This window comes from Scleropages formosus, chromosome 5, assembly GCF_900964775.1.
Source record: "Scleropages formosus chromosome 5, fSclFor1.1, whole genome shotgun sequence".
Lineage (NCBI taxonomy): Eukaryota > Metazoa > Chordata > Actinopteri > Osteoglossiformes > Osteoglossidae > Scleropages > Scleropages formosus.
The window spans coordinates 32,952,447-33,094,649 of record NC_041810.1 but is presented as its reverse complement, the minus strand read 5'-3'; the positions used below and the strand labels follow the sequence as shown (position 1 = coordinate 33,094,649).

Below are 142,203 nucleotides of genomic sequence, written 5' to 3'. Positions count from 1 at the left end.
TTTATTTCGTTACTCAAGAAGTACACTCGGTCCTATTGTCAGAAAACTTGAACGCGACCCAGTGAGGTAGGAAACTGAGAAAATGAAGAAAGTTAAAGAAAACTAAGAAATATAAAGCAATACTATTAAATGTGTGTGTGTGAGGAGGATGTCAGACAACAACAAAACTGTAACAAACAACACGCCCCCACTTAGAGAATCTGTCAGCCACCAGCTATACGGATACCAGATGGGTTCATAACAACTCTTAATAAAATGTTTCAGCAATTTATGAACAAAACACATTCTACAGCATCAAGATGTATTTTGAAAATGTATAAAATGCATATATACTCTGCTCAAAACAGTTCCAGTGCATTTTGTCCTCCTAATACTTAATGAAAGACAATATCAAGTTCAAGGTTTATTGTCATAAGTACAAGTACCATGTACAAAATACTCTTAAATGCTTGTTTGAGTGCTTCTCCACAGACTATTTAATTTGGCCTGTATGCGTGACACAAGGTGTTTTAAAAAAAGTGTGGTCTGACTGGGTCAGCTGTAATACAAATCATAATTCACTTATTTCATAAATGACGATGTCTCAGTGAAGGTTTGAAGATATTGGACCTTACACTCAACCATCAGTGGAATCTAATGTCAGTCAACAAAGTTGTTGCTAGCTTTAACGGGCAGCATATTTAGCTGGATGAATATAGTTTTGTTCCTGAATACACATAAATATGGAGGAAAATTTGATGATCACAGTCTGCTGGCTAAATAGTCCACGGCTGTGAATCTGGTCACTATATGAATGTGGTGAGGCCATGTGACAGTCAGCATGGCACAGGCTTATGAAATAATTGACCTTTGTGTGGAAATGACATGTGTGCCACGGAGGAATATCAGTGGGATGAGGTCTGGAGATCCTTAGAAATGGAGATCTTCAGACATTGATAACCGGGTCCCACAACTATACTGTGGTACAGCATCTTCATTTCCCCTGAATGCCACTAAAGTCAGTCAAGCAGAACAAATGGAGATCTTTTACTTTCTCATTATGACAGAAACAGTGCTATGAGCAGTAGGATTATAGTAATTCTTGTCCAGACAGACATTGGAGCAAACAGAGAACAAACCCAGGGGCACAGTAGTGGTACCTTATTCTCTCTCACACAAACAGGGCAGATGAGAACAAGAAGAGAAGCCCGTTGTGAAATGGACCTCATAATTTTTTTTGGTCCGGTATTCAGCTTCCTCAGTAAATGAATGAATGAATGAATGAAAACTATTAATATCACAGAGAAACTGTAGCGGAACACAACACACAAGATAGATGTGGCAACAAGACGTGATGAAATAAATAAATAGGTAAATGTACACTCTTCCTGGATCGGGGCCTTCTCATGGCAGAAGGTGCTTGCATGATCTAGGGATCTGCAGAGCTATATCATCGAGAGCAGCATGCTTCTGGTAGGGTCTCCCAAGGCGAACAGGTCTGGAGTGAAGGTCCAGACTAACACAATCCAAAAATCCCCATGAAAGAGATTAAGAGTACAATATGTACCCTGCCCAGAATAGGGTCACTGGGACCTACCCCTGGAACCAGGCCTGGGGATAGTGTTCCTGGGTGAGCATCTGGTGACCGGACAGCCCACGTAACGCAGCCCGGGCTTAGCCCTAAAAGTCAACGTGGGGGCCATGTGGGCCCATCACCCGCAAGGTCCAACATGGAGGTTGGGTGCAATGACTTTCAGGCAGCAGGAGGGGGCAGGGTGGTACATGGATTCACAGACCCTCGCAGCAGAAACTGGCTCTTGGCACATGGAATGTCACCTTACTGGGGGAAAGGAGCTGGAACTGGTTCAGGGGGTTGAGGGATATCAACTAAATTTAGTTGTGCTCACCTCCACTCACAGTGTCGGCTTTGGAAGCAAACTCCTTGACAGGGGTTGGTCTCTCTCCTACTCAGGAGTTGCACAGGGCGAGAGGCGCCGGGCGGGTGTAGGGATACTCACAAGCCCTCGGCTGGCTGCCATACAGTTGGAGTTTGTCCCGGTGGATGACAGGGTCGCCTCAATGCGACCTAAGGCCACAAAGAGGAAAACTCTGACTGTTGTGTGTGCTTATGCACCAAACAGCAGTTCAGAGTATTCAACCTTCATGGAGAGAGTAGGTTGAGTTCTGAACAGGGCCCCACCTACAGACTCCATAGTCCTGCTGGGGGATTTCAACGCTCATGCTGGCAATGACTGGGAAATCTGGAGTGAGGTGATTGGGATGAACGGCTTGCCCGATCTAAACCCAAATAGTGAAATGTTATTGGACTTCTCCGCTAGTCATGGTTTATCCATAGCAAACACCATGTTCAAACACAAGGATGCTCATAAGTGTACTTGGTACCAGAGCTCCTTGGGCCAAAGGTCAATGATTGACTTTGTAGTCATTTCATCTGACTTGAGGCCACATATTCTGGACACTCAGGTGAAGAGAGGTGCTGCGCTGTCAACTGATCACCATCTAGTGGTGAGCTGGATCGGAAGGCAGAGAAAACTGATGGACAGACTTGGTACACCCAAGTGTATAGTGAGGGTGTGCCGGGAACAACTGTCAGAGAACCCTGTCCAGAATGATTTGGACTCCCACCTCCAAGAGAACTTCTCTCTTGTCCCGGAGGAGGTAGGGGATATATAATACATGGAGTCTGAATAGACCCTGTTCAAAACCTCCACTGTGGAAGTAGCCAGGTGCAGCTGTGGCCAAAAGCTTGTGGGTGCCAGTCACGGTAGTAACCCAAGAACCCGCTGGTGGACACCGGTGGTGAGGGAAGCTGTCAAGCTGAAGAAGGAGGCTTCTAGGGCCTGGTTGGCTCTAAGGACTCCTGACTCAGCAGATAGGTAACGGCAGGCAAAAAAGGCATAAGCGGCTGCAGTTGCAGAAGCAAAATGTGGAATGTGGGAGGAGTTTGGAGAGGCTATGGAACATGACTTTCGGTTGGCCTCAAAGAAGGTCTGGAGAACCATCCGGTGGCTCAGGAGGTGTCGGAGGAGCTTTGCTCAAGATGTTCTCAGCAAAGGTGAAGAGACTCTGACCTCAAATGAAGACATTGTCGAGAGGTGGAAGGAGAACTTTGAGGAACTCCTAAACCCGAGAGATATGCCTCCCTTACAGGAGGCAGGCCGAGAGGCTTCCAGGGTATCAAAGTCCATTTCCCTGGTGGAGATCATTGAGGTAATTGGAAAGCTCCACAGTGGCAAAGCACTGGGGGTGGATGAGATTAACCCGGAACTGCTTAAGGCCCTGGATGTTGAGGGGCTGTTATGGCTGACATACCTCTGCAATGTTGTATGGATCTCGGGGACAATGCCTTTGGATTGACAAACCCGGGTGGTGGTCATTATCTTCAAGAAAGGGGACCGGAGAGTGTATGAAAACTGCCAGGGTATCCCCCTTCTCAGTCTCCCTGGGGAAATCCATGCAGCTATCTATTCAGCTGATGGTTGATTGAAGAGGAATAATATGGATTCCATCCTGGCCGTGAAATGGTGGACCAGCTTTTCACACTGTCACAGATAACTAAGGGGAGTTTGCTAATCTAGTTTACATGTGTTTTGTGGACATGTGTTTCCCTGAGAAATTCTGTGGGAGTTGCTTCGGGAGTATGGGGTGCCGGGGCCACTACTGCAGACCATTTGGTCTCTGTACACATGGAGTGAGAGCTGTGTCCGCATGCTTGCCAAAGTCAAGCCCGTTCAGTATGGCTGTTGGACTCCGGCAAGGTTGTGCATTGTCTCCATTTGTCTCCATTCCTCTTTGTGGTTTTCATGGACAGGATATCAAGGCGCAGCCGAGGTCAGGAGGGCATTCTATGTGAGGGCCGGAAGGTGATGTCTCTGCTTTTTACGGATGTTACTGTCCTTTTGCCACCATCACATGGATGCCTCCAGAATGCACTGGAACGGTTTACAGCCAAAGTGTGAAGCGGCTGGTATAAGGATCACTACCTCCAAGTCTGATTCCATGGTTCTCTCATGGAAAAGGATGGCATGCCCTCTTCAGGTAAGGAGTTTAAGTATCTTGAGGTCTTGTTCATGAGTGAGGGGAGGAGGGAGTATGAGATTGGTTGCAGGCTGGGAGCAGTGACAGCAGCAATGAGGTCGCTGGACCAGACTGTAATGGTGAAGAGGGAGCTGAGCCATAAAGCAAAGCTCTCTATTTACCGGTCTTTCTACATCCCTATCCTCACCTATGGTCATCATGAACTCTGGGTAATGACCAAAAGAATAAGATCACGGATACAAGCAACTGAAATGAGTTTTCTCCACAGGGTGGTGAGACTCACTCTCCGTGACAGTCTGATGGTTATTAATTAGTTCAGCTCAGTCAGTGACAAAAAGCAGAGGGACCCAATAAAATTGCATGTCCCACCCCAGCTAGTGAAGATCACCAATCAGAGAACAGTTGAAGTTCTGAGAACAGTTGAAGTTAGAAGTGAAGTTACGGTGGAAGAACAGAAGAGTGAGTGATTGAAAATGTCGGGGAAAAAGAAACATAAATCTGGGTACCAGAAACGTAATAAATAGAAGGAAATGGAGGCCAGGAGAACTGCTGGAACCCAGTCTATCAAGACCTTCTTTCACAAGACAAGTAGTGCACTGTAGGGATGTCAATGTGATGGGATGCCGTGAACAGATCATTTCGCCACCCAATTTACTTGCGCGGGAACAAGACACCCAATAACAGCTGCCGCCCGCCCGCCCACATGTGCCCTACTGCCGGTACTGTCACATCATTTTCTCATTACTGTACTGGTACACACTGACCAAACAATTACATGGTCAAAGTCCCCGTCTTTCTTCGCTATTATGTAAACGGAGTTGGTTTGTATAACATGCGGAAAAAGTGGATATGCGCCATGTCACAAGGATTACAGACCTGCCGGCTGCTGATGTGATATGTTTTAAGATAACAATACTGTCAAGAAAACACGAATACACCTCACTTCTTCTGGATGGATGCATTTTATTAGCTTTATGCATAATATATCATATGATGTTCATAGTCATTATGTTCAATATGTTCATTACTAATGAAAACTAGTTTTAGTTAAGAATTTTTTGCTATCTATTTCTTTTCATATTTAATTTACATTTGTGTGTTTTTCTCTTGCTGATGTTCAGCAAAAACCTTTACTTGCACTTATTTATGTTGTCTGTTCTGTTATTCTCTAAGAAATCCCTATGGCACCATAGATGTGGGCCTCCATGCCCATATCTTATACCATATATGATATTGGTGGAGGGTGGTAGGGGCCCACATCAATATTTTTCAAGGGGCCCGGAACTCTCTAGCTAAGCCTAAGGCCCTGGTGACGGGTATGCTAGTAGCGTAGATTCAGCAAGATGCCGGCAAAAAAAATATCAATGAAATACTGAATCTTGTTGCTGCTGCTGCCTACTCACATGCATCTCACTTTGTACTGTTCTGTTGTTCATTTCGGTTCATTATTTCACTTAATATTTTCAGTTTGTACTGTTTGGGTGCTAGGAGTGAGAAACCTACTCGTATCCATGTTCTGTAATTAACTATTAACATTTGTTGTTGTCCTATCAAGGAAATATGACAAATACATGCAGCTGGCTGTTAAAAGTAAACATTTATTGCAGTTTTCAAAAAAATATCTCTTTACTTATCATTTAGCAGCTTAACATTTTCATTGTGCTGGTAAACTTGTATCGTGAAACCAGGAGGAGTGAACCACTGATGTATTTCTAGGTGGGAGTCCTTGGGCACAACCAACTTGACAGGGGTGTTTTTCTATGTAATGGGATGAATGTTTTCATATATTGTAAAACTGGGATATTTATAACAGACAAAGAAAAATTATTTGTATGTTTTTTTTTCATTTATTTTGTTGGGTGTTATTATTTTGGGAATATGTATTTTGGAATTAGTTGTTGAGGCTGTTATGGTGTAACCAGAAGGGCGGAGTTACTGCTATAAAAAGTTGTATTAGGTTACTAGTTGGAGAGACACAGAGAGGAAAAGAGAGAAAATAAAAAGGAATGGAGCTGTGTATTTGGTGCAGGGGTCTAAGCCCCTGGCTCATATGCCTCATTTTCTTTTGTAACTCAATGTTTATTTTTGCATTTGGGTTGGGTTAAAGTGTTTTGTTATTACTGAAGATCAACTTTTTTACATAAAGAAGAGTAAATATTTTTGGTACTAGTTCTGTTCTCCACTTCTGCCCCCATCCGTCACTCATACCCTCACACAAATGTCCAGTCAGTTCTACTGTATGCCACAGAAACCTGGAGGACCAACAAGAAGTTAGAGAGCTTGCTTTGAGGGGAGGTGTCTTCGATGCATCGTTAGAATATGTTGGGAACTGCATGTCAACAACAGAGAAGTGAGCAGACTCACATGTGTCAACATCATTGTGGATGAAGTAAAAAAAGGACGATCGAGTGATCCAGGTGGTTGGGACACGTGCTATGGATGAGCTAGACCAGGCATCTAGATCATACAGGACATTTAATTTAACTGTAAACTAGAACAATTAAACAGACACTGAAGACTAGAGACACTTGACAGCTAGCTATTTAATAATAAGTTAAATAACTGTTCCTGTGCTGTGTTAGTGCTGAAAAATGATGCAGGAGGGTCCTCTCCAGGGTACAAGGCTGGGCAAGTGAACTGAAAAACCAGCTGATGCCCAGCAACAGGTTTCCTCTCTCCATACCACTGATGTAGTCATATGGAAAGGCAAAGCCAGTACAGCTTGGCATCAGTGTTGTTGCAGGAGTTTCCAGAGTGAGGCCGATTACATAAGACTGCTTTAGGGGCTCCATCTCGGTATTTATTCCTCAGGGTTTACTTCCGAAACCTCTTCCATGACTGGATGCGGCCACAAGGCAGCGGAGGTTTTAAATCACAATTTCCCTTCATCTAGGCAGGCTGTCTTCCCAGGCTGATGAGCTCAAGCAAGTGGTTATGATCTGCCAATGACTCACCTTTGCCCCGTTTCCTGTCAGTAAGAATGGTTTTGCTGGTCTTAGTAGCTAAGCCACACACGAAGGCCAAGAGCTGGGCTTTGGTTGTCAGAGGTTATTAGAGGTGAGTGCCATGGGAGCATTTTATAGATAGTGAGAGCTTATCCCCACTACCACCCACTGGGTATGACAACCTTTGAAACAACTGTATACAAATATTAGGATATAACTGCCCTTCGTCTCATCCAAAGTTTAAAGTCCAGATGAATCTAATCTTTCGTGACAAACATAACGCACAATAGACTTGGTCATTGTTTATGTCAACACATAGAAGCCACACATGAAAAAGTAAATGTACCCCATGATATAGCAGCTACTTGGACCTCCTTTAGCAGTGGAAACCTGATGTCATCATTTCTGTATGACTTTTATCAGCTGCACAAGAGGGATTCTGAAATTTGGGAATTTCAGGTGAAATTCCAGAGCTCGACTCTGAGATGTTGTGGTGGCTCCTTAAGAGAGAAAAAACCATCAAATGCCAATGAGCTCGTTTGTGAGTAGCAGTGGGTCAGGATTCGTTCAGTGTGCCCTATGAGATTGAAAAAATCATATAGGAAATGATTACTCCAAATTATCGCTGCACACAGGGGTTCTACTTGTTACCGAATGGTGTAGATGATTTCCCACAAGGTTTTGGCATAATATTGACTGATTTCTGGATGACGATATAACAAATTAAGTATGAGTTGTAACTAACTGTAGACTTATGTACTGTAGGACTTGGTGAGGGAAAATGGGTGAACTGCAGTGAACATTTTCTACACTGTACTTTAAGGGTTGGTGGTACACACACACACACACACACACACACATTTTCTGAACCGCTTGTCCCATACGGGGTTGCGGGGAACCAGAGCCTACCCAGCAACTCAGGGCGTAAGGCCAGAGGGGGAGGGGACGCACCCAGGACGGGATGTCAGTCCGCCGCAAGGCACCCCCAGCGGGACTCAAACCCCAGACCCACTGGAGAGCAGGACCTGGTCCAACCCACTGCGCCACCGTGCCCCCCAGTGGGTTGGTGGTAGCTGAGATTTATTCAATTTTATTTATTTATTTTGTTTCTATGTATATTTGGCCAAGAAAAAGAGCAGTGCCACTTTTAGTTTTCATACTAGTCATCCTACTACACTGTTAAATGTGCGATTAACCTGAAGGCAAATTTAGGTTATCAATCATTGCTGTTAAGACTGCGATTTTGAATTCACGGGTTTGGAGTTCACAACTCACAAACGGTTAGCAGTGAGCTTCCCGTCCACACTGTCTAATTTACGCCGGCAACTCGCAGAGCGACTAGACGTGCACAACGCAGTTTACGGCAGAGCGTCCGCATCGCGATTACGACAATGCGTGCGCAATTTACTTTACGGCAACGCTTACGACTGTGGTTCCACATGGCGAAGGACGTAGTCTGATTTTCAAGTTTCGGACAGAAGCCGACTGTCATTTCATGAGAAGCTAGGTGCCGCACAAGGACCTGTCTTTATTGGCCAGTCGTTTCTTTTGATTTTTTATTGTTATTCCCGTAATCTGTACGGTATGGGCAAAAGTAAAAACAAGAAATTTAAGCGTCCCCAGTTTTCTGCCGATGGACTGCCAGTTAGTTTGGTGAAAGAAGAAGACGTGGAGGAGAGCGAACCGGCGGTGGAGTCTCCGGCCGCCGAGCTGCTAGACAAAGTAAGAAGAAGGCTGCGCTCGTTAATGGAAAATGGGAATATAATAGTGCACGTGGTCATGCGGTAGTTGTTAACGCGTGACATGACATGATGTGCACGTGCAGGTCGAGGTATGATTAGGCAAACGTGGTACAATCTGTTGTCATTCATTGTGTTACATCTTGGATCTATATCATATCCCAAGTCCAGGGATGTCGAGTGGTCAGACATCACATCCCACTTGACTTGTAATTTGATCATGCTGCCTAGCCTCCCCCAATATTGAATATTCACACCATGATCAGCTTGAAATGAAACTCAATATGTTCACCGTCACTGTGAAAAAAATTGTTAAATAGTGTATCTTTCCATATTAATATTTTTTAATTTTGTAGTTTGTTTAGGTTACTTTATTATAAAGTAAAGGTACTTGGTGTTATTTCCATACAGTAAAAAAAGCAGAATACTGTAGAAAGGTATAAATACCTAAGTACCTTGTCTTGTTGAACTCAAGGGTACAGTAGCAGGGATGGGATTAGAACCAAGAACCTTCGTATTGTAGGATGACATCTGTAAGCACTTCACCACATGGTGCTCCTGCTGATCAGAAATAAACTTGGCATAGCAATGTGAAAGTGTGGCCTATCCCGCAGTGTAAGCCATTTAAAATAAAGAAGAAACTGGTGACTTCCATCATTGCCCATGTGCTGGGTTTTTTTTTTACCAGAAAGCTGGACCTGCTGTCAGGCTTGTCTGATTTAAATCATGCTGATTTGAATCAAATGATTTAAAAACAAAAAAATGAAGTCAAGTTTACAGATTTTTTTTCAATATATTCATTTTTAATGAAATCTCGGGAGGTTTATTTGTTAATGTCTGGAAGCACTTTAAATTACACAAAACTATTAGCAAAAAGTAAGCGAAATGGATGAAATTCCACTGTTAATTCAACAATGAGGACTGGATAATTAAACCGCAGTGTTTAATGCACAAGTCATCTTTAAACAACTTACAGCACATTAAGAACATCGAAAACTAAATTACACCACAGCTTTTGTATAATTACGAAATTATCGTCCTTCATTCATAGACACCCACAGTTTTACTAGAACCTTGGGTTACTTGTGACTCGCATAGCTCAGTGTACTTGTTTAGAGCCTTGAAGAGAAACCCAAGTTTTGCCTCATTTTCTGCACCAAGCCTGTTCCTAAGTTTAGAGTAGACAAGTGTAGATGTGTTAAAGACACACTCTACACCTGCAGTGGATGCAGTGGCAGAAAGAAGCTGGTTGACAACAGTTGAAGATTCTGTATCAACGACATCACTTTTAACAATTAAAACAATAATTTTAAGAAAATTTGGAAGAAAAATATTTTGCTAACTACTGTTAAAATGAACATTTAGGGTAATGAGAATGCTCAAGATTTATTATTATTATTATTATTATTATTATTATTATTTTTTAAATCTGATTTAAATAAAGAAATCGCCAACCCTGCCTGCTCTGTCCATGCAGCTCATCATATTGGAAACATTTATTCATTTGGTCATGGTTTTCTCCAAAGGGACTTACAATGTTAAATTTGTATACTAAGGTGCTAGCAATGATTTACCCATTTATACCACAAGGCTATTTTTAGTGTATTGATTCAGGGTAAGTACCTTGATCAAGGGTACTTGAGCAGGAGTGGGATTTGAACCTAGATTCTTCAAACTGAAGGCAATGTTTCTGAGCACTATACTACCTGCTACTTGTGTTGCACTGGGACACTTACATTCAGAAAACTGTTATCCTGCTCCTGCTGTAGTACCCTTGAGCAGGGTGCAGTAAACATACCCTGCAGTATGAATGCATAAATAGATGTTTAAAAGGTTAGACGTTACCTTGGATGAAGGTGTCAGCTATTTAAAGCTTAATAATAATGATTGTCTTCTCAGTAAATTGGTGATATAATTGAACTCAAATAGGTTGTTCTCTTTCAAAGTGGAGCCCAGTTATTTTTTCCAGAGTCAAAAGCCAAGAGAAGTCAGATTAGTCAGTTATGACAGTGAAACACCTAGGAGAAGCTGGATGTCCGTTTACTGTCTGGAGGTAGACGCATAGGTAGATGGATGGATGGATATTTGGATAGATACTTTATTGATCCCTGAGGGAAGTTACTAAGTGAAGATGTGGAGAGAACCCAACAGTAGTGCCTTTGGAGTCAGCTGTAGTGCACTTTGTGTTTGGTACAGGGCTCGCTGACACTGTAGTGGTTAGAGATGTTGCCTTTCTACCCAAGAAGCGCAGGTTCAAACCTCACCTCCAGCAGTAGTACCCTTGAGGAAGGTACGTACCTTAAATTGCTCCAGTAAAAAATTTCCCAGCAGTTTAAAGGTGTAAATACTTGAAAACAGCTTAACGTTGTAAGTCGTTTCGGAGAAAAGCGTCAGATAAATAAATGTAAAGCTTCAGAAATCCAACAAAGGTCACGCGTTATTGTCTGTGCCCTGTGTGACAGCTGCAGAGCCCCAACGCAGATGTCAGGGAATACGCTTGTGCCAGCATTTCGCGCATGGTGCAGCAAAGCCAGGTGATCCCATCCTTCCTGCAGCGTGATGCTGTTCGATGCCTAGGACCCCTCCTGTTGGACCGCAGCCTGGCTGTGCGGGAGACCGCTGCTGGAGCGCTCAGGTGAGGTCCTCCTGCATGGATGCACACTCTTAATGTTGAACAGGTTTTTTTTCATGCTCAGCTGTTGCCTTGTTTCTCTCTCCAGGAACCTCAGTGCCTGCGGGGGGTTTGAGGTGTGTGAGGACATGGTGAAGCAGGACGTTCTTACGCCACTAACTGCTTTGCTTCAGGAGGTAAAGGACTCCTCAGGCCTGGTCACTCTGTTTTCACCCTCACTTCCTCTGAAAGTCCTCTTCTCAGTTCCTGTTGGTGTCTGGTCTGATTTTCATTGCACTGCAACTTAAAGACTGAATTTTTACTATGAGAGAAGACCATCTGATATTTCAGCATTTAGTTTAAAACAAGCTTTTTAAATATTGTTTCCGAAGAGCGGTTTTCTTTGGGTGTGATTTCAACATGACCTGTGTGGGGTACTGGTGTTACACTGAAAATGTGCAGGCCTGAGGTCCAGAAGAAGCTCTTTCTTGTACAGTTTGAGTAAGGGACTTGAGCAGCTTATGATCTTAAATTGTTTCGGATGATAGTTACTCATGAGAAAATCTCTAAACAGCCGGTAGTTTTGGACCAGCAAAATCACATAATGATGATGATGATGATGATGATTAAAGATAACATAATGACAAAAGATCCCAGCAGAAGTGTTTTTCCCCCCAAAGACATTATGTGCTGAGTGGAAAGGGTGATACGCTGGTATTCCTTCGCAGTGCAGCACGGCCTTCGACTCGACTCCGTTGCTGAAGTCAGAGCAGACAGAGCAGTGGCACACGGTGGAGGGTGTAGCCAACGAAGCTGTCAACTTGCTGTGGAATCTCTGGTAGGGCGTTGCACTACTGAACCCATCACACCGAGCCTGAGATGGTAGAATAGTCATGTACTTCTAGTGTCACTTTCACTATGATTTGAGTCTTATTACTAATAAAAGAGGAAATGGTAGCTCAACGGCAGCCTGTTTTTTAACCATTAACAACAGAACAGCACTTGGCCGCAGCATAGAGTCAGGAACAGTACACTGAGAGATTGCAGATACAATCACAAACATGGTACAGTACAAGAGCAAGAAGGTATAATATTTCACTGGGGTGATCATGCAGCACTGAGACAGGGGTTTCAGAAATGCATTTCTAGCCCATGGAGGATTTTTAATCGAGCCCACGTGACAATTGGGTGGGGATTCAGGTGTGACTGAATACTGTGTTAACTAGCATTAATAACACAGCAGTGACTAAAATCAATAAATTGATTAAGTCTGTCTGTGTAAATTGTGTTGTTTGTAGTTGTGGGTTTATGAACGTCTGTTAGTGTAGTAACCCCTTGGAGGAGTTGTTGTCAACCCTCATAGAGTTCTTTGTGTTCTGGGACTTTGTCCTTAACGTTGAGGCATAATACAGCATGCAATCCCAGAGTCCTGTCTCCCAAGCCCTTTGGTAGGAATAGCTGCTGCCAACAGCGTGGTTCAGGTGCCAAGTTAAAATACTGTTCTTAACTCAGTAAGGCTCATCTGAATGCTGTTCTGATGCTTGCCACACCTCAGTCACTGCTGTCCATGCTGAGCCATGTCAGGCCTCAGGAGACAAGTAGCAACAAGAATAAACTGCAAAAGTGTCATGGTATGTCAGTGACAGCTTTTTATTCAGTTTATATGTTATTGTTTTAGTAAGTATTACAGCCCTCATCGAATCCTGTTTATTGTGCTGTATGAAATGAGTTTGACACCGCTGGTCTAGGAGCTTCCAAAAGGCTGACAATACATTCCAAAATTCATTAGAATTATTACACAAGTCAAATGTTTACTTTTCTAGCATTTACATACATTTATTCATTTAGCACATGCTTTCCTCCAAAGCGGCACGCATCTCAGAGAACAATACAGAGAATGCATTTCATCACGAGGAGGAGAGGTTTGGATGCAGACGCGCAATTCTAAAGTACGGTTACTTTGTAACAATCCACCATATGAACCAGTATACATCACACAAGATGCACATAGGCCTTTTCAGTTATTAATAATTATTAAACAGGTAATAAACACGTACATGTTTATGGAGCATGTAGGAGATGGATGTAAGAGAAGTGAGTCTGAACAAAGTGAGTTTTGAGATCCTTCATAAATGTAGAGAGACATTCAACGGTTTTGAAAGAGAGGGGGAGGTCATTCTATCACATCGGACCCAAAAACCTTTGTGCTTTTTATTTTAGGACCACCAAGTAGACAGAGGTGGAAGAGGATAGCAGTCTGGTCAGGGTGTAGTGAGTGATCAGGTCTGGTAGATATCAGAGAGCAGATCCATTGACACACTTGCAGATGAAAGTTAGTGTCTTGGGTCAGCGCAGGAATGTAGAGAGGGACAGAAGAAACTTTTTGCTAAAGAACTTTTGGAATGGTTGAACTGGTCCAGTGAGCTTCTGTCTAAGAACAGAACAGTATGCATATTTATATTGCTGTCATTTTATTTCAACATTTAACCAGAAACACAAGAGAATGAGGAATAACAAACCTTTGGTTTGTTGCAGTCTTAAGATTTCCATTAGCTAAAAAAAAAAAAAAAAAAACACTGGCTTCTGTCAAAAACACTCTAAAATTTTGTTTTATTAAATGATACAGTAAGGAGTTTTGGGCCTACTCTGTATGCACACTTATGTTTTTGAAGATGTCAAATTCTCATTCATTTCAGGCTCCATTAATCAAACGTTTATTGTGGTATATTAGTATTGTGGAAAGATGCATGAATCGTGTTACATGTGGGTGATGAGCGCGTGTGTCTAGTGGTGGCCATACGTGGGTGGGTCTGTGTTTGTGTTCTGTGTTTAATGTTGCCTGTGTGTGTCCTGCCAGCGAAAGCTGCAGCCAGGCGGTGACCATCTTTAATAAAGCTGGGCTTCTGGATGTGCTGCTGCGGTGTCTGGAGCAACGGTCTCACAACGTCGAGCTGGCTGTATCTGCTGGTCAGTGTCTGTCTCACACACGCACTTTTTTCCTGGTGCGGAGCTGATGATGTTGGACAGTTTGTCTTCCCTCGTTTACTCACACGCAGACTAAGGTGGCGTGTCTCTCTGTGCAGCTCACTGCCTGCACGCGGTCACTGAGGAGAACTCGGAGCTTCTGGGGGGCTTGCAGCCATCAGTCCTGCGGCTTCTCGAGTCGGTGCTGATGGACAACCAGTCGGGAATGGCGAACCTGCAGCTGCGCACCCTCATTGCAGGTATGGCTCCCCAGGTGATGGGGTAAAATGTGCTGTAAAGTGACGTGGTAGATAGGGGAATGGTGCAGGTCAGTGGAAGCAGGGAGCAATGCTCCACATGGAAGGCACTCAACCAACATAGTGACACTGGAAGAAAGCTGGGAAATGCCCTCGGTTAAATGTTAAACATGTTTCTCTGTGCTCTCTGTCTTAGATTAAAATTTATATAAGTCAAGCATGTAGGGCGTAGCTGACCCCTCGTGGGTCACTTCCTGTCCGCAGGAGCCGTGTGGAACCTGAAGGGAAGTTTGCCAGCAGACCGTCAAGCTCAGACTCTCAGTGCTGTGGTGGCCACCCTAGCCCAAGCTGTAGAGCTGGACTCTGGCTTGGTGATACTTGAGCTCCACGCGGCCGAGACGGCGCGGCTCCGAGCCACGGCCGATGGAGTGCATGAGGAAGCAACCGAAGTGATGGAGCAGGAAGAGCCAGAGGAGGGAGATGGGGAGATGACGAACGGGAGAGCGGCCAAGAGGGATAATGACGTCTCGGACCTCCTGCCTGTGAGTGCCACGGGTACCGACAGCAGGGGAGATACATGTTTGCTTCATTTAACAGACGCTTTTCTCCAAAGCAACTTCCAATACACACTATGATGTAATATCAGCCCACACACTTTATTCACAAAAGTGACTTACACTGCTAGATACACTACTTACAATGGATCACTTATCCATACATCAGTGGAACGCACTCTGTCGCTCACACACTATGGGTGAACCTGAACAGCATGTCTTTGGACTGTGGGAGGAAACCGGAGCACCCGGAGGAAACCCACGCAGACATGGGGAGAACATGCAAACTCCACACAGACTGAGCAGGGATGAAACGCACTGTCCTCTCACACCACCCAGGTTGTGAGACAGCAGCTCTACTCGCTGTGCCACCGTGCCACAGGTGTAGGCTGCTGTTTCATCAGTGTCCACACCAGTGCTTAATTGCATCTTTATTTTCTGTGTACAATGATGTGTCTAGAATATATTTTGAATATATAGTGTCTAGAATTAATTTTGTGTACAATGATGTGTCTAGAATATAAAGTCTATAATTAGGGAATTGTACCATGTATTCAATAACTACTACATGCTTTTTTATTTTTTGTTGTAATGAGTTTGTAATAATTGGATTAGTTAAGGCAAGAGTGTGTTGAAACAAAGCCGAGGGTGTTTGACTTGTCAAAAATGGTGTTTAACAATCCAGCCTTTAAAGAATACACTAAAATTAAGAAAGTGTTAAATATATTTAAATACACTGCATTTTATTTATTAGAAAGAAATAGGAGTGAACACGAGACAGGAAACACCTGACTGTACATTGCTGCACTTCCACTTCAATTATGACTTTCAGATTTTTTGATATTTCCCTATTGGTTGCTGATCTTCTTCTGTGGTCTCCTTGCCCTGCACTTTTTTTTGGTTAGGCTCATATTGTTGTGTACTAATCAGTCACATTCACTCTTTTGGGTATTAAAAATTAAAGTATACGTGCAGAGGCGGAAGAACCATGTGCTTTGTCTCACAAAGATTGGAGACCATGACAATTTTTGCATGTAGAGCACATCATTTTACTTTCAGGACATCAACGGCAGGCAGCTTGTGGACAGCTTATGATATTAGGAACAAGAGACAGACATATGCCTCTAAGGGGGAGCAGGGAATTCTGGGAATTCTCTCTGAGAGGGCAGCCGCCATGTGCATTTTGGGCGAGGTTGCTGAATTCACAGAGATTAGCAGGTGTACAGGTTGGCCCCACTCTCTGCCTGACCACAGCGCTGTGTGTGTAATGAGGTTTGTGTGTAATTCAAACACACAGCAGCACGGTCAACACACACAGTGCAGACCACGGAGTGCTCCGAGACGTTCCGCGTGCATCAACGTTGTGTGTTTACTGCAGGCGACAGACGCGGAGCTGCGCGAGGCCACTGCCCTGCTGGCGGCACAGCAGACTTCTTTGGAAATCATCGTCAACATGTGCTGCTCAGACGGTGAGGCTCGGGGGGTGGTGGTGGTGGAGGTGGACAGATGAATGTCCCTCCGATGGAATCTGTGCTATCAGGCTGAACTCGAGCAATCCCTGCCCGTCTTCCGCTCTGGTTATGTCATCATTTATGCCCTTGTAAGGTTTGCACTGTCGTGTCTGTATCCTGCATTACAGTCTGCCCTTGTCTCTCCCCCATTGCCGCCTCATACCCAGGGTCTGTGCGATTATAATGCTTATGTGCGTGTCATTACTAGATCGAAGTTAAAATGTCCAGATACTTACCTACACCTTTATCTGTCCACTTTTTATGCTTGTCTTATTTGTATACCGTAGTTATATTTATGTATCTATACACCTATATACTTAGTATATAGCTAAGTGTTGTGTTTTTTTTTTTTACACCAAATGTTAATTGGCTGCCACTCCCTTGTTACTCTTTGCCGTTTTGTGAAGTTATGCTGTAAGTCAGATATACTGATGCACCATGGCCCAGGAGGAACTGTGTTTTCATTCCCTCTTATACATTGCACACAACCCAGTTGTGTAGGTGTTGGAATGATGGCGTAAAGTAAACCTTGTATCAGGGATGCCGAGCAGCCAGCGTGAGCCTTTGGAGCACACGCCCTGTTGCTGGCTGTATCGACAGAGACGTTACCTCCTTCTGTTTGTTGTCCCCGTGGCAATCTGGAGACCCCTCGGATGACGAATGGGAGGAGATGTCGAGCAGCGACGAGAGTGAGATGTGTCCTGACAGCATGTCGGAGGGCGGCTCCTGCCTGCTCTCACCCCTCTGTCTGTCTGCTGAAGTCCACAGTGCACTTCTGAACCACAGCATCCCAGAGAAGGTGGTACCCCTCACTGTGTAGAGCCTTGGCTGTAATTTCAGAACCTCACTTTAGTTTTGGCTAAAAAGAATGCTCTCGTTTGTCTTGCTGAAGGTTCTCCGGAAGACCGAGTTCCCCAGTAGTGCTGCCGTGGAGGTCTGTAACAAGAGCCTGGCCTGGAAGTGCCTCATCAAAAAGTAATCCTTACTGCCTTATTCCTTTGGTTTTGTGCGTGTGTGCGCTATTGTGCTCTCGCAGTGTGACGTCATCACGCTGCTATGTTGTTTCATGTGGTTTTTCTGTAGGTGGTTCTCGACTTACAATGGGGTTCTGACCTGACCAGCTTGTTGTAAGATGACTTTGTCATTAGTCAAAAACCCCCTTATACTGTATTATCAGAACGATAAAAGGATATATAGTGTGCGGCATGGTGGCACAGCGAGTAGTGCTGCTGTCTCACATAGCCTGGGTGGTGCGAGAGGTGCGGCATGGGTTCTATCTCCACTCAGTCTGTGTGGAGTTTGCATGTACTTACCGTATCTGTGTGGGTTTCCTCTGGGTGCTCCAGTTTCCTCCCACAGTCTAAAGACACGCTCTTCAGGTTTCCCCATAGTGTGTGACTGACACAGAGAGAGTATGTACCACTGATGTATGGATGAGTGACCCATTGTAAGTATTGTATCCAGCAGTGTAAGTCATCTTGGTGAATAAGGTGTGTGGGCTGATAACACCACATAGAGTTCATTGGAAGTCGCTTTGGAGAAAAGCATCTGCTAAATAAATAAATGTAAATGTAAACAATTAACATGTATGAATGTTATAATGTATATTAAGGTTCTTTAAAAATATTTCCCCTAATTTCACACATTATTCATGTTAAAATAGTACGAAAATAGCGACAGTATAAATACAGTGCATTATAATATTTCCATGCCCCATTAATGTTTTCAATTTTGTTTCTAAATTTTTCTTTTGCTTTTTCTTTTCCTCACCATCAGTTAGACATTTTTGCTTGCTTTTATCTTACATACAGCGTAACTTGAATGGAATCGCAAACGAAACGTTATGTAACTATAACAAGGTTTCTGCAAATCAAACATAGTTGCTGCTGGACCCCCAAACAGTGATGGATCCAAACAGTAAGAAATAGCCAGTCCATGTTATTGTACAGCAAATGAAGTGGTTGTCCTTAAATGTCTGTGAAGATTCTCAATTATCCAGGTTATAGTATGTCTAAAAACAAAGTCAACTGGACTTGACTTGAGTTTTCTTGAAAAACATTTCTACTTGGATGAGTGGTGAAACGTTTTTCAAGAAAACTCAAATAAATTCCAGTTGCCTTCGTTTTTAGTCATCCTTAAATGTTATGCCAAACATGGGGACTCAGAAATGATACAGTAAGGTTGATGGGATGGCCGTCGTAAGTCGAGGACCACCTATGGTGAACTGATTTGTTTTTCCATTTGTTGCCATTATTGTCAGCGAGACATTGGTCGCTCAGACTTCACACTGACCCACATCTGACAACATGTTTCTCTGTTCCAGAATGCAACGAGTGCAGTGTCGGGCACTCACCTGTCTCCACAACATCCTGTCTTCGATGGAGGTGGAGGCCCTGGGTGGAGCCACGGCCCTTCAGACGCTGGCGGAGCACCTGTCTAAGCTGGTGTTCGGCATGCCAGGTGAGCCCCTGCCGGTCCAACCACTTGCTCCCAGGGAGGAGACTGCTGTTCAGCATGAGCCCTGAGCTCTTTTCTCTTTGCTTTCTCAGAAGTCTCTAAGCAGGAGGAGTTCTTAGATGCGGCCACCAGCGCCCTGAGGTCACTGCTGCAGATAATGGCCTCCAGAAGCATACCCCAGGTAAGGGAATAGCCTGCACTCACACTCGCATACACACTTTTTATTCACATCACAGTGCTTTGGAAGGTGTATTTGTTTTAGTTTTTTTTTTTCATTTTATTTTGCTTAAAAAAATTACTTGTTCTGTGTGACAATTCAGAGGAATTCAAGAATGTCTGGTCAGCCTTCTGGAATTTATTAGATGGTGCTAAATGGTCACACCTGTGAAATATTGATATAACCTTTTGACCTTCTGCCCTTGTTTTATCCAGGGAATGTGGATATATTGCCAGTGTCTCAGTGTACTGTCTCTGTCCCTACATTGCTGTGATGCGGTGCAATTCAATGAACTAGTAAAAAAAAAAAAATCTGAATGAGCCTTTAATGGTGGGCGAACATCTAATTCATTAATTCCAGTGGCTTAATGGTCAACAGCTGCAGTGACAATAATTTGTGACGCTGTACACTGGCAGAGAGTAACCCTGTGTGTGTGTGTGTGTGTGTGTGTGTGTGTGTGTGTGTGGGGCTCAGTGCATCAGTCCCCAGCAGCTGATGGGTCTGAGCGAGGCAGCAACGCGCTGTGACATGGTCAGTGTGCGAGTCAATGCACTCGCCATCCTGGGCATCACAGGCAGCACACTGGCCAGGGAGCGCAACTCTGTGGACAGCCTACAGGTACCGCATTAGCACCCTTCTGGGTCCATGTCCTCACACAACATGTTCTGTTTGTAAAGTGGGATTACAAGTGGCAAAACAACAGTGTGTTCAGAAACTTTTGCTTTCTGTGGGTAACACCAGTGGGTAACCGTTGTTATTTCCTGCAGCTTATTGGCAATGCCCTCTTAGAGGTGGCGACAAGAGACCCCAACATGGTGGTGTGCGGGGAAGCTCTGGATGCCCTCTTTGATGTCTTCGCTGATGGGAAGGAGGCTGAGCAAGCCGCACAAAACATCCGTCTGCTGCCTGCGCTTAAGGCCCTGCAGCCCGTATTCAAGGCCAAGGTGCAGGACAGACACGCACAAACACACACACACACTCCTTCCGTACTTAAGGTTACGTCAGAAACATCCACATGGATGCACTTTGAATGTTGTGTATTTTCATCAGTGGGACTCAAATAATACATTTTTCAAGCAAACCCTATAATTGTAATTGGAAGAAGTATTTATTTCACCGGGGGGCGCAGTCGCGCAGCGGGTTTAACTAGGGCCTGCTCTCTGGCGGGTCTGGGGTTTGAATCCTGCTTGGGGTGTCTTACGATGGACTGGTGTCCTGTCCTGGGTGTGTGACCCCCCCCCCCCAGCCTTGTCCCTGTGTTGCAAGGTTAGGCTCCGGTTCGCCATGACCCCGCTTGGGATGAGCGGTTTCAGACTGTCTGTATGTAAGATTTATTTCACTTGTTTATGAAATGCGGTGCACTGTGAAGTCTTAGGATGAATTTTAAAAAGGTTATATGTTTAGATTAAAAATGAAAATGTGTTTCCTGCTTTGGTTCCTCTCTGGGTTGCAGCTACGCAAGGAAGGCAAAGGGAAGTACAGTCAGGACCAGCTGTGTGTCCTGGACAACATTAGGATCAACCTGCGGCGCTTCATCGGATACCTGGAGTCCTTGGACAGGAGCGCTAGTGCCTAACAAAGTGATGCTGCAAGTCTGCTTCGCCTACTGGGTGATGGACACCCTCGTCTGCAGAGAGACAGCGTTATGGCGTCCCTTTGCATTTCTCTTAAAGGGTATAAAAAGGGACTTTTTGTGTTTCATCTTCTCACTTTTAATCTCTAAGTATTATTTCAATAATGTGAACATGATTCATAAAATATCTACTTATTGTAATGAAGATAAATATGGTGGCATGGTTGTTGTATAACCTTTGTCTTTCTTCTTGCAATAAAGTTTGTAATGTTTTGATTTAGTTCTTTTCACATTTTTGTTGTTTTACTTATACATGTATTTTGCAACTTGTACAGTAAAATGCAGGTCTGCAATACTTTATCTGCAATTCTGAAGTCCAAAAAGCTACGAAGACTGAATCTTAAGTTTGACACCAAACCTGTAAAAGCCAAACTTGACAAGGATGACAATGGTAACACTGATGTTCCCTCTTCTCTGAGATTCTGAAGCAACCAGATGTGCTGAACATTTATTGTGTGTATATGTATAGGTATTTAGGGGTGGTTTGAACCTGTATATGTTTAGTTTTACTGAACATTTTTCTTAGAAATAAATATTGGAGTATTTGTATATTTTTATCCCACAGTTTTATTAACAAGTTTATTACTGTATAAATAAACTGTTACTATTTATAATCTCTATTAATCCCACTTTGTGTCAAAATTCATACTATTTGCTGCAGAAATATTACTGTTTAATTACTGAATGCTGCCCTAGACTCCCATGGGAGTGTTATGTAATACACTGATCAGCCAAAATATTAAAACCACTGACTGGTGAAGTGAATAACATTGATTATCTTGTTACAATGGCACATATCAAAGGGTGGGATATATTAGGCAGCAAGTGAGCAATGAGTTCTTGAAGTTGATGTTTTGGAAGCAGGAAAAATGGGCAAGCATAAGGATCTGAGCGACTTCGATCATGACCAAATTGTGATGGCTAGACGACTGGGTCGGCATCTCCAAAACAGCAGGTTTTGTTGGGTGTTCCCGGTATGTAGTCATTAGTACCTACCAAAAGTGGTCCAAGGAAGGAAAACTGGTGAACCGGCTACAGGGTCATGGGCACCCAAGGCTCATTGATGTATGTGGGTAGTAAAGACTAGCCCATCTCTGATCCCACGGAAGAGCTACTGGAGCACAAATTGCTGAAAACCTTAATGCTGGCTATGACAGAAAAGTGTCCGAACACAGTGCATTGCAGCTTGCTGCGTATGGGGCTGCGTAGCTGCAGACTGGTCACAGTGCCCATGCTGACCCCTGTACACCGCCAAAAGCGCTTACAAAGTGCATTTAAGTGTCAAAACTGGATCATGGAGCAATGGAAGGTGAGCTGGTCTGATGAATCACATTTCCTTTTAGATCATGTGGATGGCCAGATGCATGTGTGTCATTTAACTGGGGAAAAGATGGCAGCAGGATGCACTATGGGAAGAAGGCAAGCTGCTGGAGGCAGTGTGATGCCCTGGGCAATGTTCTACTGGGAAACCTTAGGTCCTGGCATTCTATGGATGTTACTTTGACATGTATACCCCTTCATGGCAATGGTATTCCCTGATGGCAGCGGCCTCTTTCAGCAGGATAATGCGCCCTGCCACACTGCAAAAATTGTTAAAAAGTTTAAGGTGTTGATTTAGCCTCCCAATTCCCCAGATCTCAATCTGACTGAGCATCTGTGGGATCCATCCATCCATCCATCCATTTTCTTGACCACTTAGTCCTTCTAGGGTCATGGTGGCAACTTCCTCCAGCTCTACCCAGGGGATTTCCAGCTGCTCCCAGGGCAGCTGGGAGATATAATCTCTCTAGCGGGTCCTAGGCCAACTTCAGGGTCTCGTCCCAGTTAGCTGTGCCTGGTATACCTCCAAAAGGAGGTTCCCAGGGGGCATCCTTACCAGATGCCCGAACCACCACAATTGGCTCCTCTCAGTTCTCTGAGTTCTTCTGGGTCCTCTGAGTTCCTCCCAGATGGCCTAACTCCTCACCCTGTCAAGGAGAATGATTCCCACCATCCTGCAGAGAAAACCCATTTCAGCTGCTTGTATCCGCATTCTTATTCTTTTGGTCATTACCCAGAGTTCATGACCATAGGTGAGGGTAGGGATGTAGACCGACCGGTAAATAGAGAGCTCAGCCCAAAAAGGCAACATGAGTTGGCCATGTGGGCCCACCACCCACAAGGTCCAACATGGGGGTTGGGTGCAATGCCTTTTAGGCAGCAGGAGGGGGCAGGGTGGCACATGGCAGAAACTGGCTCTTGGCATCTGTAGGATGTGCTGGAAAAACAAGTTCAATCCATGGAGGCCCCACCTTGCAACTTACAGGACTCTAAGGATCTGCTGCTACGTTTTGGTGCCAGATACCACAGAACACCTTCAGAGGTCTTGTGGAGTCCATGCCTTGACAGGTCAGAGCTGTTTTGGTGGCACAAAGGGAACCTACACAATATTATGCAGGTGGTTTTAATGTTTTGGCTGATCAGTGTATAAGGTATGTGCACCATACTACCTTTCTAAAATAAAAAAAAAAATCTGAATTTTGAACACACTGGCCCCAAGAGTTTCACGTACGGGACTGTAGACCTGTGTATATAGCAGATAGTATCAGTCAGAAGATTAAGTAGTTTTACAGGAAAGTGGTTTTTTCACAAGGCTTTTAGTTAGAAGAAACCAGCTGCCACTAGTTCCCAGAGGTGTGGGACACTTGTGGGTCACTTTCCTTTCACTCTTCTGCCCAGTTCTTCCCATACAGTTATTGCCCAGGCACTCTTTGACAGGTACTGTGTGATGTGATGTTGCTTCAGAACAAATAGCCCTTTGGGGATAGTAACAGCTCTGCATCTTTCATATTAACTTCTCAGTGTTCTAAAAATTTGGAATCATCCACTTGTACTTTCAACTTTAATTAGTTTTGGAACGTGTGTATTCCAGGCAAGTGGTCTCCATTTCCTGGTTTATGAATGTATCCACGTCTTTGCTGTATGGGCAAGGAAGACCTTCTCAACTGTGTGAGCACAAACTAAGCTTTAATATTCAGATGGAGAAAGTAGATTGATAATTCTAGAAGCACCCCTATCGACAGCTCTCTTAACAGGGAATCAGTAATTTCAATGACTGGAAAATGAGTGATTGGTGCAAAAGGCAGTGTTTTTGACAATGCTGTTTGCAGTAAATTACTGTGGGATCATTTACCAGAGCAGTTACTTCTCTCCCAGTCTGCTGACCCTTTCATACTGCCCTTCAAAGCCATTCCAGTTGGTCAAGCAACTCTGCACATGGAACATGGTGAAGGGCAAATGTTTGCCATGCATCGCCTGATGTACGTATGTGTTATTGTTTTAAATAAAGTATTTATTTAGTTTGCTTTAGCCTTTGTACAGGGTGACTTACAACTTTTGTGTAAAGTAGTAGAGACAACAATAGCACTGTATCCCACCCACTCTATACAGGGAGTAGGGCTATGCTTTTTGTGTCCAGAGTAAATGTGTGTTATACCAGATAAAGAATCATTTTTAATTACTGATATAGAAGCAATAATTATTTAAACGGATGGCCCCTTTTCTCAATTTTGAAAATGACACTAGTACAGCCCTCCGGACTATGAACTTCTGTATTATTACACATTATCTATGACTCCCATTTTATTAAAATACAAATCCCTTTCAGATCTTCAAACAGAACTATTCCAAAATCTAGGAGTTTGTGGTGTTATTAAATGACACCCAGTCCCTATTTTTGCATCCGAACAGTGATTTCAAACCATTTGTGGTCTGGGAGGCTTTAATAAAAGTGGGGTGCAGTATAGACAGTTCACTCATCTCTAATATTACAGTTTCCTGAACAACAAAAAACGAATAAAATGGCTTCTGAACATTCGTTTAACATACACAGGGTAAGACATTACATTCCTTATGGCATTAAATCATGCTAAGGGCTGCACCCTAGGGCCAGTTCCATCAACTTCACCACCTTGTGTCTGGATCCCCAGAGAAAACATCAGGCAGTACCAGTATAAATCTCCATGACTCAGGACCAAGCGGCTTAATTTCTGCCCCAACTTCCACATCAAGTCTCTGAGTAACAACATTTGTATTTCATTGAGGTTATCAAGTGTGCACCTCCCTTCATCGGTGTTTCCTTGACATAGCACCATGACACCTTGAGACACTCAACAGTGAGGGCTGACATCCCAGACCCACCTCCCTCCACACGCAGCTGACCCACAAGTTCTGCTAATCGTTGCCAGCTTGCAAACAAACCAGACCAGCACCAATACTACACAGTACTCCATATCACTACTAAACTATGCAATCATACCACTGCACACTTCCTCCAGCCTACTGCCTACATTAATGAACCAATACTAACCACACTACGACCTGCAACCCCAACTAACCTAGTCCCTTCTCACTCCCAACCACTGACTAGCCTTCTAAGCATCCTCAAACATCTCCTTTAATACAAACCTTAGCATGCGGCATGGAATACCAAATTCCACTGGGAGTGATGTGGATAATTTAGGCACAAACCTCCTGATGCTTGCAACTACTGGTCTCAGATGCCTCCTCAATAACATCACCACTAACTTCATAAAATACACTGTCCACTTGCTCTCTGAATACATCACCATATCTGGCCGCAATATAGTAAACCCAGATGTCTGTGCAATCTGGAGTTGTTTGCCATGAAAATACATGAAAAAACCCTTTCCTCTTACAATGGGCTTATCAGTACAACTGTTTCTTTGCCTGTTTACATGGAAAAAAGAATTAACATAACAAATCCCTGTCACCTTTGCTGTTGTGTTATTTCAGCCAGTGGCAGGTTTTTGAAGGATCCATCCAGTCCCAGTGCAATGCAGTTGTGTGGCTTTTAGGCTAAATTGGTTCAAAACAGTTCAATTGCATTTATTCAGGTGATGCTTTTTTCTAAAGCGACTTAGACAATTTACCCATATTTTACTCCAGGGTAATTTTTATTGTTTCAATTCAGGGTAAGTACCTTGATCAAGGGTACTACAGCAAAAGATCTGAACCTTGATCCTTGGACTGGATGGTGACAGCTATAACCTCTACCTCACCTGCTGCTGTTAATCAAGGAAGCAATCATAAAAAGTGTGGAAATAAAAATGATTTATAAAATGAAAACCAGTTGTCCATATTATGCCATTACAAACACTAGTATTTGGAGAAAACAAGTCCTTGGGTGGTACAGTGGCACAGCAGGTAGTACTGCTGCCTTACAGTGCCTGAAATGTTGGAGCGAGGGTATGGAGACAGCTGTCATGCAGTGTGCAGAGGATTAGGAGAGCAGACATAGGTGTGCAGATACTAACTCTCTTTATTTGTATCACACAAGTTGCACTCAGAGAACAGAGCAGAACAATCAGCCTTGGAAGAGATAGGTGAGGAGAACGTCTCTCAGTTGGAGGTTCCGCGGCCAGGTGCGTCGGAGCGGGTGCTTTTATACTGCGTCTCTGGGGTCGTCGCCAGGGCGGTCAAGGTGGTCGTCAAGTGTGCAGTTCTTAGCCGTGCAGTCGTCAGGTATGCCAGAAGTGACAGTACTGCCCTCCCCACGGGCGGCGCCTGCAGCCCCACAACGCAAGGGCGGATGGCCTCTGCAGGGGGGCCCGGGCCGGTCTGGATGGGACCTGTGGAAATCAGCAACAAGAAGAGGGTCCAGAACATCACGCGCAGGCACCCAACATTGTTCCTCCGGGCCATAACCATCCCAGTCAACCAGGTACTGCAGGCCCCCTCGCCATCGACGGGGATCAAGGAGAGCCCGAACAGCATTGACTGGGTTCTCATCGACCGCTGCCGACTCGGCTGGCGGCCGCGGCATGCTATCACCAGGTTCCTGGAGAACAGAGAACCTGTAGGGTTTGAGCAAGGAAACGTGGAAGGTGGGATGGACTCGTAAGTCTGGGGGCAACTGGAGCCTAAAAGAGATGGGCGTGACCTGGCGAAGGACCTCAAAGGGGCCGACGAAATGGGGCTAAGCTTCCTGGAGGGAAGGCATAACCTCAAGTCTTGGGTGGACAGTCACACTTTCTGCCCTGACTGGAAGGTGAGGGGATGCCGATGGTGGTCCGCCTGCCTCTTGTAGCGGAAGACGCTATGCTGGAGATGAGCCTTGATAGCCTTCCATGTCTCCCCGCTGGCCTGATACCAGGCGTTGACTGCGGGTACGTTACTTGGGCTGGGGCACCAGAGGAACAGAGCAGGTTGGTACCCAAAAACACATTGGAACATGACATAGCTGTAGAGGAGTGGGTCAAGGGAGCATACTCGGCCCAGGGCAGGTACCTGGCCCACTGGTGTTGTTGATGGGTGCAGTAACTGCGGAGGAAGCGACTGACATCCTGTTGCAGGTGTTCCACCTGCATATTGCACTGGGGGTGGTTGCCAGAGGTGAGGCTCACTGAGACCCCCAGTTTCGCCCAGAACATACTCGCAGGTGAATTGGGGCCCATGGTCAGACACAATGTCCTCAGGCAGACCGTATAAGCGGAAAACCTGTTGGAATAGTGCCTCCGCCGTCTGCAGGGCCGTGGGCAACCACGGTAAACGGATCAGGTGGCAGGCTTTGGAAAATTGGTCACTCAAGGTTTGTATCACAGTCTTACCATCCGAAGGTGGGAGGTCCACCAGCAAGTCCACTGCTACATGAGACCAAGGCCCTGAGGGTACTGGCAGTGGTTTCAGCAAGCCAGCAGGTCTCTCTGTTGGGTTCTAGCTTGGGAGCAGATTGTGCAGGCTTCTACATACACCTGGGCGTCCTTTGGCATGGAGGGCCACCAGAACCTTCCTTGTAAGAGGGACAGTGTTCGGCGCATGCCGGGGTGACCAGCCGTAGGAGAGTCGTGGGCCCACTGCAGGAGTGTTGGTTGGATTTCACAGGCACATACTCCTTACCTTCCGGTGCCACGGGTAGATTGGGTTCGGTTGCTTGTGCGTCTTGGAGCTCCTGAAAGAAGTGCCAGCGTATTGGGGCCACAACACAGTGCTCCGGTAGGATCGGCTCTGGGAGTTCGGTCGAAGCATCAATAGCAAACAGCTGCGAGAGGGTGTCAGCCTTCGTCTTCTTAGAGCCCGGCCAAAACGACACAGTGAAATCGAATCTGGTGAAGAACAAGGCCCATCGGGCCGGGTGTGGGTTCAGACAGCGTGCTGTCTGAAGATACTCTAGGTTATGCTGATCAGTTAGTACCAGGAAGGGGTGCAAGGCCCCTTCTAACTAGTGCCTCCATTCCTCCAGGGCTAATTTAATGGCTAAGAGCTCTCGATTTCCAGTGCCATAGTTCCACTTAGCTGGTGACAGCTTTCATGAGAAGTATACACAGGGATACAATTTTGGTGGGTCGCCTTGTCTTTGGGACAGCACAGCCTCAACTCCGACCTCTGAGGCATCCACCTCCACCACGAACAGCAATGTGGGATCTGGGTATAGTAATATTGGTGCTGTTGTGAAATGAATCTTCAACTCTAGGAACGCCCACTGTGCTTGCTTGCCCCAAGGCAGGCAGGTCTCCTTACCTGCTGCAAGGGCCGTGAGGGGGGCAGCAATGGAGCTGAATCCCCTGATGAATTTCCTGTAGAAATGATCAAAACCCAGGAACCGTTGCAGGGCTTTCACAGTTTGCGGTCGTGACCAGTCAATCGCCGCCTGGAACTTCCCATGTTGCTCAGAATGTAGCCCAGAAACGACACTCTGGACTGGTGGATGAGACATTTTTCCCCCTTCACATGAAGGCGGTTTTGGAGGAGCCGTTCCAACACTATTCTTACCTGGCGGACATGCTCTTCCCGGGTCCTGGAGAAGATCAAGATGTCGTGCAGGTACACCAGAACGCAGTCATCCACGAGATCTCCTAATACGTGACTGACAAACACCTGGAACACTGAGGGTGCGTTAGGCAAACCAAAAGGCATAACCAAATACTCATAATGACCCAACGTGGTGCTAAAAGCGGTCTTCCACTCAACCCCCTCCCTGATGCTGATGAGGTTGTATGCACTCCGAAGATCCAATTTTGTAAAAAGCTTTGTACCATGTGCTTGTTCTAAGGCTGCAGTGATCAAAGGCAGAGGATGGGGGTATCGCACTGTGATAGCAATCAACCCCCGATAGTCAATGCAGGAGCGTAGGCCATTGTCCTTTTTTCCCACAAAAAAGAACCCTGCGGAGGCTGGTGACGTGGAAGGTTGGATATAGCCTGCCTTAAGAGCTTTGGTAATATACTCTTGTGTGGCTTTTTTGTTCTGGGAGAGACGGGGGTACACCCACCCATGGGGTGCATGGTTAGGGGCAGGAGATCAACGGTGCAATCCCACGGTCTGTGCGGAGGGAGGGCCACCCCCTGTAACTTACTGAACACCTCACTCAGATACTGATATTCAGGAGAAACCACCGCTGGTGGCACGCCTGTGGCAGTCTCAACAGAGGTTATCCGGCAGGGAAGTGACAAACAAGAACGTTCACATTGCGGTCCCCAGGAAACCATGTCCCTGCTGCTCCAATGGGACACTGTATCGTGCAGGGCTAACCAAGTGAAACCCAAAATGATCGGGGTGTCCGGCAACCTGACTAGGTCAAACACGAGCTCTTCACAGTGGCACACTCCCACTAACATGTGTAACAGTTCTCTACGCGAGTCCACTAGTCCGGTCCCTATCAGCTGGGCATGGAGGCTAACAACCCATAAAGCCGATGTCCATAAAACAGCTTGCAGCACCAGAATTCAGCAGCGTGCATCTCTACCCGATTCCCCGTCCACTCCAGAGTCATGGACACGGTTTATTGTGTTTATTGTGCTTTACTAACCTTGGGGTCTGGGTTAGCTTTAGATGGTGGCAAGCAAACTGGACAGGTCATGTGGAAATGGCCGGGGATTCCGCAGTAGAGGCACAGGCAGTTGCGGAGGCGGTGCTGTCTCTCGTCTGGGTACAGTCAGCCTCGGCTGATCCGCATCGAGTCAGGATCCTGCTTGGTGGGACAGTGACCCAGCGGAGTCAGCCACGGGCGGGGAGTTCGGTGAGATTGTCGATGGTTATCTCCGTCTCCATGAAGTGGTCAAAAGACCATTCCTCTCCGCGTTAGACGAGCTCTGCATGGATCTGGGGTTGGAGCCCGTTCCAGAAGCTGGCTAAGAGGGGGGCGGAGTTCCACCCACTCTGCTTGGCCAGGGTACGGAATTCTAAGGAGTATTCGACCACCGAGTGGTCACCCTGCCGGATCTTCATCAGGTGGTCACTGGCAGCGTGAGCGGGGAGCGGGTGATCGAACACCACCTCGAAGCGTTTGTTGAAAGCTTTGTAGATGGAGGGGATGTGAAACTTCCACCTGGCTATGGCCTAGCGCTGTGCAGGTCCCGTGAAGTGGGAGATCAGGTGGGCAATCTTGGGTTCTTCAGCTTGACAGGATCGTGGAGAGTGAGCGAACACGAGTTCGCATTGCATTAGGATGCCCTGGCAGTTGTCCAGCGCTCCGTCATACTTATCTGGGCTTGCGAGTTGGGGGGGTCCTGGCGGATTGAGTGATCCCACTGGACTGGAACGCTTGCACCATCTCTTGGAGGGTCCCCTCGATCTGGCGCAGGGACTGGTCATGTGAGCCCAGCAGGGAGCCATGCGAGGAGACGGCATGGATGGTGCAGCTGATCAAGCATCGCCAAGTCCGCATAAGTGGCGGAACCTTCTGCCAAGCAGTGTGCAGAGGATTAGGAGAGCAGAGTCAAGTGCTGATGCTAATTTGCTTTATTTGTATCACATGAGTTGCATCCAGGGAACAGTGCAGAACAATCAGCCTCGGAAGAGACAGGTGAGACGAAAGTCTCTCAGTTGGAGGTTCCGTGGCCAGGTGCGTCAGAGCGGGTGCTTTTATACTGCGTCTCCGGGGTCATCACCAGGGGAGTCAAGGTGGTTGTCAAGCATGCGGTTGTTAGACATGCAGTCGTGGGGCATGTCATGAGTGACAACAGCTAAATCTGTGTGGAGTTTGCGTGTGTCTGTGAGTGTTTCCTCTGGTTTTCTCCCACAGTCCAGAAATGTATCCAAGTTAATTGGAAACTCAGTGTGCCCAGTGTGTAAGAATGTGCGTGCAGGTACTCAGCAACAGTCTGGCGTCTGATTTAGGGTATACAGGTGGTCTCCGATTTAAGATGCGGTTACGTTCCCCAAAACCCTTCATAAGTCGAAAATGCATTTAATACACTTAATACACACCTCTGCGTGACAGACTGGGAGATGCCAATCACTGCTGCTGCCCAGCATCGTGAGAGAGTATCGCTCCGCGTAACGCTTGCCCGGGGAAAAATTCAGAATTCAAAGTATGGTTTTTACTGAATGTACCATTGTAAATCGGGGACCACCTGTATACCCCTCCTAGAATAGCACCCAGTGATTGTGGCATAGGCCCTGGACTACTGCAGTCCCTGACAAAAACCAGCAGCTAATGAAAGTGAGTGAGTGAGGTCAGTTCCTGAGCTATATTTCTTTCAGTGTTCCCTCTGGTGTGTGTTTTTTGCAGTACTGTACTATTGTTTAGTTCTAACACACCACACTCACAAGGTGTTGTTCAAAATGAGTAAACGAGAGAACTTGAAAAAAGAAAATTCCCACCATGTTTCACAAAAGGAGCTTTTAGCAGCAATGTGTACTTTTTTACTTCCATACAAGGAAAACTGAACACTCACTGAAGAAGCACTTTTTCCAAACAAGAACCACAAAGTTTAAAACAAAATTTGTCTAGGAACAAGCCAAACAAGAGTTTTCTTAAAAACACAATAAGATATAAATAAGACAGAAAGACAAAATAAAACACTACTTGCTTCCATTATTAATTAATTACTTCCATTATTAATTTAGGGTTTCCCCAATCGACCAAAACTCCACAGACGTTGGCATTCGAACTGTGTTTAAAATATGAAAATTCGGACCGACGCACCCTGCACTGAACAACTGGATTTTTCATAATTAATTAACAAAAGACAAGCTATAAATAGTTTTGCTATAAATATTATAAAATATGATGTTGCCACCATTTGAATGCATAAAATTTTGATATTTTAATTAATTTTAAGTTATGTATTTATTGTCCAAGACAAATTATGTATATTTCTCTGCATAAGAAATAATAGCAATTCAACCCCTTCAGCATCTAACTGATTAATTTCATCTAATGAACTGTTCATGTTATTTGAGGAATGGGGTGTTGGTAGTTTTAAAACAGCCTACTCAACGGGTGGACTCAGCTGTTACAAAAAGTTACATGCTTGTTGGCAAACACAATATATCAGAACTCGTAATCTTGTATTAAAATAACTTTTAAGCATTTAGCATGTAATTACTTATTTAGCGTTTGTCCAGTTTACTTTGTTGAGTTTGTATGCTAAGCTCCTCACAATGATTTACCATTTATGTAACAGTGTTTTCTCTAGGGCAGGTAGCGCTAGTGCCTCGTATCTTGCGGGCTGTGAGTTTGCATTTTGGCCTTGGTTTCCTTCCATTGGTGATTAAGTTGTCTTCTCTGTGCTGCCATGGCCTGGTATCCCATCCAGGCTGTGTTTTGCTTCCTGACCTCTGCTTCAGGGATAGGCTCCCGACCAGAACGACCTCACTTGAACAAACAGCACTTAACAGCAGTGTGTGTGCATTACACACTGTAACAGAATTTTTTGTTGTTGAATTTTTCCATTGTTTAGTTAGATTAAGCATAGTTTTGGTGTTAGTTCGTACTATATGTCAGTTTTGAGAAAAATACTCCACATTCTTGAAATTAGCAAAATTTGGCACCACGACCATGTTCCAAGCACCAAATATTCCATTACCTTTGGATCTGTTGCTTTCTATAAAGTTATTTACCTAGGTATTTTCTAGAATATTCGGGTGTCCTCTAGTCTTCCAGTTATATTTCAGTGCTTTTCTACAATGTTCCAGTGCAGACTACGCTTTTTTTTTTAAAATAAATGGCGTTTTAAATCTCTCAATATAATCTTTCTTATATGTGTGAGTGACAGTTTTGATAAATTCTTCAAAACTTTCTACACTCTAGAAAAACTATTGGTATTTTGTAATCGGTAAGCCACAGTGAGTATAGTCAACGCAGAAATAGCGCGACGTAAGTAAGAACTTTGAAAACAATGTTGTTGCGTTATTAACATATACATGTTACTGAAAGGGAATAGTTAAAAAGGCAACTATGGACACGTTTCACTGTCTTCTCCACCATGGGCCATGGCGGCAAACTTGACTTAAGCAATGAGCTTTTTTTGCCGCTAGTCTAGGCAAGTTTTTGAGCGTTTATCGGCCATGATTTAGCAATCAGCGGCCCATCTCGCTTCTACTGAGAGCCTGCACAGCAGTTAATATCATAAGCAGTCGTGTACTATGACAAAGTCAGTTTTTAATGTTTACTATCGAAAACAATGAACAGGGGCTCCCTCCATAAAGTAAGCGATCGACAGAGACTTCCCTCTCCGTTCTGTGATTTACCAGTCGCCCGCTGTTACGTAAGTAAGAGCTCGTGCCGTTACGTAACACGCAGAGTTTTCTCGAGCGCGAGCCGCCCCATCTCCAAGACCGCCCCCCCCCCGGCCCCGCCCCCAGCTCCACCCAGGTTCGCTCTCCGTGAGTGTGCGCAGTGTGGCCGAGCACTCCGCCATTGGGGGATCCAGGAGCGGCCATAGTGCTGGGGCACGAGTTCCAGCGCCTCGATTCGTGTCTCCTCGCTTTTCTGCGCACTCCTCGGCTGCACACACCGCCGGCACTGCGCTCTCCAACCCTCCGTTTCCTGCGCGGCGCTGGTGCGTGTGAGTCGAGCGGCGCCGCGCTAAGCCGCTCGTGCGCACGGGAGCAGTGAGCTCTTCTCTGCCCTCTGCCCGTTTGATGGATCCGAGGATCGCCTGGTTTCAGCCAGAACAGCTCGGACCCGCTAATAACCTGTGGATGCAGATCTGGGAGACGACGCAGGGTCTGGGCAGCCTCTGCTTCAACGAGAACCACAACGCCGCCTCCAGCCGGACCGCTGCTGCACTGAACGGCGCCGCGGGGACGTGCAGCGCGAGCCGGAGCGCCGAGGGCGGAGAGCCCAGGGAGCGGGGCATGTCCGTGTGCAGGCCCGAGAGCCTCATCGCCGAGCAGCCGGACTTCGTGCCTCTGGACGCGGACAACAACTACAGGAACCGGGCAGCGAGTAAGGGCGGCCGGGCCGCGGGGCTCGGCCCCGGTTCCGTGTGGAGGATCGCGGATGGCGCCGCGCAGCGCAGCAAACGGAGACGCGAGAACAAAGCGAGCACGTTTGGCTTCAACAGCAGCGCCGTGCGGACGGCATCGTGCGCGGCCGAGCCCGGCGGGTTCCCGGGCACCCCGTGGAAGAGGAGGAACTACTCGGAGGGCATTTTCGGGTGAGCGAGCGCTGGCTGGCGCGGAGCGGCGCGGTTCCCGTCGGGAGGGTCACGGTGCTTAAGTTACGGCGTAGGCCAGGCGCACGTTGTTTCTTCGGCCCCAAGCGACTCCCCCCTTTCTGCTACTGATGTACCCATGAGTACAGCAGGGTAATTTTTACTGGGCAAGTCAGGGTAAGCACCTCGATCAAGGGTAGCTGGAGGAGGTGCGGATCGACCCTGGCCTGGGTTCTTCCAGTCTAAAGGCAGTCAGTGGCTTCCACCACTGTGCCCCCTGCTGCCCTAGTAGGAAACATGCAGTAGTGGCTCCTTCGATCTGTGAGGAGAGCCGCAGTTCTGCCAGATGGACTGTGGTGCTGTCACCTGTGGATCCACACTAGAGTGGAGAGGAGAGTTGGGATGATGATGGTGCAGAGGAAGGCGTGAAGGTCCTGGCCGGGTGTCCCTCGGCCCCTGTGCCTTACCTTGTGCTGCTGTCATTAAACCCTTATTTTTATTCCATCTTATTCCACTTCCCCACTTTTCACAATTAAGCCTAAAATAAAGTTTATTCACACTCCCATTTCTGAACCATTTTTAAGCCTCGGCGGTGTGGAAGGACAGGTTTCCCACAATTGCTGGAATTTCTTCGGCCCAAGGCCAAACAGTTTTTTTTTTTTTTTTTTTTTTTTTTTTTTTTTGTCAAAACAAACCGCAACTGTTAATCAGCTTTTACACCGATTTCTCCGCTTATCAAGCCGGGAATTTTCGACTGTATGGATCCAGGCAAGCACTTCGAACAGCGGTACTACAGCAGGTACGGGATTCGAACCTGGAGACCTCCAGGTCACATGGCTGTATGCTCGACGCTAGCTGGTGGTGTTCTCCTTGTGGGTGGAGATTCGTGAGAATTAGTGCTCAGAAATGTGCCTGCTGTTCTAGGTGACTTCGTACCCCTTACGTGTTGATGCGTGAGGAGGACAATGCGAACACACACACGCGGAGCTTAGGGACAGGAGATGGTGCAGTGGTTAAAGCTACAACCTTTCTTGCACTCACAAAATGCAGCCTTGAATCCCACCTCTTGCTGTACTACCCTTTGTGGGGGAAAAAACGTTGGCTAAATGAGTAGATGTGTGTTGTGTACCTCCGTGTGTCGGACTTGTGAAGTCACCCGCTCCCTGAGGCCCTGGTGCCGATTCCACAGCTGGCATCAGAAGGGTAAAACTAGTTCCTTGTTGACTGGCACAGACAACCACTCTTTTTTTTTTTTATGTTTATAAATTGTGTGGTATTTTACCCTGGGAAAGTAAGGGGCTTGGGGCAAGCAGCCACCTCTTGCATTTTAAAAGCCTCTTCTGTGTTTTTTTTTTGGGCTGAAAAGTGCTGTCCTGAAGGTCACGTGACCTCCCTGTTTGGATCTTGGGGCTCTAAGGGGGAAATTATTTTGCTCTCAGAATCCAAATGTAACATTTAATTTTTTTTAGTAATTGAGTGAACAACTTTATGTGAGGATCCACCATCAACGGTGGATCAGCAGGTAGTGTTGGTGTTGTGCGATTGGTCACGATATGAATTTGCGTTTCCTCAATGTGTTCTGGTTTCTACCTGCAGTCCAATGGTACATGTTTCAGAAGTGGTGACTCTACCTTCATAGTGTCTGTGGGAGGAGGGGGGATTGGGTAAACACTTGTGAGTAGCTTATCCAGTGTTGTAAATTGCCTTGGATGAAGTCATCACTTACATGTGAATTAATAATCAAACTCAGCTGGACACACCAAACACACACACAGTGATACAGGGGCAGTGCGCACAGCTTGTAACAACACAGCCGAGGGTTCGAACCCTGGGAGATGAAAAAATTGGGGGGGGGAAGGTGGTGTAGTAGTTAGAGCCATCATCTTTGCATTTGGACCTAGGTTTGAATCCCACCTCTTGGTACAGTACCGTTGTTCAAGATTCTTACCCTGAAATGACACAGTAAAAATTACCTGGCTGTGTTAATGAATTAGTGTAGATTAATAATTCACCACTAAGTTCCTTTGGATGGAGTGTCAGATATGATTTCATATAAATGTAAATAAACTTTACAAAGTTGTGCCCATTGACACAGCCCAGTACTGAGGTAAGTACCTTGGTCAAGGGTATTACAGAAGGAGCTGGGATTTGAACCAATTATTGCGAGACAGCAGGTCTAATCACTGTCATCTGCGTGTCCCCCCCCCAAATTTTGCACAAAGTGGATGCATTTATTCAAGCTCTGTGGCATCTAGCTTGTTGTATCCAAACAGGCAGGTAAGGTTACTGTCCCAGGGTTCGAACCCTCAGCCATGTGTTTACCAGTCAAGTTGTAGGTAATGCTGATCCTGCTTTGCCCGTGTTTGTTTGCTGTGTACGTTTTGAGTTTGGTGGCAGTTCTCAATGAAAGGTGGTGTGTCGGGTCCTGTAAGGTTTTAGCTCCACTCCTCCGCTTGATGCGCAGAGGCCTGCACAGCCTGCAGTGCTCTCCACCCCCTTTTCGCATACTCATTTATAGTAATATTGCAGCGCTGTGTTTGTTCAATGCATTCCTTTGTGATTACCCTGATGCTCTCACCTTTACCATGCAGCCCGGGTTGCTGTCAAAACACGCCGGACCACGTCCTTTTAAGACAGCGCCATGCTCCCTGCGTTGCTGCCTTTTTTTTTTCCTCTCTTTTTTTTTAAACCTAGTCGGGCTTCACTGAAACGGCACTCAGTTCCACAAGTGACTTGGTTGCGATGAGCGCAGCATCATCGGTGAACCCTTGTCATCTTCTTACACTATTGTACTGGACACATTAACTGCTTCATGGCTGCCTTGTGGGGTCTGTGACCCTTCCCTCCCTCATGGGTCACGTATAACATGTAGATTTGTGTATAATAACTTTGTAATATCAATGGCAGGGGTTGCTTACTGTCTCAATTCTGGGTAAATACCTTGATCAAGGGTACTGCAGTGGGATTTGAACCAGTAACCTTTAGTTTACAGATGAGCAGCCCTAAACACGCTATCTGCTGCCCTTTCTTGTACTGACATCGAGAAGGATCTATGTTTTTAAAAAATATTGTGATCTGTTTATCAGAGTACATCTGTTTGACTAATGATGAGTTTTTCCACTTAAGTGTCAAAATGTCCTTTTCTTCAGTGACTTTCTCCCCCCCCCCTTTCCATTGCACACTTTCTCCAGTGAGTGTGGCATGGAACCAAAATAGTAAAATTATGGGAAGAGCAGATGCTTAGTTACAGCTGCCGTCTGTGAACTTTGAGGTTGGGGGTTTGAATCCCACCTCCCAATACCCTCTGAACAAGGTACTTCCCTTGAACTGATGCAGTAAGAAATGCTCAGCTGTATAAACAAGTTTACATTTATTCATTTAACTGATGCTTTTCTCAAAGGCAACTTACAGTGTTAATCTACCTACGGTTACCCATTTGTACAGCTGGGTATATACATTTTTACCTAATTAGCCTTACAGTGTAAATTACTTTGAAGTGTCTGGTCAATATGCAGATGTACTTGTTTTACTCCTGTTCTGATATTTGGGGGGGGGGGGTTGCTTTGGTTTTCTCTTGCTGCTGCTCTTTTGTGCAGTTCCACACACGATGTGTGAACAGTTGCTTGCATATCACATCCGTTTGGGCCAGACTGTAGCTTCAACGCCCCCATCCTGGTGGTTGTGGGGGGGGGGGCGTGGCTCGTTCCTTCCCTCTGACGTGCTGCAAATGAAGAGCACGTCCTGCCTGTGCTTTCCAAAACAAACTGGCCACCACTCCCATACGCCCAGCCCCTGCAGCTGGGGTGCCCCAGCGGGGGCTGGACTACTCTTGCACAGCTGGAAACCCCTTGTATGAGGCCTTCTGCTGCTGCAGCTGGGTTGGTTACATTACTGCTCCACATTGTTACCAGCACAGTTCGCTGGGATTTGAACCACCTCCTACTGCAAAGATGGAAACGGTGATGGGAAAGACTTTGCTCAGTGACAGCTGATTTGCCAGCTTAAGTCAGACCTTTAACGTAAAGCTCTGAAATTCTGCAATCTCCTTCAGGTCCTTAAGCACAATCCCCAAAAGTTCAAAATTTTACTCATATAGGGTGTTCTCTCTAGTCTCCTTCCAAAAGAAAAGCAAAACCTGATTTCAGTCCAGTCTCACTAATTCAAGCGCTCATTATTCAGAATTGGCCACAACTGGTTCTCGTTTCCTCCTCCGAGCCCTTCCCAGGTTAGTCTCGGCAGGGGGTGGGTCTGTTCAGGGTCCCGCCTGCTGCGAGTTGCCTCGCTGATGCTTTTCACTCCGCATTTTACAGCAATGAAGGTTTCAGTCTTACACGGTGGCGCTATTAATATCTCAACCTTTTGGGATTTGTGTGCCTTTGCTTGCATAAGAGAGGAACGCTTGTCATTTGCCAAGGTGTCGCAGATGCTGCATTTGTCTTTTGTCCGTCCGTCCGTGTGTGTATGCGTGTGTGCGCAGGTTGTCTTTTTAACCTTTGAACCCATCCCAGTTGGAGACTCTGAGCTGGACTGCCTTCTCATCTGTGTGAATGGTATTGCTCTGCTGGCCGAGGCAGGATGCCCAATTCTGGGTGCGGAGATGTTGCGGGTGGCAACGGGGAGTGAGCAGAAGCGACCGTGCAGGTTCACGCAGATGGCCAGAAATGAAGAAATGTCAATTATTCTGACAAACTCCTCAGTGTTTAACCTTATAACATTGTCTGGTAGTTAGAAATGTTTAATCATCTATTGTTTAATGGCTTGGGTTTTGCATTAGGGGGCTCTTGAACTCTTTATTGAAATGATAGTTCACTGCGGTTAAATTGGTTTTGTAACGGGAGGCATGCTGTTGCTGCGGAACAAAGCATCGAGCATGTACGAGAAAATAAAACACTAAAACTGGCTTCCGAAAGTGGAACGGAGTGGAAACCACGAACGGTCCGGATGGAAACACCGCCCTAACAAAAGAGCGGTATTGTTATCTCAGGTATCAGTCTAAATGAAATACAATAGTTGCTGTGTTAAACCCTGTATACCTTTTGGCCGAACCTTTTTGGGAACAGCCTGATGGGAAACCTGTCCATTTATGGGCTCGCAGGGTCGAGCAGAGAGCTCACTGAGGAGGAGGACATGAGGGGCAACTCCCATGCGTCAGCTCTCACTGCAAGTAATAAGCGTCTGAGCTCAGCCAATGAGCTGTCAGGGGCGGAGCCACATGTTGGAAGCCCCACCCCTCCACGTCTGTGCTGTTCCCTTCTCTGTTTAAATCCCTCTCTCATGGCTGAGGTGAGGAATGTGAGACGAAGAGCACATGGGTTTTCCACCTGTCACATTATCATCATCGTTTCCAGTTTGGCTCCACATGATTGGACCTTTGGGTACATAATTTTTTGGAATGACCAGATTGTCCAGTGTATCTCAGTGTATTACTTAAATTACTGTCAAGAAATAGTGTAATGCTGTGACATAATTAAAAATGTACTTCATAGTACCATATGACAATAACAAAATAATGAAAACATATGTAAATTTGTCATAAAATAACTATATAGTTATAATGCCCCAAACTTATAATGAATTTAGATTTGCAAAGAAAGTGTGAAACACAACACGGCATGATCATCAGTATTTTTTCTTGAGCGGCTGGCTAATTGGAGAATGGAACCCAGAGTTTAAAAATTTTGAAACTAAATATTTAGAATTTTTTTTAATGCATATAACACATTCAATAAAGCTAAGGTTACGATCATGAAAATATTTTAAAAAACTACGTGCAATATATTGGAATGAAAGGTGAGTGGCATGACTGGACCCCAACCCACCCCAGCATGAGCTGTTTTGAAGCTTGATACTTTACCGTTGTATTTTTGGTCATTTTACCTGGACAGGGTGGCAGATTGTTGTGCAGTACGTGAGCTTAGTTGTTCTAACCCTGTTGTGTGATGTTGCTCCCCATTTCAAAGATGCTCCTCCGTTTTCCCTCCAGAGAGGAGCAGGCAGTGCTGTTATCCCAGTATGTCGGAAGTGGATCGGAGGGGCGTCGAGTTGGTCTTTTCAGCATGTGTGGCTTCTCCGGCTGGGAACACTGGAATGTTCTGGATGTTCGCCTCCTTGGAAGCCTGCGAGTGTGTCTTTGGAGTGAGCTCACTCCTTGCTGCTCTGTTGGCTGCTGTTAGTAATACTTACCCAAACCTGACCCTTGTTTTCTATCAGAATTTCTGTAGGCAGGCTGGGTGACATCACACCACCTCTTAATGGTCATAATACCTTGACAAAAGTGGAAAATGTGCAATGTAATTGTAAATGGCAGGGGTGCTGTTCCCAGGTTCGAGGGTTAATACTGTTGTGGGGGCAGGGTGAGGTCACACCCTGGAAATAATCATTGCTATTATGCAAGAAACAACACGTGTTCCACGTGTTCTAATTTAACGGCACAAATCAAACGGCACAAAACGGGTTTGTGTTGGAGGGGCATTGGGGCACCTTGGCTGCGGGGGCGAAAGCCTTATGCCTTCTGGGGTGAAGCCACCTCTTCCCAATGTCTTTGTGTAAAAAGTAGGTTGCAGGTTCTGATTTATTGGTTGGACAAGCTGTCATTTTTACCGTGTCCCTGTGCACGCAGCATTTTTTGGCAGACCTGACATGGTGCCCAGCCTCTCACCCCCCAGCATCATTTTGCTGACGCGGGTCAAGCTCCGCAAGCGCAGGGTTGGGGAGTGTGGCTGTGGCCTGCAGATGGGTTCACTGCTCACTTTGGTCATTCTGCCCCAGCTTTCTGGTCCTAACACCACCGTTCCAGAGCAGACTGATCGTGTATGGTACCCTTTTCCCAGGGTAGGGATGCTGCCTATTTTAGCGCACATATTTATAGGCCTGCGGTGATTCGAGGCCCAACCTATTCTTAACTGATTATTCACAGCCCATCGGTAGCCCTCCAGTAAGACCTGGGTCTCCCCTGCCACACTTGTACCAAGATCCGACTCTAGCATATGGACCAACTGGCCACTCTTCTGGGTGTTGAAATGAACTGGTTTGGACCCCCATGCCCGCTGCCTGATGACTTCCAGGGCTCCTGAACAACTATTCTATTTCTTCTGTGATGAAAACATGGCTTCTGGAAAGATCTTTCATCATGTGACTCGTACCTGAAACCAAGAGCTTTACCATGAAACAATGACGAGTTTGGGCTGAAGTAGGCTATGTGTTCGGATGTGTTGCTGCTTCATGTTTCCTCGTGCAGTTTGAGCACTGAGGGGCGGGGCCTTTGTCATCAGCGATTCCTGTGGTGGTGAGTTGTCTGTGCTCCACAATTTTATGGATTTCAATGTCGCTTAAAGGAATGCCTGGTGGTCGTCCAGCATGGATTCTCAATGGCTTGTCCCGTGGGGGTCTGTGGTGCATGGACTGCCCTTGTCAGTGATGACCTTTCACCCCTAGACATTTCCCTGAGCAACAGCAGCCCTCATCCCGTCCCCTCGCTGTCCTGGTTGGAACTTCTCTGCTGTGCTCATGGACCCTGTTGCAGTGATGACCCCGTGGCCCGTCTGCTTGCCTGCAGACATCGCTCAGTCGCAGTGACGTGTGCGGTGTCACCGGGCCATGCGCTGTCATCCTGCCGTCCTCTGGTCTTTATCATGAAGTCAGGGCACCTCAGCTTTGGGAATTGTGGGATTCAAATGATTTCCTGCTGGTTGGGCCAGCAGGTGGTGTAGCAGTTAGAGCTGCAACTTTTTCATTCAAAAGACAAGGGTTTTGAATCCCTGCTTCTTCTGTAGTACCCTTGATCAAAGTAAATACCTTAAATTGGTACAGTAAAAATTACCCAGCTGAATAAATGGGTAAATCAATGTAGCACTGTATGTCACTGTGGGGAATAACCTCAGCAATTTTGGAAGCAGACCAAAAGCGCCTAACGGTTGCCAGGCTGTCCTCGGTTCACCCCGACATGCCTGTTTCTTCAGGTAGCTACAGTTGATTTTCAGTAAAATACTCAACATTTCAGCAACACAAAGTGGATTTAAAAGATGTACGGCACTTTTATACCACGGATTTTCCAGCAGAATATTAATGGCTTTGCCAACTTCACCAGCGAAACGCTCTTCTGAATTGTACTGCATAATTATGTCACGGAACGTCAAAGGCATTTCTCGCAGGGGATTTCATACATAGTAATCGGTTTAAAGAGAAGCTATATTTTTGAAAAAAGAAACTGTTTTTCTCTAGAAACATGCTGTAATATTATGATTACGTTCCTTTGTGATGTATTGTCTGCGCTGGCGGAACAAGTTAATGTGATGGAGCTGCATTTGAAATTTCAGTTCAGCTTTAGGCTAAATACATGGGCAATGTAAGTTTGTAACTGTAAAAATATTTCATTCAGCCTGCGTTCAGCTGGCATCTTTGTTCGAGGTGACTTAGCAATGTCTGGAAATCATTTACCCATTTATACAGCAGGCTGTTCGTCCTGTATCAGTTCAGGGTAGGAACCTTGGTCAACAGTACCACAGTGGCTTCGGGAGTTTGAACCTAAGGTCCTGAGATTGTAAGGCAGTGGTTCTTTGCTCTTTTTTCTTACTTTTACATTTTTTCATTTAATTTCCCCACAGAAACTTGCACTGTAAAGCTACTTACAGCCATTTACCCATTTATATAGCTGAGTAACTCTTTCTCTTACTGGAGCAATTTAGGGTAAGTACCTAGCTGAAGGGTAGTACAGCTGAAGATGGGATTCGAACATGTGAGTTTTGGTCCACAGACAGCAGCTGTAATCACTATGCCTCTGTTACTTACTGCACCCTCAAGTCGTATATCCTGTTCTGTGTTGTCCCTAGTTGCAGGTTCAAATCTTTCCTACAGTTGTGGTGCTGTTGAGCCTGGTTTTTACCATGAATTGCAGCAGCAAAATTTTTATACAGACACCCCTCTACTTTTGTAAATTTGACTTATGTAAATCTGGATCTACGTAAAAAATTCCTGGCATGCACAGTATTTACGGATAGCGGTTTTATTTTACTTGAAACATCCGAAATAAGTTTCGGGCAAGTCGGCGTAACCAGACAAGGCAGGAAGCTGCATCTTCCCAGTTCTCGTGTCTTTTGAGCTGTGAACACATCTACTCTCCTTAGCGTAGTACTTTTTTCTCATTTTTCTACCCTTTGCATAATTTACAATGCCTGATGGTAAACGTGCATTTGAAAGAAAACTGTCTCGCGAGTGTACAGCAATTGATTTGGAGATGAAATTCTTCATAAGAAGGAAATATGAAGCTGGACAAAGACTCTTTAGCACAGGAACAAGGTTTAGCCATATCGACTGAATACGATAGTGACAGATGCTGCACGTATAAAGGAGCATGAGAAAGGAATGGCTAGCATGAAAATATGACAGACATCTATGTCTGACATTTACTAGAGAATTATATTGTGTCATTTTTATACTTATGTTTGCAACTAATGCCTAGGGTAGGTTAGCCTACATTGAATGGTGGGGGGAGGAAGGGGAATCGGACATACGTAACTTTTTACTTGCGTAAGGGGTTGAAGAACTGTCTATTTGCATAAGTCGAGGGGTGTCTGTAGTGAAGAAACCAAAAATGCGTTTAACTTAGTTTAAAAATCAAATTAAGTGCTTGTGTGCTCAGAGCCCCTGGTATTTAAAACTAAATGAAAGATGAGCGCCCATAAGCTTACCAAAATAGTTTTAATTTTCATCATGGGACGGATGCGTTTTGGCAGGATGTCGTCTTCAGTCTAGCCATATATTGTGTGAGCCATGGAACGTATAGAGTTCTGAGATCATATAACAGGAAATAATGTCATCCTTAATGGACCACCTGCACCAAACGGTAATGAAGGATGAAGTCGACCATGAGCTGACAAAAACCGCTCTTTTTTCTTTCTCCTCTTTTTAAGTGGGCAGCTACAAAGAAACAAACCAACGTAACGCGGTTTTGTGATCTTGGACGCATCAGCTGACGACAACCAATCACCTTTTCTACAGCAGGAAATTATAAACAAATGTAAAGCACAGGGTGACTGTTAATTATCATTTGTGACAGTATAAAAGAAAGGACATCTGTCCAAGAAAATTGTTACATCTCTGCTGTTAGTACTTGTCTAAAATATTATGATGATAGCATATTGAAGACAAGGCAGAATTATAGACAATCTGGTGGCACCACAGGGCATTGCCAGTGTCACCTTGTTGACAGGCAGTGTTTTAAGGTGATGGCCGTCACTACTGTGCCACCTGCTGTCATTAAATATTAATGTTAAACACCTAGAAATGGAGGGGACGTACGTTAGATTGGCATCTGCTAAATTAATAAATGTCATTCTCCAAAGCAACATACCACTCAGTGCGTTTCACAGACATAAATACAGGCACAGAATAGTTTTAGTCCAATATACACGTTACACAACTGTATATAGAATTGATCGGGAGATGTCAGATAATGTAGGACGTTTATGGAGCAAATGGAAAAAAATCAGGAGAGAAGTGGGTTTGAAAGATGTTTTGATACTCTTCTTGGATGTTCAGAGGGATTCAGCAGTACTGAGGGACAGAGGGAGCTCATTCCACCACATTAGAGCCAGAACAGAGAACCTCTGGGCTTTTGATTTTTAGACCTCTTGTGTGTCCGGCCACCAAATGAGCAGAGGCACCTTGGTCAAGGGGACCGGAGCAGTGTGCATTGCAATGAAGGTCTGCTATTTTATGAAAAACTGTTTGAAGTTCTACCTGCGCTGGGTGTTTCCCCTGTTTGACCTTTCCTGTTATGGCACTGGCTGCAATTTATGTATGGTCATATATTTTATGCACGTGTTACAGTTTGGACCCTTTATCCGGGGTATATTCAATACACATGGTGCTCTGACAATCACGTTCCTGTTGCTTTAGGAGCGCATGTTTGTTCGAGCACCTTTGTGCACAGCTGTGCTTGGGGTGCCTTCACTGTTCAGCCACACAGTGACCACATGCCTACCTGTCACTGTAACACAAAAGTGGTGTTATTGCTGCTTTCACCGCTGTCGGTGTGTAAATTATTGTACAGATGTGGAATTGCGACCTGGCTTTACTGTGCCACCCAGGTGAGCTCAGGTGATCCTTTTGCTCGGGAACTGATGACTGTTCAGCCCCGTCCAAGTGATGACTGACTAGTTATGTGTGAGATTTTAATTCTTGCATATCAGGGACTCTTTCTTGCCAGTTGCCTTTGAAAGAGTCAAAGTACCAGTTGTTGGTGTCACGCCGACCGGGTGAGGAGTTGGCACTGGGCCGGGGTCACTGACGCGCTCTGCTGTTCTTGCAGGCTGCACGAGGAAATCATTGACTTTTATGAGTATATGTCCCCGCGGCCGGAGGAGGAGCGCATGAGGATGGAGGTGGTGGACCGCATCGAGAGGGTCGTCAAGGACTTGTGGCCCTACGCAAACGTAAGGACTGTGTATCCAAATGCAGATGTGTGGGCTTTCAACATATTTACATTTACTGTATTTCATTTAGCAGATGCTTTTCTCCAAAGCGATGTACATCTCAGCAAAAATACAGTTTGTGCATTACATTAAGAGAAAAAGACATGGCTACAGACGTGATTCTAAAGTAAGCCTAGTTTAACACATTCAGTTACTTGTTTGCTGAGGCCAGATGATCTGACAGTCCTCAGCTTAGGAACACAAGTATGACTAGAGGTTGATTTATTCATAACTCCAAATTCAATTTCACTACTAAGATACAGCAAAGAGAAGCTGAATGAAGCTGCTCCACTTTTCAGTGGCTTAAATTCTTGAAAAACCTCAAAACTATAACAAATGAAAAAACTAACACTTCCATACACCCATTATTAAACTAACCACTGATTTACTGTATCTTGAAAACATAGGGCATAAGGCAAGGTATGCGTGTCGGGCGTGACAATGCTAGATTGAAGTGCAATGCTTTTATTGTCTTAAGATATTAATTTGAAGCCTTTTAAAGTTCCTGAAAATTTAAAAAAAAAAAAAAAAAGTGGTGCAGTTAGTAAGTTCTAAGATTGGCTGGTGTGTTAGGCTGCAACGTAATGTGCCGATTGCTTTTAACTATAGCTTTGGCACACAACGGCCGGTCTTACACCTTATTAACTGCGCTACATACATAATTGCCTCAATCTCCTATTCACTGCTGTTTAGCAATTAATCCCATATCAAGCTACTTTCATCTTATGTACACAATGTGTTTTTCTTTGGGTATAGTTGTAGTAAAATTAAGACCTTTCACTTGAACATTTTTAAGCCACATTGCAAATAACTGAAATTCATACACTCCACAAACCTCTATTGAATACTGACTGTTGACTGATTGAACCCATAAACATTTGCAGCATTCCTCATCTTATTTGTCACTTACTATCAGGAACACAAGATGTGAACATTATAGAAATGCATGGAATGAGACTGCTCTTCTGTGTTTTTATTCTGAGTGTGTTTTGCTGCCAACTAATGGCAGAAAGTGGAAATGCAGGTCAAGAATTTTATAAAATAAAGGTGAACGTTGACATGTACTCATTTTCAGTATACCTGAAAATTCGTAACTTAAATATCAATAGCGTGAGGGAACAGCACATCAATGACAAATAGCCAGTTTCTCCTTTATGTTCGAGGCACTTTGATCCTTGGAATCAGATTCTGGCTATAACGTGTTCTCGTGGAGAGGTAGACTGCATTCTAGAAGAAAGTGTGTGTGCGATATTTGCTGGGCGGACATGCTGGATACAGCAAAGCTGTAACACTGATGGCACACAGCCCAGGTGAGAACTGAGTGTGTGTCTCTAAGTTCTCTTACTGAGACCTTTATAAGACACGTTATGCTTCCTAGCGCATTCTCTCAGCTTTCAGGTTGTGTTCCAGTGAAATTTGACCGTTTTTACGTTTATTTAGCGGATGCTTTTCTCCAAAGTGACTTCCGACGAACTCTATGTAGTGTTATCAGCCCACACACCTTATTCACCAAGGTGACTTACACTGCTAGATACGCTACTTACAATGGGTCACTCTTCAGTGGAACACTCTCTCTGTCACACACACTATGGGTGAACCTTAAAAGCATGTCTGGGCTGTGGGAGGAAACCAGAGCACCCAGAGGAATCCCACAAAGACACAGGGAGAACACGCGAACTCCACACAGATTGAGCGGGGATTGGACTTGTGTCCTCTCACACCACCCGGGTGCTGTGAGACAGCAGTGCTATTCGCTTTGCCACCGTGCCGCCCTAAGGTTTTACACCTTTTATCTCTCCTAAATATGGTTTCTTTCATCTCATTGCCATGAGGCTTCATGATATCCTCCACACCAGGCATCTGAACACAAAGTTAATGATCAACGGTTTCATTGAATTTTTTGCGTTATTCCCATTTCGTACATCCCTGGTATATATGGTCACATCTCGTCACTGTAGGAAATGTGTGTGAAAGACTTTAATATGGAACAGAGTATTAGATACTGCATTCAGGAGTTCATTTCAGGTCAATTAGGTCTATAGGCAACAGATTCCGTAACATTAACGTAACATTAGGTCATTGTCTTTGCTCTTTAATCACTTTATATGGTCCGATTTTGGATAGGACCTTGTAAAATAGAAAGGTCTTGAACACAACCGAAGCTTAAGAACTCAATCATAACAATCATGCTTTGTTTTCTTGAAAGCACAGGATTCTTATCTGAACTGAGTCTGGTTACACACTATGTAGTTTTTAGTGGGTTCAAAGTGCTAACAGGTCATATATTCTCTTGTTTCTCAGGTGCAGGTGTTTGGGAGTTTCAGCACAGGTCTTTACTTACCAACCAGGTGAGTTAATTTTTTTAAAAAAATTTTTATTGTGGGGATCATGTTTTGTTCACAATGTCACAGGTATTCATTACCTGGCATCTTGTCACAGTATGTGTTTAAACCCTTGTGCTTGAATAAAAAAAAGACTGATGTCATAAGGGAAATGGATCCAGAAGATAACTGAATCAAGTCTTTTTGGGTTTTGATTGCTGGGGAGGAAGACGGGAGACATTCTGGAGACTCGCTCATTATGTGCTTTGTCCGAATGGCGTACCATGCTGCTGTTGGGCAATGTATGTAGATCATGTGACCTGTGAGTGCGACACAGGGCTGTTACTGTATGATGGTATCGAGGACAGCAGTCAGCCAAGTTCTCCTGCTTTCTCTGAATCTCCTGGCTCAGAGCTCAGGATATGGGTTACTGGCTTGGTCAAAGCAACAGTTACAGCAAACGCCGATGCTCCCGAGTGCTTGGCAGGAGGCTCTTTGTGAACAGGTGGAGACCTGTCAGAAGGGGGCATTGTGTGTTTACAGTAACTCGTTCTTTCTTCAAGGGTTTGAAACACCTAATCATTGCTCTGTGTTAAGACGCAAGGGCAATGGAAGCTTGGAAGTACAGGTGGTCCTCGGCTTACGTGACGGGGTTCCAGTGTCATGTTAATACTAATTAATTACTAATACTAATTAATTAATACTAATACAGAATAATAAAATGCACTGTAGTATAATTGTATTTTCATGTTGCACTGTTTACGTTTATTTATGCATTTACCAGACGCTTTCCTCCAAAGTGACTTCCAGTGAACACCCTGTAGTGTTTTCAGCCTGCACCTTATTCACCCAAGGTGACTTACACTGTTAAACTACTTACAATGAATCATTCATCCATACATCGGTGAAACATGCTTTCTCCCTATTACACTTGCGCGCGCACACACACACAGTGGGTGACTTTACTGGTGTCTGGAGTACCTGGTAGCAACCCTTGCAGACATGGGGAGAACATGCCAAACTCCGTACAGACTGAGCGGGAGTCAAACCCACGTTTCCTTCCACCAGTGAGACGCTATGAGATAGCAGTGCTACTTGCTGTGCAGGCATACCGTCAAAAAATATAGTTCCTTACTATTATTTACCCATCTATGCAGGTGGGTAATTTTACTGGAGCAATTCAACACAAGTACCTTGCTCAAGGGTATATCACTGCAAGACACTGAAACACTAAGACTAAGAAATATGGTTGCTTGTGGCAGTGCGGCCTGTTGATATCATACAGCAGATGGCGCAGTCAATTTTGAGTGTTATGAACAAATGCCGAGACTTGAAAATAATAATGATGTTAATAGTATAGCGGTTGTACATCTGGGTCGTTCTAAGTCAAGGACCACTTTGCAGAAATAGTGAAGTCACAAGTTAACCCAACTGCTGTATTCCAGACTAGGAAAAAGACATGAGTGACCCAAACTGCTGGTGTCAAGAGTCCTCCAGAAACATCTGTTTAGGGCAGAGTACCAGTAAGGAGCCCTGAAGTGAGTGCTGTCGTTGTTCTTGTACCAGTGACATCGACCTGGTGGTGTTCGGGAAGTGGGACAACCTGCCTTTGTGGACCCTCGAGGAGGCGTTACGCAAGAGCAGTGTGGCCGATGAGAATTCCGTCAAGGTTCTGGACAAAGCTACGGTGCGTCTTTGTCCATCTGTGTGTGTATACACATCTAAATATGATCTTGCTGTGGGAATGGTGCCTGGATGTGGTTCAACAGTTCAGACAGTTGTGGTTAGGGAGCTCTGCATCATGATTTATATCCAGACCCTGTTTTTCCGGTTGTCTCCTCAGGTTCCCATCATAAAACTGACTGACTCTTACACCGAGGTGAAAGTGGACATCAGTTTCAATGTACAGAATGGCGTGAAAGCTGCCCAGCTCATTAAAGAGTTTAAGAAGGTGAGACAAGGCTGTTCACTGGGAAAGTTTGGTTGAAATGACGCTTGCTGTCTTCGTATCCATAACTGGGTGCTTCTGGGCAATGTCTGACGTTCCGCAGAAATTCCCTGTGCTTCCCTACCTGGTGCTTGTGCTGAAGCAGTTCCTGCTACAGAGGGACTTGAATGAGGTCTTCACCGGGGGGATCGGCTCCTATAGCCTCTTTCTCATGGTCGTCAGCTTCCTGCAGGTGGGTTTTGTGTATTAATGTTAAGTGACTGCAAGTTACAAAAAGCATTTTGTGGAAAGTAGACAGAGCTCAGCTGAAATTGTAGCAATGTGTGCATAAAAATGGAGCTCAAAAGAAATCATTGTTGCTTCTTAGTGTTTACCGTCAGATGTTTAGCTCTGGGGACTTTGTTTTATTGGATTTTACATTTGCACTTATCCATGGCTTCGAAGAAATCTCCGAATGACTTGCGTTGCTGGTATGAAAAGATTTTGTACGAATCTGCATAGGAATGTGGGAAAAGCCCAAATTACCTCCAGGTTCCTTTTGCAAAACAATATGGCCTTTTGTAGCCATGTAGCGTTTTCGTATATTAAGCAATTTTACTTTGTGTTGTACATTACGATATTCAGTCTTTTGTATTTTTTTCTTTTTATCTTCATCTATATATTTTTTTTTTTTTTTTTAAAGAAAAAAAAAGGTCCCCATTGAGACTCCCAAACATACTGTGCTGCTTGAAATTATGTGAACCCTGTAGGGATGGTCATTATTCTTATATAAAATGTTAAAATAAGACTTTTATTCATTTTATAAATATGTTTTAGAAATGATTGATTTTTACACTCCTAATTCTTACTTGGTTCAACCAGTGCAACTTGGGATTCACTTATTTTTGCACCTGTGCTACTTCTGTGTTTCTACTACACATGATTTCCTCTAAAGCTACGTATGGAATTGGTTGTTACATAGCTGTTATGTCAGATGAGAAACACTGCTTCTCATTCATACAAACCAAGGAAAGGAAATACAACAACTGAGAGCTCAAATCACACATGGAAAGCAGCTATACTTTCTAGTAAATGTAAAAACATAGTATGTTACAATGATTTTCTCTAATTACTACTGTGGTCTAGATGTAGCTGTAGTCATTTTATTCTTTATCGGTTGTAGTGAAACAACAAACATCAGAACAATAAATACAGAAACCATCCATTATTCTTAACCTCTTGCCAATTGTGGTGGTCCAGAGCCTTTGTGGGAAGCAGAGGGTGAGACAAGGTACACTCCAGGCAATCACAGTATAAGTAAAAGCACTATTACTTCCAATAAATATTTTCAATTACTTGTTTAAAAAAATAACTTGACTAAATTTTTTTAAATAATGCGGTTAAAAAAAAGATTCAAATGAAGCTTTTTAATGTTATGAACCAATAACAATGTTAATGGCAACAGTGTGGTTTTAGTCTTTTTAATAAATTAAATCTACTGTGCAAATAAATTAGGCATGGCAGCTGGTAGTATAATGGTTAGAGCTGCTACTTTTGGACCTAAAGGTTGCAGATTTGAATCCCACCTTCGGCTGTAGTACCCTTCAGCAAAGTACTTACCCGAAATTGCTCCAGTAAAATTACTCAGCTGTCCAAATGGGAGAATAATTGTAAGTAGCTTGACACTGTAAGTCACTTTGGAGAAAAATGTCAGCTAAATGAATTAATTCAAATGGTCAATTAGACTATTAAAATACAAATTGCAGACTGTGAAGTATTAACTCCTATGTCCAGATTTAATTTTAGGTTTTTATACTAAACTAGTTAGAATTATGTTACCATTTATACTGCAGTGCAACTTTAAAGGAGAAATTCAGTTAAGTTCCTTGATGAAGTATACTACAGCAGGAGTAGGGATTCAGACTTATGTATTTTTATTGCAAGGCGACAGCTCTAACCACGAAACTTCCAGCAGCTGCAGACAAAGTTGCATCATTCTTTTTCCTTTTAGCTGAATCCTTAATCCAAAGTGATTTACAGCTTTTTACCAATATAAATATCAGGGTATTTGTATTGGAGAAGTGTAGGATAAATGTATTTCTCGAAGGCAGTGGAGCAGGGTCAGGATTAAGATTGGAACAGACAGCCTTTAGGTTACAAGTCATTATCCCTAGCTGCTACACTACGGACTTTCCCATAATAGGAAAACGGAGACAAAGTGATAAATAGCTAACAAATGGAAAATTCAGTTCAAATGCCCCAAATCCAAAGATAAAATTCTGTAGGGTTGGTCACATTCTCAGGATTTGCTTTGCTAGCGGAAGCGAGCTGATTTGATAGTTATAGCTTGGCACTGATACGTTTAGGAAAGCAGAATTACACCGTTGCAAGCGCTTGGTTGAATGTAGCTAGTATATAACTAGTTGTCGGCAGCTGATGAAATGTTGTATACGTCAGTTAAGCGATGTTCCACTGCTGATGTAGACACTGATATTATAGTTAAGAAAGGGTACGGAGCTCGTTAGTGAATAGTTAGCAAGATAGCTACATAAATGAAGAGCAGCAATTTATTGTAGTGTGTGTGTTTGAGTTGGATTGGAGTTTATGTACACCGAGGTTTGTAGAAAAGGATGACTACATACATGAAGTGTTGGTGGATATGTAGGTTAGGAAACACAGGGCAGAAGGCTGGGTGCGGTGAGCCACGGACAGGATGCCAGTCCATCGCAGGGTAGCCACACATGCATTCACACATTACAGGCAATTGAGTCACCAATTCATCTAAAATGCATCTTTGGACTGTGTGAGGAAACCAGAACACCTGGAGGACATACACAAGCACAGGGAAAACATGCAAATGTGATGCAGACTGGGGCAGTTTGTCTTAAGATTGGATTTAAAGGTGTACAGAGCACTTTTGATAATCTGGACAAAGTTTTGAATTAGAACATCTTAGTTTAAATTACCAACATTTTACTTTTTTTTTTTTTTTTTTTTTGAAAAGGGGGTGACTTTTTGAAGCTTTGAAATGCATTGTTTTTCCCATTTAAATGAATTGTGCCAAAGAGTTTTCACAAGAATTCATTTTACAAGCAGATTTCCTGGAACAAAATACTTAACAAAAAAAAACCTGCTCATTTTAAATTCATTATATATCATGTCACATGCTTCATGATGTGTAGTCCCTCCTCCCGTCCTTTTTGCTCCAGCTACATTATCGAGAAGATGCCAGCAGCCCGAACGCCAACGTAGGCGTTCTCCTCATCGAGTTCTTTGAGCACTATGGCAGAAACTTCAACTACCTGAAGACAGGCATTCGGATAAAGGATGGTGGCAGCTACGTGGCAAAAGACGAGGTGCAGAGGAATATGCTTGATGGCTACCGGCCCTCCATGCTCTACATCGAGGACCCTTTGCAACCAGGTGAGAGAGCTGCTTGCAACCCCACCTCACAGTAGTCCGAGTGATCGCATTCCAGCCACACTGTTGTGGTAAAGACCATATAATTACGCGTTCGAATCTTAGGAGTGGTCCCCGTCATTATACTGTAGACCAAAGTAATTAATGTTAATTGCTTTAAGTTTTAAACATTCACTTGTGTAGCATGTCACACAGTCCTGGGTGAGATGCGCACACGCTCCCAGCTGGCAGTAAATGTCGATGCCAGAAACAGTGTGGTTCTGCGGTTGGACAGGGGCATTCCAAGACAACAAGTTGCAAATGGAAAAATTAGTACACTAGACTGCTTCTGTATCCAGGAAACAGCAAGTGACATAGCGTTTAGGGTCTCTGTAGTTGGAAGACCCAAGTTCGTGTTATACCTCCTGCAGTGGTATTCCTGATCAACTAACTTACCCTAAACTGATACAGTAAAAATTAGCCAGGTGTATAAATGGGCACATCAGTGCGAGTAGCTTATTGCACAAATCTCTTGTAAGTCCCTTAGAGAAAAGTGTCAGCTATTTGGGCAAATATAAGACTGGAGTTAACATCTCCTTCTGTGTAGGCAACGACGTTGGCCGCAGCTCATACGGTGCCATGCAGGTGAAGCAGGCCTTTGACTACGCCTATGTGGTTCTGAGCCATGCCGTCTCCCCCATTGCCAAGTACTACCCTAACAATGAGGCCCAGAGGTGAGCCCGCGCTCCGCTGTTGGGTCACTGCCCCTAGTGACATTTTCCTTGCTGTGCAAACGTCAGGCTCTGTAAAACACTGCCATTGCTAATTGCAGATTGTCTCTTCCCTCTCGCAGTATACTGGGCCGGATCATTCGGGTCACCCAGGAAGTGGCTGAATACAGAGACTGGATAAGCAAACAGTGGGGGGGTCAGTCTCAGAATGACCCAGCCTTTAATGGTAAGCTTTCAGGGGGAATGTGGTTGTCTGAGTGACTGATCACTGCAATTTAAATATGTGTGTGTGTGTGTGTGTGTGTGTGTGTGTGTGTGTGTGAGCCACTCGAAGTTACTAATGCTCATGATGGAGGGTGGCACAGTGTTTCTGATACTTCCTTACCAAATCTGCATTAAAAATGAAATATTTCAAATGCTGTTATCAAGAGTTCTACAAAAGTAAATCACTGAGAAAATAATAAAGGGATAATTTTTAACTGTTTCTTGGAAAATTCTGTAAATATATGTAAAATAAATTGTGTATTAAACTATTGTGATGGACTGACCTGTCATTCTAAAATTTGGACACCTGTGGTCCAGTGGGCTGTAGTGGAGAAAGAAACTATGTGAGCACTCTGTAGCAGCAGACTAAGATAACCAACAAGTTCCACTTTGCTGCAGGAAATGACATCACATTGCTGGTGGAACCTCAGCAGCTGGACAAGTGCAACAATAATGTGTCCAAGGAGGAAGTTGTGGTGCTGCCCCCGGTGTCCCGCTGCAAGCACTCATCGAGCTCATCCTCCCCACCCCCGTCATCTCCCTCTTTGCCCTCATCGCCTTCGTCTTCACCCTCACCGTCATCGCCGTCCTCCAGGGCATCCAGTTCCAGTGACGCTGTGAGTATTGCCCTGCGTGCCCCACCTACACTCTCATCAGTCCCTCAGTGATGTAAACTTGCATATGATTCTCAGTGTTTTTAATCCTTAGTTGACCATAATCTGATTTGTTCATGCACTGGAGTGCTGGGCAACAGGTGTTGTAGTGATTAGAGCTAGTTGTTGCGGTCAAAGGACCCAGGTTCGAATCCCTCCTGCTGTGGTACCTTTGAGCAAGGTACCTACCCTGAATTGCTCTGGTAAAAATGACCCAGCTATATAAATGGGTAAATCAGTGTAAATTTCTTTGGAGAAAATTGCCAGATTATCAAGTAGGTGAACTAGATGGATGATGTTATGATTGACCCCCAGGACTCTGATGGAACACCCTGTAAGACGGTGAAGCAGCTCGCAGGACGGGCCTCAAGTTCGCACAGGGATCCTTTCGGAAGCGGGGCCACACATAGAGCCCAGAGCCACGTGCCCAGAAGTCCCACGTCCAACATGAACAAGGGCAAGGTGGGGAAACGGCAGGCTACACTGCAGACATAGCACCCGTTCTGGATGTCTTCTTGCACATAACTGAAGCAACGGCAGTTTTTTATTTTTCTTTTTAAGGACACCACCTTTTCAGTGCAGAGAAGCTCTTAATGACTTTCGTGCTATATTGTTGTTCTCTCTACAGTCAGGAGTGCGGCAGTTTCGCTCCTCTAGTAAAGGGGCTCACACGCAGCAGAGTTCGGGCCAGCTGAATGGCTCGCCCGGCACCAAGGCCCATCACGGCAGCAAGCCGCACCACCAGGGCAACAGCAAGAGGAAGCCACAGCGGGAGGCCCTGCATGCGGACCTCTGTAGATAAGGCGTAGCTTGTTTCCTCGGACCTGCCACTTCCTACCCACATTTTGCTGCAAGACTTTTTCCTAAAGGATTCTCAGTAGTATTATTTTTTTTTCCTTGAGCGAAAAATGACTTTTTATAACTTCAGAAGAATAAAAACGAAGCAGAAGGGCAGGGAGCTCCACAGTTTGGATGCGGAAAGTAAAGGGTCATCTTGCTGACCCACAATGCCCTTCAGCGGAGCTCCTCCTCCTTACCTGGACTGCTGTCCTCACATGACGCCCCCTGGTGTTTCGAAAGGAGCTGAGCCACACTACTGGAAAAAGACTGCTATCCTAGGAGCAATCCTGGAGCTATAAACCCCAACCATCAAATACAGCAACAAAAAGGGACAAAAGAGCAAAATGTTTAAAAAAAAAAAAAAAAAAAAAAAACTATAAAACAGTATATATTTAAAAAAAATTTTAAGTCATTAAAATTGCTGTAAAAACGGGGATATGTTATGCATGAAAATTTTTGTCAAGTAGAAGTTTTATATGTATATGAAGATTCAAAGATTTGTATACAAAAATACAAAGGAAAATAGGAAAAATGTGGAACAAATGGTTCCATATGATTCTTTGCAGGATGTGCTAATTTGGAGCCTAAATATGTACATATCCATTCATATTTGACTAAGCCAAGCGCAGGGTTCAGTTGCCAACACCAATCATCAGCATCTGTGGCATCTGCCCAGAGTGTGTGTGTGTGTGTGTGTGTGTGTGTGTGTGTGTGTGTGTGTGTATGAGTGTGCGCGCGTTCAAGCAGGGGTTGTGATTATTTTTTAAATTGCACACTGTTTCAAAGTGCTTCAGACACTAAGATTAGGAAAGCTTTAGTGGACCTATCATAAAACAAAAAACTTTGCCTGTATTTTACCAATTACAGAAGTAATTTGTTAATGTATTTATTTTTCTATTATCTATATAAATTTATATATGCATATACAAAAAAGTTATAGCCCTTATGCTAATCTTCTATGAATGGTGGGGGGGATATGGTGATGTTGGGGTGGTGTTGTAATGTGTTCAAGAAATTGTGTTCAGTCTGTCAAAACCTTTAGTCCTTTTCCACCTACAGCTGTGTGTAAAGTGAGCGCCTTTAGCAAGCTGAGTGACCATTTGATAGTCCTGGAGGGAAAGTCTGTGTGTCGCAGGGCTGCGCTCTTCTTTGAGGACTTTGTCTTGATCACAGCTGGAATTGAATCATTGCAATCCATTCGAATGGTGTTCTCTTCCCTAGGTGACCAGTAGGTGGCGCTATAACACCGCGGACAACAGAGTGACTGCGGTCCACGGTCACTGCTGATCTCGAGTGTTTTGAGTGACTCTGATCTTCCTCACTTGTAGCTCTACCGGACTTCTTAGCACATGCAATAAAACCGCGAGTACGTTTCCTAAACAGCGTGTGTATTTTTAGAAACATTTTATTTTCGAGTAGTCTGTGTCTGGTGTTCACACTCGTCCCAGGGGGGGGGGTGCGTGCTGCATCGATGCAACGAGAACTCAAAAAGGATGTGCTTTTTTAATTTTAATTTCCTTTTTTAACTGTGAATGTTTAGAAAATGCCGAGCCACCTTTTGACTTGTTTGCTTGAGTTCTGTGTTGTAAAGACATGATAAAGAAACGAACACTGCTGTAAAAAAGACATTTCTGGACTGGTTTGAGATGACCTATCCTGTGCCACTGTTTTCCTAATGTCACTCCTGTCCGAAAATCGCTGTGACGTCATTGCCGAACGTACTCGATCAAGTCGCGGAGCTGTAATATAGATCCTCTGTCTGTCCTCTTCGTCCAATTGAAAAGCGACAACGGCTCAGTCTCTGTAGTGTTTGTGTGTTGGATGGACCGGCTACAAGCGTGTGAAATGTGTGTTATAGGTACACTTGTGATGCCACGTCCAAATTTATGCGAGTTATGCAGATGACTCTTGTAATTGTTTTGATGGAGGAGTTAATTTGTGAGGTGCCCTGTCGAGGAAGTGGAGGGGGAAGAGCTCCGCTTTCTTCTCTTCTTATACCAGCGTGTGTAGGCACGTCTCCCGTGATGCTCTGCGCTTTTCGTTCAGCCCTTTGGGTGGTCGTTCTGCATTTTACCCCGTGTGTTAAAAAGGAATGTGTCCGATAAACCTGCTCCTCTAGGTGTCGTCCTCGTCTGTTTTGTGTGTCCTTTGCAAAATGCCTATTTCACACTTTTCTCGCTTTAATTTACTGCACATAAAAAGTGTGGCGTATCATGCAATGGTGTTACCACAGCAGACGTAACGTTTTAGTGGCTTTTGTGCGTCAGGGCTACGCATCCAAAGATCTGACGGTTAAATCCACTCTGTTTGCGGTCAGTTGCTCTGAACAAAAACCAGCAGTGTGACAGTGCATGCGGTTACTCTCTCTCTTTGTGTGTGTGTGTGTGTGTGTGTGTGTGTGTGTGTGTGTGTGTGTGTGTCGCGCGCACATGCGCCAACATCTCTGCACTGAACTGCTGCTTGAAAGTAAAGTCAAAACTGGAGTACGACGTGTTCCGAAACATTTTAACCGTACTTTAAATCCGTAACAGTTTGACTGTTTGTTGCCCTGCATTTTATAGCCCCCCCAATCACTGACCACTTCTCCCATGTGAAACGTTTCATATTCTGGTTGTATTTCTGCAGGAGACAAAGATCCTTTGCAAACTATATTTTGACTTTGAATCAATACATTGAGTGTTGAAGCTCTGTGGGTTAACCGGGTTAAAAAAAAAAATGTTTAAAATGTACTTTTCGATATTAAAGGCACTTTATAATAAACCCTTAAATGTGGCATTGTTTTTATTATACACTTTCACACTTCTTTGTAAATGTTACTTGGAAACCTGGCTATTGCTCAGTGTACTCCTGTATATGCCATATAAATGAAGTTATTTTCAGTGTAAAAATGAGACCATGTCCTTTGAAGGATCTTCAGATTTGTCACAGGGTGGTGGAGAGCAGACAGGCACAGTACTATTAACCTTATTGTGCAGTAGGCTAAGTCTACACTGCTCCTTCATATAAATTGTGGGGGTGGGCATTTTTCCAGCTGGCACATTTTTAAATATTATAACATTGATTATAATACAATTTAATGCTACTTTAAAGAATATTAGAACCGAGCATGAGTGCTTGCCCTAGTTTGAAGTTGAATATTCATCAGTTGGAAGCAATAACCATGAATGTTCAAAACAAAGCACTGCAGCTATTTTTGAACAGGTGGGAGGATGTTTAAAGTGGGGAAAATGTGCTGCTGTACGTATGTAATGGTAGAAGTAGGCCAGCTGTCAGTCAGGGCAATGGTCAAAGCTGGTCCATTTGGACCCAAAGGTCACAGGTTCAATTCCCACCTCCAACTAGCACCCTTGAACGAGGTACTTTAAATTGCCTCAGTAAATCTACCAAGCTGTATGAGTAAATAATTGTAGGTAGATCAACGTTTTAAGTCGCTTTGGAGAAAAGCGTCAGGTAAATTAATTCATCATGTGACTTTAGAAGTGTGATGCAGCTGCAGAAGGAGTAATAGAAAAAACAGAGCTGTTAAATTTTCTCGGGGAGAATTTTCAAAAATATTTTTCTTAAAATACAATTAAATACAAATGAAAACTGTCAGTTTTGAGGTAAAATGAGACACTAGCGACGTGTTTCAGCGGTAAAAGTCCTCTAGAGAGACGCGTGATGTGCGAAATGAACATAGTCGGGTCTTCGTATGGGGGGGGAGCGGAGTTCAGCGCGATCGTTCCCGGGAAAGTGCGCTGCCGATGACGAAAATGATGATGATGAAAATGATGATGATGATGAGGAGGAGGAGGGGGTGGGGAAAGGGAGGAACACCTTCCCACCGAGCCCATCAGCCCGCGGACCGACAACAGGACTTGGACGCAATCCTCGTGGACGAGGGCGCGTAGCTGAGAGAAGGGAGCGCTCATCGCCGTCATCATTATCAGGCTCAGCATCACCATCAAAACTCCAAATAATAGTGTGCAGTGGTGTCAATGCCGGGAGCCGTCGGTCTGCGGGAGTGCCCTGTTTCACTGTCTTTCCGCGACCATCTAGATCTACACACAGGTGAGTGTCTGCGGACTGCCACTCTGTCTCTCTTACTCTCTCACACACACACACAGGAGCGCGATCTTCGACGCTGAACACATGATTATGATTATTACAACACTCAGCTCCACTGGGTTTACAGAAGAAAAAGTGTTCCCTACTAAAGCGCGAGGAAGGGGCGACACGTCGGACTAGCGCCACTGTTACCGGTGGTACAGCGATGGTACAGTAACAGTGTTTTACCTCTCTTTTTATTCACATGTGGGCGCGCAGCTCTCTCTGTCTCTTCCCTCCTTCTCACACACACAGACACACACAGACAGACACACACACCCCTTTAACAGCCGGCTGCGGACGAGCTTGCGCCACAGGTGATGTCCTGCTCGGGAGTGCCATGATGTTACTGCCGAACGGTTGTGCGTTCGCGTCCCACTCGCGCTGCAGCCACGCGCTCTGTCCGGTCAAGGACTGCGGCTTCTTGCGTAAATACGACTCAAGTTGGTCTGCTGGCGTCACAGGTCTCCTTTGCACAGGTGAGTGTAAAGGGTTAACGTAAATGTGTATTACATAATAAAGCTTCGCAGCACGCACTGTCTCTTACCAAACTGCGGAATATCACCAGTTATTATCAGTTCCACCTCCCGTTCAGTCAGTGTGTGATTGCTGTGAATTCCGGTGTGAGAAAACGCTTCTTTTCCAGTAACTTAGCTACTTAAAACATACTAGCGTTCCCTTCCCTTGTGCTCCTCCTGAACTCATGAATGGAAACGCTTTTTTCCAGAAACAGAAGAAAGTGAAGACTTTTAAAAATCTTTATGGCGTTTATGGCAATTGTTCCAGCTTCCCAAGAATCATGCCCATGGAATGACATGTCATTCATGATCACAGAGCTACAGATCGCATCCTCCTCTCGTCCTCGGAGCCCCGTTCCTACACTAACAATGGCGGCCTTTGTGCTCCCTTCTCTCCGCTTTCCACATCTCATGGTGCCCACCGACAGGGGACAAGGCCCACTGGTGGCTTGTCTAAGACCAGACCCCCACAAACTATAGGTGATCACTTACTTGCCGCTGCTGTTTTACGCACCTCTGCAGAAAGGATGCTGAAAGTCGATGACGGCTCCCTGCCCTCAGCCAGAAGGTCTTGCTCCTCTTACACACATCTTTGGGTATAAAGCAATGAGGAGTTAAATTAATGCGAGGAACTGGGATGAAAAAGCCGACAGGTGTGTAGGTACCAAATTGCCGGCTTCCAGCGCCGAGGGCCATTAATGTGCCATTAATGTGGGGGGAAAAAACATTTTATTTTTAATGGCTGCTAGCAGAGCCCATTAAACAGGCAGAGAGGGGGAAGAAGGCACTCAGCGCCGCTGACACAGAAAACAGAGGGATAAGAGCCACGTGTATAAGTGTAAATTTAATTGGCAGGTAGTGCCTGAAGAAGGCTGTTGAAATGAATTGTTTGCCATTGTGGTGTGTCTGTTACCTCTCCTGTTGAACATTCCAGATCTTTGCTATTTAGGGAGCTCAAAACAAATTGGTGCCATTTACTACATTTACTAAAACATCATGTTATAGTATAATATACAAATACCGTACTATACTTTGTTATGCTGTGGGGGCTGGGAAATGGAAGAACTAATGAGGTCCTTTAGATCCGGGCGAATGAAGCAGAAAACATAAACACAGATACTTAAATTACCTGAAAACGGTTAATTTAATGATGTGTCATATAATAAGCCTTAATCATATTGCATGTCTCTTTTCATTCGGTAAAAAAATCTCCAGTTACGACATCTGTTCCTCTTGCTGATAATCATTGCGGTTTCTGTGAGTTACAATATCCGCGAGTGCTTCCCTTTTTTTAGGAGTGACTTTTAAAGTTTCTTGTTCTGTCCACGTCATGGACAGGAAAACCATACATAAGAACGCAGTGTTATTCTTGAAAGGCAAATAAAAGAAATGCCATGTTAACGAAAAGGGCCTATGGCTGTTTTCAGTAGCGCTTGTACTGACTGATTACAGTATTAATGCGACATTATTTCAGTTTTCTGGACAAAATAAAACAAACGCGGGAACTGGAATTACAGGGAAAATCGTTGATTGTTATTCTTTTCACAACGGGTCCCTTCCCAGCAACTGCCGCGCTTTGTGCCAAACAGTGACTGAAATCTGACTTGCTGAACTTCTGCTTTTCGCACCTTATTATGTTTACAGGTTAACTGTTCAAACCCAAAGTCGTCCTTCATGTCGTGTTTGAACTTCTGGCCTTGAACGTCAGCCTTGAACGTCAGCCCCTCCCTGTAGGGGTCGGCATGTCTTCTTGTGTGGCTCCAAGCGCGCGGTCCTAAAAGTGATAAAACGATTAAATGTTTAATTAAATCTGTGCAGAGAGCGAAGAAAGGTTGTACTGTTAATAGCTCATACATCATGGCTGGTCCTCAACTTACAGCACATGTGACTTATGACAGCCGCCCTCTTACTATTATTATTACTTTTTTGAGTCCCGACTTTTGGCTGTAATACTAAATGCTACATCTCCTGTACGATAGCATCGGCTGTCCGCTGCCACAAGACACCCATTTTTTGTTAGTGTTTGTGTCTGTCTGTTTGGGTGCTTAGCAGTGACTGCATTTTATTTACAAAACTTTTCATTTTTGATTCCCTTCATGTTCCTTTTTATTTAAATTGTCAGCAGCCAAAATAAATATTAATACTGTGCAATACTAACTACAGCATTCATTATTACCGGTACTCTTTTTCATTTAATATTTACTGTACTGTGTTTACAATATATTATTATTCTATAGAATTTTTTTAACATAATGTGGAAAATTTGTGAAAAAATATAACTAAGCCGTATCATCAGTGTGGCATTTATGCATGTTAATTGTTTATATATCCTTTTGTTTCATATAGTAGAGTGTAAGGGGACTTTTGACTAATGACAAAGTTGATTTATGACAAAGTCATCGGCACAAACCCCAACGTAAGTCTAGTACCAACTGTGCTGCCGAAAGTGAAATCTGACAATGAGCTGCACTTTTTAGCAGTGGAGAGGTTACATGACGGGAAATGCAGGATGATCTTTTTGAACTTTTCTAGTCTGAAAGAGTCTGGCATTGAAGGGTCCTACTAGCTGCAATGTTACAAAAGCAGGAGTGCAGAGAGTGAGTGATGCTCCATGGATCCATGAGCTGAATGTAGACTAGTAGAACCAGCAGCAGCACCATGCCCACAGAGGTGTGAGTCCCGCACAGGGATGTGTCTGAGTATAGGAACTGGTTTTTTTGAACATCATGAAGGCAGTAAAAGTGGCAGTGGAGTTTGTGCACTAACCACTTGCTGACCCCTGACCTCACCCTGCCGCACCCACACGCGGGGTGGGCAAAGAGCAGGCGGCTCTGCCTTGGTGTAAAAAGCTTCCTTCCTCCTCCTCCTTTAGAGAGGCCTCTGGGAGCTCCTTTCCCCTGTGTCCGGTGCGTCCCTGTCCTGGAATGTGGCTCAGTCCAAGGGAGCAGTTTCCTGTACACCCACATCCCTGTCCACACACTGCCCACACAGTGTATTCTGTTTATTTTTATTCCTTATGCTCTGTGGTCAGATTGTTCATCCTGAATGTGTGCATTTTGTAAGAATAAAGAATCTAAGCAATTTCTTTGGAGATCTATATTTACATTTACATTTATTCATCTAGCAGATGCTTTTCCCCAAAGTGATGTACATCTCAGCGAAAATACAATTTGTGCATTACGTTAGGAGAAACGGAGACATAGTTGCAGACGTGTGATTCTTAAGTAAACTTAGTTTGTTTGTTTCCACTTTATGCACTGATGTTCATCGCACAAGTAGGTGCTTAAAACTCAATAGATGATTCCTGATCACCTTCCTACTTTTTTTTCTTTTTTTTTTTTTTAAATAAAGGTACACAAACATTTACGTACAATACAGGAGTAGCGGCTGTGTAAAGGCTTATCTGGACAATATTTGCTTTTACATCATATTTCATGAAGTCAATATCTAGCTGAAGTTATAATTTTTGTACAACCATCTGAATCTTGTGAATGGACATTTATATATTTCTTATACAGTTTTCTTATTGTTCTGTATATATAGTGCAAGTTTATGTATTTGTTTGTATGTTGCAGTCATAGTTGGTTGTGGTTGTTGTTACTTTTCCAGCAATGCAATTTTAAAAGCCCATAAAAAGCTGAGTCCCTGATTAACTGGGCTGTACTAGTAGTCACCCAAAATGTGGTTAAAACTGTACTTTTACATGAAAAGTCTGAAATGTTTGAGTGTATAATGGTCCAACTTGCCAGGACAGGATCACGTCCAAAGCTGCAGGAACATTAGTGTGGTTGTGTCTCTGCTGAAGTAGGTACGAATAAAGTGAGCCTTAATATTTGCATGTTAAAAGGTTTTCCTGAATGTTTCAGTCTGTTAAATCCTATGATGTTATGATAAAGATTGATTTTTTTAGCATAAAATGGACTTGCAAGATTTTGTTTTCATATCCATCAGAAAAAAAAACAGTGTTGAGTTCTGAGGGTGGAGTGAAGGTAACCTTTTAGGAAAGCCCAGGAACTCCCTGGATTTCCTCTTGCATTGTTCAGCACCAGAAAAGAAAAAAAGAAAAAAAAAACAGGGGTGCGAAGACATTAGGACACAGAGGTCATCCGTGGACACAAAAGCATGTTAATGCAATCAAACCCCGGAGTTTGCTAGGGACAAATATCAAAATTCGGCCCAACCAAGAGGGCATAACATTACCATAAGTATGTAATATACATTTACAATTACTTATCAAAATTTGATGTCCAGACGTAATGTTCCTAGAAGCCCAAATTGGGAATGAATCTGAAAAATAAACTGTGAGATGATAACATTTTTTGTTTGTGTTCTGAGAGGAGGAATAGTTGGTTTACTTTAGTCCCCTAATCATATGGTTTGAAACTTCCAGTTGACAATAAAACACTTTCAACATGTAGGAGAATATAGTGACGTATTGCTAATAGTGGCATAGGTAATATGTCATAATATAGCTGTCAATATGCCATATATAGCATCAAGCCCAGTGACTTGATTTCAATGACATTTTGAAATCAGTGATATAAATTTTCATTGTGTATTTGGAGATCTCAAGGCAGAGGTAGGATAAGGAGTGAAGATTTCACAGAGTGGTGTCTTATAGCCTAAAACAGGGTATCTGAAGGAGGAATTTTCCACCCACTGTATGTTGTGTTAGTTATGTATTATTTTTCAATAAAGAACCCTCCATAAACCACACACAATCTGAAACCGCTTGTCCCAAGTGGTGTTGCAGCAAACAAGAGTCTAACCAGGCAACACAGGGTGTAAGGCTGGAGGGGACACACTCAGGATGGGATGCCAGTCTGTTGCAAGGCACCCCAAGTGGGACTCAAACCCCAGACCCACTGGAGAGCAGGACCCAGTCCAACCCACTGCACCCCCACACACACATTTTCAGAACCGCTTGTCACATACGGGGTCGCGGGGAACCGGAGCCTACCCGGCAACACAGGGCATAAGGCCGGAGGGGGAGAGGACACACCCAGGACAGGACGCCAGTCCGTCACAAGGCACCCCAAGCAGTACTCGAACCCCAGACTCACCGGAGAGCAGGACTGTGGTCCAACCCACTGCGTCACCACACCCCCTCTTCCATAAACCACTTAAAATCAAATATTTTTAGAATATACAATCAAAAGGTACATGATTTAGTAATATAGAATAAAATACATGAATACATATGAGCTGCATAACAGTCAAAATACAGATAGATACGTACTTTAATCATCTTGGACAAAATTGCATGAGGCTAAACTTGCATACAAGTAGTGACTGTGGACATTGAAATAACATAGGAGTAAAACACTGCAAAAAATATATAGTGTGCAGTTACCTAAGAAGTGGTGTCTGCAGCTTAGTGTCACTTTGACAATAAGAAGTCAGTTCCACCTCACCAGTCTGAGGATTCCATTACAGACTCTAATGGCCATTGGTAGGAATGACCTCAGGCAGTGCTCCTTAGAGCAGCACAACTGCACCAGTCTGTTGCCAAACGTGCTGCTCTGTTTAGCCAGGTTGCCATGCAGAGGGTGAATATATTTGTCTGTGATTCCAAAAAGTTCTCAGTTCTAGCTTCATTGTGGTAAAAAACTGCAAAATTAAGAATATATTAATTAATTAATTTTGTTTTGATATAAATCAGGCAGCACGGTGGCACAGCAGCACAGCAAGTAGCGCCGCTGTCTCATAGCTCCTGGGTGGTGCGAGACGATGTGGGTTTGATCCCTGTTCAGTCTGTGTGGAGTTTGCATGTTCTCCCCATGTCTGTGTGGGTTTCCTCTGGTTGCTCTGATTTCCTCCCACAGTCCAAAGACATACTGTTCAAGTTCACCCATAGTGTGCGAATGACAGAGAGTGTGTTCCACTTATGAGAGACCCATAGTAAGTAGTGTATCCAGCAGTGTAAGTCACCTTGGTGAATAAGGTGTGTGGGCTGATAACACTGCATAGAATTTGTTGGAAGTCACTTTGGAGAAAAGTGTATGTTAAATGAATAGATGTAAATGACAGAAAAAATGTGCGCTGTATGGGCAGCTGGAAGCTTAGTGGTTATAGCTGCTGCCTCTGCACCCAAAGGAGTGGTAGAACATCATCTTCAGTGACCTGCATTCTCCAAAACACCTGAGCGTCCTCGGATAATAAAAGTGAACATGTCCGTCTTGTACAGAGCCTCAGTGTTTCTGGACCACTCTAGCCTATTAGCCAAGCGTACCTCAAGGTATAACTATTATCCCCCACCTCCACCCGCCTTCATCTACCTCCACCTTCTTTCCCTTAAATGGCCATTGAACCTAGCAGACCACTGGACCTCCTGAAGGCCATGGCCGTCTCTTTAGTCTTTTCAGTGTTGAGCTGCAGATTGTTCTGTTTACACCACTGATGACTTATTTTTAATATTTCAGTGGTGCACATGACAATACACACACACACACACACACACACACACACACACACTCAGATGCTGAAAACTCAACATAGCGTAATCAGTGGTTATTTTAGGAGCTGCCATATCAGCTCTGCTCTACCATCCAACTCCTTGGCAGAGGTTCAGAAAACTTGAAATTGTAGTTGTTTCATATGCACTGGGCACCATATGTGCTATTTTAAAGCACCATATCACAACACGTCATCACTGAATGGTGCTGCTCATTAGTGATCAAAAAGCCTGGACATGGGCTGGAAATATATAACCTCACAGATGTTTTTTGTGTCCATCCACAGATTCTTACGTTGGACCAGCAGTTGCCTTGTATTGATGCCCTTTTTGGTTAAATGACAAATTATGCATACAGAACAGATTTTTATAAGTCAATATTTTTGATAAAACTTGCAAGTCCAAAATAAACACTGGACAAAAGATATTAGAACTGCAAGAACTAGGAGGAAAAAATAAAACCCTCGAATAGAACGGTTGTATAAGTATTGAACCCTAAGGACCAAGGAAGACTTGGCAATGGCTGCACTTGCAGGTATTTACCAGTTTCACAAATTGAGACGGCACCATTTTTCCTCTTTCTTAAAACTTTCTCATGCTGCTTAGCAATCATTGACAGTGTTCATGCCTTGTCACAGATCAAGTTGAAGATGTGCAGAATATTTAGAAAGGTTGCAAACGGCACTGTCCCCTCGTTGTGATTCACTCTAGTTTTGATAGTTTTGACTTGGGTTGTTGTCCTCTAGTTTTGACTTGGGTTGTTGTCCTCTCGAACAGTGGATTTCCATCCCAACTTTTGAAGTTCAGCATACTGAAAGGTGAATTTCTGTACCTGCTGTGGGTGTTACTGTAGATTGAAACAGATATTTTTGTATGACTTGCTTCTACTTTGATGTGTCTTTCTTCCTTATTTCCTTTACCTTTATTAATTCAGAAGTAATATTCTGTTGCTGTGGGCTACTCCTGAATGCTCCTTTGCAAAAAAAGTATATCGATAACTCAAGAGATTTTGTTCAGATAGAAAAGTGTACATTGTCTGAATAATGATATATATGAATGCTGGACTTCTCTTTGGATAGTGGATTTTGCAGACAATAGCTGTTGATCATATTTTCTTAATATTGCAGCTTTTCTTCTTGTGTTATGCACATGGATGTGCTCATAACATGTCGCTGTTTCAGTTTGTGTGTTGCTGATGTGACCCAGAGTTGCTGCTAAAAAGAAGCTGAAAAACATGATATGATGTTGACTGTAGGATACACAGTTGGTGCCAGGGCTGTGGAGTCAGTACACAAAGCCTTTGACTCCAACTCCAGTAACCCAATAATTGCTTCCGACTTCTACTCCACAGCACTGTTCAAACGTTGCACATTCGTTTTGAGGTCAACTTATCCATTGAATATAGGCCTAAACCTGTATTACACCTCTAATTTTTGGGGGTCGACTTATACATCAGCATATATGGTACATTTAGTCAGAGTTGGTACATTTTTACCAACTCCAGTAATTGCTTCCAACTCCAAAGCACTGGTTTGTGCTGTCCAGACATAACTCACACACACAGTCTGAAACTGCTTGTCCCGTATGGGGTCATGGTGAACCAGAGCCTAACCCAGCAACACAGGGCGCAAGGCTAGAGGAGGAGGGGACACACCCAGGATGGGACGCCAGTTCGCCACAGGGCACCCCAAGCAAGACTTGAACCCCAGACCCACCAGAGAGCGGAACCCAGCCAAGTCCTCCGAGCTGTCGCGCCCTCCAGGCATAACTCTTAGCATTTATTTAAAAAAATTACTAATTACAAAAAAATCAGTTAGGAATTGGTTCTGCCTAATAACTTTTGGAGACTGGTGTGGCAAGAAGGATAGTGGTTAAGGCTACAGCAGCAGGCAGCATGGTTATTAGAGCTGTTTTTGGATCCAGGTTTGAATACCAGTTTTGAATCCCACTTCCTGCTTCAGGATAGGAAGATAGGATTTTTTTAAACCTTGATCAAGGTACTAACCTGGAATTGCTCCAATGAAAGGCTGACCTAGCTATATAAACTGGTAAATGTTTTACTTTAAGTAGCTTAATATTGCAAGCTGCTTTGGATAAAAGTGTCAGCTAAATAGGTAAATGTAAATGTTGACATGTCATTAAGAAAGAAATTTTAGAAATTCACTCCCAAGAGCACAGACGCTATACTGTCAGCAGCACTTTGTAACCTTACTAATGATGCTAGATGGCTTTATTTGATATAAAGGTTGGGACCCTATTTACAGTAGTGTAAGGGTATTTGTGTTATAACTGCTGTTTATATGATTTAAAAAACTGAGCTAGATGTTTACAGTGTATTTCTGAAAGGTGGCATTAAACCAGGACCCAGGTTTGAATCCACTGTTGTCTCACTGTAGTAGAAATTACACACACATTTCTGATCCGCTTGTCCCATACGGGGTCACGGGGAACCAGAGCCTACCCGGCAACACAGGGCGTAGGGCCGGAGGGGGAGGGGACACACCCAGGACGAGACGCCAGTCTGTCGCAAGGCACCCAAAGTGGGACTCGAACCCCAGACCCACCGGAGAGCAGGACCTGGTCGAACCCACTGCGCCCCTGTGCCACTGTGCCACCGCACCTCCCCCGCGTAGTAGAAATTACCATGATGAATGATTGGGAAAATAATTGTAAGTAGTTTAACATTAGAAGATAAAAATGCCCGCTAAATTAATTGACATTAATAGTGCTGAATCTGCTCTCTGATTTATGTTTACCTTAGCTGACACTTGTGATAGAAAACAAGTGTATACTGTTGTTTTGTTATGGAAGTACACACACGCGCATTTTCTGAACCGCTTGTCCCAGATGGGGTTGCGGGGAACCGGAGCCTACCCGGCAACACAGGGCGTAGGGCCGGAGGGGGAGGGGACACACCCAGGACGGGACGCCAGTCCGCCGCAAGGCACCCCAAGCGGGACTTGAACCCCAGACCCACCAGAGAGCAGGACCCGGTCCAACCCACTGCGCTACCGCCCCCCCCGGTTGTTATGGAAGTAGTGTAACTATATTATTAAACTCTTTAATTGTGTGTCTCTATTGCCTGAAAGAGAGGAGTCCAACCACCACCATTCAAACCCTACTTGTGTACTAGCGTTCATTGTTTCCATGGTAACGTGGCGGTTAATGCAATAGTTTTAGGCAGAAAATAGCCAGACTGACACCACTGAAGGACAGAAACCTGTTGGGTTTCAGACCTAACTATGTACAGTGTCTCTCTCCAAAAACGTCTGATAAAGGAATGCAATACAAGTTATTGTACAGAATAAATACCCATTGCGTAAGTAAAATGACCAATTGTATTGAATAAAAAAGTATGAAATTGGTATTTTTTTTCATAAGTTGTAGTGGTTTTTCAGTTTATGTTATATGAGAGCTGACTCTACATCTCTCTCAGGCACGGATTTTAACGATACGTTACAGTGACATTATTCACAGCTATTTAGATCCCTCTTTACTTGGAACATCACAATGGGAGAATGGAAGCAGAGGTCGATGTGGAGGAATGAGAGCAGAAACAATGGACACAAGAAAGAAGGGATATGTGTGTTTTTCTGTGCTGGAAGGTGAAGCTGGTTTTCTCCTTCACTGGTGTTTCACTGCCTCAACCCCCCACCTCAAAAATTTGATCATGTGGTCAAGGGCAGTGCATTTAAAGTGTTCTCATGAAGGCCCTGGGAGGGTCCAGGACTATAATCCTGGCCATGAAAAATCAGAGACATGCAATAGAGATTCCACTCCCAGATCCATCTTTCATTCAAGAGCTTTCAATAGCTCTCTAGGGAATTGATATCCATGGAGCCCTGTGACGTTCAGTTTGTTTGGCACTCGGCACAGCAGGAATACGTATTTCTACTCTTGTAGATCTTCTGTTCTACAAAAGTTCTGTGCATTATGGAATTATACCTCCATTGCAAGCAAACATAAGGCTGGGCATTTTATGTTCATGAGGGGCTCTTATTTCAACAGTTCTTGGCATTGATTGAAAACATCTAACTCAGTGTGGAATGAGTGTAAAGGGAGCCTTGAACTTCATGATCCACCGAAGCATGGCACAACATTCTAGCTCTGCTTTACTTCAATAAGGTACCCACAAGAGCAGCACTGAATGGTGTAGGAGATGGATCTGGGATTGGACAAGGCTGTTGCTGTGTAGCTGTGGAGCAGGGACTCCCTTTGCAGTACATGGCGTTGGAAACCGCACGCCTCCTCGCTGGAGTCCCAACCAGCGGGGGCGTTTAAAGTGCACGGGTACTGCAACACTGCTGAAGGGGTCCTCCACCCACCCAGGTTGCTCAAGTGGTCTTCTTCTGTCCCTCGCCAAGACCGTCCTCTCCAGTCTACTGCTGCGGTGTAAGGCAGCATGGTGAGGCTGACTGCCCATAGCCTGCATGTAATTGTGTACATGTTCTCTCCACATATGTGTGCTCGCATTTTTTACCCTCTTTGTGATCTATCTATCTATCTATCTATCTATCTATCTATCTATCTATCTATCTATCTCGTGTGTTTACCCTTATTGTGTAATATGTCATTGCCCTTGAAGAATAGAGTTGTTATGGTACAAACAAAATTCTGAGAAATTTGGCAAAGTTCAGTAATTTCGTATGTCTTGAGCTCAGGCAAGAGTGGCACGCTTGCACACTTCAGTGTAGGGGAGATCTTTGTCCTCTTGCCCAGACATCCCCGGGAGCTGACCTTGGCAGAGTCTGGGGGTCCGCACCATCCTGAGCATGTTTTTTCTGCTATTAGTTGGAATGTTAGCTGTGTGTTAGCATAGCTGCGTATGGATTTCTAGGCTGTCTGGGCTGTGTTCATGATGGCACCCAGGGGAAGGAGACCTCATTTCTTCTGGAGGAGGAATGGTTTACATGACTGGACTTCTGCATTGTCCAGGAAGTAAGGCTATGAGGAGACTCACAGGTCACTGAAGCGAGGTTTTCATTCAACTCCATCAGCTGCCCTTTTCATGCTTCCAAGCATCCCTTTTGCTATGTGTGGTTTGCTTTGAAAAGATCAGGTTTTCTGGGTGTGCTTTCCTCTGTTGTTTGTGCTGGATTGCTCCGCGCGTGGGCGGACATGTGCGATCGAGGAGGTACTTGTGTTTGGTTTGGAGGAGAGACCCAGTCAGCTTTGTAATGGGACCCGTGGAACATTGACCTTCAAGCACTCCAGGCGTAGTGCAACAGTAGCAGAGACTGAGACTGAAGCCAACTACCTACAGGTTACAGCTTCATTCTTTTAGCCTGCACACACACACACACACATACAGAGTTTCACTACTACTCTCCATCACACACCTACAACCATCTGCAGTTAGACTTCTTGGATGAATACACACTTATAGTGCTCATACTCTCTCATACCAATGCAAACATCATAATGGCAGCAACACTTATGTACTAGTTAATCTGCTATTACATCCAGTCACAGTGACATGCCCCTCTAAACCCACTTTTACTACTCCATCTGGTAACCTGTTACAGTGCTACACAACCTGCCATGGTGACACACTCAACATTTAAATTTATTCATTTAGCTGATGCTGTTCTCCAAAGTGACTTACAATGTTAAGGTAATAATTATTACAAGTTAAGTTATTTACCCATTTATACAGCTGCAGATACAGATACAATACACAGGCATACAGCCACACCCAAAAACATACAGTTTTTGGGAAACCCACACAGACACAAGCAGAGCCCAGAAGCTCCACACAGACTGAGCAGGGATTGAACCCATGTCCTCTCATACCACCCAGGTACTGTGAGACAGCAGCACTACTCAGTACGCCACCATGCCACCCACATTACTATACCCCCTGACAGTATGGCTACCAGTTACGCTGCTACATCTGGTGTCTTCATTGTACTCAGAAGCACTTGTTCCACCATGATGCTCCGCTGTATTAATGTGCCTCAAGCCTACAGTCAGAGCTGTAAAAATCTGTTTATCCACCAGACACTGGTAAATCATAGTACAGCTCCCCTCGCCAGTACGCCAGGCCATATTCAGTGTGAAGAATCATTTCAGGTAGATCTTACTTTTTGTAAGAGTGAACTTCTGGATGAAAAGTTCATTGACGTACTGATGGTAGGGAGATAAAGGACGTAGCACAATGCTCGTTCCTTACATCCTTTGCAAAAGAACTCCTTGAGCTCTAGCCGACAATATAGGAGGCCTCGGTTGTACCTTTTATTGTGTGTGGCCAAGCCTGATGACCTTGCTCGTGTTTGAGCACTGGAGTGAAACTGGAATCTGTCTGGTGAACTTCAGCAGCTCACCCAAGAGATCTGGGGTTATTCATCCGCTTTTTCATGCGAAGACAGCATAAAGAACTGAAAGAAGAGTTACTGGAGCTTTTGTTTTGCCCTCCTTCGTTGCCAGCTGGCTGCTTCCTCATCATAACGAACATCCTTAATGACTCTCTTCTCGCTTTCATTTATTGCAGCATTTAATCACTTACCCTCTATTTGTTATTCCATTGTGCCTGGTATTTTAGTAGTCCTTACTGCTTTATAGTATCTTCTGTGTTCAGCGTGATGGTCTGTCATTTTCTTTAAGAGTAATGCTGTGAAAGTGCTGCAGTCTTCCTCCACCATATGAAGGTAATATGTTCCTAAAAAAACCCTTCATAATGTGAATATTTCATTACCATTATTTTCAAAGGTTACATTTTTTGTGTTCTTGAACCCCAGAAGTAAAAGCCATTTATGGTGAAATGTCACAGAATCCCAGTGAAATGGACAGTTACTTTAATAGTTAACATTAATTATTATAACATGTTATAGCAGTTTATTAAATATGTCATTATTCATTCATTAAATATATACTATATAATACATTATAGACTATGTAATACTGCATGGATTTCTACAAATAATTATTCATTCTTTATATACTGTATCATACATAATCCTGTAAATGAGTCCACCTATGCTCATTCAGGTCTTTTTCAGCTGTTACAAGTCCTCTCAAGCAAAAAATACATAGATTTAATATTCAATATTTATGTATTAATTTAACCTTTACATTTATTTATTTGGCCAATGCTTTTGTCCAAAGAGACTTCCAATGAACTCTATGTAGTGTTATCAGCTCACACACCTTATTCACCAAGGTTACTTACACTGCTAGATACACTACTTACAATGGATCACTCATCCATATACATCAGTGCAACACACCCTCTGTCTTTAATGCAAAAAAAACAGTAAAAACAAAAAAAAAAAGAAAAGGAAAGCAATGTAAATTACCAAACAAACTGATATCCTCTAGATAGTCCACATTAGGGCCATGCTTATCGAGATTATAACATGTGAAAAATGCTCAATCTCTGCGTTGTTTACATGTTCTCTTCATGTTTGTAATGTGACTCTGAACTGCCCGTAGTGTGTGTATGGTATGTGTTTGTGTTCCACTGCAAAACTGTGAAATTGTAAGGAAGTGCAGTGTATCTAGCATTGTAAGTCACCTTGGGTAAAGGCTAAATATTACAAAGTAGTGGTGGTAAGTGGCTTTTCAAAACCGCTAAATGAATAAATGTACTGTATACAGGATGTCTTACATATTCTGTATATATGTTAGGAGGCACACACACACACACACACACACACACACACACACACACACACACACACACACACACACACACCATCTGAAACCACTTGTCCCATGCGGGGTCGCGAGGAGCCAGACCCTAAGCCGGCAGCACAGGGCGTAAGGCTAGAGGGGGAGTGGGCACACCCAGGACAGGACGCCAGTCCATTGCAAGGCACTCCAAGCAGGACTCGAACCCCAGGTCCACCGGAGAGCAGGACCCAGGCCAACCCACCGCACCCCCCACTGTGAGGATGTATGCAAAATCCAAATTTGGTTCTTGCAAATGCAAAGACATGTCTCATACACTCCTCCGTGAACCGCCACCTTATCGTGGTGGAGGGGTTTGAGTGCCTGAATGAGTCCAGGAGCTATGTTGTCTGGGGCTACATGCCCCTGGTAGGGTCTCCCATGGCAGACAGGTCCTGGATGACAGACGAGACAAAGCGTGGTTCAAAAACCCCTTATGACGAAAAAATCAAGGCGTCCGTTTACCCCGCCCGGTATGGGGTCACCGGGGCCCCACCCTGGAGCCAGGCCTGGGGGGGGGCTCGCATGCGAGCGCCTGGTGGCCAGGTCTATGCCCACGGGGCCTGGCCGGGCTCAGCCCGAAGCCACAACGTGGAGCCGCTCTTCGGTGGGCTCACCACCTGCCGGAGAAACCATAACGGGCCGGTGCGTTGTGATTTGGGCGGTGGTCGGGGCCGAGTGCCCGGCCGACCCAAACCTCGGGCGCCAACTCTGGTTTTTGGGACTTGGAATGTCACCTCACTGGCGGGGAAGGAGCCTGAGCTGGTGCGGGAAGTTGAGAGATACCGTCTAGATATAGTCGGGCTCACTTCCACTCACAGCTTGGGTTCTGGAACCACTCTACTCGATCGAGGGTGGACTCTCCACTATTCTGGCGTTGCCCAAGGTGAGAGGCGGCGGGCTGGTGTGGGCTTATTAATAGCCCCCCAGTTCAGCCGCCATGTGTTGGAGTCTACCCCGGTGAATGAGAGGGTCATCTCCCTACGCCTTCGGGTCAGGGAACGGTCTCTCACTGTCGTTTGTGCTTATGCTCCTAGCGGCAGTGTAGAGTACCCGGCCTTTTTAGAGTCCCTGGGGGGCGTGCTGGAAAGCGCTCCCACTGGGGACTCTGTCGTTCTACTGGGGGACTTTAACGCCCACGTGGGCAGCGACAGTGATACCTGGAGGGGCGTGATTGGGAGGAACGGCCTCCCTGATCTGAACCCGAGCGGTGAGTTGTTATTGGATTTCTGTGCTAGTCGCGGTTTATCCATAACGAACACCATGTTCATGCATAAGGGTGTCCACCAGTGCACTTGGCACCAGGACACCCTAGGTCGGAGGTCGATGATCGACTTTGTAGTCGTTTCTTCTGACCTTCGGCCATATGTCTTGGACACTCGGGTGAAGAGAGGGGCTGAGCTGTCAACTGATCACCACCTGGTGGTGAGTTGGATTCGATGGCGGGGGAAAAAGCTGGACAGACCTGGCAGGCCCAAACGCATAGTGAGGGTCTGTTGGGAACGTTTGGCGGAGGCCCCTGTCAGAGAGGTCTTCAACTCCCACCTCCGACAGAGCTTCAACCAGGTCCCGAGGGAGGTGGGGGACATTGAGTCCGAATGGACTATGTTCCGCTCCTCCATTGTCGGTGCGGCTGTTCGGAGCTGCGGCCATAAGGTCTCCGGTGCCTGTCGCGGCGGCAATCCCCGAACACGGTGGTGGACACCGGAAGTAAGGGATGCCGTCAAGCTGAAGAAGGAGTTCTATCGGGCCTGGCTGGCTCATGGGACTCCTGAAGCAGCTGACAGGTACCGACGGGCCAAACGGAGCGCGGCTCTGGCAGTCGCCGCGGCAAAAACTCGGGCTTGGGAGGAGTTCGGTGAGGCCATGGAGGAAGACTTTCGGTCGGCCTCAAAGAGATTCTGGCAAACCGTCCGGCGACTCAGAGGGGGGAAGCGGTGTTCCACGAACACTGTTTACAGTGGAAGTGGTGCGCTGCTGACCTCAGCTGAGGATGTTCTCGGGCGGTGGAAGGAGTACTTTGAGGATCTCCTCAATCCCTCCGACACGCCTTCCGTAGAGGAAGCTGAGGCTGGGGACTCGGAGGGGGACTCGTCCATTACCCTGGCTGAAGTTGCTGAGGTAGTCAAAAAACTCCTCGGTGGCAAGGCTCCGGGGGTGGATGAGATCCGCCCCGAGTTTCTCAAGTCTCTGGATGTTGTGGGGCTGTCTTGGCTGACTCGCCTCTGCAGCATCGCGTGGAGGTCAGGGACGGTGCCACTGGACTGGCAGACCGGGGTGGTGGTCCCTCTTTTTAAGAAGGGGGACCGGAGATTGTGTTCCAACTACAGGGGGATCACACTCCTTAGCCTCCCTGGGAAAGTCTATGCCAGGGTACTGGAAAGGAGAATCCGACCGATAGTCGAACCTCGGATTCAGGAGGAGCAATGCGGTTTTCGCCCTGGCCGTGGAACACTGGACCAGCTCTATACCCTCACTAGGGTGTTGGAGGGTTTGTGGGAGTTTGCCCAACCAGTCCATATGTGTTTTGTGGACCTGGAGAAGGCATTCGACCGTGTCCCTCGTGGCATCCTGTGGGGGGTGCTTTGGGATTATGGGGTTCGGGGCTCGCTGCTACGGGCTGTTCGTTCCCTGTATGACTGGAGCAGGAGCTTGGTTCGCATTGCCGGCAGTAAGTCAGACCTGTTCCCGGTGCATGTTGGACTCCGCCAGGGCTGCCCTTTGTCACCGATTCTGTTCATTATCTTCATTGACAGAATTTCTAGGCGCAGCCAGAGAACGGAGGGTGTCTGTTTTGGTGGCCGCGAGATCTCGTCTTGTGGTCCTGTTGGCTTCATCAAGTCAAGACTTGCAGCGTGCACTGGGGAGGTTTGCAGCCGAGTGCGAAGCGGCGGGGATGAGAATCAGCACCTCCAAATCCGAGGCCATGGTTCTCAGTCGGAAAAAGGTGGATTGCCCCCTCCGGGTTAGGGGGGAGTTGCTCCCTCAAGTGGAGGAGTTTAAGTATCTCGGGGTCTTGTTCACGAGTGAGGGAAAAATGGAGCGGCAGGTCGACAGACGGATCGGTGCGGCGTCTGCAGTAATGCGGTCATTGTACCGGTCTGTTGTGGTGGAGAGGGAGCTGAGTCGTAAGGCGAAGCTCTCAATTTACCGGTCGATCTACGTTCCTACCCTCACCTATGGTCATGAACTCTGGATCATGACCGAAAGAATGAGATCGCGGATACAAGCGGCAGAAATGAGTTTCCTCCGCAGAGTGGCTGGGCGCACCCTTAGGGATAGGGTGAGGAGCGCAGTCACCCGGGAGGAGCTCGGAGTGGAGCCGCTGCTCCTCCGCATCGAGAGGAGCCAGTTGAGGTGGCTCGGGCATCTGTTCCGGATGCCTCCTGGACGCCTCCCTGGGGAGGTGCTCCGGGCTTGTCCCACTGGGAGGAGGCCTCGGGGCAGACCCAGGACACGTTGGAGAGACTATGTCTCCCGGCTGGCCTGGGAACGCCTTGGGGTTCCCCCAGAGGAACTGGAGGAGGTGTGCGGGGAGAGGGAGGTCTGGAGTACTCTGCTCGGACTGCTGCCCCCGCGACCCGGCCCCGGATAAAAGCGGAGGAAGATGGATGGATGGATGGATGTCTCATACATTGAAGTTCAGGTTTTAAAAGAAACTCCTCCCGAAGTCCCTTTTTCATAACACAAATGGGATGCATAAAACTATTATTATGCACATGATTGCATGAAACTGCTTTAATTTTAAATTGTAATTCCAGTCTTATTTGTTCCCTGGTTGCCCTCAGTGATGCTGAATTTTTTTTCTTTACTTTTAAGCATATGTACTGTGGACACAGTTTTTTATGAAGTGATGTAGGAGCACTTGAGAGGCCAAAGCCTTCCCAGAATGCACCTTCTGCTTCGCACAGGAGTCAATTCTGTGGTCCACACAAAGAGGCTATAGAAAGGTCATGGTCGCAGAGTGTCTCAGACAAGGAAGATGTCTTCACTAGTGAATGTTCCATGCTTGTTGGAAAAGTGAAATAAATGCAGCGACAAGTATCCCCATTACTGCCGAGTCTGTTGGTTGCTAGGGGATTGAAGCTGTGTAAGGACTGTGAAGGAAGCAAGGCACTGTGTTGTTGCTAGGGAATCGAGGCAATATGTTAATTGTTTGGTAACTGAAGAAATGTTCTGAATTCTAGCAGTCGAGGCAATATGTTTAGTGCTGGGTGACTAAGAGAATGCGTTGTATCCTGGGGAACGGAGGCAATATGTTCATTGTTAAAGCACTGAGGCTACATGAGCACTGCTATGGCATGTGGGTGTTCCAAGGCAGGAGGACACAGTATGCCACTGGGGGAATGCTGGAGGATACAGAGTGTGTTTTTAGGTGTAGGGGCACTCTGTTTTGCAACGTGATAATAAATGGTGACTGAGACAGTGGGTTGCAATAGGTTGCTACACATCAGAAGCGATGAGGGGCTTTCTGAGGAAGGTGGAGTTGGGCTGTGTAGTCATGGTTAGGTCACTGAGTGCTGGTTGCTAGGGAGGTAGGAACAGCATCGTTTACTTTGTCAGGACTCGGGGTTAGCACACACCCGCTCTCTGCTTATCTGTTTAATAGCATCGGTCCCACCCTGGTGTGACGATGAAACCAGTGTTTGTTGTTCCTCTATGACTTCCTGTGGTAGCAGCAGATCTAAGTGTTCAGGTCCTATTGCGTTCAAAGACCGAGCAACTTTTTCCCTTTATTCATTTGGCAGAGACTTGTCTCCAAAGAGACACGGTACTCAAAGTATACCAAAGTGCATTTGCCAGCAACCAAAGAGCTTCAGCTCCAGACACATAATCACTGTAGTGCATGTACAGTTACTGCAGCCGCTTGTCCCAAGCGGGGATGCAGCAAGCCAGAGCCTAACCTGGCAACACAGGGAGCAAGGCTGAAGGGGGAGGGGATACATCCCAGACAGGATGCTAGTCACCCGCAAGGCACCCCAAGCCAGACTCAAACCAGGCCCCAGCCAAACCCACTGTGCCGCCACACCCCCTCGCCCCCCACAATAATCACTATAGTGAGTCGCTTAATAGGTTTGTCTTTCTCTTAATGCTTCTTTAATTTTTCAAGAGCAAGTAGGCAAATATTCTCTTTAGATTTTATGAGTTTTTAATGGATAAATTTAATATTGCAATGGATTAGTTTTCCCGTCCTGGGTGTGTCCCCTCCCCCTCCAGCCTTACGCCCTGTGTTACCGGGTTGGCTCCGGTTCCCCGCGACCCCGTGTGGGACAAGCGGTTCTGAAACTGTGTGTGTGTGGATTAGTTTTGTAAAGGAGTTTCTGTGTGTGTGTTACATTGCACTGCTGTATGGGTGCGTCACTGTAGGAAGTTTAGTGCAGTGTATCTATCACTAAAAGTCACCTTGAATAAAGGTGTCAGGTAAATACTTGTTAATAATCACTGTACTTCACTTTGGAGAAAAGCATCTGCTAAATGAATAAATTGAAATGTTTTTCCTGGTAATATTTTTTTTTACCTGGTAATATTTGTGTGCGGTTCTTTCATGCAGACAGAATTTGGGCCACCCTTGTCTCTCACCATTGTGCTCATCTTTCTGAAAGCCTTCCAGTCTGTGAAAACCTGTCGTTTGTAATATTATTTCTTCACTGAGTTTTTTTAAACATCCTTTTGTTAACATTCATTGCTATCCAGATGGGTTGGCAGACATTTAATAAGTCTAGACTTGGCACTAAATGCATGGAGATCTCATTGTGAACGCCACCTCGGCTGTGATGTCGAGTGTATGTGCCTACGAGAAGCTGTCCACATGAAGTGGGTGTGAGCATTAGAGAGAACTCAGCAGAGGGCGGGTTCGGAAAAAGACGTGGATGAGGGCAAGGGGATCACGGCTTCCTTTGGTGATGTGGATGGCCAGCTTTCTGTGCTCATGGAGAGCTGGTTTTTCAACTTTCCTTCACAAAGAACCTCAGAAATACCATTGTGGTCGAGATGTTAGCTGTCAGGTTGGGATTGTGTGCACCCTAAGGCTGAAGTTTTGCTGATGTCACTTCTGCTGTCTCTGGTTTTTGGCTCTTTCCCTGTTCCCACTGTCTGATTGCTGTACATTGAGACATAATTACCTTTAGTTTCAATGGTAAAAATCTTTATACACTCCTGAATTTTGATTCCTGCAAAACTGACACCACACACACACACACACACACACACACACACTTTCAGAACCGCTTGTCCCTCACAGGGTCACGGGGAACCGGAGCCTACCCGGCAACACAGGGCGCAAGGCCAGAGGGGGAAGGGGACATACCCAGGACGGGATGCCAGTCCGCCGCAAGGCACCCCAGGCGGGACTTGAACCCCAGACCCACCGGAGAGCAGGACTGCGGTCCAACCCACTGCGCCACCGCACCCCGCAATAAATGGACACCAATTTATGCTAAAATATCACCATGTCCCTTTGAAATGGACAAAATCACTTTAATATTTATCATAGGGGGTGCGGTGGCGCAGTGGGTTGGACCGGGTCCTGCTCTCCAGTGGGTCTGGGGTTCGAGTCCTGCTTGGGGTGCCTTGCGATGGACTGGCGTCCCGTCCTGGGTGTGTCCCCTCCCCCTCTGGCCTTACGCCCTGTGTTGCCGGGTAGGCTCCGGTTCCCCGCGACCCCGTATGGGACAAGCGGTTCTGAAAATGTGTGTGTGTGTGTGTGTGTGTGTATTTATCATAACGCAACATAACAGTGCTGTTTCCTTCATTGTACCTGAGCTCATTCAGCTCTACCATAGATGTTAAATACACTTAATACTTAAATGCTCACAAAACATACACATGATACTCAGTGTTTGTCTTAATTCAACCATTGATGCAAAAAGCAACAGTGAAAACAGAAGAAATCAGTGAAAAGAAGGAAAACACACACACACTGAACCGCTTATCCCATACAGGGTCGCGGGGAACCACAGCCTACCCAGCAACACAGGGCGTAAGGCCAGAGGGGGAGGGGACACACCCAGGACGGGACGCCAGTCCGTCACAAGGCACCCCAAGCGGGACGCGAACCCCAGACCCACCAGAGAGCAGGACCCAGTCCAACCCACTGTGCCACCACACCCTCAGAAGGAAAACAATGCAAATGAATTTACGTTCACAGTCACTGATCAAGTGGACATGTTGTTTCAAAGTAACGGCACTATGTGTTTTGCCTTGGATTTGGTCCCCGCTCAGTGTATGAACTTTGAATGCTCTCCTCGTGTTTGTGTATTTTTCCTCCCACAGTCCAAAGACATGTGTTTCAGGGGAATTAGTGGCTCTAAATGGCCTGCTGTGTGTATGTGTGTACTGCTCTGTTACATAAATGTGTGAATTGACTGTAGGGAGTTAAATGCAGTGAATCAACATGTAAGTCACCTTGGTTAAAGGCTTCAGGATACTACAGTATGAGGTGAGACTTGAACTTTGGGGTCTGAAGGTAGCAGCTCTAACTACTACGCTACCAGTTACCCATATATATGTTTGGTTAATAATCATTGTATGGCACTTTGGAGAAAAGCGTCTGCTAAATTAATAAATGTAAATTTCTTAGTCTGCTCAGCTGTTGGGAGACATGTGAATTTCAAATCTCCATCCATCCATCCATTTTCTTTCCCACTTGTCCTAGTAGGGTCGCAGTGGCAATAGGGAAAACAGAGAGGCCCAGCCGCCCCTGTCCCCCGCAACTTCCTCCAGCTCAGCCTGGGGGATCCCCAGCCGTTTCCAGGCCAACTGTGAGATATAATCCCTCCAGTGGGTTCTGGGCCAACCTCAGAGCCTCGTCCCAGTTGGCCATGCCTGGTATATCTCCAAAGGGAGGCGCCCAGGGGACATCCTTATCAGATGCCTGAACCCCCTCAACTGGCTCCTCTCAATGTAGAGGAGTAGTGGCTCTACTCTGAGTTCCTCTCGGATGTCCGAACTCCTCACCCTATCACGGAGAGTGAGTCCCAACACCTTGCAGAGAAAACTCATTTCAGCCACTTGTATCCGCGACCTTATTCTTTCGGTCATTACCCAAAGTTCATGACCATAGGTAAGGGCAGGGACTCACCGACGTTGACTGCGCCTTGATACCCTGTCCATGAAGACCACAAACAGGAGTGGAGACAAGGCACAACCTTGGCAGAGTCCAACACCCACATTGAATGGGCTTGACTTAATGCCGAGTATGTGGACACAGCTTTCGCTCCGTGTGTACAGAGACCGAACGACTCACAGTAGTGGCCCTGGCACCCCATACTCCTTAAGCACCTTCCACAGAATTTCCTGGGGAGCACGTTCATAGGCCTTCTCCAAGTCCACAAAACACATGTAGACTGGATTAGCGAATTCCCTCCATGCCCCTTCAGTTATCTGTGAGAGGGTAAAAAGCTGGTCCACTGTTCCACAACCAGGACGGAATCCGCATCGTTCCTCTTCAATCCGAGGTTCAACTATCGGCTGGAGCCTCCTTTCCAGCACCCTGGCATAGACTTTCCCAGGGAGGCTGAGAAGTGTGATACCCCGATAGTTGGCACACACTCTCCGGTCCCACCACCCCAGTTTACCAATCCAAAGGCACTGTCCCCGAGGTCCATGTAACATTGCAGAGGTGTGTCAGCCATGACAGCCCTACAACATCCAGGGCCTTAAGCAGTTCCAGGTGAATCTCATCCATCCCCGGTGCTTTGCCACCATGGAGATTACCAGCTACCTCAGTGACTTCCACCAGGGAAATGGACTCTGACAGCCTGGAAGTTTCTGGCCGTGACTTCTGTAAGGGAAGTATATCTCTTGGGTTTAAGAGTTCCTCAAAGTGCTTCTTCCACCTCCCAACAATGTCCTCATCAGAGGTCAGAGTTTCTCCACCCTTGTTGAGCACAGCTTGAGCGAAGCTCCTTCGATCCCTTCTGAGCCGCTGGATGGTTCTCCAGAACCTCTTTGACGCTGACCGATAGTCATTTTCCATAGCCTCTCCAAACTCCTCCCATGCCCTGGATTTTGCTTCTGCAACTGCAGCTGCTGCTGCCTTTTTTGCCTGTTGGTACCTATCTGCTGAGTCAGGAGTCCCCAGAGCTAATCAGGCCCTAAAGGCCTCCTTCTTCAGCTTGACGGCTTCCCTCACCACCGGTGTCCACCAGCAGGTTCTTGGGTTGCTGCTATGACTGGCACCAACAAGCTTTTGGCCACAGCTGTGCTTGGCTGCTTCCAAAATGGAGGTTTTGAACAGGGTCCATTCAGACTCCATGTCCCCTGCCTCCTCCAGGGCATGGGTGAAGCTCTCCCGGAGGTGCGAGTTAAAATAATTCTGTACAAGGTCCCCCGACAGTTATTCCCACACACCCTCACTAAACGCTTGGGCCTACCGAGTCTGTCCATTAGTTTTCCCCACCATCTGATTCAACTCACCACCAGATAGTGATCGGTTGACAGCTCAGCACCTCTCTTCACCCAGGTGTCCAGAACATGTGGCCTCAAGTCAGATGAAATGACTACAAAGTTGATCACTGACCTTTGGCCCAAGGAACTCTGGTACCAAGTACACTTATGAGCATCCTTGTGTTCAAACATGGTGTTTGTTATGGATAAACCATGACTAGCACAGAAGTCCAATAACATTTCACCATTTGGATTCAGATTGGGCAAGCCATTCTTCCCAGTCACCCCCCTGCCAGATTTCCCAGTCATTGCCAACGTGACCTTCTTGAAGTCCCCCAGCAGGACTATGGAGTCTGTAGGTGGGGCCCTATGCAGAACCCCACTTACCCTCTCCAAGAAGGTCAAATACTCTGAACTGCTGTTTGGTGCATAAGCACACACAACAATCAAAGTTTTCCTCTCTGCGACCTTAAGTCGCATTGAGGTGACCCTCTCATCCACCGGGATAAACTCCAACTGTACGGCAGCCAGCCAGGAGCTTGTGAGTATCCCCACACCTGCTTGGCGCCTCTCACCCTGTGCAACTCCTGAGTAGGAGAGAGACCACTCCCTATTGAGGAGTTTGGTTCCAGTGCTAAAACTGTGAGTGGAGGTGAGCCCAACTATATCTAGTTGGTATCTCTTAACCTCCCGCACCAGTTCCGGCTCCTTCACCCCAGTGAGGTTACAATCCACGTGCCAAGAGCCAATTTCTGTCATGCGGGTCTGCGATGCCATGCGCCACCCTGCCTGCTCCTGTCACCTGGTATACATCACACCCCACGTTGCATTTTTGGGCTGAGCCTGGCTGGGTTACATGGGCTACCCGGCCACCAGGCGCTCGCCTAGGAACACTACTCCCAGGCCTGGCTCCAGGGGTAGGTCCCAGTGACCCTCTTCTGGGCAGGGTAAACGTTCTCCTGTTTACTTTTTCCATGGACGTTTTTGGATTGTGTTAGTCTGGATCTTCACTCCAGACCTGTTCGGGAGACCCTACCAGGAGCATACTGCTCCCGAAAACATAGCTCTGGAGATCCCTAGATCACACAAGCCCTTCTGCCATGCTAAGGCCCTGTTCCAGGAAGGGAATTTCAAATCTGATCTTTGTAATTACAGATAAATGCCTCGTAAGTCGAGGAGGGCGCGGTGGCGCAGTGGGTTGGACCGCAGTCCTGCTCTCTGGTGGGTCTGGGGTTCAAGTCCCCCTTGGGGTGCCTTGCGACGGACTGGCGTCCCGTCCTGGGTGTGTCCCCTCCCCCTCCGGCCTTACGCCCTGTGTTGCCGGGTAGGCTCCGGTTCCCCGTGACCCCGTAAGGGACACGTGGTTCTGAAAATGTGTGTGTGTGTGTGCCTCGTAAGTCAAAGTAGGACTCATATTTGTCATTATTTTTTTATTCATTTCCACTTTACAGCGAAGAGTAGTCATACTGAATACTTATATCCCTAAAACAAACCCCTCCCACCCAACCAACCTGGTAAATTAGGGACCTAAACAAACAAACAAAAACAAAAACTAAAGTCAAGTGAAAAACAAGAATGATGGTCATTTAAGTTAAATCAGTGTGGGCAGCTGGTAGTGTTATAGATAGAGCTGCTGCCTTTAGACCCAAGAATTGCAGCTTCAAATTTCATCTCTGGCTATAGTACCCTTGAGCAAGGTACTTACCCTGAATTGCTCAGTGAACATTATCCAGCTGTGTAAATAATTGTAAAGTACCTTGATTTTGTAAGTTGCTTTTGAGAAAAGCTTCAGTTAATGAATAAATGTAAGTAAAAGATACTTGCTATTCTGTCTTTCCAAATTTTCCAAGTCCTTAGAGCAGCACTGATCAACCCTGCTGATACCAGTTCAAGAAAGAGTATGTCCAATAATTATTGCAGTCATTTTTTAAATTATTGAGAGGTATCTAGTGCTGAGCAATAAGTTTCTTGGGAGCAGTCAAACCTGCCAGTCAGATTTTTCGAATTCTTTCCTTGATGGGGCATTTGGAGTTGTCATTAATGAGACACAGAGCAAGGTCAAAGGTCCAGTTATACACCAGTCAGTGCTGAGATACAATGAAGAACTTCCACGCAAACTTCCTACACAGTGTGCATGAAGATGTCTAGAACCCCATGTGGACTGTCACGTACATAAGGGCAGGAAACAGGAGGTAGGACCCAAGTGCGGGATATTTTAGTAGTTGTCCAAAGGGCAAGGCACAAATTGTTGTCTGGGACAAGCATGTGTCAAAGAATCGAGTTGCGAACGTTGTTCTGAGGGACAATCTGATGTTGAAGTCGAAGTGCAAAGTGAAAGTCATAGATGAGGGAGTCAGGACATGGGGATGAGCAGTCAGGTCTAGGGAAATGTGTGAGGAACATGACACTCGCAGTTTCGTTATAGCTGACATAGTTGCTTGTGAGAGCCGATGTTTTGTGAGTATGAAGCCAAAGCAAAGGCTCTTATTCTGAAAAGGAGACAGTCTCTCCCAGCAATTTTTGTCAGTACTGTGCAATGATGAACCCCATGAAGTGTGCTCCAGATTTTCCAGAACAGACAGCTGTGCAGTTACTTCGGGAGTGAGCCTTTTTGCGAAGTTAGGGGGAACATGGGACTTTAGGAAGGCTGAGAGTCTAATGGTGAGAGACACACACAAGGCCCCCTCTGGGTGTGTGTTTGACTGAGCATGAATTCCTTGCTTCCAACAGCTATGCACATTATAGGCAGAAAAGATCATATTTCCTTTGGAAGTCATAGTCCTTTCTGTAACGAGAGCATATATCAGTAAGTGGGGATGCATATCTGTAGAAGCCTTTCCTGGAAATAACACATCGGGTTATATGATCTGTGCTGTTTCTAATGTCTGTTGGGTGCAGTATGTATTTAACCTAATGTATTTATCTACTTTGAGCTCAAAGTAAATGTACGTTGACTTATGAGTGTGTCTGCGTGGGAGTCAATCCCGATATGAATGTACTTGTCCAGAAACAGTAATGTTAAGGGCTTGCGGAGAGCTGTGAGCTGAGAGCTGTGCTGAGGGTTTGACCGAGATGTCAGAGGACATTGCACAGCCATCACTTTTTTTCACGCTGTCATTTTTATAGTTATCCGCCACTGTTTTTTGAGGACTAGATACTAAAAGTAGGCCAGACACTGGTCAATGTTACATTGAAAATATAAAAAAGACACACATTCAGCTATTGGTGAGGTATTTTAAGCCATATGATAAGCAAAAGATTATTAATTATTAATAGCCCCCCAGTTCAGCCGCCATGTGTTGGAGTCTACCCCGGTGAATGAGAGGGTCGTCTCCCTGTGCCTTCGGGTCAGGGAACGGTCTCTCACTGTCGTTTGTGCTTATGCGCCTAGTGGTTGTGTAGAGTACCCGGCATTTTTAGAGTCCCTGGGGGGCATGCTGAAAAGCGCTCCCACTGGGGACTCTGTCGTTCTACTGGGGGACTTTAATGCCCACGTGGGCAGCGACAGTGACACCTGGAGGGGCGTGATTGGGAGGAATGGCCTCCCTGATCTGAACCCGAGCGGTGAGTTGTTATTGGATTTCTGTGCTAGTCACGGTTTGTCCATAACGAACACCATGTTCATGCATAAGGGTGTCCATCAGTGCACTTGGCACCAGGACACCCTAGGTCGGAGGTCGATGATCGACTTTGTAGTCGTTTCTTCTGATCTTTGGCCATATGTCTTGGACACTCGGGTGAAGAGAGGGGCTGAGCTGTCAACTGATCACCACCTGGTGGTGAGTTGGATTCGATGGCGGGGGAAAAAGCTGGACAGACCTGGCAGGCCCAAACGCATAGTGAGGGTCTGTTGGGAACGTTTGGCGGAGGCCCCTGTCAGAGAGGTCTTCAACTCCCACCTCCGACAGAGCTTCAACCAGGTCCCGAGGGAGACTGGGGACATTGAGTCCGAATGGACTATGTTCCGTGCCTCCATTGTTGGGGCGGCGGTTCGGAACTGCGGCCATAAAGTCTCCGGCGCCTGTCGCAGCGGCAATCCCCGAACACGGTGGTGGACACCGGAGGTAAGGGATGCCATCAAGCTGAAGAAGGAGTTCTATCGGGCCTGGCTGGCTCATGGGACTCCTGAAGCAGCTGACGGGTACTGGCGGGCCAGACGGAGCGCGGCTCTGGCAGTCGCCGCAGCAAAAACTCGGGCCTGGGAGGAGTTCGGTGAGGCCATGGAGGAAGACTTTTGGTCGGCCTCAAAGAGATTCTGGCAAACTGTCCGGCGACTCGGAGGGGGGAAGCAGTGTTCCGCCAGCACTGTTTACAGTGGAAGTGGTGCGCTGGTGACCTCAACTGAGGATGTCCTCGGGCGGTGGAAGGAGTACTTTGAGGATCTCCTCAATCCCTCCGACACGCCTTCCGTAGAGGAAGCTGAGGCTGGGGACTCGGAGGGGGACTCGTCCATTACCCTGGCTGAAGTTGCTGAAGTAGTCAAAAAACTCCTCGGTGGCAAGGCTCCGGGGGTGGATGAGATCCGCCTCGAGTTTCTCAAGTCTCTGGATGTTGTGGGGCTGTCTTGGCTGACACGCCTCTGCAGCATCGCGTGGAGGTCAGGGACGGTGCCACTGGACTGGCAGACCGGGGTGGTGGTCCCTCTTTTTAAGAAGGGGGACCGGAGATTGTGTTCCAACTATAGAGGGATCACACTCCTTAGCCTCCCTGGGAAAGTCTATGCCGAGGTACTGGAGAGGAGAATCTGACTGATAGTCGAACCTCGGATCCAGGAGGAGCAATGCGGTTTTCGCCCTAGCCGTGGAACACTGGAACAGCTCTATACCCTCACTAGGGTGTTGGAGGGTTCGTGGGAGTTTGCCCAACCAGTCCATATGTGTTTTGTGGACCTGGAGAAAGCATTCGACCGTGTCCCTCGTGGCATCCTGTGGGGGGTACTTCGGGATTATGGGGTTCAGGGCTCGCTGCTACGGGCTGTTCGTTCCCTGTATGACCGGAGCAGGAGCTTGGTTCGCATTGCCGGCAGTAAGTCAGACCTGTTCCCGGTGCGTGTTGGACTCCGCCAGGGCTGCCCTTTGTCACCGATTCTGTTCATTATCTTTATGGACAGAATTTCTAGGCGCAGCCAGGGAACGGAGGGTGCCTGTTTTGGTGGCCGCAGGATCTCGTCTCTGCTTTTTGCGGATGATGTGGTCCTGTTGGCTTCATCGAATCAAGACTTACAGCGTGCACTGGAGAGGTTTGCAGCCGAGTGCGAAGCGGCGGGGATGAGAATCAGCACCTCCAAATCCGAGGTCATGGTCCTCAGTCAGAAAAAAGGTGGATTGCCCCCTCCGGGTTAGGGGGGAGTTGCTTCCTCAAGTGAAGGAGTTTAAGTATCTTGGGGTCTTGTTCACGAGTGAGGGAAAAATGGAGCGGCAGGTTGACAGATGGATTGGTGCGGCTTCCGCAGTAATGCGGTCATTGTACCGGTCTGTTGTGGTGAAGAGGGAGCTGAGTCGTAAGGCGAAGCTCTCAATTTACCGGTTGATCTACGTTCCTACTCTCACCTATGGTCATGAACTCTGGATCGCGGATACAAGCGGCAGAAATGAGTTTCCTCCGCAGAGTGGCTGGGCGCACCCTTAGGGATAGGGTGAGGAGCTCAGTCACCCGGGAGGAGCTCGGAGTAGACCCGCTGCTCCTCCGCATCGAGAGGAGCCAGTTGAGGTGGCTCGGGCATCTGTTCCGGATGCCTCCTTGACGCCTTCCTGGGGAGGTGTTCCGGGCATGTCCCACTGTGAGGAGGCCTCGGGGCAGACCCAGGACACGTTGGAGAGACTATGTCTCCCAGCTGGCCTGGGAATGCCTTGGGGTTCCGCCAGAGGAGCTGGAGGAGGTGTGCGGGGAGAGGGAAGTCTGGGGGGCTCTGCTTAAACTACTGCCCCTGCGACCCGCTCCCGGATAAGCGGAGGAAGATGGATGGATGGATGATAAGCAAAAGAAACTATCCACAAAATCGCTTGTAAAACTTTTTAAAAAAGGGATGAAATTGAAGTGTACTTAACAGCAGTCAGTAGCATCTCTTTTTGTGTTTTTTGCTTTATGGTTGTAGTTTTTGTGAAAACAAACCTCTGCTTCTCCAAGGCTGTAGGTCTCCATATTATAGTTGTCAGTTACTGACAGTGTTCAAAAGTGTCCCCTTTGGTCTGACTCCTACCCCATTTACCAGAATGTCTCACCATTATTCATGACCGTTGGAGAGGGGATGGAGGATGTGCTGGGCAGTTTGTTGTCACATGGTCTCTGTCTGGGCACAGTTAGCCAAATAGACACCAAGTATCAGTTGTATGGAGCCTGTAATGTGCCATTAGAGTGATGCAGATGTTTGGGTTTATAGACTTTTATTACTCTAATGTGCTCCCCAATATCCATGTCTGTCTTAAACAGAGGATGTGGTGGGAGCTTAGTCATTCTGTCCCATCCTCACACACCAGGAATGGAATAACCGAAGGGCTATGGTAAGCAGGAGGTCATTATCCTGTTTGTTTGGATATACAGTTAGTAAGTGTTGGTGGTGCTGCGTCATTAGCTGTTAACTTGAATGAATGTGTGCCTCCATTGCATGACTTTGTGGCTTGTTCCAGAACATGGGGTTGAACTGTGGGCGGATGTTGGCTTTCACCACTAGTGCGAATGCACTGTTCCCCTGTGGGAATGGAGAGCTCTTAGTCCACCACATCTCCAACCGATGTAGAGCTTCTGACTGTAACCTCAATGATTCGGGATGTTTTAGCTGTGGGTTTGTTTGTAAAGTAGTGTGGTGGTTATGAGCTTATTTCCACAGAGACACACCAGAGGTCTAAACATGGAGCCAGCCAGTTACAGGCGTCCGCTTGATTCGGACAGGTGGCTGTGCTTACTATGGCCCTTACTTGGTCTTTGTGCACTTAAATCTTTGCTATGGATGACTACCACTAATTGGCCTTACAAACATGATGTAATGGAGAGCAGTTATATTATGTGCAAGAGTTGCCGCCACCACACACACACACACACACACACACACACACACACACACACACACACACACACACACACACACACTTTCTGAACTGCTTGTCCCATACGGGGTCACGGGGAACTGGAGCCTACCCGGCAACACAGGGCGTAAGGCCAGAGGGGGAGGGGACACACCCAGGACGGGATGCCAGTCCGTCACAAGGCACCCCAAGCGGGACTCAAACCCCAGACCCACCGGAGAGCAGGACCTGGTCCAACCCACTGCACCACTGCACCCCCTTGAGTTGCCACCAACAATAGGCAATATTAGTATTGCTGATGAATTGCGTGATAAAAGCATCATTAGCACTAATTGAATATTCCTGGGATCCCTCAGTTAGCCCAGTACTGTGGTGGTACTTTATGTTCCACTGGAGCTTCCTGTTTCAATGCTGTTGTGAGCTTTGATGTGGAGAATACCTTCAGTGGGTGGAGCAGAGAAGGAGGCGCCGTGCCCTCTAAAGAGAGGGGTGGACATCTTGAGGTCAACCAGTGACTCCCCTGCTAGAGCACACATCCCATTTCCCATTGTCTGTGCATCCTGAAGAAAAAATGGCAGCTCGATTATGGGGCCCATCTGTGGCTGGATTTCCTTTAAAGACTTAGTCATGCTCCAATGGGGAAGAGGGTATGGTCTGCGGTGGCCAGGGTGAAGCTCTAGGAATGCTGACAGACACTGACTGGTGCAATAAAATATTTACATTTCGCATGACAAAGGAATGCTTTTGTGCTTGTGTGTAAATTAATAAAGAAATGTGTCAATTTTTGTTCTTATTAATTCATGTAGCTGACACTTTTCTCCAAAGGGATGTACAGTGTTGGCAGTTGAGTCATTACTCTCACCGCCTCACTCGCCACCCACACGGCGCTCTCAGCTGGACTGCGTTTCCTCCCAAGGCTCTAACATAACTTACTGTCAGTCCTGTCACACCCTGAAGTAGGATTCACTAGGTGACCTCCTTCATTTTTTTGAGCAGCCGTAATCGTGCACAGATATCAGTACACGGATAAAGGCCCCCGAAAAAAGCCTTCGGAAAGCAGGGCCTCAAGTCTCTGGGTCCAGCAGGAAGTGATGTCATTTCACAGTTATGATAACATTACTCTACCTAAAATGTTCCAGATGAGTGTCCAGACATTCCTGAATTCTGCTGAATAGTCATGCAGATGAGATGTTAATTTTTGTAATGGAAGAATGTTAACTACTTTGGTCATCCACATATTTAGAGAGGGAACAAGTTGGACCATAACATTAAAGAGTCTCGATTTTGGTTCTGATGTGGTGGAATGAGTGCTCTCTCTCCTTCACAACAGCTGAATGCCTTTTTTTCAGACTTTGAATCTACAGCTCTTTGAATTGTATGTCAATTTGAAGAAAAGTATTTGCTAAATGAAGAAATATAAATTAAATGGTGGCTATTCCTTTTCATTAGCCATTTGTAAGAGACGAGGCAGGAAACAGGAGATGCAGTCGCCCGTTGCTATGGGCTTTTATTTGCCCTTAGACAGGGGAGAAGGAAGGAGACGGGAAAGGGGAACCAGGGAACAGGTATGGAGAGGTTTCGTGCTGGTCAGGGGGGCTGGGAGAGTCGGGTTGGTCAGGACGCGGGAGTCGTCTCAGGGATCGGGTTCGCCTCGTTCTCCTCCTCGGTCTCTTCTCTCTACTGCTGGGCACCGGGGAAGAAATAGGGAGTGAAATCAGCCCCAGCTGTGGCTGCTTTGCCCCCGTCTTCGCCCCCTCCCTGGGCGGCCTCGGCGTGCTACACCATTACTCCTTAGATTTATCAGAAAACACATTTGTTAATAATGCCAGGTTCCTATCAATAATTAAGGCTCCTGTACAAAGTCTGTCTGATACGGAAGTAATGATTTTGGTCTGAACCCTTTAATGAATGAATGCTGGTATCCCGATTTGAGTTCTGATTTTATTAGACATCTTACCTACGTTGCAGTTTAATACCCTGAAATACATACCTTTTAACAATTTTATGCATTATGTTGGCATCAATAATGTTTAATCATTTTGTTACAATTTTTGTTGATTATCATGTTCTTCATTTTTCATGTGTTTTTGAGGAAGATGAATATTTGTGCTGTGTCAGTGTGATGTTATATTCAAAGAAGATACAGGTAACAATTTAATGTGATGAATGGGAGAAATCCTGTACATAGGGTACTTGTAATCTGTTGCATTGTGTGTAGGAAACCTGTACTTACCTTGTGCTCTGAGGACACAGAGCTGAGGGGTGTGATTCTTTTGCCTTTACTCCCACCTGCTGTGCTCAGACTCAAGCAGTTGGCCCATCCTAATCATCCCCTCTGTTCTACTGGAACAGAGCAGCTGAAGAGCGCTGGAGCACTTAGATGTTTGCAAAATGCCTTTTGGTCAGTGGGAGCTATTCTGCTGCCACTTTTTTACACATGTGTAGCTAAATTGTGTGTTGACACTGTTATTATGAATAGAAGTTATGTCATGCACATAGGCATGAAAGAGGCATGTTACAGGTGCTTGGAAAGTTGTGGATGCCAGTTTGAGGCCAGGTGGGGATGGGCGTGCAGTGCAGGGACGGCACTGAATGCTCACATTGTCTGCTCCCTGTCTATGGAGGCCTGTGTGACCTTGGTGCTGGAAAAAAAGAGAGGCAGTTCATCATTGTGGCGGTAACGTGTGTATGTGTGTCTGTGTGTGTATGTGTGTGCTTAAGAGGACGCCATCTGTGTGTTATTCCTTGGCTCTGTAAATTACTGCAAGCTTTTCGGCGCTTCCATTGTCAGCAGCGGCGCTGAGTGTGCTTCAAGGCTCTGCCCGCTGAAGGAGAAGCTCTGCTTTTGAAAGGAGACCTCGGAGTCTGAATGCCAAGCGGCAGCCATTCACCGTGCCACTGAAATTCCAGCCTATTCACCCGGCGATTCGGCGGTGTGCAGCTGCCATTGGCCCGCTCCGTTCCTCGCCATGGCAACTTCAGAAGTGCGCTGTAAAGGAAGCGGCTGGACCGGGGGCACCAGTATCGAGCGACTGCGTGACAGATAAGCAGGGGCCCAGTGTTGAATGGCCTCTGCGTTTCATTAGCTGTAGAACACAATATTGAGGATGCAGCGCAACATTTAGATAGAATTACTCACAGATGGTTGATGATGTGTCTCACACAGCTGTGAGCTCCCTGCTTGTCTGCCAGGGCTCCTGTCTGCCAGGACTTTTTCTCTCTCATTGTATTAAGTACTCATAATACTAGGTTATCCATAGCATGACCAGACTAATGGTGTGGGAGAGGGTCCGGTCGTGTGATTGACCACTCATTTCAATGTGCTATATACAGTACAGAAATCTCTCCATTTACCATTTTTCTTTTTTAGAAATTTTGGTTTAACAGCTTTTGGATTCTGGCACCCAATTTTTGATTTTTAGAACAAAAAAATTAGTACAACAAAATGTATGTGAAGCGCATCCAAAAGAAAATTGAAAGTCACCCGTCATGTGAATGAAGCAGAAGGGTAATTGGCATTTGTGCAGTGATAGTGCAAGAATAACTGCAAAACATCCTCTCTCCTCCACCCACCACAATCCACTGTTCTTTTCCTCATTTGATGAGTACAGTAACAGTTGACTTCAGTACACACACACTGGCTGAAAGCGCTTGTCCCAAGCGGGGTTCATGATGAACCAGAGCCTAACCTGGCAGCACAGGGTGCTGGGCTGAAGGGGGAGGGGGCACACCCAGCACGGGCCACCAGTCCGCCACAAAGCACCCCAGTAAGACTCGAACCCCAGGCCCACCAAAGAGTGGGAGCTGGCCAAACTTACTGTGCCACTGCACCCCCCTCATTTGACTACAGTAAATATTTTATTTTAAATTGCTGTTAGAACTTGTTTTTTAACATAATTTTCATTATTGAATGTTTGTCGCTGTCTACTGGATACAGGCAGTCCCTGGGTTATGAATGTCTGACTTACGTACAACCCATAGTTACGAATCCACCCCCGTAAAAAAAAATTTTACAAAAAAATTTTTAGGAAGGTGCTACAATATTCTGATAAAGTTTTATGCAGCTACTTGTGTGATGAACATTGGTTCATATGGTGGAAAGAAACAAACTAACTGCACTTAAGAATCACATGTCAGCATCTATGTGTCTCTTCCTGCTAATGTAATGTAAACATTTTATTTTCTACAAGATGTACATCACTTTGGAGAAGAGCATCTGCTAAATGAATAAATGTAGATATAAAGCCTATTAGGGGGTGCGGTGGCGCGGTGGGTTGGACCACAGTCCTGCTCCCCCGGTGGGTCTGGGGTTCGAGTCCCGCTTGGGGTGCCTTGTGACGGACTGGTGTCCCGTCCTGGGTGTGTCCCCTCCCCCTCTGGCCTTACGCCCTGTGTTTCCGGGTAGGCTCCGGTTCCCCTGTGACCCTGTATGGGACAAGTGGTTCTGAAGGTGTGTGTATGTAAAGCCTATTATATTTAAAATCTGAATTACATACAGTGGTTCGTAATAACAAACAGGCACCATTTTGCGATATGCATCAAAGCATTGCGTGTCTACAGTGGTTTGTCGGCTCGTGGGCACATGAGCCTGCGATAGGACAAAGACTTCATTCTTTTCAATTAGACTGTCACGCCCACGACCTCACCCCGAACATCTGCACCTGCCCGAAATCAGAGCAGCAGGGTATGAAGAAGCCGCACCTGCATACCCTAGTTGTGGAATCTCATTTGAGAAACCTATCTCTCCAGCACTCGAGTGAACCCAGAGCAACCTACCTGTCCTTCCAAGTCCTTCATTCTCCTCACTCCCTCGTTCCCGCTCCTGATGTCCACTGCTTCTGACACTTGCATTGCCTCCTCGACTATGACATTAGATTCTCCCCAAGACCTACGTTTGTGCATCGACCGACCTACGCCTGCCCCCAACCACGAATCTCATCTGCTCCGTTGTGTTTCGACAATAAACTTCCTGCGATTGGGTTCACACACACACACACACACACACTTCAGTCTCCTGTCCACTCAGTATGACACGGACCATGTTGCTGTTAGCAGTGTCTCGTGTGTGTTACTGTTTTTAGCTTTAATTTTTTGTTTTTTGCCCTTGTAACCATGGTACCAAAGTGTAAATGTGATGCAAGTGATGGTGATGCATCAAAGAAAAGGAAAGCGATCACGACTGAAACTAAAGCAGAAATAATAAAGCGATCAAAATAAGGTGAAATGCCAAAAATTTCCAACTGAAAGTCGAGGGACAAAAAAACCTCTGGGACTCCACGTGCCAGTGGCTGACCATCCCTCCTGGCCAAGACTTCTACGTCAGTTTGCAACTAATAATGACATTGTTGCTGTATGGTGGCTTGATTTCCCAGTTCAGCGAAGTATGTCTCGTCCATCATGGTGGTTGGTCATCCTCTTCAGTCAGCATGGGATACTTCTGTAATGGCTGGCTGGCCTCCTCAGGTCTTATTGTAGGGAAACAATGTTCAACAAGAAGAAATTGTTAGAAATTTATAACAGAAAGAAATTAGTTTAATAGGTTTTGATACAGAGGTGGGAAAAAAAACTGAAAACACAGCCAAGTGGAATTCAATTCTGTTGTGATATGCCCGAGTGAACATGTAAGTCTTTAGTCTGGATTTGAAGTCTGAGACAGACAGGTCATTTCTGACAGTAACTGGTAGACTATTCCACAGTTTAGGTGCTCTATAGCTAAAGGCGTGACCTCCTACTGATGTCTTATTGATCACAGGTACTTTAAGGTAACCCGCATCCAGTGAACAAAGATATCGGATTAATTTCGTAAACTGATGGATTGCTGTATCAGATTTTTTTAACATGATTTTTAAAAATTTGTGCACGTAGAAGCGTAACAAAAAGTGGCACCACACAAAGCCGGTGATTAACAGTGATTTTGTGCTTTGAATGTGTACTTGGCGGTTCATTACCAGTTCTGAATTTAATAAAAGGTTTGTTATGTATCTAGAGCTGTATATTTGCAAATCACTTGAAATGTTGAGATAAAGTTATTTGTTTAACAAATTGTGTTTTGCCCAGTACCCAACTGCTAGGAGGAAAATGACTGATGTTCTTGCTAGGGAGGAGGTGGCTGGTGCTGGGAATATGATGATTCCTTCCAATTCTTCATTTCCCAAAAAAAGGTTTCATATTATGTACGAAGAGCTGTAGTAGTCAAATCGCTAGTGAAATGTCAAAATAAAGTGATTTTTAAAAAGTTTTCTTGAAAACATATTTAAAAAACAAGCAAAATTTTGGAAATTATATTAAAAAATAATATTATGATGCAATGGACTGTCTGGTCATTACAAAATGGTCATTTGAGGCCCGGTCATACACAGATGAGCTGGACCATGCTGGACCCTTTGAAAGATTTTTAAGACCATTGTTCTTTTTTTCCCAAACATGACAGTGTACCCCTATCTCAGTGTCGGGATGAATATACATGGAAATGGACCAGAATGAATAAGTCATATATTCACTTTTCCTTCTGGGTTATTTTAACAAAGCAGTCTGGGCTGTGATTACAGAGCTTGTGTGAACAGCGGTGCTGTCTCCTTGTTCAACAATGCCTGCTCTGCATTGGTAGAGTGTGCAGCTGGAAAAACAGGGACAGTTCTTTTTGCTCTACTAACACTTTAAGTCATGAGTGTCTAACATGTCCAACATGTGGCGGGAGGGCTGCATCCAACCTTCCACTTAATTTGTAGACTTATTTATATTTTGCACACCTGTGATAAATACTATGCATTCTTTTGGATCACACAGTACACAGTTATAGTTGAACACACCCTGCTCTTGAATGAAATACAATGAAAAAAGATAAAGGGTTTTTCGGTTTAGACAATTAAGATTTAGTGTGTCATTTTCATTTTTACATGTGTAGCTCTCAAATCCATTGACAATGACTGTGGCCCTTGGCCTAAAAAGTTTGAGCACCTTGGGTTTTAGGCATTTAGGAGTTATGGAGAAGGCCCTGGAGATGTAAAGGAAATTATTGGTAACAAAAAACCTTTTAGTGTTTTTGCCTCCACGAGGACTTGCGAAGAGCTCTCTATTATCCCAGGCCCTTGTTGATAATGTCTACCCTGTTCACACACATGGATTCCCACTGATAAGAGACGGCCTGTTATTTGCACTGCAATTGCCTGCATTTTTTTCTTTCCGCTTTGAATAAGTCTGATGTCTCAGTCCAGTTTCTCGGTGGATCTCCCAAAAATATGACAGTTTTGAAGCGCTCTGGGACCGGTGCTAAGCAGGTTAGTGTGGTACTTGGCACCATTAAGTGGCTTTCCATTCTTCACCCCTATCTTGGTCCAAGCCCTCATCATCCAGGGGTGCAGTGAGGTCAGGGAGTGGGGGCTGAGGCCTGCGTCTGGGCACACATAAATTAGCGAGCCTGTCCCTGGCTCCTAGTGCCACGACACCCCCTGGCAGCTGGAGGTTTGTGGCTCACTCATCCCCATGACATCATTCCCAGCAGGTTTTGGCTGCTCTTCCCAGTCAAGCGTCTGATTTATATCCATTTTTACAGCATCTGGACCATCTGGGAGCTCTTCACCTTGCAGTGCATTGCCCAGAACCTTTTAAACCGTCCCCACCAAGACAATGGCTTCTGTCTGAGAATGTGAACCTGCTGTAAACAGTTGACCAGCTGTTCATAACCGAGGCCTGCGATTGTGTGGTTGATAAGCCCATAAAGCAGAGGTCTGTGTGAGTTGGCCCCTCATCTAATTACCAGATAAGAACCTGACATGTCGCAGAAAGGTTCCTGACTTTCTTACTTTCTCTAGGGATGTGTAAATATAACCTTGCCACTGATACACTGAGCAAACTTCCTGTGTGCCCCGTCTCAGACCACTCAGGTTGCCAACACTTCTGCAGCATTCTCTGTTTTAATAGACCGCCAGTTGCAGAGCAGGAAAGCTCTCAATGACACAATACAGCTGCAGCAACACAATCTCATTTCACACACAGATGGGAAGGTGATTATGACTCCACGCTCTGGTGGCACATGACTCAGACCTGAATTCTCATCCCTTTTGTTGGTTTTGTGTCACTGTCCTCCCATTACTTAATATAGTTTTCACCCTGACTGTTTTGGATGGGCAACTTTCATATATATATATGTATATACACACACTACCTGAAACCACTTGTCCCATATGGGGTCATGGGGAGCAGGAGCCTAACCCAGCAACACAGGACGAAAGGCTGAAGGGGAAGGGGACACACCCAGGACAGGACACCAGTCCATCACAAGGCACTCCAAGTGGAACATGAACCCCAGACTCACCAGAGAGCAGGACCCGGTCCAACCCACTGCACCACCATGCCCCCATACTGTACACACACACACACACACACACACACACACACGTGAATCGTGCTATGTGGGATGCTGGTATAAACACATACTCACACATACATAAAAAAAAGACATGCCACAGATGTTTTTTGCTCTCTGTGCTTTTGTGCCTTCCTCCCCACCCTGTCCCCTGGGAGGCATTTTAAGATGCTTTGTGTGCATGTGTGTGTGTCTGTGTATGCAAGTGTGAATATTTGCACTGGGGGGAGGTTAATGTTGATCTTTTGCCTCAGAAGCGGGTGCCCGCTGGTTGCCCGGTGTATCGTTCTGGGAGGGAAGCATCAATCTGATGTCCCCCCAGTGGGTGTTTTAGACTGGCTCATGCTGGGTCGCTCCCTCCAAACCCGGATGGGGCCTCTCTGCAGCACAACGAGTGACATGTAGAAAGAGAGAGAGATGGGCAGAGTGAGACAGACAGGGAGGAAGGAAGTGAGGGCTCACTTTGGTGAATGCCGGTTGAATCCTTGACAGACCTTCTCTCCTCTCTCTCCTGGCCCTGTCCTTTGCTGTGGATGCCAATGAACGACGCCTGGCAGCCTGAGAAGAGTGTTCCCTGGGGAGACTGAAAGGAGGGGTAATGGAAGCTCTTGAACTGTCCTGGAGGAATACAAAAACTAACCTCACAAAACTGACATATGCTGGCTGGTGATATGAGCGTGTAGATCTTTGACCCTGTGGTAGGACCTCTGTGTGTGTGTGTGTGTGTGCGCGCGCGTGTATTGGTCTGCTGGCCGTTTGTGTAGTGAGAAGTGTGGGCCACGCCATGCCAGTGAAGGGGAAGTACCTGCTGAATGAACAGGAGCCCAAGCAGGAGGCCCTGTACCGCAAATTCTCCTGCATCAGTCAATACCAGCTGCTCGTCCTTCTTCTCGGCCTCACCACATTCTCCTGCGCTGTGCTCATCGTCCTCTTCTTTGCCCTGGGGCTGGTGAGTACGCCACTACCCTGCACCCATGACTGAGCACCTACCAGCAGGATATAAAGAGTGACTTGGGCCAAAGGTGTAACAATGAGACAGAATGATCTGTTGTGGTCTACAGTGGGGCAGGTGGCTCAATGACGCGTTAAACGACGTACAGTTAGTGAGAGGATCTACTCCAGCCGACAGAGACTTTACAGTTATATTTACATTCACTTTTACTCGTTTGGCAGATGCTTTTCTCCAAAGCAACACACGACGCTGAGTAAACAAAAGAGCATTTCAGTAGCAGGTGGAAAGATAGAGATACGGACGCCAGATTCTCAAGTAAAATCAATTAGTCAAAAAGCACGGTTTTTGCTAGCATACATTACATGAGTAGCCATATATAGACCTGATGGGGAGCAGTTTTTAACTGATAATCTGGTGAAAATTTATGGAATAGATAATAGATCGATCTTTGTGTTTTGAGACAGCTTGTGAGAGGGATTCGCAGTTCTGAGTGAGCGAGTGTTGAGCTTCGCACGGGCAGCTACAGGATGCCAGCGGAGAGAGACACAGAGGGCCAGATGACACCAGAGCACAACCTATAAAGCAGTGTGAAGAGTGTGAAAAGTGTGAAGAGTGTGGAGCTTTGACTGTGACCGTGGTCGATGTGTAAGTCTCAGTTTTTGTGTCCTTCCAGAACGCCAGCAACCACAGCGGCTTTGTGAGTGCGGGTGCCTGCGGCCTCTGTGTGTTCCTGGCCGTCTTTGTGCTGGTGTGTACCGAGTCCCTTAGCCAGCGTTGGAGGAGACTGCTGGGTATGGTGGTGTGGGCCACACTGCTCATCATGGGCTTCACCTTCATCTTCTCAAGCAATCTCATTCGTGCCTGGGACCAGGTACAAGAAACTATCTTCACTCCACAGAGCGTGTGCACATACACACATGCACGCACGCACACATACATATGCCAAACCACTTCCTTGGTTGCCGTCAACGTTCAGTTCCAGTTGCAACTTCAGGAGCGCATTTGAGTTGGAGGCAGTAAGGAGGCTACTGCCAAATGCGAGGAATGAACTGCCAGTTAAATATGTTCATCATGCTGGGGCACTTTCTAAATGTCAGACTTGAGGGATTTGATTCTGTGCCATGTTTTAGGCTTTAATGTAAGACCTTAGTGGCGCCCGCTTCTGCTTAACTGAGGTCCCATCCTCGTGCAGCTGGGTTGCAACCATGCTGCTATAGGTGTACACTGTAGCTCCATGGAGTGTGTGAAAATAGACTTGCGGGAAGACTGTGCACACATACAGGTGGCTAAAGGAAGCTGAATTTTGCACACACAAGAGCTTCAACATAAGTTGGAGACAGCTCTGCCAGCCTTGGAAGGAAGGTGACATAGTGAGTAAACACCTGGGATTAGTGAAAACATTAAAAATCCTGTGAAGGATGCAGTGTGCAGAACGTTCATGGATGAGCCAGAGCCCAGGATTAACACCTGCACTGTAAAGAAGGAAGCCAGTTTTCCAAGTGCAGAATGTACAGAAGAAATTTATGACCAATAACTTGATTACGGAGTACAGCTTCTTTCAAATATCCATAGATTTGAACCTACGACATGTGCATCTCTTTATGCACAAGACTAACTCCTGTGGGACCCTTTGTAGGGTCCTGGCTCTTCACACAAGACCTCATTTGGTGACTGGCTGTCAATTCCTTTCCTCCTGTGATCAGTGGAAAAGGTTTAAATGAGCTCAACTGTGGCCTGTTGTGAAACTTTCCTTACGCACAAACCTCCACATCAACACAGGGAATAAATAGCAACTGAAGGAATGAATTCTAAGTTATTATTTTTAATTATATTTTTTATTCATATTATTCATCAGTGAGGTTGCTGTCAGCCGGTGTGATTACTATTTTACTTTCCCATGAACTCATGATGCTAAAGGAAACATAATTTGAATGTAATGTTCTTGAAACATCAGTAACTTCCACTGGTACAAAAAATGTCAAGTTTGTCTTCAGTTAACCTGCAATCTAGAGTCTTTGAACTGGTGTGTGTTACTTGTACATGTTGATTGCCATTTTTTGTTGTGTTTGTTGTTATTTCTTAATTATGTTTTGTCTATCAGTAGAGCTATACTTTTCTATTATGTACCAGGTCTGTTATGTGCCATGTTGAGCTGCTCTGTTAAAATTTCCTTGTCGCTATTAGTACAGTATTATCCTGTCCTATCCTGTCCTAGTCTGAATAGTTTTTCCTGTTTCCATCTACACAGTCGTGAAAACACACTATAAGCAATTCAGCTCTTTCAGAGCTGAGCTGATTTTATTATGCTTTTCTTCTCTATCATTTGCTCCAGAGTGCTAAATGTGTATTGAACCTTTGTAGAGTTGTTTTATGAATTGTTCATTCACACACCTCTTTGTGATAGGGATGTAATATCAGGCCTTGTTACCTCCTTTTGAGCATATTTAATTCAGCACCTCTCATTCTCACAGGTTCCTTTCTTCCTCTTCATCATCTTCACGGTGTACACCATGATGCCTTTTGAGATGCACTATGCCATCCTCCTGAGCATTCTCTCCTCATTGTCGCACATCATGGCCCTGAGTGTCTACTTGGCCATCTTCAGCCACGTGTCGTACCACTCCTTGGCAAAACAGGTTTGGCCCATAGCCTCTGTAACCTCTGCGACCCCTGGACCTTCGGCACCTCTCAAAGCTCTTGGCACCGTAATTTACAGTCACACATAGTTTCAGAACTCCACAACACCGGGGCACTTTATGAGCTGACAAACTGTGCCTTGAGGCAAATGTTATAAACCTTGAAATGCATTTGTTTGGAATTAAAAATAAAACTCCATTTTATGATGTTGACTTTTGAGATGATGGTTGGCTGTACTTGTCTCTGCAAAGGAAACTGTCTGCAATAAGACAACAGGCAAGTCTTTGAAACTTTAAAACCCAGCAGTGATAAAAATACTCGTAAGACCTGGTACAGACACTCCTCTATTTACGTAAATTTGATTTACGTAAATCCAGATTTTCGCAAAAAATTCCTGGCATACACATTATTTTCGGAGAGCGCTTTTATTTTACACAAAACATCTGAAATATGTTAAGTGCAAGTCGGTGTAACCCCTTGTCTGGTTAGGAAGCTGCACATTCCCAGTTCTTGCGTGTTTTGAGCCATGATCACATTTCCTCTTGTTAGTGTAATTTTTTTTTGCATATTTTCTGCCCTTTTCATCATTTACAATGCCTCATGGTAAACGTGCATTTGACGGAAAACAAGAACTGTCTTGCAAGCATACAGCAGTCAATTTGGAGATAAAATTAAACATGATAAGGAAGAATGAAGGTGGACAAAGATTATCGTCTACAGCACAGGAACCAAGTTTAGCCGTATTGACTGTGAATATGATAGTGAAGGATGCTGCACGTATAAAGGCGCACGTGATGATGCTGAGTGGTGGTGGATGAGGGGGAATCTGAAATACGTAACTTTTGACTTAAAAGGGTTGAAGAATGGTCTATTTGTGTAAGTTGAGGAGTGTCTGTAATTTTTAACCAAATAAACGCCTTTACTACATTTCAAGGTTCTTAACACAAATGTTACAGGGCACCAGGTAGCATAGTGGTTAAGGCTGTTTCTGCTGTAGTTCTCAGTGCATGGTAATTACCTTGAATTGATAAAGTAAAAATGAACATGCTGTATAAACTGGTAAATCATTGGAAAGTTGCGTATGTGGACTTAGACAAAGTTGTCGGCCAGAAATTTCAGGAAAGTGTAAATATTAATATCACTATATATGCATGCATGTTGACATCTATGAATTTGTGTTTGGGTGGTTCAAGCAAACAAACACAAGTGTGTGTATGTGTGTATTGTGTGCTTGTGTGTATGTGCACTTATTAAACCTCCTGTGTTAACATACATCCTCCCTCTGTCCCAGCTCCTGTCCAACGCAGTGGTGTTCCTCTGTGGCAGTGTGGTGGGAGCCTTTCACAAGGTCTTGATGGAGAGGGCACTTCGGCAGACCTTCCAAGACACACTCAGCTGCCTGGCCATCCGCATGAAACTAGAGATTGAAAAAAGGCAGCAGGTCAGTATGGAGGCACCCAGGTCACCTCACCTGAGCAGAGGGAAGAATAACACCGCTATACTGTAGTTACTGATGTCACTGCAGTTGCCTATAGGGGTGTATAATTGCTGTTATTGCAGCATCTCTCACTATGCTATATAGTGCTGCTTGGTTAAAAATGCTCACTTTCAGCGGTTCCAGTCCCAGAAAAGGCACTGCCAGAAGATACACAAGTTTCTTTGGTAAAAATATCTAAATGCATAAATGGGTATATAAAAACTTCTTAATTTCTTAAAAACATTTCCAATAATAATAACATCTGTGCATGCAAGTGTAGTAACAGTTAAATGTATAATTATTTAATTTGTTTTCCCTCACCTTGGTAATGCATTCCTGAAGAACAGTTTGTAAGAAGTCTTCATAAGGTGAATTCTAGTAAAACAGACATTATTACCACATCTTTCAATAATAAACATTTTTATGTTTTCGCGAGCCACAAAACTGACATCCATTTATACTAAAATGTCACCAAAACAATTTGAAAAGACACAATTAAAGATGTAACATTTCTTATAGTATTTATTCATTTAGCTGATGCTTTTCTCCAAATCAACTTACCTCTTTATACAGCTGGCTAATTTTACTAGAGGAATTTAAGGTAAGCACCTTGCTTTAGGGTATTACAGCTGGAGGGGATGCTTGAACCTATGATTTTTGGGTCTAAAGGCAGCAGCTCTAACCACTGCACTACTAGCTATCCCCTATGATAGTGTGTTAGTTTCCCTTCATTAATTACTGTATAACACTGTATGACTGTCTACTGTGCTTCTTCAGCTTGGTACACTTAATAAAACAAACACACACAGGCTGAAGCCACTAGTCCCAAACAGGTCATGGCAAGCCATAACCTAACCCGGCGACGCAAAACATAGGGCTGGAGGGACAGGGGACACACCCAGGGCAGGACACCAGTCCATCACAAGGCACTGCAAGCAGGAATTGAACCCCATACCCACCAGCAAGCAGGATCCAGCCAAGCCCGCTGCGCTTCCGCACCCTCTCCTTAATAAAGCAGACATACAGTAATACATAGAGCACACACATATTGTGACATCTGTTAACGGGGAAAAATGGAAACAACAGACAAAGACATGTAGGTGCAGACACTTGACTGTCAAAGCACAGCTTGTTTATACAGTATTACTATTCATACCAGCATATTTACATTTATTCATTTAGCAGATGCTTTTCTCCAAAGCAATGTACATCTCATAGAAAATACAATGTGTACATTACATTAGCAGAAAGAGATTTAGATCCAGATGTGTGATTCTTAATTGCAATTAGTTTGTTTCTTTCCACCATATAAACCAGTGTTCATCACACGAGTAGCTGCATAAAACTTTATCCTAATCTGGACGATTCCTAATCACCTAGTAATTTTTTTGTATATATTTATTTTTAAACATTTTTCTTACATCACAGGAGTAGCTGCGTGAAGGTTGATCCATTGTTTAACATGCATGAACATTTACACATTACATGAACTTAAGAGATCATGGGTGAAGTGAGTCTGAAGAAGATGAGTTTTAAGACCCTTTTAAATGTGGATAGAGATTCAGCAGTTCTGAGTGAGAGGTCGTTCCACCAGAATGGAGCCAGAACCGAGAACCTTCGTGCTTTACCATTCGTGCGTGGGACCACCAAGCGGGCAGATGTGGAAGAGCGTTGTGGTCTGGTTGGGGTATAGTGGATGATCAAGTCTTGTAGATATCTGGGAGTAGTTCCATTGATGCTTTTGTAGGCCATAAACCAGGGTCTTAAATTTGATCCGGGCAGCTATGGGAAGGAAATACAGAGACAAGGAGGGGAGATACATGGCAACACTTCAACATGTCAAGCACAACTTGTGCAGCAGCATTCTATAGCATATATTACACAAATATCTGCCTATAGACTTGAGTCTGACAGGAAGTGCAAATGTGGTCTTGACAGATTTGTTGGAAGTTAATACAGCAGTTGGGACATCAGGAGAGAAGTGGGTCTTCAGGGATGAATTCTAAGACCCTTCTTGAATTCTGTAAGGGATTCAGCAGCTCTTAGGGACAGTAGAAGCTCATTCCACCATATCAGAGCCAAAGTAAAGAACTTCCAAGATTTTGATTTAGTATTTATTGGATGCAGATTTTTGACCTTGTTGCCTGTAACCAGAATCTTGGACTCGGATGCAGGCAGCTATAAGTAGGCAATGGAAAGAGGCGAGGAGAGAAGGCACATACACTGGTAGGCCAAACACAAGTGTGACCTTCTGGGTCAGCTGGAGAGGTGCAGGGACTCAGCATGTGGTGTTGGGACATGTCAGTAAATTTGGCGAAGGAGTTGTCTCAGAGCTTCTGGCTGGCATTTTCTTCTTTTTGTTTGTGTGGTTTTCCTCTATGTACTCTGGTTTCCTGCCACAGTTCAAAGACGTGCTATTCAGATAAACTATTGACTCCAAATTGCTTTCACTGTATACCTGTGTTCATAATTACTTAAGAGGGTTGAGTAAACTTATTGGTCAAAGATCAAATTTGCCTACATCTGAAATGCATGGTACAGTTTAATAGTAACACTGTTTATCTCCGCAATGTTTCAGTACAGATAGACTCATCGAGCAAACAATTTGTTTAGCTAACCTTTTTTGTTTTATTTTTTTTTACACCCCCCCACACAGTTTAATTATAGCTAACTATTCAATTATGTGGTCTCCTCCATGCACGACACTCACCCCAACTCCAGTGTGTGTACCCTGTGCAGCCTGTTTGAGTTACAGGTTTGATTGCCCGAAATACCAATGTGAGAGGAATGGTCCTTGGCCAGTTTTCCCCTCAAGCCTACGGGTATCCATGACTGTTGGTTGCACTTTGAGCCCTCTCACGCAAAGAAGGGAGCAAGACCTTCACTGGCCACAGATGGCTAGAGCACCATAGCACTGCTTGAGCCTGGTCTGTTTTATAATTATAATGGCAGAAATTCACCCCTTCAGGGATAAGCAACCTAGAAGTTATGAGAGTAGGTGGTGAGTATGAGTTGAGACTTCATATGAACCTCTGCCAGGTCTTCAGGAACAAGGTTGCTATGGCAGAGAACTGCCCCTGGCTCACCATGCAGCTTCCATGTCCATGTGTCCAGGAGAACCTTCTGCAGTCGGTGCTGCCCGTCTACATCTCCATGAAGATGAAGCTGGCCATCATGGAACGGCTGCAGGACTGCAAGGACAAGCAGGAACAACAGCGCCTGGTCAGAGACAATAACTTCCACAGTCTCTATGTCAAGAGGCACGAGAATGTCAGGTACTGACAGCTGCACCAGTAGATCGAACTGTAACATCACCGCAGCAGAAGACATAGACCTATGGGATCGCCCACATTCCTGGAGATTGCTGTGAAACTGTAATATCTCCTTAAATAAAGAGATCAGAGCTCTGTTATTCTTTAATCTGATGTCTTTATATATATTTTTTGTTTATCAGACAGGCGCTACACAAGCATGACTTCTGCACAACAACAGCATACTGTGTACAGATGAATGGGCCAAGTTCAATAATTTAATGTTGATTCTGAAATGCATTGTCTGCCCAGTGTTTATACAATTTGAAACCTTGTGTTATATTTTTAATATAGAGACAAGTGTTTACAAAATGATTATTTAATGGCATCGTCATCTGTGTTTTGCTGTTGCCCTGACACCTCCAGTAGCATTGTTTCAGTTTGCATCCAGAAGGCTCCCATATCTCCTGTGAGGAGTTACATTTATTACCATTGCCTTTCTACTTGCAGTGCTGTTGAGTTTGATAGTAAATATGTAGCTATATGGATGGATTAAATATTGTGTCATTTCCATGGCAGCATCCTGTATGCTGACATTGTAGGCTTCACCAGGCTAGCCAGCGACTGCTCACCCAAGGAGCTGGTCATCATGCTCAATGAACTCTTTGGAAAGTTTGACCAGATTGCCAAGGTGAAGTCTCTCCATTTCATGACATCAGTTTAGAGTGCTGAAATCTATCTTGATCTGCAGGTGTAACATACCCCATAAGGTTCTCCGTTCTAGTCCACCAAGTGTCTTATATGGTGCATACCAGAACAGTGTCAGTGAGGATATCTATATGTGATTATATGATACTTTCTAAGTAACTTAGGAATAAAGTGTCTATTATGTAGTTTGAATAAGGAAAGAAAAATCTTTTGCAAAACTACGTTACGGTGATGTGTAGTACATTTTTCTAGTTTACGTAATAGGAAGTTAAATATGTGCTCACCAAAATGCTGGCGAAATTTACAACTGGTGCTGAAGCCTGCAGAAAAACTGAAATCAAGTGTTATCAGGCCAGCACTCACAGCGGTAACTATATATATACTTCTTTATTTAATACAAACACAAAAGGACAGCCGATACATTAACATTTACATTTATTCATTTGGAAGATGCTTTTTGCCAAAGCGACGTACATCTCACAGAAAAATACAACAAAGGTCTTGTATCAACAGTATCAGTAGTTCAGTGGTTAGAGTTGCTCCCTTTAGCTACCAAAGGTTGGAGGTTCAAATCCCACCTCCAGCTGTAGTGTCCATAAGCAAACTGTTTATCCTGAATTGCAATAGTAAGACTCCAACTGTATTAATGGGTAAATATTTGTAAATAGATTAACATCCTAAAATGTTTTGGAGGAAAGCGTAAGCTAAATTAACAAAATTAAATTAAAAAATGGTGATAGAACATGAACACATTTTGGCCACTCACCTTCCTCATTAATGCATTTGTGTTATATCATCACTTTTTTGTTTACATTAAATAAAAAATCTATATATACATAAGGGCTGACCTTATAACACTATTACATTTTGTACATTTCCATATAATTTAATTACATATTGACTTGTACCTCTTTTAACTCTAACACCATTTCATCATCTAATGATTGTTCAGTATGTTTAATATTATTTTAAAAGTTTTGAAAAGTTATCATGCGTAATCAGTAATATTTTGTACTACTCTTCAGCCAGTGGGTTAAATAGTTTGCCTTTGGTTGTATTTCAGGAGAACGAATGCATGAGAATCAAGATCCTAGGAGACTGTTACTACTGTGTGTCCGGTCTTCCCGTCTCACTGCCCAAACATGCCAAGAACTGTGTGAAAATGGGGCTGGACATGTGTGAGGCCATCAAGTAAGTTTGGGGAAGCATGAATGAAGTGGTGGTGACTAAGGTTAAAGAGGGGATCAAGGGCCACGAGCAGGCACTGTGGGACAAGCCGTCCACCACCTGCTTTCTTCAGTTTCTGGACAATGAGAAATCCACAGCACTCTCCCAAAGGGACATTACAGAAGCTTGCGGCAATTGCTTTTACAGACTGAAAGAAAATTGTTTCATGATGTACTTTGGCAGTTTATTAAGAAAATAAGAGTTCATTCATTATCCCTCAGCACTGCACTGCCAAAGTAACAGCGTGCAGAGAACATACCATGTTGGCGCCAGCAATTAATTAGCTGTGCGCAAATGGCTGGCACTGCTCTGACATGCAAATCCTGTCCAGCAAATTCCCAGAGTCAAAATAAACACCACTTATAAGTGAGCACATAATCAGTTTCAGAGAAACGTAATGTGTGTCTTGGGGAATGTAAAAGGTAGCCCCTTAATGTTAACATGACACTCATGTTACTCTTATCCAGAGAGAGGAACAAGGCATGCAGTACACTACAGAGGTAAAAATAGAAAACACTCTGTCATGTGTAGCTGACATCGGGAAAACATCCTTGAAAGTAATAAAGTTAAAAAAAATTGACCATTAGTAAGTAGCGTTACCTTGACAAATACACATGCTTAAGCCTTATGCTGGAGTCAGACATACAGTGGGTGAGATCAGCCTTCGTTTCAAGCATCAGATGTCACTTTTAAATACCTTAATAAGAGATCAATATTTTAGCTCTTGCAGTACCGTGGTGTATGGTATCTAGTACCTTGTACTGTGGAGACAGTTTCTAACCGATTCTCTTATATGTTTCTATAATACTGCCTGGAAATTTCGCTCAGAATTTTACCTCAAATCTGTCACTATAAATTAGGAAGGAATCCACTAGAAATATTAGATTCAGTTACTATTCACTTTTTTATTTAGTGTGCTATCTTGATGAGACATGTTTTTGAAGCTTGAATTGCAGAAGTTTTGGTAGAACAGTTTTATAAAGAATATTTTCTGAAAAACCAACAGAGACTGACACAGGCCGATACAAATGATAATACATTTACGTATGATAATCAGAGTTAAAAAAAAAAAAACTTATTCCTGAGCAAGTATCAACTAAAATAATTTATCACTAGACATATTTTGGAGCATGCAAGCCTGTTATTTTGCTTGGGAATTTGCACCTTAGAAGATTTCCATTTGTATTCTAATTTGAAACACTCCAATGAGAGTGAGCATTAATGTATAAAGTTTCAGACTAAATCTTTCTATATTAATTTAACACAGGGATGAAAGATGGTGGTGGGCGCAGGTGTGGAGTTTATTTACAGTGACTTCAGGAGTTCTAGCGTCAGAGCAAAATAAAATTAGGTCTTCAATGGATCAGTGAACTGTGACGGAGCCCCTTTGTTAAATTGTGTTTTTCTTCCAATCGTTCAACTTTTGAAGAACTTCAGAAAATAGCATATGCAAAGAATGAAGGTTGGTAGAGATTTTTATACTTTTGTATAATTTATATGTTGGTCTAATCCTTCCCTCTCATTTTTTTTAAACAGTAATAATGAACACTACATAAACATGTTACATGAGCTGACAAGGGTAGATCAGCCATTCTCAGTCTGAATTGGTGACTGGTGTTCAAGGATGATTGGATTTGAACATTGAGACCCCCCTTGAAACTCCCCTTAAAAAGTCTTGCAATTGCTGTGGTAAAACCTGCATATATTGCTGGTGCAGGCCTTTCTCTTGAAGGACTGGGGTCAGGAGAACATCAGAGAGCCAGCTTATAATGTAAAAGTCAAGGCTTCTTAGCCTGAGATCTGTGGACTTCAGGGGGTCTGAGAAATGCAACCTTACTTTGAAAATAACACTCTTGCTGTACTATTACAAGTGGTCCCTGATTTATGATGGTTTGACTTGCGATTTTTTTGACTTTATGATGGTGAACTGGCAATAGACATTCAGTAGAAACTGTACTTCAAATTTGAGTTTAGATTTTTTTCCCGGGCAAGCGATGTGTGGGGCGATACTCTCTCACCATGCTGGGCAGCGGCAGCGATCCGCATCTCCCGGTCTGTCACGCAGAGGTGTGTATTAGGTGTATTAAATGCATTTTCAATTTAGGATATTTTCATGTTATGATAGGTTTCACGGAACGGAACCCCATTGTAAATCGGGGACCATTATTAACCCCATCAGTACTATAAATGTCTGTGAAATAATTCAATGTGAATTATTTTTCAGTGCAATTACCAAGTGCTCCTGTTTCTTCCCACAGTCAAAGATATGGTTTCAGTTGTCATGACACGGAAACATGCAAGTGAAGTAGTGACTGTAAATTGCCTTTAGTGTATATGTGTGACAGAGAATGTGTGTAAATGAGTGACTCACTGTAAGTATTATACTGTAGTATATCTAGCACTGTCAGTCATCTTGGGTGAAGAGGTGAAGGACTAATACATAGCGTTCATTGAAAATTGCTTTGGAGAAAAACAAATGAATAAATGTAAATATAAATGTAAAATGAGTCCAAAATTTCCCTGTAATATATTTATGGACACTTTAGAAGTGGATCTTTTGCTTACATCAAATACCTGAAATGGTCTGTATTATAGAAAAGGTTAATAACCTCAGATTTAAACAGACTAAGCTGAATGAATTTCTTTTGTGAAACAAGTGGTGCATCAGCGGCTTTATCTCAGAGTTTTAATGCGCTCTTCCAGCTTACAGTTCATCTGACACACTCTGTGCCAATTTGAAAGTACAGTTACATCAAGGGCTTGGAACACTAATTTTCGCCAAGTTTCTATGGGTTACTTCTGATACTATATGAGTGCAGACTGTTTTCATATTTGCTGAAATTGACAGAAAAGTAAGTAGAAGTTTCACAGTTTCTCACTGGGCATTTCCACTTAAATATTTATATTCCAAATTCAAACTCAGAATTAATATTTAGTTCAGCTGCAATCTCTTAAAGCTGTGCTTTTAACTTTGTTTTAGTGCTGTAATGTGGTCACTGTTGGCATAATATTGTGAATGCAGTATATTCAAAACAATAGACAAAAAAAAGATGGTAATCCAATGAGTCTGACCTTTTAAGGCCTGATGCTCTTCCACAGAGTCCACGCTGATGGTGAATGACAAAAGCGGAGTTAATAAGGGGTGGGACTTTGTGTACACAGGCTTGAGTGATGATGGAGTGGAGTGTCAGGTGTACAGCTGACACTGAAAGGTATTTGTGGCTGCTTCTTGGTCTTGTGTAGCTGCTGCTACTGATGCATACTGTGTGGCACTGGCCAAGCCAAGAGGAAGCACAAGCAGCCCTGTGTCACAGAAAAAACAAGCAGCATTTTATTACTGCTCAGATTTATACAGAAGCACTTTTCAACTCTGCATCAGCACAGCTGTGTCCCTTTTCAACATCTCAGACAGGTGCGAGAAGCCACAGGTGTGGATATTAACATGAGAGTGGGCGTGCATTCTGGCAACGTGCTGTGTGGTGTGATTGGCCTTCGCAAGTGGCAGTTTGATGTGTGGTCCCATGATGTCACCCTGGCTAATCACATGGAGTCCGGAGGTGTTCCAGGGTAAGTATGGAACTCCATGCTGCTATCAGCAGTACGTCAGACCATCAGAGAAGGTTATTTGCAGTTTTTGAATTGCCTTCCTGTCTGGACAGACGTGTGCACATCACAGAAGCTACTTTAAAGCACCTTAATAAGGCCTATGAAGTGGAAGAAGGAAACGGGCATCTAAGAGACCAGTATCTGAAGGAGCAGAACGTCAAGACTTACCTGGTCATTGACCCTCGGGTAAGAATCGGATTGAGCCATTCACAATGCAGAATCTTTTTTGCAGATTTATTTTTGTCCTGGTAGGGGCAGAGGGGTAGTCAAGTGTGCGGTTGGGCTCACCAGCCCTCTGTGGTCCTCTCTTTTTGTCTCAGCAGTCCAAGGAACAAGGCCCCAATGACCGTAATCTCACAAAAGCACGCGTGAGCGACGGGTTGAAAATGCGGGCCTCTGTTCGGATGACCCGCTATCTGGAGTCCTGGGGTGCCGTCAAGCCTTTCGCTCACTTACAGGGCCGGGAGGCTTACAGTGCTGAAGCCATGGTCAATGGCAAAACTCGTTGCAAGGCAAGTGGATTACTTCTTTATGATGACTGAGGAGACAGAAACATTCTGCCAAACTGTAAGGTTTTCCAGACGTAGTGATAGTATCAGAACTAAGGAGTAGGCAAGTGGGCTGATACTTCTTGAATGGCCATGGAGCTCCAGAGGGAGAGGCAAAGGAGGAAATATTTCAGGAATGCTTTATCATAGTAAACTGGAGGATGTGGATGAGAGGATTGATTTTCACCAATCTTTATCAGTTTATTTGGTTTATTTGGCAGTTTATGATGGTTTCTGTAAGTCAGTTGTTAGGCCAGTAACTTAACTGTAAAGAAAACTTCTCATTCTTCCTTTCAGGATATCCCTTTGCGATCGGTGCCCTGTTCCAAAATTATGGAAAGGTAAGCAAGAATCTTTCCAGAGACAATTACAGAACATCTTCCCAGAATGCAACAACACAACACTGACAAATGTATTTTACAGGTCTTCAAAGTAATGCCTCAAATCTTGCTTATTAAATGTCATGGTATACTTCATATACACACACTGTCTGAAACTGCTTGTCCCAAGTGGGGTCACAGCAAACCGGAGCCTAACCCAGCAGCACAGGGTGCAAGACCGGAGGGGAGGGGACACACTCAGGACGGGACACCAGTCTGTCACAAGGCACCCCAAGCAGGACTTGAACTCTAGACCCACCAGAGAGCAGGACCCAGCCAAACCCGCTGCACCACTGCACCTTGTTATAATTCATATAATAAAAAGTATTTGTGTTAGTTTATGAAAGTGATTAAAACAAATGTACAATATGTCCTAACTTAAGCAAGGTCGGGTTGGTGTGTAACTGGAAATGTGGGAAGGTGTATGATGTACTGTACGTTAACTGGCTCATCTGAAGACTTGCTCTTTGTTGTGTGTATGCTGTATGTTGCAGGTTGCATGCTACTGCAACCTTTTGCAGTTTCCCTCTGCGGAATTAACGGTTTTTGTTCATACATTTCTTCATTAAAAAGCTTAAATTCTGAATCAAGGCAATGACAGTGAACTAAGGATTCCCTTCAGTAAAAAGCATTTCCATAGATTGATAAGGGATGTCTGGGTTGTGCTGTCTTTTGAGAAATTGATGGGTAGAAGCTCCCAGTATGCATGCTGTTGTTCCTGGTTTGCTCGGTGCTCAATGACTTTCTGAAACTGTTGGTCCCCAACAGCCCAGATGAGTGCTTAGAGGAGCCGTTTCCCTCCCCTGCCCCTCCACTCACAATCAATAAGTGAGTGAGTCATGTTGGCTTGTCCACATAGCCAAGTAGGATGGTCTCACCACTAACGCCATGGGCGCCTTCTTTATCCTCCCTTCCTTCGTCCTGTCTGTTCATGTGCTTGGCTATTTGACCCGTGTACACAATTCAACACACAGGCATGGGTATTAACCTGTTCATACTAAGCCTCCATGGTCTGCTGTTTGACCTTGACAGAGTTTCCTTCTACCATTAACTATTGTGTGTTGGGAACCATCATATTTCCTTCCTCATGCTGGGGGGATAAGGTGCATTCTCACGAACAGGGACTACTTTGCCACATGGGATTCTACTTCCTGCTCATATGCACAAACAAATTCAGACATGTGCTTTGCTACCTACTCACAAACGGCAAACCTTCACTTTCCCAGCATGCTCATCGAGATTGACTTGGAATGGAGTAACCTGCAGAAGTCTCAGCTTCTTGTGTCTGTCTTTCCCTCTCCATATGTCTGCTTCTTACTCACTGTTTTGTCAAACCTCCATGTAGGAACAAGTCCCAGAAGAGCAAGTTTGATGAAGAGCTCCACAATGAGATGACTACGACCATCGATGAACTTAGCTCCAGCAAGTGGGTTCCTCTGCTCTCTTCTGCTGTTATTTTAAGATTAACAACTACCATCTATGCTAAATATAGATATATAAATAATCTCAGATTATTTTAAATAAACCCTGTTTTTAAAGTACACCCATTCCTTGATTTGGGAATGTTTGAATTGCAAATGTTTATTTTTACAAACCCATTTAATTAATACCTTTATATCTGATGTATAATCAGTATTTTCAGAAATGCAAACATCCATTCGTAAATGAAACACATTTATGCAAACTTTTTTTAGTCAGTGCCCTGCTTTGAATTGACACCCAACAGTCCCGTTCTTACATTTCTCTGGAGATGAGCACTATGGGAATGAATGCCATATGAGTTTGTGCTTTTCCTCACAATGTAGCTGCTTGGTGTGTATTGTGATTATTTACTGTTAAAAAATCAAACTACTCTGAACATTTTTGTGATAAAAATGTCCCTCAAAACATTTGAAAAGAAATGTAAGTTGATACCCGGTAAATGTTACCGGGTAGGCTCCGGTTCCCCGTGACCCCGTATGGGACAAGCGGTTCTGAAAATGTGTGTGTGTGTAAGTTGATATTTGTAGTTTCTTGCAATAGACACTACTATTAAGTATGTTTAAATTAATATTAAATGAAAATTAAATGTTCTGTGTATGATTCTGTTCTTCTTTTCTCAAAGCACACTGATGGATGGACTAATTTAGCTGTTCTTCACGTTCTTGCCACTCAGTTTTCTTTAACTAGCTAAGTAGTTCAGTTGCTTATGTTTAGGATAATTTATGATAAAAGGATTAATCTTTTACACTTGTAACATTTTTGTCTAATATTTTTTCCTTCCTTCTTAATGTTGTAAGCACTTCCATGTTCCACCATACATATACTAGATAAATAAATACATCCTATACATACATACATACAAATATCTGTTTGTATGTATACCACTGTTTTTTATTGAACAATTTAGGCTTGTTTAATACCAGCTACTGGGGATTCCTTACATGCTTATCCTGGTAGATTATTCCCAAGTTTGTTAGCACTTAGTAAGCAGTCACCTGCTGAGGTATCTGAAAGTGTTGCAAGTATTTGGGGATTTATGTATTTGATGAGATATGTATGGGAGGTGGGAGGCCTGTTTTGTGTAGAGTTCAGCTCTTGTGTTCATCTTTTCCTCAGGCAGTGGGTCAAGTCGGAGGAGATCTGCAGCCTCACGCTTTGGTTCACAAAGAAAGACCTGGAGAAACAGGTAAGGTTGCACCCAAGATGTAAAATAGATGGTGGTGAAGGTTGAAGATCATCTCAGTTTTCCTCTGTATAAGAGTCATTAATGTAAGTCCATGAGTTAGAAAAACTCTTGCAGACAAAAAAACTGTAATATAGTGTATAACTGTGCTTATGGAAAATAAACCCAATTTTAAATGTTTTTCTCTCATTAAAGGTTATGAACGCAGAGCTATTATTTTAAGGAGTTAAAAACGCATTGCTTTCTGTTCTCTAGTACCGAGCTATTGACCTTCCAAGCTTCAAGTACTACATTGGTTGTACCACATTCATCTTCTTCTGCATCTTTTTTATCCAGATGTTCATCACAAAAGAGTAAGAGCTTATCTATAGAGTCTGAGTGAGATGTGGTTTGCCGAAAAACACCATTAACAGTATAGATTCTTTGTTCATGCATGTACATTGTATGATTATATAGCATTGATTAAATAACATTTCTATCGTAATTATTGATCTCTTGATCTCAGTGATTCAGTGGTTGTGCCTTTATGGGTTTACTTAGTTACTTTCTTCAAGTTTAATTACTTTGACCTTTATTGTTTTATATGTCTTCCTTTACTGAACAAAAATGATTCAGTATGTTCACCTCATTCCTTTGCATATCTCTCATTTAATCAAATAAACCAGAAATACTAGCTAGTATCACCCCAGAAATATCTGCAACTGTGCCACAACTGAAAGTAGCAGCTTGACATCTATGTCCTTTCTACAACATGCGACGGGGACATGAGCACCTGACTTCTTAACGCAGGTTGTCCTATGAGAAAACAAGAAGCCATATTTAGTAGCTATGCTTTTCCATGTTAGTCTGGTATGTTATGTTAGTTCTTTGCACTTGCAACATTACTAACCTCATCATGGCAAGAAAGTTTCCTTTGAGCTCTTGTTTTTGGTGCTCACTTACCCCTGTTTTCCCTCAGGCCCCAAACGCTGGGGGTGTCTTTTGGCGTGCTGGCATTTATCCTCCTGGTGACTGCAGGGGTCTGTTTTGCAGGTCACCTCCAGGTCAGTGGTTCATGATAGTTTCTTCACACCTATGTAGTGTGGTGGATGCATTTCAGAGCCACATGGACGGTACACCTTGCACCCACCCGACCCCAAGGAAACATGGTCATTCAGCAGTGTGATAGCTTAGTGAAAACATATAGAGTGATTTCTCATGACACAGACATTCCTGCAATGCGTTCAACTTCATATGTTGAAGGTTTTGTCGTGGAGGCAGGCTGTGTCTATTCACCTCTAGTTCAGCAATATTTAAGTGACTGAAGTGATGTAAGAGGAGTGTGTAAGAAGGAGCATCATTCACTGTTATGAGATTAGTCTCTGATGGCTTGCAGTGTTGTGCTTTACCATATTTAATTACTGGCTTCACGAGATTTAATTAACTGCTCTGAGATCTCTGTTTTCTCTCTGCTGTTCCCTCCCTCGAACCCGGTCTCATGGTGCTTTTGTATTCCTTCTGTACTAATCTTGTTTTTGTTTCCCTCCTGTGTCACCGATGCCAAACCCTTCTTTTTTCTCCTTCATTTCCGGCAAAATGTTTTTATTCTCTGCATCTCTTTCCTCTGTATCTGCCCTCCTTTTTCCTCAACTCAACCCATTTTCTTTTCTTTTCACCTCTTTCTCCCTCCCTCCCCACACCTCCACCCCCTTCACCTTGGCCCTTGCAGCGCTTGTTCCCAGATAAGCTGGCATCATGTCAGTGGTTGTCCACCATGTCCGAGGCGGTGGGAAAAAAGCCATGGGTGCGTCTTCCCCTGGCAATTTTCTCTACTACCATCATCATCATTGTTGCTGTCTTCAGCCTGGTAATGCAGCTCATATTATTATTATTATTATTATTATTATTATTATTATTATTATTATTATTATTGCGTGTGCAATTCAGTTACTGATGTTAATGACGTTACAGTTAAATAGCCTTCCCCCACCTTACAAAGCTGATGAACTCCAGAAAAACCCATTGTGACATGAATTCTCATGTATGTTCTCCTGTTCTCGTGTCTCAAGTATGTAATTATCATTAGTTTCAATATTAAAAAAATTTATGTGGAATTACTACCTGCTGCACTACCATACAGCCATAATTAAATATTTAATTAAACAAAAAAACTGTAAAGTCAAAGAAAACAATTAAAACAAGGCAAATGAACTGACACTAACTAAAAAAGTGAACATAGTTCGGACAGTTCAAATGCAGTCAGATTAACCCTGGAGAAACCAGTAAACAATTGAAGTTCAGAAGTTAATGAAGCTTGATACAAACAATAATTGTGAAGAACACATAGTTGATCTGGTTTCACTGCTCAGCTGTTGCAAAAAATGCATGTTCGGTCCTCATAAAGACAAGAAGAAATGCCTCGTAAGCCAAAGTACGTGTATTAAGTCATAAGGCAAAGTAGGTGTATTAAGTGAAACGTCTTGTAAAGTTGAATTCTCGGAACTCGGATGGGAGTATTACTAATATCTAAATAGGACTAGTGACCTTTACAATGTAAACTCCCACAAACTCTACTCTCACAGTGCTTTGTGAGCCCCTGGAGCCCATGTGAGGCCAACAACACCACCATAACCTATCTGAACCACAGTCAGCTGCTGGACCTGGAGGACACGCTCTTCTACCTGCCTGTGAGTAATACTGCTTTTCGCACAGGTCCTTGTGTGCCAGACTCCTTGGTAGCAATAAGAAGCCCCTACAATCCCACCAAGAGTAACACAGTGATGGTGCACAACTATCTAAAGCCCTGTGATGCCCTCTTGTTCTGGGCACAGGGATCCATAACAGCTGGTACTATGAGAAGATTATGTTGATAGTGTTGGTTGGCTCTGTTCTGTTGGATAGCTGTGCTGCAGCCTGACAGCTTTCTTCTGTCCCCCCAGTACTCTGTGTACTGCTGTGTCCTGGCTCTCATTGCTTGTGGTGTGTTCCTGAGGGTCAGCTTTGAGCTGAAGCTGGCCTTCCTCATCATAGCCTCCACAGCCTACTACATCATCATCCTCAGTTCAGGTGGTCAGCTCTTCCACTGCTACGGACGCATCCTCTACCACAATGTTAACAACAGCAGGTATTCCAATTAGGACCATCTGCCTGCCTTGAAAAGGCATGCTTGTTTCATTTTAAAATAAACCAATGCAACAACACTTTTCTAATTTCTTAGTTATATTGATTTTTGTGTTGACTATGATTAGTTAAAGTTTACCGAGTACAAAAATACCACTAGTTCTTCTCGAGTGTAAGTTTTAAATTGGTACTTTACAGCCATTGGAAGATTCTAGAAGGCACCAGAACATTTTAGAAAGTACCAAAACATTGTAGAAAGCATCAGATCTGAAAAGGTACTGGAATATTCAGTGCTTGGAATCCAGTGTCAAAGTTCACTCATTTCAAGAATGTGAAATATTTTTATAAAAACTTACATATAGTATGAAATAATGCTTAAACTGAATGGAAAATGCAGAAAAATCGACATTATAAAATTTCTGTTACATTGTGTAATGTATTATTGTTTAATTTACTTATGCCACATTCCTATTCAAATAAACAATATTAACTTACAATACTTAAAAATTGTTTTTTAAAATATATTACTGAAAAAGTTTGACAGTAGTAGAAATGCAAAACCAGTAAAGAGTTAAATAAAGACATGTCTCTTTAAGACAGTGGTTTGAGAACCACTCTTAAATTCTGCTATTAAAGACTTAGCATAATTTAAAATAATTTCTGTGCTCTTTCACTGCACCTTGTGCTACCTCACTTCATCCTTTTCCCTCTGTATAGAAATATGTTTGCTTATTTAAGGCTTTTTTATCTACTTATTTATCTCAGTTTTGTTGCTGTATGTATGTATCCATGACTTGTGACCGGTTTTAGGGCGGAGGTAGCCACAGGTCAGGACTAATGCATGGGGCAACAGGACGTTTCAACAAAAGAGGTTTATTATGAACCTCAACCGAAACAGGCCCTGCTTGGTGAAAGGCTATAACCAAAGCAAAATAGAAATAAAACGCTTTCCTTTGCCAGCCCACATGTTTGACATCTTCCCAAATGCCCCTTCCTCAAGTCCTTAAGCTAACTGCTTTTACAGTCCCTTCAACTGGTCCTTAAGCACCAGCAGCTGGCTCTCAAGATAGGGGACAGAGGCCCCCGACTGGACCACCCACAGGCTTACAGTGTCTATTTTTTGCATGTTTATTGTATATTTTATGATGTAGTTGTAACCGAGTAGACTTTTCCTCTGTGATTAATAAAGTTTAATTAATGAATGAATAAATAAATACATTCGTTCATTCATTAGTTTGTTCGTTCATTCATTAACAAAAAAGTAACAAGGGATAACGTAAACAAGTTCATGTGTATTGTTCATATTTATTCTTTGTCCAGGGTACCATGAGCTGCTTTGGTAAATATTATGATGTGCTTTTACTGTGCCACAGATTTTCGGATAAAAGCACCTGAAAAGAATATAAACTGGATAATAGCACTAATACAAGATCGCCACTATGGGCTGTGTGCATATGTTATCCATTTGGTTTTTCACAGTGTTTTAAATAAAATTAGGATAAGAAATAGAGCCCTCTGTTTCCTGCCTGAAGTCTGGATTATTAACCCATAGTCCCACTGCTGATGCCATGTTGACACTGGCTGTGTTTCCCTGCATCCCGCAGCCTAATGTCCATAGACATCCTGCTTCAACTGGGCCTAGTGAAGCACCCTCAGGTGATGAGCTGCATGTACATCACTCTGTTCCTGGTCACCATGCTCATCATCATACGACAGGTAAGAAAAACCCTCTTCATGGCACCATGTCCCCAAAGCTTCTATCTGGCAGGTTCCATCTTCACCTTTCTTCCCACTGCGACAGAACGAGTACTGCTGCCGCCAGGACTTCTTGCTGAAACATAAGAACCGCACAGAGCAAGACGAGATCGAAACCCGGGAGAACCTCAACCGGCTGCTGCTGGAGAATGTGCTGCCAGCTCATGTAGCCGCACTCTTCGTTGGGGAGAACAAAAAAAATGAGGTGGGACTCCTCACAAACACTATATTCACTGGAAAACACAAGGTAGGAGCCCCGGGAGGTTGCCATCCTACTTGGTCATCCATCCCACCACACGTGTGCTCACAGCTGCAGGATCCCATGGCCTCTGGTTCACACTGACAGTGGTGTCAAAGCCCAAAATGCACATGACGAAGTTGCCAGTGTGATCAGTGGTATGAGGAAACCCAGGATTTTTCTTACAAAAATGTGCTCAAATGGCCAAAAAAATTGGCTTGGTTGTTACTTTTAGTTGTTATCAGGTTGTTATGTTAATGGTCATGCTAAAGAATTCTCTTTTGCCTTTTACGGGTGGTCCTTGACTTCTTTTGTATGCCTAACCTTCTCAGGAAACTGTATTTCTTATTATCAGAGTCTCGTGAGTGCTTGGGTGTCTAACAATTATTTAAATTGACTAATGAATGAAAAAGTGAGAGTTCTGGTGGTGCTGGAAAGAAAAAAGCAAAAGACAAGAGATTTAGAAATGAAAGTGAAAATAATGCTGCAGCGTGAAAATGTAATTATGAGACTATTTTTCTATATTAGTGTTATTTTTACTTGAATACTTTGAGAAATTAGAGAAAAATATAACAAAGCTCTTTTATACAATGTAGCGTTCACGCATGGTAGTTGCTTATGCCTTATAGTTAATATAACACTGTAAATTTTTTGACTAATGAAGTCAAATTTGTCGAGGACATCCTGTACTGGGTTTTTTTTGTCTTTACTTTGACTTTTCAGAATTTAACTAAAATCAAATATACTGAATGAATCAAATGATGAAGCAAAAAAGTAAAGTGATGCTCTGTGCCATCACTTGTCTGGTTTTTCCGAAGAACTACCTGGATTTCCCTATAAGCAATGCTGTTGAAGGTGTTAATGTGCATTGCATTGTCACTCCATTCCCTCCACTGGAACACCCATGTGTAACATGTTTGTGCGAATGGTCACGGTGGGCATGGTCTGCAGGTGGGCCAGCAATAGCATGTGTAACAGCTGGGCTCACTCACACTACAATTGGCACGCCTTCTGTGAAAGGACAGTTGATTCGTAAGAAACGGTGGGGCTGAAATCAAACCAAGTGTCTGTGGCATGTTGGCGACTAGAATGTTGCCTGTGATGAGTAACCTTCAGCTCCTCCGGTCAGCTTTAGTGATTCACCACAGGGCCTCTGTACTTGTGACATACAGCCAGGATGTGACAGAAACTGTGGAGGAGGAGTGTGCATCCTCTCACCTTCACGATGTGCACTCAAATACAGGTTGTGACTGAATCTCATTAAAAGTGAATGAAAAGGAATGTGTTGCCCTGTACAATATATGCCAGTTGTCATCTTCGATAACCACTTAGCAGGATGAGCAGCGGTGCAGCGTTAAGTTTTTGTGTTTGGTTGTCTGTGGGACAGGTATATGTATTACATTTCACCTGTCCCATCAAATGTTTCTCTTGTCCAATTTTTGAACATAATAGAAGGAGAAAAATAATTGTTAATGTTTAAAATATCCCTTAAAATATCCCTTAAGAAGCTCAACACATTCATTTATTGTTCACACAGTTATATTTTCTATGTGATGTGATTTACAGCATGTAATAAACTTGATTCTTTTTAGGAAAGTCAGGAGCACTTCTGCACTTCTATATATCATGCCACCAGGAAATTATTCTTTCCATAGAGATTTACATGCTCATTTACCTTTCAATATGTCATAACTCTGTACTTCAGTTTCATTTTTAAATTTTGTACTCTGTAAAATGCTATGAATTCTCACCGTATGAAACTTGACAGTTAGCCTAAATTACTTTCCTTCCCTAAAATGATCAAACATAAAAAAAAAATCAATTCTTTCTTTTTCCTCACATTTTCTGTTGGAACCTTTTGCTGCAAAAAACTGGTGATAAATTGTGTGATGTTTTGATTACATAGTACTACTAAAGGTAGTAGTAATGCTAAGTGGGACTGCTGGTAGTGTAGTGATTAGTGCTACTGCCTTTGGCTCCAAAGGTTGCAGGTCTGATCCAACCTTGGGCTGTAGTTCCCTTGAACAAGATGCTTACCCAAGATTGCTCCAGTAAAATTACTCAGCTTTATACATGGTAAATAATTGTAACCTCAGTGCTATGAGTTGCTTTGGAGAAAAGTGTCAACTAAATGAATAAAGGTATTTCCTTGAAAGAAATCATTGAAAATATGAAGATTTTGGAGCTGTTTACCTTTATTTTTAACAAATTTTGCCACTTTCTAGTGATGAAATGATTTTGTAAGAAAAATGCTGGTAATGCAATTAGTGACGTCGAGTGGTTTCTTTGTGATAACTGTTTTGTATTGAATTTCTTAATACACACGCACATTTTCTGAACCGCTTGTCCCATGCTGGGTCGCGGGAGCCTACCCAGCAACACAGGGCGTAAGGCCAGAGGGGGAGGGGACGCACCCAGGACGGGACGCCAGTCCATCGCAAGGCACCCCAAGCAGGACTCGAACCCCAGACCCATTAGAGAGCAGGACCTGGTCCAACCCACTGCACCACTGCACCCCCCTTTGAATTTCTTACTATTTTACCTTAATTTATTGTCCAAAAATTTTGCCTGTCCAACTAAAAATTTAAGCAAATTTCCTATCCTGGATAGACATCCATCACAGTTGAGCTCTGAGCAGTAATTGTCGAGTTTTTAACTTAAACCATAGGGTTAAAATAAGCTAATAAAACACTTAAAAACTTTTTCAGAGTTTTCTACTGTTTTATAAAAACTTCTTTAATTAAGACAAGGTAAACATTTAGGGTGTGCCAGGCAGCAATTGCTTCACAGCTCTCAGTTCTCACACTGAGTGTTTATTTCTAAGAAACAGTACACATTGGCGGCCCTGTTTAGGGGAGTTGGGAAGAATGTGAGGGATAAGGAACCATCCATATGTATAATTTAGCTGTGGGTTCCTGGGTTTGCAGATTCCTATTCAAGTGGCCAAAAGCACTTTATTGGTGCTGGGTACCTTGCCAGGGCATGCAGTTTTTAAAAGCCACTCCAGACACAGTTCCTTCTGTGGCACGCCAGTGGTTGGCTGCAGTGCCCCACAAAGAGCGTGGTGTGTGTGGCTTTTTGTTGCGTTCTGCCTTTAAATACGCTGCTGTACTTAAACTCATCGCTGTACTGCAGCACCTTGCTTTTGCTAATGGGCTTACTTTCCACTCAGCACTTACTTTCACTTAATTAAGAGCGAGAATGCAGTGAAACCGTCCAGATACTGTGTCTCAACAGGGAATGACTGTACACACCAGCCCTAGCTCTAGCTCTAGTTCCTCTCCTCCAACATGGTGAAATATTTTTGGAAGTCAAATTGGGTTGCATAGTGCTTAGTGCTGCGTGTGCTCAAAGCACCCAGCTTTCAATCCCACCTCCTGCTCTAGTATCCTTGATCAATGTACTTACCCTGAATTGATACAGTAAAAATTACTCATCTGTATAAATGACGTTTATTCATTTAGCTGACGCTTTTCTCCAAAGCAACTTACAATGTTAAGGTTACAATTGTTTACCCATTTATACAGCTGGATAATTTTATTCGAGCAATTTAGGGAAAGTACCTTGTGGAAGGGTACTACGCTCAGAGATCAAACCTGCAACCTTTAAATCTGAAGGCAGCAGCTCTAACCACTTTGATACCAACTGTCTGAATCAGCTGGCTAAAATCAGTGTAAGTAATTATGGAGGAAAGCAACAGCTAAATGAATACATGTATGTCAGTGCCTTTATTTATACTAATCTCCCTCTATCACATAGCTTTTGCCTCCAGTGTACATCAAAAAGTATTTGTAAAAAAGTAGCCCCAACATTGAATATCAGGTCAAAGACGTATTATTGCGCATACTTTTTGACTTACCTTGGTACATGTCATGTTCGCTGTACAAAACTGGGTATAGTAGTGCTACATTCTGTGACACGAACCTTGCTGAACAATAGTTTCTTCAGGGTATTTCACTAAGGTAAATAGGCTGTGGTATCCACAGCCCTTTCCCTTTGTCCCTTGTCGTGTTGTGCAAGGATGCAAATGGTGACAAACACTCAGAGGTCACTCTGGCATTCAGAGGTGACCCTGCCCTTGGGCACGGTGTTTCTGCTTCTCTTCCAGGACCTGTACTACAAGTCCTACGACTGCGTGTGTGTCATGTTTGCCTCAGTCCCAGACTTCAAGGAGTTCTATACTGAATGTGACATCAACAAGGAGGGTCTCGAGTGTCTGAGGCTACTTAATGAGATCATCGCCGACTTTGATGAGGTCAGCAACTGTGTGTGTCTGCATGTGTGGACGTGGGATCTGTCTGCATTTGTGTGTGTGGCCGCGTGCTGGTGAGCACATGTAAACAAGCCTACCTTGGAGAAAGTCAAGCAAAAGTCCTGTCCCAGCAGCTGCTGTCCAAGCCCAAATTCAGTGGGGTGGAGAAGATCAAAACCATTGGCAGCACCTACATGGCTGCTGCTGGGCTCAGTGGAACCCTGGGGCAGGAGAACAACCAGGTACTCGCTTCATTCCAGTCACATGGTCAGTCTAACAACTGGACAGAGTGTTTTCATTTTAATTGAGTTTTATGAACAGCTCTAGGTCACAGAAGCATAGAGGCAAAAACAGTACAATTGCAAAAACATCCACATACCTAAAACCAGAGCAGATTATGTTATATACACAATATTTTGTGTAAGTGTCTAATAAGTTCCAGAAGGGTGTCCAGGCCTTCTGGAATTCCTTTGAATTATTGTGCAGATCAAATATTAATTTTTCAAGTATAAGAAAATTAAACACCGTGCGCATCCATATATTTACACAAGACACTTCGGGTGTAGACTGTAGCATTAAAATACATTTCCTTGCTGTGTGTGTAAGAGTGTTCAACCTATGTTCCATAACTACTTTAACAGAAATATAGAGGGGGCAAATCAAACTTTTGTTAAATGTTTCTTTGAATGGTTCTTTGAACCCCAATCAGGTGAGCTTGTGTCCTGTCACATTCCCAGCATAAATACGTTAAGGTCACCAGAATGTGTTCTATATGAGCCTAATTAGTAATGCTGACTGTAGATATGTGCTGTGTAGAAAGATATGTTTTCTGTCCCTATTAAGTCTACTGGCATAACACATTTTTTGGTTCTCCATACAGAGAGAGCATTGAATGAACAGGGAGTGTTCAATAAAACACTGTACATTGCTACATGTATAACTATGTATGCCACAAAAATAAAAAAAATCCCATTTTAGTTTTTTTCTCTTTAGCATCCATGTTCACTGTGCATTTTGCTTTTGCAGTGTGGTACTACATTTGTTAGAATTTCAGCGAAAAAAATATTTTTTCTCTTTGTCCCTAACAGTGGACAGTTAAAATTCAATATTTTAAACCTATGAAAAGATGGACATCTGCAGAAAGATGCCACTATAGAGCAGGCTGAGCGTGAGAATGTGCTGGGAATTTGCATTATTTTGTATATCAAAAAACCCCTTTATGTTACATTTGTTTTTTTAAGCGCATGAGTGCTGTTTGTTTTGGCTAATCATGGTAAAACCGTTTGCTTGTCTCTGTGCCTCTAAGGACAAAGAGAAGCAGCAGGCCCAGATTGGGATCATGGTGGAGTTTGCCATCGCCCTCATGGGCAAGCTGGACGGAATCAATCGTCACTCCTTCAATAGCTTCCGGCTGCGAGTGGGTGAGTGTACTCAGGACTGTCTCTCACACACACACACACACACACACACACTCAGAGCTAATTAGAGACACAGCCAGCTAAGTACTGCTATGATGAGGCCAAGAGTTGACCACAACTGAATCTTTGACAATACAGCTGGGCCTTAGGAACAGATGGAGGCAGGCATGGCCACCACATCTTATTTACCAAAGCTGTACTGAAATAATCTCATTATGAACATTACTATAACCAGATCCAAAGCCATAAGTGATATGTGTTCCAGCCAAAAGCTCAGCCCCGTGTCATGTGGGGTTCTAGGGTCCTGAGTATGCGAAGACTGGAGGTCATGTTCCTCATCTAGCTTTAGGAGTTTGTTCTGCAGTGAGCACAGTAGAAACTTTGTGTGTCTTGCTGACATCAGTGTCCAATATGTAATTCATTAGTTGATGAGTGCATGAATGAATGCAGTCAAACCCTAAGATGCTCCCACTGGAGTTACAAGAATTTGTCTTCACAAGGAATTTCATTTAATACCCCTATTTTGACTTACAAGGACATTTCTTCATATTTACTAGGACTGAATTTGCATTTTGTCACATACACAGTTGAACACTATGGGATCAAAGCCATCATGCGGCCTTCTCTGCTGTTATGGTTTGCCCTGTTCTGCGTTAATTTCTCAGCCTCCACCAGCCCTTGTTTTCAAGTGAGCAGGAGGTGGGATGAACCTCTCACAATATAGGTGATCATTAGCCCTGCCTTGGGCTGTCCATGTTTTGTGTAGTTTGTTTGTGAGCACTTGTTTGTGGGCAAATGTATGGTACATAATAGCTGAGAAAGCTCAGCGAGTGCAGGTAGACATACAGCATTATTACAGAGTAATTAATTAAGAAAACTGCCTTATTATATTGTGTTATAGTAATTCATGCTAACAACTGAAGTAACTCTGTCCAAGCAGTGGTGGTATGAAAAAACTGGAGTTCAGACATTTTGTTCCCTCTCCAGTCAGGTGTTTTGTACAGTCCAGAGTTTTACTTAAAAAATTAAGCCACACAAGATGAGACTAAAGACAAATGTCCTAAGACAACTGACAGGTGACATAACCCTAACCCTAATCCTCAACAAAGCTCGCGATGTTGATCAGTGTAATATCTCTGCTGGCATTAAAAAAGGTATAAACTCATATTAAACACTCTTTTTTGGAAAGGTGTTAAGAGAAATCTCATTATCCTCAACAGTTTTTATATAACCCCAATTCAAAAAAGTTGGGACAGTATGGAAAATACTAATAAAACAAAAAGGAGTAATTTGTCAATTTACTTTGACTTGTATTGAAACAAAAACAGTGTAAAACAAGGTATTTTCATGTTTCATCTCATCAACCGCATTGTTTTTTTGAAGATATACATTTATTCTGAAATTGATTTGTGTAAAACGTTCCAAAAAAGATGGGGCAGTCGAGTGTTTACCACTGTGTAACATCACCGTGTCTTTTATTAACACTTATTAAGCATCTGGGCACTGAAGACACCAGCTGGTTAAGTTTAGCAAGCGGAATTTTCCCCCATTCATCCATTGTACAGGTCTCTAGCTGTACAGTTGTACAGGCCCTTCGTTGCCATATTTTCTGCTTCACAATGTGCCACACATTCTCAATTGGAGACAGGTCAGGACTGCAGGCAGGGCGGTCTAGTACCTGTACTCTCTGCTTACGCAGCCATGCACTTGTAGTCCCAGCAGGATGTGGTTTGGTGTTGTCCTGCTGGAAGATGCACACACACTTGTCTTTATACTATTTTTGTTTGAATACAAGTCAAAGTAAATTTACAAATCACTCCTTTTTGTTTTTATTAGCATTTTTCATACTCTCCCCCCTTTTTTGGAATTGGGGTTATAGTTATGGTCTTCTGTTGCTCTCAACCCAGATCTCTCTCCAGCTATTCACCAAATTGAGCTCCAGAAATGGTTATCTAAAGGGGTGTTGGATACACACACACAATGTCTACAACCACTCGTCCCAGGTGGAGTCGCGGCGAGCCGGAGCCTTACCCAGCAAGGCTGAAGGGGAGGGGACACACCCAAGATGGGGGGGTGTTGGATATTTCATTTTTATTTGCAGATCAATCACTGGTGGGCTTTAACCTTCTACAAAATAATGTCAACCTACAAAATACAGACTTCTATAAATACAGCATCAGCAATTGCTCTGGAAAACGAGAACAGATTACAGACAGAATTAAGAAAATTTTTGAAACAGCTCATTACACCAAACGACCATGATTTCTCCATTATATACCATTGTACCAAGTGCTGGTACTGGCTCTTTTAATGCACTGAGGAAACTTGGAAGCGGGACCTTGACATGTCTTTTAGTGACTATGTGTGTCATAAAGTCTTTCCTGCCTGTACCTCTCTCAGCGCGCACACACATACACACACACACACTTTCTGAACCGCTTGTCCCCTACGGGGTCGTGGGGAGCCGGAACCTAACCCAGCAGCACAGGGCGTAGGGCTGGAGGGGGAGGGGACACACCCAGGACGGGACGCCAGTCCGTCACAAGGCACCCCAAGCGGGACTTGAACCCCAGGCCCACTGGAGAGTAGGACCCGGTCCAACCCACTGTGCCACTGTGTCCCCCCCCCGCCCAGCATCCAGGAACAAAACTTCAAGTTCATTCACGGAATCTATCTCACTCCAGTGTTCCTTCACAGAATGTTCATCTCAGCTGTGTTTTAAATGCAAAGCCTCTCCAGGAACTTTGACGCATTTTGTCTAGGAATTCAATAAGATACAGGGTCACTGGAGTGGGGTACTTGCACCCCACTGAGAACCTTTAACAAAAACATTTGATTTCTCCTCAGCTATTTTCCTGTTAAATCCCAGCCCAAACTCGTTTCTTCATGTTATAGTAGATGGACTAAACATTTTCTAATTTTTGCCAAAGAAATGTGTTTCAGTGTTCTGGTTGACACCTTAAGTTCCCTTTGTAGACATGTGGAAGACGGAAGCATTTATGTCAATTTCTCCCGCTTGAAAAACTTACATTTAATTTGCATGAGAACTCCAATGAATTCTGAAAAATCTGGCCACCCTTCTGCAAATTATTAGAAACAGCTACATGAGTATATCTGTGATAAATTATAAACTTTTGCATAAAACCAATTTACAAAAGCTATACATGACTCATGAATTTATGTCTAATCTGCTGGCATTTTGTTATTTAATTGCTTTGCAGACAACAAAGGGACATTTTTACTGTAGGTATTTTATGTGAGATGTAGAAAAAGGTAAAACGCTGGACATCCCGTATTTCTTCTCCGTCTTATCTTTCACTTTCAGCACACACATTTGGCTAAGCCAGATGAAAAGAGCCCCTTTTGTATGTTTTTGCTTCCACGGATACCTTTACCCATAGTTCTCATTTTTAGGCTTATCGCAGCACAATGCTTTCTGGAAACATCCTGATCACGAGTAGCATTTCCAGGCGTTCATGCTCTAGGGTGAGCTGGAACAATAACAGTTGAGTTATTGTTCCAGCTCACCTTTTAATTAGTTTACTGTAATTGAGCTGTTGACATGAATTGTATGAATTAAACCATTAAACCAAAAAGCCTTAGCTGAGGACACTCTGCAGCTTTTTCACTTGTGCTTAGCTAGATTTATACATCTTCCTTGAAACCTGGAGCTGAAATTGCATAGCGTTCATTGAAATTAAAAAAGCTTTTTTGTGGAATCCAGCTGTATGCTACGCCTGATAAGTCGATGTGTTGACTTGCAGGAAGTCAGTATCACTGTGTTGAATTGGTCCACTTGAAGTTTAAACATATATTAATAACATAAAACACAATGCTGTAATGCTCATTAAAGTGTACTAATAATTTCTCAGTTATTAATAATAATTCATCGTATTATTATTAATAATTCATAATTTCACATTTACTGTTTTCTTTGAAAGCTCTCTCTGTTAAAATAATTGTTTGTCTGCTGCTAATCTTTAAATGCTTCAGTTAGTCAGTGTATTGTATTTATCCTAGTCCTACACTAGAATTATTATTATTATTCAGTACATTTACAATGGAGATTAAGAAGGATAACAGTAGAAACGGAGTGATAACCTATCCAGCTGGCTATTTGCATTGGTGTAGAAGCAGCTATCATCATGGAACAATAGACTTTCCATAGTGTTTTAAGTGTTGACAGTTCAATCTAGCAAAGAGTATTCTGAATAGAAAATTATTTCAAAATGGAGGGGTAACATGTATTTTGTGCAGTAAAACAATGACTGTCATCTTTATTTGGACATAGGCTTTCATGCTGTACAGCCCAGTGTGGGATCCCAGTTATGTAAATTCAGAACATCATTTCCTCAAGCTGCAGGCATGTAACATAGTACACTGTAATTCTGCAAAGCCAAAATGCCATGTTGCCTTGTATGTTCTTATTTTAGCACAAATCTAATTCTGTTTCCCGCACATGGTTCACTGTATCACTGTGTGCTGTACTCTGCCTGTCACTTCCCAGGGATTAACCATGGGCCTGTGATCGCCGGTGTCATTGGAGCCAGAAAGCCCCAGTATGACATCTGGGGCAACACGGTCAATGTGGCCAGCAGAATGGAGAGCACTGGAGAGCTGGGCAAAATCCAGGTACCATCCATTTAGGATCTAGTTAGCAGTTCAGGTTCCAATGCTCCCTGTTCATTCATCTGTGTCCAGATATGTACAGTCCAGGTATATGCCCTCTTCTTCCATCTTCCTATGCAGTAATCTCTGCTGTGACATTTTTCAGTGTTCAAGGGACACTTACACTTCCTGGACTCTGACCCTAACCCTAATTTCATTCCACTGTTATACAAATGTACAAGAGATAACAAAACATAGTTCTTCCTGGGCCATGGTGCATCAATATTCTTGAAAGATATAATTTAACAAAATAGCAGCAGCCAAGTGGCAATCAGCTAGCAGCTGGTATAGAACAAGATTGAGGTAGTGTAGATTTATAAGTACATAACTGCAGCTATATATAAATGAGAACAGTGGAATAAGTAGATAAATACATAAAGATGAAAGTAAGTAAAAAATTATCTACAATAAGTTGCTGGAAATTAAGCATTCTTAATACCACACCACTTATACATAGATACTATCATAAAAAAAGAGATATGTAATTTATACAGGAGAAATTAAATATTGTTGATATTTTTAATCATCCTCATATATAGGTTTTTTCAGTAGTTCAAATGATGATTTGCAAATGAGTATTCTGAATTACACAATTCCAGGGGACAGCGGTGGTTTGGAGCTAGATAAGTGCAGACAGTAGTGCAGGACATAGACACAACACGATTTGCAAAGTGTTTGTTTTTACTTTCCTCTCCATCTGCTGAACGTGGACTCCTGTCACTCCTGGTACAGGTGACAGAAGAAACGTCCGTTGTGCTGCAGAAGCTGGGCTACTCCTGTGAATGCCGTGGCCTGATCGATGTCAAAGGCAAAGGCGAGCTGAGGACCTACTTTGTGTGTACGGACAGCAGCAAGCCCCAGGGTATAGGGCTGAGCTGAGGGTGCATGTGGCTGGTGGTCGAGCTGCTGCTGCTCCAGTGACTGCAGCCCCACCGCTGTTGACATAACAAAGGGACCAAAATATAGAGGGACAGGGTGGAGTGATGGACTAAATTGACTGACCTCTGCAATGGACTGACCACAGGAGAGCAGCCCAGTCGTTGCTGCCCTCTACCGATGAAGATTAAAAATAAATTGTCTGAGAACAAGATTAGCTTTCATATTAGTTAAGACAGCTCATTCTGTATGCTATGATTGGGCAATTATTACGCTAATCGATTTCATAGCTATTTCATTGTTAATACCCACCATCTACATGTTAATATTCGAGCAACATGTTAATATTCATGTGTTTTTATTTGACAATTTGTGAATCAGACATATTATTTAGGTTTCCAAGCCAGCCGCTTGAGTTTTGTTATTTTTTCTCATCACCTTTTCCTTTACCTTTCAAGCTGTTTTTTTGTGGAATGGGATTATTTAACACATTGATACCAAATATTGTACATTTTTAACGAGCCAGCTTTGATACTAAAGTGTACTCCATGTTCTATTACTGTGTAATGTTGAAATGTGAGGTGTGTGACATAGAAATGTTTCATTATCGGAAACAAATGCTATTAGTGCTCTGATACATCAAACACAATAGGAGAAAACAGGCCTCTCCGGTAAGTTAATTTTCATCATCATTCCAAAAAGACTAAAAATGAAATACTAAAACAGCACAGTAAATCTATATGTGGAAAGCATTTGTGAAACATCTTTTATTTAAGTTTTGTGCTGTTGGTGTGTAGTGAGTCACCTGTCTCATGGCCTGATGCCACGGTCTACATGCTAACTGAATGCTACACGTTACGTTGCCTATGAACTCAGGTTCTACTGGCTACATGCTAACCCAATACTGCGGGCTACATGCTAACTCAGTTTTACTGGCTACATGCTAACTGCTACAGGCTACATGTGAACTCAGTGGTACTGGCTACATGCTAACTCAGTGCTACCGGCTACATGCTAACTCAGTTCTACTGGCTGCATGCTAACTCAGTGCTACGGTCTGCATGCTAACTCAGTGTTATGGGCTACATCCTAACTCAGTGCTATTGACTACATGTTAGCTGCATGCTGCATACTTCATGCCCTGTCCATATGATAAGCCACTCATCCACTGTGGGCACCCTGCTGCTCTGAAGAGTATGACATATTGACATATGTCATGGCCATTTTCAGCCCAGGGTCACTTTGGAACTAAACACACAATGAGGTTGTGTTCTTGCCCACACCCCGCAGTGATGGTTCCTGGCCCCTGTCCTGACTGGCTCGTCTCTGTATTGATTTTGCATAAAAGCTGAGCATCTTGACTCAATAGATGAATGGTGTACTTCAAGTCATGCTTAAATGAGTTCATATGTAATCTGTATTAATAAAAATTTGAAAAAAGTTAACAGCTATCTTTCCTGCTTGACAAATGTGAAAGATTAGTGTCTATGTATCAGTTAGTTATAAGTTCATGACTTATTTCAGTTTTGCAAATGATCAAGTATCTTCACTGATATGAATTTTAATTGGTGTCAATAACATGATTGAGACCGGTCCTCATCTATAGCATTCAGCTTAATGTAATTTGAGTAGTATTATAAACTTAGCTGCTTATTTAAGAGAAACTATCAGCTCAAATGGAACAAAAAGCATGCATAGGGGTCTACCAGGAGCAGGACTGAGAACCACTGGTATAGGGCAGTACTGTGCAACAAACAGATATATATCAGCTGATGTCAGGAATGAGATTTTATGATAAGTAGACAATTGTTTCACAAGGACAAGCGAGTAAAGCATGGGGCAGCAGATAGTGTGGTGGTTACAGCTGCTGCCTTTTAGCTTTTAGTTCACAGCTCCAAAGCCCAAATTCTGCTGCAGTACCCTTGAGCTAGATACTTACCCTAAATTGCTTCAGTAAAAAAAAACCTTGCTTTACAAATGGGTAAATGAGTGTAAGCTGCTTTAGAGAAAAAGGTCTGTTCAACGAATAAATGTAAATTACTTTGCTGATACAGAATGCCAGTCTCAAGACTATAACACAGCTGTGGCTGTAACAGAATCTGAGGTGTGTCTAAAAATTGTCCACCAATGTGGTTATGGGAAGAAAAGACTATATATGAATGTTATCTTTCTGTTTGACTTTTATTGAGCATGGCCATCTGTTGAGTCTCTCTGATCTGCTTTTATCCTTGTTGCTGTGCTATGCTGTGTGTGGTGTCACTGTGGAACAAATGAGTGAGCAGTTTGTACAGTGCCAGTGTGCAATAAATCTCTGCCAAAGAGCTCTTTTGTCTCTCTGCTCACTGTAAAGCTGAAGACCACCTGAATGAGCAAACGCTGCCATGTGGCTCTAGTTTTTGTGTACCTTGGGTGGTCCCAGCTGTGTCTCGAAGATGCAGATGAGGGAATTTTCAAGTCCATACAGGCCTCTACTGCACACAGGTAGGTGAGGTGCACAGCAATACTTATGGAACTAGTACATGGTTGAAAAGGAAATCATAGACTGCATGATGAAAACTCAACCTATAACACTGGAGTGCGAGGCCTGATGTGGATCCTAATTTTTTTCCTAATACAGACTGTTTTCTGAAACAAAATATTTCAGTGTTTTGTGTAGATTTGGTTGATCTGGAATTGGAGAATATTAATTTACCTACATGGGGCGCGGGGATGTGGTGGCGCAGTGGGTTGGACTGGGTCCTGCTCTCCGGTGGGTCTGGGGTTCATGTCCTGCTTGGGGTGCCTTATGACAGACTGATGTCCTGTCCTGGCTGTGTCCCCTCCCCATCCGGCCTTACGTCCTCAGTTGCTGGGTTAGGCTCCGGTTCCCCGTGACCCTGTATGGCACAAGCGGTTTGGAAAATGTGTGTGTGTGTAATTTATCTACATTAATGTTGTTTTTTACAGGTAGTGCTAATTCTTCGTCCGTAGGTGAAATACACTTTTTTCACTTGGAGTGGTATGTCACTTTGGAGAAAAGTGTCTGCCAAATAAGTAAGTGTAAGTGTAAAATGCACTTGTTTAATAATTTTGAAAAATATGGGGTACCTGGCTTTGTCATTGAAAAGTTGTAGAGTAGGGTGCCAGTTAAGGATGTTTCCTTTCTGTTTTTCCATGTGTTTCTGTTGTTGCAGCAAACGTTTCAGCTTCCCTGTGGATTAATACATTAGAATAAATGATAAAATAATGGCATATTTTCCGTCATCTGACCCTGTATCTGTACTTAAAAACATGATTATCCATGTAGCATATCATGTGACTTGTGTAAGACCAGGTTTCCTTGTGAATGTCATATATGCTATATAAGATCCTGAGTGATTGACAGTCACAGAAGCTGAATAACTCTGCTTTCTGTAACAGGGGCAGATGGTTGTCATGTCCATAGCTATCACACAGGGTCCTGAAGCAATGACCCATGTATTTTTGGCCATAAGCTCAGCATTAAATATTACTTACTTAATTTTCATTGTGCAGGGGGCGTGGTGGCACAGTGGATTGGACCGGGTCCTGCTCTCCAATGGGTCTGGGGTTCGAGTCCTGCTTGGGGTGCCTTGCGATGGACTAGCGTCCTGTCCTGGGTGTGTCCCCTCCCCCTCCAGCCTTACGCCCTCTGTTGCCGGGTAGGCTCCCGTGACCCTGTATGGGACAAGCGGTTCAGATAAGGTGTGTGTATGTATAATTTTAATTGTAAGGATGTTACTAGCAAATCAGTAACAGAAAAATGAGCTAAATGTCTGCTCCATGGCTTTCGTCATGATCCAGAATGGGCAAATGTGTGAGTGTGTGTCCCAAGTCGCTTATGTCATAAGCTCCAGGGTATAATCTGTGGGAGTTTTCAGAACAGATAAAACTAATCTGAGAGTTAATTTGGAAAATCCTTGCTGACACAGGGATGTCCAGTGAACATGTATCTGTGATTCCAAGGCGCACAATGGCTTTGTAGACCTCACAGCACAGATTTTGCAGCCTTTGCCAAACTTTCGGACTTACATTTGAAAAGAAATTCAGTGAAGCAGCTATGACCAGAAGACCAACTCAATAGTGACCAAGAAATGACTGGACAGAGGCTGTCCCAGTACCTTTACAACATCATCAAGCTTAACCCTAAGCCTAAAGAAGGGGTCTACCCCTTACCACAATCTGTAAGAGAAATCTTCTTTAATGCATTCATTCTGTTTTCATCAGTTAGGGGGTCGTGGCAGCATGGCGAGTTTGGCCCGGGCCTGGGCCCGCTGTGTGGCACACAACTTTACCGACTTCTGACTGATTCATCACAAAAACGTGCAACATTTGTCAGCATCTCGCCACTTTCAGTTTGATTTTATTATGAAGAAAACCAGCCATAGCCTAACATTACACTCTAAGTACAGCATGTTACCGCTTAGCGCGGGTGACCTGAGCTGATAACCTGTGATTTGTGTCTGGCTCTTTTTTCGTACTTTCGTTAAGATGATGTAGGATATTAGTGCCCCTGTTTCCCCAGCAGCAAATCCTTGACCTCCCTCGGTCTTTTTTGTATTAGTGTATCTGAGTGCTTGCAGCTGGCAGGGGTCAGAAAAACTTCTTGTATTACTAATAAAGAAGCTTGATTCTGGATTCTGGACTCAGTCTAGTAACAGAAAAGGAAAACCCTTTCCTTTGTCAGTGCCAGTAGGTGTGAGATGACTTACACAGGCTGAAACTAATCAAAGTTCTTGTCTCCACAATGAAGCCGTAATAAATAGTCTCTAAGGATTTCATTGTGCAGCATCAAGTCCCATAAAATCAGGGATGTGTGTCTGGGAGAAGAGTAAATAGTAAACTCCAGTGCTGTAAACAAGCTGTCGATCATAAGTGTTGGAGGTTGAAGCTGTTTGGCTGAACATGTTCTCCTGCTGTTTGCTTCTTGCTGGGTGGCATCTTCATAAAGCCTCATGCTGTAGTGTTATGAGGTTCTCCTGGTGCTGTTCTTTAACCTCACAACTCCACTCCTAATCTTTACACTGAACATCTGAAAAAATTATCATTCCAAACCTCCATAAACCTGCATTTTCACAGCATTAAAATAGATTTTTTTAGGACTTTTTGAGAAATTGCATTCATTGAGCAATATTGGTAGTATTGATATGGTTGGAATACAGCCCTCTCTGAGATACTCCCATACGGGTTATGAGTATTCAACTTTATGAGCAATTTAATTTAATACTCATGCTTTGCCTTATGAGGTATTTCTGCACATTTACAAGGACTGAATTTGTGTTTTGCGTGCCTCCTGACAGCTGAATAGAGTGAGACCAGGACCGCCACGTGGTCTTTACAATTATTGAATTGCGTGGTGTTCTGTTCTGGACCTCCATTAGTCCTTTACTAATTTACTGTACTAGTTTTACCTGTTAGAATCTCAGTGATCATGACTCTGTTTGGACTCTCCAAACCATGTCTACTTGTCCACTAAGCATCAAATCATTCACATTGTTTTCATTGATTCCTTTTGCATTTACTGTTCTGTTTTTGGTTGGGGGTGCAGTGGTGCAGCGGGTTGGACTGGGTCCTGCTCTCTAGTGGGTCTGGGGTTCGAGTCCTGCGTGGGGTGCCTTGCGGTGGACTGGTGTGTCCGCTGGCCTTATGCCCTGTGTTACCAGGTAGGCTCTGGTTCCCTGTGACCCCGTATGGGACAAGTGGTTCCAAAAGTGTGTGTGTGTGTTCTGTTTTTGCATTAAATGTTGAATTACTACATAAACACTTGAACCACCTGAGTATTGTAGAAATGAATGCTTTGCTTATGTGTGTTTCTAAGGTGTGCAGTACAAAAGAGCGCAGGCAGACACATATGCAGTACATTATACAATAATTAACAAAGGGAAACTGCATGATTATGCCAAGTTATAATAACAAAAGCTAACTGTTGAAGTAGTCACATACATTTTTAACAGAATCTGGTGACATTTTACCGTAAATGGGTGTCAGTTTTGGGGCTCAGGATTGCATAAGTATTTTTATCATTGAAACTTACACTAATTACATCTGCCTTATGAAATTTCACCTCACAAAAGTGTTTTTCGTGAATACATTATCTTCATGAGGCAGGAGAATACAGTACTGGACAGATATTTATATTTTTGCTGCTTGAATATCAATGTGCATAATTTCTAATAACAAATGATTAGGCTTCTTCGTTCTTCTTGACTGAAAGATTCATCAGCTTAATGTTTTCATATAATAAAAGTTAAGTATACTTTTTAATAAAGGTAAATAAAGTCCTAAGCACAGTTGAAACATATAGTCTTTGTGATAGTACAGGTCAAGACCGGCAGAGAGAAATTTTTACATGACAGCAAGTTGTGGTGGAATCCATTTGGTCTAATTCCAACTCAATCACAGCCAATGAATGAAGAGCTCAGCTGAAGCCAAGACCAGGGAGAGCTGTGGCTCAACACTCATCATCCCTGTCTAGCAGCTGCTCCCTGTGCACGTCCTTTTTTTGAACCCCAGATTGTTCTTTCAGCTGTGTCTTTCTCTACCTGTTCCTCTTCCCAAACCCCTCATCATGATACACAACAAATATCATATTTATTACATATGCCGAATTTACATTTGTAAACGTCAGACGATTCATGTGCAAAAAGTCAGAGAGCTTGTGAACTGGTTATGTGCAATACTTAATGAAGTCCCCAATACCAAATATGACACAGGTGGTCCCCGAATTACGATGGGGTTACGTTCGGCAAAACCCATCGAAAGTGGAAAATGCATTTAATACACCCAATACACATATACAGTATGCCTGTGACACAGACTGCTGTAGAAATTTCTAGAAGAGAGCACTTCCCTTACTGGTAAATTCCTCTTACTGGGGTTGGATGCTGGAGACTTTTGGTGGTCTTTGTTTTGGGTGTGAGTAGATGAGCAAGTTTTGGGTAGTATAAAAAGATGGTGAATGAAATGTGTAGGCATGTGAGAACTGTAATAAACTGTTTTCAAGCTTTATTATGTCTCATTTTTGAGATTCCAAGGAACCACAAACTGTCTGGAAATAACTGATTCCAACATGCTGGGACAGCCCAGCTTTCCTCACTCATAGGTACAGTTTTAATACATCGGCCAAAATCCGGCCACAGTGCCTTAAATGCAGTGAAGTACCTCCCTCTGCTGTCTTTCCCAGTGACAACATGTGGAAAACCAACAGCTGTGCTGTTGCTGATGTCCTCCTGTTACACTTCACCTTGCCTGCATTTCAGGGTCAAAGATGTATATAGGTGCTGTCAAGGAGCTGCCTGGATCAATGTCTCACACATTCATTTTGGTTGTGAAAAGGACTGGTGGAAAATGGGGTGTGGTGGCACAGCGGGTTTGGCCTGTGCCTGTGCTCTGGTGGGTCTTGGGTTCAGGTTCCACTTGGGGTGCCTTGCAACGGACTGGTGTCCTGTCCTGGGTGTGTCCCTTCCCCCTCCAGCCTTGCTCCCTGTGTTGCTGGTTTAGGCCCTGGCTTGCCATGACCCTGCTTGTGTGGTGGACCTGAGCCTTCTGCAAACTTTAAACAGTATTTCAGTGTGAAATGACTTCTTCTGAATCTAATCTCATTTTTCATTTAAGAGCAAAGAGGTAAAAGTATAAATGTTCATCCAATGACTGCATAAATGCTGGAGTTACATTGTTGTAGTATTTTTGCTAAGAAAAATCATTAGTTAAAACTGGAAATATTGCAGAATAATTCATCTGAGTAGTGGGGTGACTGTCTTGCACAAATGCACGGTTTGTATGAGTAAATCAGTTTTACTGTGGCAGACAGTGTACTTTACTTCCCTTTCTTTTCAAGCCAAAATGCAGCACTTAGTTTAAAATTCAACGTTTATACATTTCATCTGCACAATTTTACACATATATTTTAAGAGGCAACGCAGATCGTGAAAATGCTGTTGAACCTAAATGCCTTAATTTAAGCTCTTACTGAATAAATTAATATTTCCAGCCCTTTATGTGCTTTTAAGGTAAATAATAGCCAGAGGATACAGCACCAAACTTCAGTGTCTTACAGGTGCTTTTTTCTACTGTGCTTCACAAATTGTACCACTAGTGGGCGCTATTAATACAAGCTAAATAAAATGAATGTAAACAGACAGACGTGACAGAATTGTGCACAGCCTTTGGCACATTGGTAAAATATACATGGCCTGTTGTAACCATTAGTGCCTTCAGCAGAGATCTAATACCTCCCATCTGTAAAAGTGGGAAAGTACTGCCTTGGCCCTTGTAAGAGATCCAGCAGGATGGAGTCCTTTATATTTTAGGAGACTCTCATCCCAAGACTTCAAATGGGAAGCTGGCATCATCTCTGATGTAAAGAAGCCTAGCAGAGGATTTACTTTCTGAGAGGGTTAAATAAAATCATCCTACTTCAAGCAATTTTTATCCTGTTCTACACTGAGTCCATTCTTACCTCCTCTATTTATGGTTATGTAGAAAGTCTCCACAAGGGACCTCAGGTTCAATGGAGCCTCCACATGGGACAAAGCCAGACTTGGTTAGCAGAGCAGACCGTTGGCTGTGACCACCTCAATCTCCAGAGCAGCTACAATTCCAGGACCAGAAAGCATGCAGAAAAAACCATGGGTGACCTTTCTCAACCTGGCCATCACATGTTCCAAGCCCTTCTCCTCTTGTAAAACAGCGCAAGGCAAAAATTAGCCAAAAAAAAGACGCAAAAATCATTTTTTTATCAACGTATGTCCACTGTCAACCTCTGAAGTGCACATTATAGTGAATAGAGTACATTATTTCTGGCATAAATTCAATGCAGTTGAAATCTGCACTGTTCAAACAGTGGATAATCTATTGTACATAATTTTCATTAATGTGTCACCACCTATTTATGTTGAATCCTGCTGCTTTTTCTACCTCCTCATCCATGTTACTTAGATATGCTCATGTAAATCTCTGTAAAAAAATGCAGTTTATTGTTTGTAAATTATTTATTGCATCTTCTTGAAAATTTGTTACGGTATGGTTACCGCAAC

General features: G+C 44.2%; 3 protein-coding genes across 12 annotated transcripts; all 3 read left to right on the top strand.

The window, feature by feature from the left end:
• The first annotated feature begins 8,397 nt into the window (after window positions 1–8,397).
• heatr3 (HEAT repeat containing 3) lies at window positions 8,398–21,647 on the top strand. Its single transcript, XM_029252543.1, has 15 exons — window positions 8,398–8,705; window positions 11,185–11,357; window positions 11,443–11,530; window positions 12,062–12,171; window positions 14,191–14,300; window positions 14,417–14,557; window positions 14,819–15,096; window positions 16,487–16,577; window positions 17,264–17,418; window positions 17,512–17,594; window positions 18,943–19,079; window positions 19,169–19,257; window positions 19,768–19,911; window positions 20,061–20,237; window positions 20,747–21,647. Exons 1-15 carry the CDS (start codon window positions 8,568–8,570, stop codon window positions 20,867–20,869), a joined length of 2,037 nt encoding a protein of 678 aa, XP_029108376.1. The 5' UTR covers window positions 8,398–8,567; the 3' UTR covers window positions 20,870–21,647.
• Window positions 21,648–33,540: 11,893 nt separating this feature from the next.
• On the top strand, window positions 33,541–56,052 carry tent4b (terminal nucleotidyltransferase 4B). Its single transcript, XM_018749664.2, has 12 exons — window positions 33,541–34,311; window positions 45,617–45,740; window positions 48,081–48,127; window positions 49,667–49,787; window positions 49,944–50,051; window positions 50,152–50,280; window positions 53,237–53,450; window positions 54,034–54,160; window positions 54,280–54,383; window positions 54,821–55,038; window positions 55,390–55,536; window positions 55,703–56,052. Exons 1-12 carry the CDS (start codon window positions 33,794–33,796, stop codon window positions 55,874–55,876), a joined length of 2,031 nt encoding a protein of 676 aa, XP_018605180.2. The 5' UTR covers window positions 33,541–33,793; the 3' UTR covers window positions 55,877–56,052.
• A 3,701-nt stretch (window positions 56,053–59,753) lies between these two features.
• Window positions 59,754–133,616, top strand: LOC108932972 (adenylate cyclase type 2-like). Of its 10 annotated transcripts, XM_029252062.1 has the most exons (28): window positions 59,754–59,964; window positions 99,972–100,009; window positions 100,179–100,363; window positions 101,040–101,237; window positions 102,838–103,002; window positions 104,295–104,444; window positions 107,595–107,755; window positions 108,311–108,422; window positions 109,503–109,630; window positions 113,075–113,233; window positions 113,326–113,458; window positions 113,593–113,784; window positions 114,118–114,161; window positions 114,969–115,028; window positions 115,546–115,626; window positions 116,799–116,868; window positions 117,121–117,218; window positions 117,824–117,908; window positions 118,574–118,711; window positions 119,427–119,531; window positions 119,784–119,968; window positions 121,569–121,680; window positions 121,766–121,966; window positions 126,066–126,212; window positions 126,341–126,451; window positions 127,516–127,630; window positions 132,135–132,259; window positions 133,028–133,616. In XM_029252062.1, exons 3-28 carry the CDS (start codon window positions 100,199–100,201, stop codon window positions 133,172–133,174), a joined length of 3,387 nt encoding a protein of 1,128 aa, XP_029107895.1. In that variant the 5' UTR covers window positions 59,754–59,964; window positions 99,972–100,009; window positions 100,179–100,198; the 3' UTR covers window positions 133,175–133,616. The 10 variants fall into 10 exon arrangements, with proteins under 10 accessions (XP_029107895.1, XP_018605237.1, XP_018605234.1 ...); XM_018749721.2 differs by having other exon boundaries at window positions 99,972–100,363; window positions 113,596–113,784; window positions 121,766–121,924; window positions 126,344–126,451; XM_018749718.2 differs by having other exon boundaries at window positions 99,972–100,363; window positions 113,596–113,784; window positions 126,344–126,451.
• Window positions 133,617–142,203: the final 8,587 nt, after the last annotated feature.

Excerpts from the sequence above, each read along its gene's own strand:
- heatr3 (XM_029252543.1), top strand. The coding sequence starts at position 8,568 with ATGGGCAAAAGTAAAAACAAGAAATTTAAGCGTCCCCAGTTTTCTGCC. Across the intron at positions 11,531-12,061 it reads TAACTGCTTTGCTTCAGGAG|TGCAGCACGGCCTTCGACTC; the intron begins GTAAAGGACTCC and ends ATTCCTTCGCAG. Across the intron at positions 14,558-14,818 it reads GCTGCGCACCCTCATTGCAG|GAGCCGTGTGGAACCTGAAG; the intron begins GTATGGCTCCCC and ends TCCTGTCCGCAG.
- tent4b (XM_018749664.2), top strand. The coding sequence starts at position 33,794 with ATGGATCCGAGGATCGCCTGGTTTCAGCCAGAACAGCTCGGACCCGCT. Across the intron at positions 34,312-45,616 it reads TACTCGGAGGGCATTTTCGG|GCTGCACGAGGAAATCATTG; the intron begins GTGAGCGAGCGC and ends CTGTTCTTGCAG. Across the intron at positions 48,128-49,666 it reads GGTCTTTACTTACCAACCAG|TGACATCGACCTGGTGGTGT; the intron begins GTGAGTTAATTT and ends TTCTTGTACCAG.
- LOC108932972 (XM_029252062.1), top strand. The coding sequence starts at position 100,199 with ATGCCAGTGAAGGGGAAGTACCTGCTGAATGAACAGGAGCCCAAGCAG. Across the intron at positions 100,364-101,039 it reads TCTTCTTTGCCCTGGGGCTG|AACGCCAGCAACCACAGCGG; the intron begins GTGAGTACGCCA and ends GTGTCCTTCCAG. Across the intron at positions 113,785-114,117 it reads ATGGCAAAACTCGTTGCAAG|GATATCCCTTTGCGATCGGT; the intron begins GCAAGTGGATTA and ends TCTTCCTTTCAG.